The following is a 137,968-nucleotide window of genomic DNA, read 5'->3' as shown; positions in this document are numbered from 1 at the left end:
GGGTGTCCCCAGCACCCCCTGGGCAAGTGCATCCCGGCCCCAGGCAAGCGAGGCCATGCTCGAAACGGAGGGGAAGCCGAGTGCCGCCGGCTGCTCCGGACCCCAGGCTGCCTCGAGCCTCCCGCGTCCTGCCAGTGCCCCTGGGCACGGGGGACGGAGAGGAGGAGGGTGGCAGCGAGGTGGCAGGTGGCTCGGGGGGGACCAGGTGCTGCTGCCAACGCTCTGGGCGACCGCGGACCTGTCGCCTTGCTGTGCCGTGGCCCCGTTCCACCATCCCGAGCTTGTTCTCTCGTTCCTGCCTCATTCCCTCCTTCCTACCTTGCTCCCTCTTTCCTGCCTCGTTCCCTCACTCCTAGCTCCTTCCTTCGTTCCTAGCTTCTTCCCTGGTTCTCTGCTCATCCCCTTGTTCCTGGCTTCTTCCCTGGTTCCTAGCTCGTTCCCTCATTCCTAGCCCTTTCCATCAAGCCCAGCTCATTCCCTCATTTCCAGCTCGTTCCCTTCTTCCCAGCTCTTTCCAGCATTCCCAGCTCTTTCCAGCATTCCCTTGTTCCCAGCTCAATCCCTTGTTCCCAGCTCTTTCCATCATTCCCAGCTCTTTCCAGTGTTCCCTAGTTCCCAGCTCGAACCCTTGTTCCCCACTCATTGCTTCCTTTCCCAGCTTGTTCCCTCATTCTTGGCTCATCCCCTGGTTCCCAGCTCGTTCCGTCATTCCCAGGTCATTCCCTTGTTCCTGGCTTGTTCCCTCATTCCCAGCCCGTTCCTGGATCCCAGCTCGTTCCCTCATTCCCAGGTCGTTCCCTCGTTCCCAGCTCTTTCCTTCGTTCCCGGGTCGTTCCTGGTCCCTAGCCTGCAGCGCGGCAGGACTGCCGGTGGGCGATGGATTTTGCAGAGCTCGCTCAGATTCCCCAGTTGGACTTTTGAAGCATCTGGTATCACTATCTCAGCGTCATTATGAATTAATTAACATTAATTCCCGGTTCTGGTAGCTACTATTGCCAGGAGCCTTAGCCTGGGCTTTTTTCCCTACCCCCAAGTGGGAATGGCCAGATCCAGACTTTGCTCGGCAGAAAGCCAGAGCAAGGCCGCGTGGTTGGGGACCGCAGGGTCCCCATCCCCATCCCGTGCCGTGCCGTGCCGTGCCGGGATGGGGAAGCCGCCAGCCTCCCTCCGCCAGGCCGCCAGCCGGGATGCGGCTTGGCCCTGCGGCTGGGGAGCCGGCAGAGCCTGGGGTGCTGCTGGCGCTGACCCCAGGGATGCTGATCCCAGGGATGCTGGCCCCAGGAATGCTGATCCCAAGGGTACTGACCTCAGGGATGCTGATCCCAGAGGTGTTGATCCCAGGGATGTTGATCCCAGGGATGCTGGCCCCAGGAATGCTGATTTCAGGGGTGCTGAACCCAGAGGGGCTGATCCTGGGGATGCTGATCCCAGAAGTACCGACCTCAGGGATGCTGATGCCAGGGATGCTGATCCCAAGAGTGCTGACCCTAAGGATGCTGATCCCAGAGATGCTGATTCCAGGGATGCTGATCCCGGGGGGGGGGGGCCGATCCTGGGGATGCTGATCCCAGGCGTGCTGACCCCAGGGATGCTGACCCCGCTGGAGCTGTGGGGATGGGGATGTAGCCGGAGCGGGTGGAAAACGAGCCGGGAGAGAGGCCGGGAGCCGCGCGGCGCGGGTCGTGGCGGTGGGGCGCGAAGGGGCCGAGGGGGCCGGGGTGGCCCTGCGAGGGGCTGCACCCCCGCGGCGCGGCGCGGGCGGGGGGCAGCCGGGCGGGGTGGGGGGAGCCCGCCCGGGGCTTACGTAACGCCGTGCTGCAGTCTGCTCCGCTCCTCCGCCGAGCGAGCGGCACAGGCAGGGCTGCGGCGCCGAGCCGGCTCCCCGGCTGCTTCCTTGGTTTTTTTTTTTTTTGGGGGGGGGGGGGAGGCCTGGATGGCGGCCAGGCTCCGGAAAGGGAGATGAGCGGGTGCAGGCAGCTGCCGGCTCCTGCCCCCCCGGTGCCCTCCGACCTGTGACCTCGGGAGCCGAAATCGCCCGGGGGCATCCTGCCCCGCGGCAGGAGGGGCCGGGAAGGGGCGAAGGGATGCTGCAAGTCCCGTGCCGACCCCCCGCGCCGGCGCCGAGGTCGCGGCGGGTCGGGCGAGGACCCCGCCGGCGTCCGTGTTCGCGGCTCCGTGCCGCTGGGAGAGCGCAGCCCCACTGTGCAGATGGGGAAACTGAGGCAGGGTCTGGGCGCAGGCTGCTCCGCAGGGACGGCGGCCGGGCAGCGGGTCCCGGCGAGCCAGGCTGAGCCCTGTCCCCGGAGCCGACGTCCCCGCTCGGGTCTGGGCAGCGGCAGGGTGCTGGATGCCGGCGCGAGAGCTCGGGGACCTGCCCTCGCTCGCCGCCTTCGGGACGCCGGGGTCGCACGGGGACATCTTCGGAGCAAAGCGCGGTTTTGCAGCTGGGGGCGGCCGGTGGGGGCTCAGCCCCGCGCCCACGGGCCGGTGTCCCGCCGGCGCCTTCACGGCGCCCTGCCCCGGCGTCCCGGGCAGCCCACGCTCCGGCCCGGCGGCGAACAAGGGCTCCTTGAGCCGGTGCCTCCCGCGTGGGCCGGGAAAATCGCCGCATTGTCCTGGCCGCCGGGGGCTCGGAGGCCTTTGGTTCTCCTTTGGGATGTGCCTGGAAACCGGCCACCAAAACAAATGCCAGGAAAAAGCGGCCGTGGGGAGCAGCTCCGGCCCTTCCCCACGCAGCTCCCCCGCCTCGCGAGAGCCCCCCGGGCCGGGGGACAAACCCCGAAAGCGCAGCGGCCGGCGCTGGATCAGGCCCTTCCCTTCTGCCGGGAGGCCCTGGCCACCCACGACCCCCCCAAGGCACAGGGACGTGGACAGGGCCCGGCTGCGCGGCGCTCGGCTGCCGCCGGCGCCAGCTCTGACCAGGTGGGCTGCAGGGCTGAGAACGCCCTCCAACTCATTGCACGCAGGGGCCAGCTAATCTCCATCTGACAGCGAGTCATCCTTTCCAGTGCTCCGCAGGCTGCAATGACAACGTACTTAAAGGGGGCTGATGAATTAAGTGCACCTTATAAATGCATCAGATATTAAAATTTCCGTATAATTACAGTGCAATGGATTATGTGTGGCACTGCCAGGGAAGCAATTCAGCGAAGGAATCGCAATTACAGAGGAGAGCAAGCGGAGCGCGATCACGGCAGCGCTCGGTGCGGCGGTGTGGAGCGGGGCCGGGCCGGGAGCCGTGGCGGGAGCCGTGCTGAGCGCGGGGGGTTTCGTGGGGGCTCGGCGGGGCTGGCAAGCCGGAGCCGAGCGGCTTCGGGAGCAGAGAGCGGGGCAGACGGTGCTCTGCTCCATCCCAGGGCAGGAAAACGCCGCGCTCGGGCGCGGGCTGCCGCAGGCCAGCGTCACCTCCGGGGCTTCGGCTGCCCCGTGCCCCCCGCGCTCCCGTGGGCACATGCACGTGCGCTCTTGCGTGATGGAGCGGTCAGGGAGGTAGGGCTTGGGCTAGTTCAAAGATGGGCACAATTTCTTTTTATTTTTCCCTTTTCTTTTCTTTTCTTTTCTTTTCTTTTCTTTTCTTTTCTTTTCTTTTCTTTTTCTTCTCTTCTCTTCTCTTCTTGCTTTGCTTTCTTTGCCTTGCTCTTCTCCCTCTTCTCCTCTCCTCTCCTCTCCTCTCCTCTCCTCTCCTCTCCTCTCCTCTCCTCTCCTCTCCTCTCCTCTCCTCTCCTCTCCTCTCCTCTCCTCTTCTCTTCTCTTCTCTTCTCCTTTCTCCTCTCCTCTCCTCTCCTCCGTTCCTTCCCTCGCTCTCCGGGACCCGGCCGTCCCGGCAGACCACCACCGCTGAAGCTGTGCAGGCCGCAGGCTGCAGGGCAGGTCGCGGTGCCGGGTGCGGAAGGAGGCAGCCTCCGACCCCGCAGGGCTCCGGCAGCCCGGCAGCGAGGCAGTCGGATCCGCCGCAGCCCGCCAGCTCCCGGAGGCCGCCCGCCCGGCGGCTCCCCGGCGCCAGCGCGGCGCTGCAGGCAGAAAGCGTGTGCGTGCGTGTGCGTGCACGCGGGAGAGCCGGCGCTGTCTGCCGACACCGAGCGCACACGGAGCAGCGAGCACGTGAGCAACCAGCTCTCCCTTTTGGTGACGCTCGTGCTAAATGGCGACGCTCCCGGGAGCGAGCTCTTCAGCCGGACAGGCCGGCTGCCTGCGTGGAGAGGGAGCGGGCGCTGCTCCCGCTTAGCCGAGATTTATCCCGTTCGCAAAGGGGCCTCGGCCACCCGGCCGCAACCTCGCCAGGCGGATGAACCGCGTGGCAGAGCAGCACCGGGTCGCCTCTCCCGCTGGCCCCGCTGCTATTCCACCCTCCTCGCCGCGAGCGGAGCCGGAGCAAAGGCTTTTGTGCAACGAGCCGTTGCCGGTTTTGTAGTTAATTATATGGAGCGGTGCCATAATCAGGCGAATCAGCGGTGTCGTCCCAGATGGCGGCTTCTAATAAGGGCAGGGAGAAAACGGGGCGTCTGACTCGGCGCAGCGGCGCGGATCGGGGTGCAGCGCGTGCATGGAGCGGGCGGGTGCCGGGAACGCCGTGCTGGGATGTCTCGGCACACACATGCACGCTGCACATGGAGGCACCGGCATGCAGGGCCGGGGGGGGGGGGCAAATCCGCGCCCTGCACCCGAGCAAAGGAGCTGGCGCGACGCCCCACCGGCCGCGAAGCTGAGCCGCGGCGGGTCGCGGCGGCGGGGCGGCCGAGCCACGTGACGCCCGCCTGCACGCTTTCCGCCCCGCTCCCTCGCTAATTAGCAAAATCTGGCAATCCGCACCGTTTCTCCCCGTCAATTAATTATTATTAATTATTTGTTATGCAAATAAAAGTTGCGGAGCTCAGCGCTGCAGGCAACACAAACGGCAACGGGCCCGGCTCCAGGCGGTTTATGTAAGTGCCGCCGCCGCGCGAGCACCTGCGGCCGCGCAGCCCCCGGGGCTTGGGCACGACGCGGGGCGCGCGCCGGCCTGGCCCAACGCTGCCATGCGCTGCAGGGCCCGGATGAGACGGAGCGTGCCGGAGAGCGGTGCAAGGAAAAGCAGTGCTTTCGGGTCCTGGATGCGGGAGCCGGGGGGGGACCCAAATGCGGTGGCCGCGGGGACGGGGAGGGAGGTGCACGGTGCTGCATAGGACCGAAGCAGCGGTGGGGACCTGGGGAGGGCAGTTGCCAGGGTGGATTTTTGGGGCGCCACATGGGGGTCCCGGGGCTCCGGTCTCCCCCCTTTCCCTGCGCTCCGTCCCCAAGGGCAGCGGCACAGGGACCGTCTGGATGTTTTAAGAAACGATGCCCTTTCAGTAAGTGGCAGTTTCCTGTCTCCGTCCTCCCAGCTGGAGCGTGGACGAAGTCGGGACCTTACGGCTCACGACCTCGACGCGGCTGCCCGACCGGGGGCGAGCGCCGTCCTCCCTCGCGGCCCCGCAGCGCTGCTCCCGTCCCGCTCCACGGCTCTGCACTGCGCCGTCCCGGGGCTTCGCCCCCTACAAGCCCCTCGAGCGCGAGGCGGTGTTCCCGGGCGAGGAGAGCCTGCTCCAACGGCCGCTCTCGCCCCGCGCAGGTGAGGCTCGCGGGTCAGGAGTGTGCAGGGAGATGAGCAGTGTGCAGCAGCCACAAAATGCACCCAAACTCTGCTTAGCATCCTGCACATTTATAAAAATCCTCCCGAACTGCTCGTGGCCCTTCTTCTGCTCAATACGAAGCGCCCACGAGGGTGACCTCCGTCCGTCCGGGCCACTCCAGGCTCTCTCCTTCCTCCTTTCTCGCGGTCTCCAGCTTGGCGCAGGCTGCAGGTGCCCTGTGTGTGAGCAGGAGCCCATTGCTGGCTGGGCAGCGGCGGCAGCGGCTCCGGCCAAGCGCTCTCGTGCCGACCACGCGCAGGACGTGGCCCAGCCAGATGCCTCCATTTCCCCTTGGTCTACAATGGTTTTGGAGATAAAGTCTGGAGCAAACGTTGGGACCTTGCAGAGGTTTTGCTGCAGCCAGGTGCCGGTTTCTAATACAGCGCGGATGCCTGCAGCGAGCTGCCCTCGCCTGAGCTTGCTCCTGGTGACAACGCGGGTCGGAGCCGCGGTGCATCTCGCCAGCCGGACCTTGCGGTGAATGCAGAGCGCGGAAGGCAGCCGAAGGAGGTGGGAAGGTGCTTGTGGCAGCGAGGCTCAACCTGGCCCTTTGCAGAGCGCGGCGAGCGTGTGCCGTGCTCTTCGCAGAGCTCGCTGCCCCATCGGGCCAGGCCTCGGCTCATTTGCGGAGCAGCACGGACGTGTCGGATATCAAAGGCTTTGCTCTCAGCGGCACCCGACATCCCCAAGGCACAGGCGACACTGCGGGATGTGATTTTTTTCGGTTGCATGCACCCAAAGGGGCTGCGTGCACCCAAAGGCCACGTGCACCGCTTGGCAGCTCTCCGCCCCGGCCCTTTCTTGCGTAAACACCTCGCGCTGTACCTTGGCCTGGCCAAAATAAGGATGCTCTGGATCGAAAACCCAAAATCTGCTGCCCAAGACCTGGCCCTCGCCGCTGGCCCCGGGACCTGGCGTGCAAACAGCAGCGCGGGAATAGGAGGGGGCGCGCGGAGAGCCGAGTCCTGCAACAGCCCGAGTTTGGCTCTGCAATCCTCCTCCCCCTGCCCTGCAGCGCGGGGAGTCCGGGCGCCCGCGGGCAGCTGCGCGGGGCGAGTGGCTCCGTGCTCCCGCGCCGGGGTGGGCGCCGCCGTGCACCCGTGCACACGCTGTTCCTTCCTTCTCCTCTTCCCCAGCTCCCGCCAGCCCTGCCGCTGCGGCCCCTGCGGAAGTGCAGCTGCTCTAGCAGCCGGGTCCTCGCCCTGCTCGCAACGCCGGCAGAGCTGCACGTGCACCTTGTCGCCTTCGCACCCTGTAATCGTTTTGTTGGCGGGCGAGCACTTTTGTCAACCCCCACAGGCGCACGGGGAGCGGACGGCTCGGGTTTCTCCCCCCCTTTTTAAATGCCCGGTTTTGCTTTATGGGCGGGATGAGCATTGGGCTTTTCTCCCCTTTCCCTCTCTGTGTGATTCGGTGACCGTCCGGGCAGAGCGAAATTAAAAAGCGAGGCCAGCGCAGAGCGCTAGCTGGCCCGGAGGAAGCGCGTTGCCGCCGGCCGAGTTTGCCAGAGCGGAGTTACGCAACGGGAGGCGAGAGGCACTCGGCTCGGGAAGCGGCTCTGGGAAGTTTCCAGCACAGGCTAATGGCGCTCCAGGCTCAGTCACCCGGAACGGCCCCGGAGAACGGATGTTCCCGGCCCCTTTCGGATGCCGCGGGGCATGAAACGTCGCCTTGCTGTCCCGCGCGGGAGCTGCTCTCCGGCGGCCTGTTTCGCTGGAGGTTGATGTGATCGCTCTGCCCTGCTCCGCAAGCAAACAACCCCGGTGGCAGCCTTTCCCCGGCCCAAACCTGGGAACAGCTCCTTTCTCCAGCGCGGGATTGACGGGCCCCGAATGGGACGTTGTTCCTGTCGGCGCCCACTCTCGGCTTCGGGCGACCCTTTCTCTGTGCCAATGGACATGGGAATGGTGGAGCTGGTGGCACCAGCCCTCGTCCTTGGGAAAGGCACCGAGGGCATCGAGTTACAGTGGGAAGTTTGGTGGCCTCGGAGATGGGCTGGGCTTTATCCGCAGCGTGGCGTTCCCACGGGGCTGGGCCGGCACGGGGCTCCTGCTCCAAGCGTGGGGGCTCTGATCCGGGCCATCTCCAGGCCCATCCCCACCACAAGGAGATGACCGGAGCCTCACCGCTCTGCCAGCAGCCCGGCGGCGCGAGGAGCGCGGAGGAAACGTGGCCGGGACGGAGCCGGCTGTGGCCCCGCACAGGTTTCTGCAGCATCTCTGCATGACCGGCGCAAAGCGTTGGCCCAAATCCATACATTTTGCAGGCTTTTCCTCTGCCTTTGCCACTGTTTTGGGTTTACTCCCTGAAGGCAGCAAGATTTAGAGGCAGGAGCGGTTGCATGAAGCAGGTCCTGAATGCAGAACGACACCCAAAACCCCACCGGCAAATCCTGCCTGTGTAATTAGGAAGCGGGAAGGCTCATCCATCCTTGCGCGTCCCGTTTGTCCCCCCGCGCGCACCTGAAGCTTGAACCATCAGACACTCGCAGGCACCGTCACAGCAAGGCGCTCCCGTCCGGAGACAGGTCGTTAAATCATCCCCCCCCCGCGCCGAGGCAACTGCAGACAGTTTGAGAGCAGAAAAAGCGAAGGCGAAATGCTGGTCCTGGAGTTTTCGCCCTGAATTATTTGCTCAGCTTGAATAAGAAGTCACACGCAAGCAAAAGTCAAGCGTCTCGGCCGACTTCCCCGGGGAAAACCAGTCAAACGGATGCTGCGGAGCGGCGCCGCTGCCCGGCTCCTCCCGAAGCCTTCGGGGACGCGGGCCGGGAGAAGAGGAAGAAATAAATCCTCTTTAATGCGTTTCAGTCGCAGGTGCCTCGGCGCGGCACCTGGCAGCAGAGCGGAAGCGGGAGCTGCCGTCGATGAGATTTCGCTCATTTTTCCAGAGACGGAGGGCAGGGAGCGGGGGGGAACGGTCCGGCTCACCGCTCGCGCCGCCGGCTCCGTCGCTTCGCCCCGCTTCCCACAGGCTCATCCATGGTGGGCAGGCAGCGGGAAAGGCTGGGCTCCCTTTCCTGCGCTGTTCTCGCCCAGTTTGACTCAATCATCTAGCTCGTTCAGGATGAATCGCTCCAGCGGCGCCGGCTGCAACCTGCTGGCCGCTGCGCCAGCGGACGCGCTGCAATTCCCCCTTTTATTGGCGAAAATGGGAAGTCGCCTTTTCTGCCTGTTTCTCCCCATTTGCCGATTGCAATATAATGACAGCCGTAAACACGGGCTGTTTCGCAGCCTCCGGGCGCTTGGGAGAGGATCACGGCGTGGTCGGTGTCGGCGACACCGTTAACCAGCCCCTCCGGGGGGGGTTTCCCGGTGGGAAGGACAGAAGCGACCTAGAAGCATCTCCGCACAACCGATCCTATATTGGCACGGTCCCTGCGGCGCTCCACCAGGCGCGTTAATTTAGCTCTCCCTTTTTTTGTCTTGTTTATCTTTTTAATGAAATGGGATGGACTGAGGCCTTGCCCCAAAGTGCACGTTAGACACTGCACGCCCTGGCCCGGCCTCCGGGGCTCTTCGACGTGCTGCGACGCCCGGGCTGGATTCTGCTAATTTTAGCAGTGATGGATCCCGGCTTCTTTTGCGCTTAATCATATGGAAGCCGATGGGGTCACACGGAGCGCGAGGAGCCGGTGGCTCCGAGCGCCCATAGCTGAACCCAGCTCCCTGGATTTATTGGCTTCTGTTTGCTGCATTTTCTCCTGTTTTCTTTCCAAGGGGTTATTTATAGCCGGGCCAACTCTGCTCCCTGTCCTCCTCTGCCTCCTACTTCCCCAGGTGCTGCCTTTCGGCTCTCGGAGGCGGCAGGTAGCTGATTCGCGGCGAAGGAGCTGTCAGGACTTTGCCCAAGGGCGTTCGAACCTCCCCGGCACAGGTATAAAACTTCGTGAAGGGACAGTTCGCTGCAGAAATAGCGCTGATCTAGCTGAATCCGACTGTTTTGGGAGAGCAACCCGGACCGTGCTGGCGCCGTCTCCCCGGGTTGTTTCCAACTTGACCCTGCAGCTTGGGCAATGCAAAAACGTCTTGCAAGGAAAATCTGAACTGTCTCCCCATTAACCTCTGGACTGGAACAGGACCTGATTTTGGAGTTTCTGGTGGTAGCAAAGTCTCGTTTTCCCACCAGCTTAATCCCTTCCCCATGTGGCTCCCGTTAGAGGAGTTTGCCAGAGCCGGAGGCAGGGACGATGCCAAGCCATGTTCCCTGGAGCAGCACCCGCAGGTCTGGGCGCGTCATGCCCAGGGCCGCAGAGGTTCCCGGGAGCCCGGAGAGCGGCTCCGCCTGTGCTCGACTGCTGGCAGCACCAAGCAGCCTTTCCTCCGGATTGGAAGTGTATTTAAAAAAAAAAAAACAACAAAAAACAACAACAAAAAAAAGCCGAAGCCGAAGCCGGTAGCTGTGATGCCATCTGTGCCTGCAGCACGGCGCGGCGGGGGTGAGCAGCCCGCGCAGCCCGCGCTGCCGGCAGCCCTCCGAGCACCTATGGGCACCGCTGAAGGGGGGGGGCCCGGCTCTTCCTCCCCCCTTCCTCCCCCTCGCAGAGGAATGTCCTGTTTCTCTCGGGAACGGCCTATCTCCTTGGCATCTCCCTCTTGGGAAGCCTTGATTGCTTTCCCAACTGTGGCTCTCCAGTGGGTCATGGATGTTTTTTTCTCGCCGCCGCTCCCCCCCAGTTGATCCCAGCGGGAAGGCTGGCTGGAAAGCTCTCCTGCAGCCCCGGCCGGAGGGGCCGCGGGAGCAGGGGGGGCACATTCCCAATTCACCTGCTTGCCCTGAGCGGGGTTTCAAGAAGCGATGGGCCGATGGGTGGGTTTGGAGTCTCGGGGGGGCAATTTCCCCGGCAGCATCCGAGTGGTGTCACCTCCCTGCTCGGCTCCGTGACGGCAGCGTTGCTTCGAATCCCTCCAACTTGAGCCTGATTTACATGACGGTGAAGTTGGGGGGTGGCGTGTGGGAGTCGAGCACCGAGCGCTATTCTTTGCCGCTTGTCATATGCCTCCAGAAAGACTTCTGCCTTCGGGATTCGCGCGGAGCCGCGGCCCCGACGGGGCTCCGAATCCCGCCGGCGGCCCGCAAAGCCGCGGCCACGGGCTCCGCTGCCGCTTCTGAATGGGCGCGGTTGCAATGCGCTTCCGAGCCCGGCGCTGGCCGTGCCGGGACCCTTCCTCTGCGTTTGGGGGACCGCGAGCAGGGAGGTGTCACGCGGGCGGGGGAGTGGCAGCGGAGCCGCTTCGCCGCCGGCTTCGGCAGGCGACAGGGTGCCGGGGCCGAGCCGGGAGAGCCGACTGATTGAGCCGGCTCTAATTTGCCGGCGAGGCGGGGAGGTCAGGAAGGAGCAGATTCTCGCTGCTTTTGTGAAAAGCGGGTGCCGGGGTAATGACCTCCTGGGGAGAGCGGCGCAGGGCGAGCCGCTCTCGAGCCGCGAAACCCCGGCAGGCGGAGCGGGGGCAGAGAGCTTGCAGGTGCCCCGGGCGGGAGGAAAGCTGGCCCGGGCGGCTGCGATCGCTGCGGACACGCGCCGCGCTGGGGGAGCCGGCTCCCTTCCCTCCGGTGCTGCTGGAACAGCTCGTTTCCTTAATTTTCTCATGCACGAAAATTTATGAAGGGAAAAAAATACCCCCCCCCCCCCCCGCCGTTTTGCTCCGCTGCAGCACAAAAAGCCCCAGCGGAGCCTGCAGAGCGCCGGGGACAGAAACCCTCGCCCGAGCGCGGGTATTTCTGCCGGGGTCGGCAAATCCGTGCCGAGCGCTGGCGGCAGCGGAGCAGCCGGGCGCTCGCCTTGGCGGGGGGTTGCTGCTTCTCTTTCCCAGGCATTTCTGCCTTCCTTTCTTTTTTTTTTCACATTATAAAAGAAAGAAAAGGTTAACCCGGCTGGCACGGGGCGGCTCGCTGCCGCCCGAGCGGGGCTCTGCTCCCAAGGGTGCCCTGCCGGCCGCCAGGCGCCGCGGGGAGCGCGTTGGCCGTCCGAGGGGGCCCTTCCCGCGGCATCCGGCCCGGATCTCCTTGCTCATTTTACAGCGGAGCCGGCAGCATCCCCCTCGCTGAGCCAAAAACCCCGCGGCGGCCACACCGCCCCGAGAGGATGGGAGCCGCACCGGGGCCGCGGCGCGCAGCCCGGCCGCTTCCCGCCTGGGAGTGCGGCCCGGGTTGTGTTTTGGGGTGGAAAGTTGAGCTCGTGGACACGGCGGTGGCTTCGCCAGGCCCCGGCGCCCCCCGGCACGGGCCCGGCGTGGCGGCGCTGGTCCGGCTGGGTGACGCGGAAGTGTTTGCGCTCTGCTTTCAACGCATTTTCATCGCTGTCATTAGCTTAAATTTCAGAGGGAGCCTGGCTTGGCAGCCGACGATGACATCCTTTAATTTAGCAAATGTAAAAACGGGACCTTTTCCAACTGGAGCGACTAGAAACGTTCTGCTCCGTTCTCCACCCGCGCCGCGCGAGCCGGGTGTCAGGTGCTGGCCGGCACCGTCAGCCGCCGAGCTCCCCGCGCTGTCCCCGCTCGAGCCAGCGCGACCGAGGCTGAGACCTCCCGCACTCGTCACACGTGCGTGACGGCCCGTCATCCCGACTCCCGCCCCGTTTCCCACAGCTCCCGGGCTCTTGCAGGGATCTGCCCACAGTCCCGGCCTGGCAAGCAGCCCCCCGGGGGCCGGAGGGGAACGGGCTCCCAGGGCAGGGGGCGAGGGAGGCGCAGCCCCGCATCCGCCGCGGCGCCGGTTCAAATCCCGCCCCCGGCCGTAACACCCGTTTGCCCTGACAAGGGCCTTGGCCGCCGCCGGGCTTGCGTACAACGGCGCGTGGTGCCCTGAGCTGCTTAACGAGGGTTAAGAGGCTAACGGGCTGATTAGCAGCAATTATTTCCACAGCCCGGCGGGTGTCCCTGAAAACGGCAGGGCCCCGCGCCTGGGAGCGTCCGGCTGACACCGCTGCCGCCGGCACCGTGGCGGGCCGGGCTCCCGCCTGGCGGCCACCCTTAGGTGCCACAACACCGTCGGTGCTCAGCTCGCCGCCAGAGCCAGACCTGCCGGTCGTTTTCGGGGCGTTTCTGCACCCCCCCCGTTGCAATGCCCCGGGCCGTGGTTTCGGCACCCCCCGCTCCCCCCCCACCCCCCCGCCTCCGCGCTGCGGCGGGCGAGCGCAGCATCCCTGCGCAGGCACCGGCACGAGGCGGTCGCCTGGAGACGGGCGCCGCGGGTTGCCACGGCGACGCAGCCTTCGCCGCAGCATCCCTCCGGCTCCGCCGCTCCGGCCAAAGTTGGCCGGGGTTGGGGGGGGGGGGGCGACGCTGGGCGGAGGCGCGGGGAAACTGAGGCACAGCCACGGCGGCGTCAGCGGTCACCTTCGACTTAACGCCCCGGGCGCCGCCCGTGCCGCCAGCGGGGCTGAGCCGCCCGCCGGAGCCCCCGGCCCAGCCCGAAACGGGGGGGGGGTGGCACCCGCCGCCGTCCCGCCGCGCCGCCTCGCCGCTAATTATAAACGACAGCTCCGGCGGGCGAGGGGAGGTTATGCAACTTCGGCATTTGGAAGATTCTTGCTCCTCTCTTATCGGCTCTATAAATACCTTGGCCGCGGGCCAGGCGGCGCGGGGAGGCGGGCGAGCGGGGCCCTCCCGGGCGCCGTGCCTCAGTTTCCCCCGCCGCCCGGGCATGCGCCTTGCCGCCGGGTGACGCCCGCACACCCAGCGCCGGCGGGTTCCCCCCCACCCGGGCCGTGGGCCTCTCCGATCGGAGCGGGGGCCGCGTGTCCCGGTGCCGCCGGCTCCTGCACCGCCAGCGGCGCGGTGCCGCCTCGCAGCCGCCTCGATGCCCCCGGGGCGGCGGCGCTGCCGGCTGGTGTCTTTCCTTGCGGGCGTTTTATTTTCGCTGAAAAAAAAGGATTCCCGGCTGTGACTTTATTGTTATTTTATTGTTTTAATGATGCTGCAGCTGTGGGCAGCCAGCAGTGACCTGGGCTTTGGAAACGGGCGGAGGCGGGACAGCAAGCGGCTGCGGTTTGAGCATCGCTGCTGCAGAAATGACCTTTTTCGTGCCCGAGTCTCTCTGCCCGCGACGGCCGCAGCTACAGGGCCCTTAATGAAATGATGCACGAGAGCGGCCGGGGCTGGGGAAGGGAAAATAATGAGAATAGGGTTATTTTAAGTACTTCCACGTCCGCCCAGCAGACACCTTCCTAGTGTCGCTGCCGTGAGCCAGGCTTCCCGGAGGGGCTGCTGAGGGTGGCAGCACCGTGGATCCTCGGTGCCGAGACGGCGCCCGGTGCTGGCACCCCGGGGGCGAGCGTGGGGAAGGGGGAGCGGGTGACCTCTCCCCGCTGCCGGCGTTACGTCGCCCTCGCGCCAAGACTCCAGCTCATCACACAAAAACGCTCCTTTGCGCCCCAAATGCCTTTTTCGCCCTTGCATCGAGCTGCTGTTTTGGGTCATTTCTGCAGCCAGCAGGTGTCCGGCTCCCGAACGAAGCCGGGGCAGGAGCAGAACCACGGGACCCTGCCCGAGCCGACATCCTGCCAGGCATCCCCCAGGAGGGAGGACTCCTCCGAGCGTCCGAGGCTGCTCCCAGAGGATGAAGAGGCCGCAGAAGCTCCTGAGCTGGTTTGGGCCGGGCCCTGGGCTGGAGGCAGCAGCTCGCGAAGGCCTCTTATCCCTTGAAGCTGCCAGGCCACATCACGTGTGTGTCGGGGGGTGTTTTTCCTCCCCAACAGAAAACGAGGGAAAGGCTTGAAGATGGTTTTTTGGGGGCCGTAGGAGTCATTAAAATGTAGGTTCAAAGAACCAAGGTGTCGCCTTCAGCCGCCGATGGAATTGCTCCAGCCTGGTGTCAAATCCCCGAGGTTTAAATTTGCTGCATCCTCCCGGCTGGTGCTTTTCATCCTGAAAAAATCTCTGAAATCCCCTTCAAGCTGCTTCTCTCCCAGTACCCTGAGAACGGCTACGGCATTTCGGCCTTTCCACCCCTGCAAGACGCTCGGTTGTGGCGCCTGTACTTTTGCTGCGGTCGCAGCAAGGGCGGCAGCTCTCGCCCCGGCTCGCGGGAGCTCCCCAGGGTTGCAGCGGAGGACCGGAGGGCTCCGGTGCCAGGTCCTGCACATATAGGGCGCAGGAGAGGCTGTAACCTGAGCTTGGAAATAATTAGCCGGGCCTGCGGAGCGCCGCGCTGGTCAGGTCCCCGTCGGCCGGCCGGGCGAGCGGGCGGGTGCCGAGCGGGCGCTGGGGCCGGCACCGGCGCTGGGGAATCTGCGCCGTCACCGCGGCCGGACTGGTCTCGCACCGATCGCGGGGTGAGTAGGGCCCGGAGGGCTGCAGCGGGCGCGTGGCCCGAGCGAAGCGTCTCCTTCAGCCTCGTCTCCTTCCTCCCAACGTTTTGCACCCTGCCGACACCTTGATCCGCGGCAATGCCGAAGGGTTTTGGAAATGCTGGGGTGCAAAGTGCAACTGCAGCTGCTCCGGCATGGCCACGGAGCCGGGAAACTTGCTCAGGATGCTGGGAGAGAGGCTGTATTTCAAGCCGAGGGTTGAGGAACCGCTAATGCCTGGGCAGAGCAGCGATGTTGGCGGTTTTAAAGCCCAGGGAAAGGCAGAGGATGCCCGCGAGAGAGGTAGCGCCAGTCCCTAGCCCGCGGCGGATGACGGTGTAGCCTCGCTCGCATCCCCCCTTGCTGGACCTGGGAGTCCCCGGCAGGGTCTCGCGCTGGCCCCGCTCCCCTCCAGCACGAAAGCGTGCCGATTTCCAGCCGAAACGCCGCCGCGGAGGAAGCAGCGGCCGGGCGGCGCGGAGCGGGGCGCCGCTCTCCCCACGGCAGCGGCGGCGGCGGCGGCGGCGGCGGCGGCTCGCAGCTCCACCTGCGCCGGCTGGCAGCCCCGGCGCTCCCAACCTGACGCACGGCGCGGCTTCCCGAAACGCTCAGGATAAACATTTCCCGGGCGCGGGCTCTGCCCACACACGAGGTTTCCCTCTCGCTTGAGACACTGCTCCTTGGGAGATTTCTTTCTTTTTTTTTTTTGGTTGTTGGGTGCGATCGGAGAAACGAGCCCGGGAAAAGCCTCCTTGGGGCTCCTGTTGGACTGGGCTTGGAAAAGGAGCCGCGGCGGGGAGACGGCCCGGGGCGGGAGAGCAGGGCGCGCGCCCAGGCAAGCGGAGAAAAGCGGCTCGGAGACATTTGCCCTTTGGGTCCTGCTTTTCCCTTTCTTCCCACGGTGCTTTTTAGCTGCTGGCGATCCCCCGGGCCCGAAGCAGGCTCGCTCCCTTGCGCCCCGGGCTTTCGGCACGTGCCGATCGGGAACAAGCCATCCCCCGGCGAGAGCCGACGTCAACGGGGAGCGGGTTTCCGAAGCCCAGGGCAATGGTATAACCTCGTCGGCGCCCGGCAGGGAGGGAGCGCGCGGGGCTGGCAGGGGGATCCTTCCAAGGGCATCGCCTGAAAATGCCGACTGACCCGCGAGGTCCGGGGATGGGGTTTGTTTTGGGGATGGGGGAGCCGTGAATCCCATCTGGGGGGGGGGGGGGAGGTTGTGGCTGTCCTCCAAACCGACCCCATAGCCAGCTCCGTTTCTACTCCCCGTGCCGACATCTCCATCTCCGCCGTTGCCGTCCTGGGGGCTCCCGGGATGCTCCGGTTGGCCACCGACCTTTGAGGTGGCCATTGCAGAGGGGGGCCCGGCGCCTTCCCGGCACGACCCGGCTTTCCAGCCCCGGCGGGGTGAGGGCTGCTGAGCCGGGATGCCCGGAGCCACGGGGCGGCCGGGAGCGCTGCTCCGATGTGGCCCAGCCTGATCCCCCGGGACAAATCCTGCGGGGAGTGGGGTGAGGAGCCCGGCGCGGGGGCTCGGCGGGTGTTAGCAGGCTGGGAAACCTCCCTTCCCCCTCGCTAAATCCCTTCCGCAGCGCAGGACAGTAGGTTACGGGACTCGCCCGGAGGTTGGATTTAAGGAGATTACAACTTCTCCCCCCGGATCATCTAGAAATGCAATTAAAACTCTCTGTCTCCCTGCCGGGCGGCAGCAGGGCCCTGGGGCACCCTGCGCCCCGCAGCCATGGCCGGCGAGCGCCGCGGAGCCCCCCCCGGGCGGGCGCCAGGTAAGGGCAGAGCCCCTCGCCCCCGGGACCCCCCCTGCCCGCGGGGCGGTTTGCTGGGGCGTCAGCGCCCGGCCTCCGGGTCCGTCTGCAAGGAGGGGGGGGTGGAGGTGGAGAAGGGACGCGGGGAAGGGGCCGGGGGGGGGACACGGTGGGGCCAAAGCACCCAGGATCGGCTGGGGGCCCTCGTTGGCATGGGGGGGTGCTGCAGTGGGGGGCAGCCGGCGGGGTTGGACGGGCGCCGAGGGGACGCCGGGGTGCTTGTGCCGTCTGTCGGGCCCCATCGGGGAGGGGGGACCCGTCACCCTGCTCGGGGCGGAGGGGTCTTTGCCGGGGCCGCTATAAATATCTCCGCAAATCCAGGGCAGCTTTAGCAGGAGCTTTTAGGGTGCTTAAGTCCGAGCCCATCACCCCAAGCGGTGCCCAAATGTGGCACGTGGCCCCTTTCTCCCTCCCGTGCCCGCGGCAGCATCCGCACTCGGCCCTGGCGGTCCAGGCTGGATGGGGACAAGCAAATGTCCCGTAGGGCACCATGGGTCCTCAGCCCCGCCCGTGCCTCAGTTTCCCTCCCGCATGTGCTTATTCCCCTGATGGAAGTTCGCGGATGGTGGCACCTCGGTACCCGCATCCCTGCCGTAATTGAGTGGTTCCTCGTTATTAATGCCCTGTAGGGAGAGACTCTGGTCGTCCTCTCCGGCAGCGCTGGGGAAGGAGGGGGTCATTCATCTTCCCAGCTTTGCCGGGGCCTGGCCCGCCTCGCGGCAGCTGCTGATTTATTGGAAGTGCACAAACACGGAGCATCACAGGGAGGGAGTTATTTAGGCAGGAGCGCTCCGGTTGGCACAGTAGAGGCAGGCCCTGGGGCGCCCGCCACGCTCCCGTGCGTCGTCCCGGACAGAGGGGCCGCCGGGGCTCCCCGGTTTTGCGGCTTCTCCGGCGGGATGTGGCAAGGGGGAGCTTGGCGTGAGATGTGGCCGGATTCAGCCGAACACCCCCATTTCCCGTGTGGCTCCGCGACCCCAGGAGAAAATCCCAGCGAGGAGGATGCAGAGCGGGACGGGGCCTGCAGCCCGTGTCCCTGCTGCCCCTCGGCCCCCCGAAATGCCTAGGGGGGCCTTTCCCTAGGTGCCGGGAACGGTGGGACGATAAATCACGTCGGCGCGCTCAGCCCGGGGCAGCTAGCGACCGCCGCTGCGCCCAGCGCGGTGTTGCAGCATTTAAGGCCCTTTTCAAAAACAAATGAAATCAGCGGGGCCGGCGGCGGCCGCCGTTCGCCGCTCGGGGTGTCCGCGGGGAGCCGCGCCGCCGCGGCAGGGTCGTTAGCGGGCTCGGCCCCGGCGCCGCGGGGCAGCGGGGGCAGCGGGGGGCAGAGGACGCGCCGCCTCCGCGCTCCCGCTGCACTGCCCTCGCCCAGGCCGCCGCCGCCGCCGCCCCTCGCCGTGGCCTCGCTCCCGCGGCTCCCCGGGCGCCGGAACGGGGCTCGCGCCGCCGCTGCCGCGGCACCTGCCCCCGGCGGCCGAGCCCCGCCGTCGGGCAGCGCCGGCAGAGCAACGCCTGGATAACGGGGGACGAGATGAGGCAGGCAGAACAGGGGAAGAAAGAGAGGGGGAAGGAAGGAAGGAAGAGAGAGGGAGAAAGAAAGAAAAAGAAGGAAAGAAGGAAAGAAAAAGAAAGAAAAGAGAAAAAGAAAATGAAAGGAAGGTAGGAAGGAAGGAGAGAGAAAGAAAAAGAAAGAAAAGAAAAAGAAAAAAGAAAATGGAAAGAAGGAAGGAGAGAGAAAGAATGCAAAAGAAAGCAAAAGACAGAAAATGGAAGGAAGGAGAGAAAAAGAAAGTAGGGAAGGAGAGAGACAAAGAAAGAGAAAGAAAAAAGAGAAAAAGAAAGAAAAGGAAGGAAGAGAGAGAAAGCAAGAAAGAAAAAGAAAGGAAAAAAGAAAATGAAAGGAAGGAAGGAAAAGAAAGAGAAAGGAAGGAAGGAAAGAAGGAAGAGAGAAAGGAAGGAAGAGCGAGAGAGGAAGGAAGGAGGGAAGGAAGGTGAGAAGGAGGGTGGGAAGGAAGGGAAGGAGGGAAGGAAGGGAGTGATGCCGCTGACGGGGGCGCTGGGGCTCCCCTGCGGAGCCTCACCCCGGGTGAGCGCAGCTCGCGGCCTCCGCAGTCATCCCGGGCTCGTCTGCCCTCCCAGCACGGTTAATCCCAACCCCAGCTAATCCTCCCGCAGGTCACCCGGAGCTCACTGCAGTTTATTCACTCCTCAAATGCACGTAGAATTAATTAAAAAAAAACACAAGAGCAAATTCATCCAGTGGCACAACCATTTGGTGTATTCCTCCGCGTGTGCCTACGGGGCTGCGGGAGAGCAGGATGGGGGCGGTGGAAAAGCAGACGGGCTCCGTCTTACTCTAAATGCTCCACTTTCATTAAAGAAGGAGAAGGAGAAAGCCTCAATAAACCTAGGCGCCAGGGCGAGGAGGAAAACTTGGGAGAGGCGACTCGGGTGGAGTTTGTCAGTCGGAGCCTGCAGGCAGCCTGAGACGCTGGCTCTGCAGTGCGACCCACCAAGTCCTTTCTGACTTCCAGCAACAAAAGCGGGGTTTAAATATTCCCTGTTAATGCCTGTTTTACTCTTCACCATGGTCTGCAAGGAAGGAGAGGAAGTCGCTGGCCAAGACGTGTGCAATCTGTGCCAAGCGACCCTAGCTGGGCATGAACGACTGCTTGGTCGGTCTCCTGATGCACCGAAAAATAATTGTGGAGCTTGAAAAAATAGCGTTTGGGATAAAAATGGTTGCATCTGGATTCCTGCACGTGGAAATACATTGTTTGATGTATAAGATGGAGGGCACGCGTGGGTCCGTCTCCAGGGCCGGGGTAGTTCGGACACCAGGGGAGCTCGTTAGTGCTGCTGATTGCGGTGCTGGACTTCCACGGTGAGGCCGAAGTGCCAGGTGGGATCAGGAAGGACCTATGTAAGGGGAAATCCATGGTCTCATGGCTAGCTGGGCTGATGGAGCTCGGGGCAGGCCGTTCCCGGCAATGCTGGCCGCCCGCCCCCGGGCCTCTGGAAATGGAAGGGTAATGGAAATGGTAATGGAAAGGGCACGCTTGTCCCCGCGTGTCCCCAGGCTCTCGAGCTGATTGCAGGAATCGACTGCATCGACCGGGCCAGCGGGTACGAGACAGCACGTACAGCCCGGCTGCGGGTCACCGCGGCGCCTCGAGGCCCCAGCCGGGCGCCTCTGCGGACGGGGGCGTCCCAGGGGTCTGCACCGTCGGCCCCGCACCCCGTGCACGGCCACGCCGTGGCCCTGCGCGGGTCCCACCGCCGGCAGCACGCGGCGCAGGGCGGATCGATGGTTTGATCCCGTGTGACAAATCCCATGTTGGTAAATAATCGGAGGAGAAATGGCACGGGGCGGTTTTGGGAGCGCAGAAGCTCTCTGGGCTGCTTGGGTGGTGGCCATGTGGTTTCTCCGCTGTCCATCCTGCAGCCTGATGCAGCCCCCGCTTGCAATCCCTTCCGGAGGTGCTGAGGGGCCCAGCACCCTGGCAGGATGCAGCTGGGAGCCCCTGTGCACTGGAGACCCCGGCAGAGCGCTGGGCTCTCCTGCTCCGGGGAAGCTCCCCCAGCTTGGACCACCTTGTCTGTGCCCACGCTGCCCCCACCGCTCCCCCAGGCATGGCTGATGCTAGATCCATGACCTTGCAGCGGGGCCATTGAGAAGGCATCAGAGCAGCTCCTCGTTCCCCAGCTGCAGCGCTCCCATCATAAGACTTGGCCAGCAAAATCACATCTGTGACCATAGGCGGCCGGCCGCATTTCCCAGTGGATGCGTTGGGAAAGTTGATCCTTGAGACATCTGCCCCAGGCGAGTGCCTTCCAGAGGCCTTCTCCAACTGACCGCATGTTGGCCGTGTCCTCTCCCATCCCCGGGCCTGGGGACGGAGGTTAAATCCACATCGCTCTGTGGTTTCCCTGGGCCCCAGAAGAGCTGGTGCTCAGGAGGTCGGGCGAGCGCTGCTGTGATGTGCTGGGCAGTGGTCCATCTGGCACAGGCAATGTGAACTGATGGAGCTGGTTTCAGGCATACCTTTATTAATATCCCTGCGCGGAGGAAGGAGTGTGGCCTGGCCTTTCTGCTTTCCTCCGTGACAGCCCAGCCCCAGAGACTCCGCTCCGAAAGCAGAGCTCATGAGAAAAGCGGAGGGAAGCGATCTTCAAAGGCTCCAGCTCAACCCAACGCTTTGAACCCGCTGGGGTCGTTTGGGTTCCCAGAAATGCTGGTTTGCTCACTCGCTTTGTAGTATGAAAGAACAAACTTCAGGACCTCTTCCCATCTTGTTCACAGCTTTTTAGGAACAGCCTTGCCATAGGAGTGGGAGCAAGGGGAGCAGGGGGTTCCTCGCCCCACGTGCAGCCGCCCACCCTCCCTAGGCCCACAGCCAAGCATCCCCTCCTGCCCCTTCGCCGTGCCCAGGGTTCGCGTGGGAAAGGTAACGGCCGTGTCTGTGTTTTCTCATTGCAGAGCCTCTCACGGGATCCGCCTGGTGACGCTGCGGCCAAGACGTGGAAGCTTGGGACTTCTCTTCCACCGCAACAGAATTTGGGGGGTGGGCAGGGGTGGGCCAGGGGGACGCCGGGAGTCAGAAGACCCTTTTCCTTCACTGTGGGCTTGGCTCAGGGATGACCGCAGGCCGAGTCAACCCTTACAGCATAGTGTCCTCCGAGGAAGACGGGCTGAGGTTGACCACCATGCCAGGTATCAACGGCTTTGGCAACGGGAAAATCCACACTAGGAGGAAATGCAGGAACAGGTTTGTAAAGAAAAACGGCCAGTGCAATGTGGAGTTCACCAACATGGATGACAAGCCTCAAAGGTACATTGCAGACATGTTCACCACGTGCGTTGACATTCGCTGGAGATATATGCTATTGCTCTTCTCCCTGGCATTTTTGGTGTCCTGGTTATTGTTTGGCCTGATTTTCTGGCTAATTGCACTCATTCATGGAGATCTAGAAAAGCCAGCTGGAGACGATACCTTCAAGCCTTGCGTTCTGCAGGTCAATGGCTTTGTGGCTGCTTTTCTGTTCTCCATTGAGACCCAAACGACTATTGGTTATGGATTCCGCTGCGTGACGGAGGAGTGCCCGCTCGCCGTCTTCATGGTGGTCGTTCAGTCCATCGTGGGGTGTATAATAGACTCTTTCATGATTGGTGCAATAATGGCAAAGATGGCCAGGCCCAAAAAACGGGCCCAGACATTACTTTTCAGCCATAATGCAGTAGTGGCAATGAGAGATGGAAAACTCTGCCTAATGTGGAGAGTTGGGAACCTCCGGAAAAGCCACATAGTAGAAGCCCACGTACGAGCTCAGTTAATTAAGCCCAGGATCACAGAAGAAGGGGAATACATACCGCTCGACCAAATAGACATTGATGTGGGGTTTGATAAAGGCTTGGATCGTATCTTCTTGGTGTCCCCCATTACCATTCTCCACGAGATCAACGAAGACAGCCCGTTGTTCGGGATCAGCCGCCAGGACTTGGAGACGGACGACTTTGAGATCGTGGTCATCCTCGAAGGCATGGTAGAAGCCACTGCCATGACGACGCAAGCTCGGAGCTCCTACCTGGCCAGCGAGATCCTGTGGGGCCACCGCTTTGAGCCTGTTTTGTTCGAGGAGAAAAACCAGTACAAAGTAGACTATTCCCACTTCCACAAAACCTACGAGGTCCCGTCCACTCCCCGCTGCAGCGCCAAGGACTTGGTGGAGAACAAATTCCTGCTGCCTAGCACCAACTCCTTCTGCTACGAGAACGAGCTGGCCTTCATGAGCCGCGACGAAGAAGAGGAAGACGACGACAGCAGGGGTTTAGACGACCTGAGCCCGGACAACAGGCACGAATTCGATAGGCTTCAAGCTACAATAGCGTTGGATCAGAGGTCGTACAGGAGGGAGTCAGAAATATGACTCTTGGTCCTTTCACTAACTTTTCCGAGGGTATTTTTTTTCCTCCTCTAATCTCTTCCCCTACAACCCGCTCAAATTATGCAGAACAATGCAAGTGCCATAGGAATGCTTGAGAAATTAGTATCGTTCTTAGTTTTAAGTTTCATTGCAATAACCACTGGCCGGTCTGCAGGAGGGAGCGGTGGCAGGCCGCAGGGCGTTTCGAACTTGCAGCGTCTGCGCGGTGACTAGCAGACGTGCCGGGGCGGTTCGATCCGGCGGGTGCGGCGAGAGGAGAGTCCGCGGGCCACGTACGCGGGCGGGCGCGCGTCCCGCGAGGGGGCTGCAGGGCTTTGCTTTTCCCCCGGGGAAAATGCGAGCGGTTCCTTGGAGCTGAGCACTGCGAGAGCCAAAAAGAGGAAATATCAGGAAACGAGTCTTTCTCTCTCTCTTTCTTTTTTCCTTTTTTTTTTCCTTTTCCTTTTTTTTTCTTTTTTAACTGAGCAACGACAACAACAAAAACTTGCTCCTTCCGGCAGGCAGTATGATTCAGTTGCACAAGAACAACACTTGAAATAACATGCAACATTAACGTACTTTTTAATTTGGGAAAAGGGGGGAGGGAGGCAAGAGGGTTTTTAATTTTTTCAACATAACATTTGGGAGACTGTTTACCAAAATAATAATAATAATAATAATAATAATAACAATAATAATAATATTAAATCTGAAAGAAGTGATTCAGTATTTTTTAAAAATGAACAAGGGAATGAATAAGCCACCGGGGTGCTTTGAGGGGGTGACTTGCTGGGCAGATGTAAGAGCTAGAAGTCAAGACTTCATCCAGTTTGGGTTGTTTTTTTTCCACTGGCACGGCTTCACAGGCAGAGAGCAGACGTAAGTGGCTGGAGATCTGTGGCAGCGAAAGCAAGTAGCGTAATTACTGGCAAAGTAGTTAATAAGGAAAAGCCAGACTGTGATAGAAAGAATCATTGGAAACACAATAATTAGCAGATTTCTGGGAATATTTGTCCTCAGGGTGGGAACTGAGTTTGGATCGTCAGCCGCTGAAGTGCTGGACCTTCTCCAACACCTCCAATGGGCAATTCATAAGTTTCACCGTGGCGAAACCGAAATAACAAAAAGCACAAAGGAGTCGTGAAAGTTCTGCAATCTGGGGATTTTCCCGGTTTCCAAACCAATTTGGTATTTTCCCCTTGAACAATTCAGTCATTCAAACGTGGAAATCCATGGGGAATTTGTCTTACTTTCTTGCCCCCTCGGCTCCGCGCATTGGTGCCGGCGCTGTTTCCGCGCCGGGCTGGCATTTATGAATTACCCGTTCCGGCAGGAATCAGTTCATCGCAGAGTCCCACTTCAGAGGCAGGCGCTTTCCCGAGAAACCGCCGAGGCCAGTCGAGGAAACCCCCCAGCCTCGCGCGGCAGCCCGTCCCCGTGGCCCGACCTCCGGGTGGATCGTGCCTTAGAGATGCAGAACGGCCCCGTTCCCACGCCGCCGGCCCCGTTCCCGCGCCGGCGCCCGCATCCCGCATCCCGCGTCCCGCGTCCCGCATCCCGCCGCGGGGGACGGCCGAGGAGCGGGGCCGCGCTGCGGGTGCTGTAGGCGGCCGCTGGTCGCACGCGGTTTTGCATTTTGCTTTTCCGCGAGGCAGCCCCGGGGCGCCCGGGGGTTTCGGGGGGGGGGCAATAATGCGCCGCCGGGCGCCGGGGCTTCGTGCAGGCACCGAGGTTACGTCTCCGCAGCGTTTTCTTCCCGCGCTTCCCCGCTCCGTTAGCTGCCATGTCAATCGCCGAAACCCCGCGCTGCCCATCGCGGCGGCTCTTTCGTTTTTTTGGCTGAAAGAGAAAACTGCTTCTCCCCAGCCGGCGCCGGGGGGGAGCAGGCCGTTTCGGGGCTCCACGGGGTAAATCCCAGCCTTCCAGTGCCAGGGGCTCCACAGCCGTCCCGCGGGCCGGGGCGCCGGGCTCCGTCCTCCCTGCGGACCGGTGCCCGGACGCCGCCGAGATGCCCCCGGGGAGAGCCGGTTTTGCCGCCTGCTTTTCGCCCGACGGCATCCGGGCAGGGAGGGGAGGGCGGCAGATTGGGGAGGGGGAGGCAGAGAGATTTTGTGTGCGCACTACTTATTTATTTTTTTAAAAAAAGATGCTTTTAAGTGGTTTTAGGTTCTTTTGAATAAATAATAATTAAAAAAAAAAAGGTGCACATCTTGCTGCTGTAGGGTTCTCAGAGGGTTAATTTCTTTATAAATATATATATATATATCTCACAGTAAATATTTGTATAAAAATGAAAGATAACTAGAGATGTCTTTAAGTAAATTATTGCTTTAAAAAAAGAAATTATATGATTGTACAGTGTTACCTGGGAGAATAGAATAATATATACAGATGTATTTTTAAACTACTGTGTAGGAGGATGAGAACGGGGTTGGGGGAGAGCCGGCGGCCGGCACAGGGAGTTGAATTTGGGACCCTCCCCGACCCCTGTTCCCGCACCCCCTCCCCGAACCCCTGCTAGCGAAGACCTAGCTCTGGCGAGTCGTCTTATATATACTGTATAGTCCGAGCCATGGAACATGCTGTTACATAATGTATAAATATTATTTTTGCCTACCTGTGAGTGCTCAAAGCTACTGATCTTTTTTACTGCCATCAGGGACCGTTAGAAGGCTGCCCAGGCGGTTTCCTTTCGGCAACTAATTGGTAGTTTTATCGCATTAATTTTCCGAGGGGGGTGGGGGTGGGGAATAGAAAGCAAACAAGAAGCCAAAAAGTCGCGTTCGTTCGGTGGCCGGTTCCCGGGGAGGAGGACGACGGCGGCAGGGTTGCCGTAAGGGCGAGAAACCCCTTTCGGAGGAGTTTTGGCCCTTGGAAAGGGCAGCCGGGCGCGGGCGGCTCCGTGGGGGGGGGGGGCGGCGGGCGCCAAGGGCATCCAGAGCGGAGCGAAGGGAGATGTTTCCCGGCAAAGCCATTTCCTGGGAGCCAGGGCCGCGCTCTACCTGGGGTTAACGCTGGCCTTGCTCCTGGTCCTTGGAGGATCTCAGGTGTCCGAGGAAGGAAAGACCCGCTAATCCCCTTGGCCGGCGTCCCGCCGGGGTGCCCGCAGCCAGGGCTCCGGCCAGCGCGGGTGCCTCCGCAGGGAACTGCGGGCTGGAACCCCCCCCAGCGCGGCCTCAAATCGCCGCTTCGGAAGAGCATCCTTCGCCTCCGCCCAAGGGCCGCGGGAAACGCGCGCCGCCTTCTCCCGCGCCGCCGGCCCGGCTCCCGCGCGCCCCGCGCCGGGTCAGACGATGGGCCAGCCGGCGAGCTGGGCTGCTGCCCGGCCCCGGGGACGGGGGACCGTCAAGACGAGCCTTAGCGTCTCCTAACGAACCTAGTGCACTTAGTCTTTAGGGCTGGGACAATCACTTAGCGCTTAACCTTTTGAGAGTCGGTGCCTGCTTGACCTTCAAACCTTTTGTAGGAAATGAATTCAGAGCCACCTTTTCTATCTTTAATAAGGCAGAGCAAATACGGTTATTTTTAAACCCTCCTGCTCTTTCCTTTTCCCTTGTGCTGACAACCAAAAGAGCCCCCCCCCCCCCCAAACTCCTTCTCGCACGTGGAAACACGGAGCTGCCAGGGTGTGCGGCTGCTGTCCCAGCGCTCCGGCCGGAGCCTGCTATCCCGCCCCTCTGAATTCAGGGATGCTGCCGCGGCGGGGGGGGGGGGGGGGCACCCAGGGCCGGATCCAGATGCGCGTCCGGAGGTGCCGCGGGGCAGCGCACGGCCCAGCTTCGCCCGCCGCCTCGCCGAGCTCGGGAAAGCCCTGCGGCCCCCGCCAGCTGCGCACATCTGTGCCGGGGCCGCGCGGGCCGCGCGACGTCGCCCGTCCCACTTCCCGCGCCGAAACACGCCTCGGTGCTCCGTCGGGCTGGGAGCGGTGCTGCTCCTCGGGGACGCAGCGCCGGGGACGCGGGACCGGCGGCCAGTTCACGTGGGCCGGTTGGCGACTGGGGGCACTGGTCTCCCAGAGGTGAAATGCGGCGGTGACAGGGTGCGTCTGCCGGGACGGCGGCGACCTGCAGCGGGTAGAGACGCTGGTGGGTGCAATGGAAGTATCTGTACTTTTTCCACCTCCGGTGTTTCTCTGTCTCATTGCACATATATTTGAGATATATGTGACAATGTATATATATATTTGTAAAATGTATTTCAAATGACGAAACTGGCCAATTTTATGTTATTTTAAATATATTATATATATTATATATAAGAGTCTCCAAAAGATATAAATAGCCTAGAGAAAATAATATAAATATGTAATAAATGTATTTTGATCTATTTAACATATCTCGAGTCGTGCTGTATATTTTCAAGACCATAGGAAGCTGCCTGGCCATGGCGCATTTCGAACGCATTTCGCAGGCTGTCGGTCGGCACACGCACGATCGCGACACGCAGCAGGCTTTGAGCGGGACTCCCAGCCGGCGCTCACCCCATCGGCTGCCGCCGGGGACCGCGCCGCCGCGGCCCAGCGATGCAGGGCGCTGGGGACGGGGAAACGTGTCTCGAGGCCAGGTGGAAGCCCGACACATCTTCCCAAACAACCTTCGTCACCCCTGGGCTCCAAGAGGATCAATTTCCTAAGGGCATCGCCTCCTGCGGGGACGCCACGCGGCAGCCAAGGGACAGCTTAAAGGTCTTTAGCGGTACGTCCTGGCCAAAGGAAACCAGAGCACGTGCGTCAGCCGCTGTTTGCAGAGAGATTGGCGGCCCGGTGGATACGAAGACCGTGGATTAGCCGTTCGGGATTTTCCTACTCGCTTTTGCACCCGGGCGTTGCAGAGACCGGAGGCTCGTGCAGCAAGATCATCTAGAGGAATTATTAATGATAATTATGATATGATAATTTCTCCGGCCGGTCCCAGGTCTGAATGCAGACCAGGCGGCTGGTGACCGACGGTTCCCACCGACCGCGGGTTTCCTGGCGCCCGTCGGCTCTGTCCCTCCCTCCATGGGGAGGCCTTCGCTCATAAAAAATCACTGCTGGCCACTGACTCCAATCACCACAGATAGGGCCAGGATAAGCATGATTTAAGAGCGCAGCCTGCTTAAATTATCCAGGAGGAAGACTGAGAGGTGACTTGATTACAGCATTTGTCATGGGGAGAAAACGCTGGTCCTACGAGGTAACTTAATCTAGCAGGGAAAGGCACAATAACAACCTCTTCCTGGAAGCTGCAGCCAGACGAATCTATCTTAGAAATAAGGAGCGATCTTTTACTAATGATTAGCTATTAGAACAAGCTACCAATCTCTGTCTCTTAATGCCTCTAAATCTGGACCAGATGCTTTTCTGGAAGCTTTTCTCTCGCTAAAGAGAAGAGCAGGGCCGGCTGGGAAAGGTAATGGCCTGTTACAGCCGCGCAGGAGGCAAGACGGGAAGATATCCCCGCTCGCTCCTAAAACGCAGGCTGGAAACGGCGGCGCCCCGGGGGCCGCGCGGCGGGGACCTCCCGAACCCGGGGCCTGCCGCGAAACCGGCTGCAAAAGCCGCTCTCGGCGTTTGCTTTCCCGCTCGGCAGCTGTTTGCGCTCCAAAAGCCACCGCTCCGTTTGGGGAAGCGTTTAACGATGCGGAAGCCCGGAGCTGCCGGGGGAAGGTTTAATGCGCTGCCTCCCGCGGCGCCTGGTCGTAGCAGGAGTCCCGGGGGAGCCGAGCTGCCCCGGCGCCCCGGGAAACGCGCTACTGGGACGCTCGGTCCTCGCTGCGCTTCCACGCCGACTGTCCGCATCTCCGGGGATTAGGGCTAAATTAAAGGGCTGCGTGACCCGGCCTTTCCCCGGGGATGGGGAGGCCGCGGGCTACCTCCGACCTGCCTCCCCTGTGGCCTCGCGGCCCTGGCGCGGCTCCGGGGCCCCGCGGGGATTTCTGGCCTCCCCGGAGACGGAGCATCTTTCCATCGGCTCGGACGGCTTTGGCTCAAATCCTCCCAGCGCATCAGCATCGGGGTTTTTGCCGAAAGCGAATCTGGTGGGTCGGCAGCCGTCGCCGGGGTCTGACAGGGAGCCGCGGGCCGGCTCGAGGACGGGCAGAGGATCCTGCGCGCTAACGTGCGGCCCTAATCCCGGCCGGCGCCCTCCGAGCTGCCGCCCAAATTGCCTCCGCGCGGCAGCGCCCCCGGGGCCGGCCCAGCCTGCTGCCTGCAGCTCCGGGCGCCCGCCGGGCCGGTACCCGAGGATGCTCCGGGTTCGGCGCCTCCAGGTAACCATGGCAACACGGCGCCGGATTTCTGCTCTCCTCCGGCGATTTGCTTTTTCATCCTGCGTCGAGGTAGACCCTCTCCGTCTCCATCCTCTCCCCTCCTCCGCCTGCCCTCCTTTCCCCCCGGGATCCCGCTCTCCGCCGCCTCCGGCCCCCGCGCCGGGATCAAGGGGGTGCGAGGGGCGAAGGGGCCGCCAGCATCCTGCGGGGACGGCGGCGGCCGGTGCTTCGCCCTGAGCACACACCTAAGCGCGAGGGGGGCAGAGCTCAGCATTTCCTGACGCTTGGCGTTAGAAAGTCAGCGCCAAGGTTAAAGTCCCAAATTTTATTATTTTTTTAAATGCAACAGGCTTCTGGTGGCACTACCAGCCCCGTGTAGTAGCACGGGTGGAATTTTTCTGCTTTGAATGCGATTACGAGGCACTCGCTGCTCGTTCACCTTTCGCGCTTCTCCCAGCACGGGAAGGCGCGCGCGTGAGTCAGCGTGCCGCTCGCCGGCGCGTTTAGGCGCTTGCTGCGACAAGGCGCCGTGAATCAGCACAGCGCCGCAAAGGGCAGGTCGCGCCGCGCGCCGCCGCTCCTGCGGGAGGAGAGGCGCTCCTCCGCGCCGGAGAAGGAGACGCTCCGCCCGGCCCCCGGCTTCGGGGGAGAAAAAACCCAGACGAACAGATCTGGAGTCAAACCGGGCCTGGCGCTGCTCTGCAGGGACGCGGCTCGTCTCCGCTCTGGAGCCGATGGGAAGGGAAGAGGCGGCACGTCTGAGCTGGTGGACAGGCGCCCCTTTCCCGGCATTCGGCGCATCCCCCTCCTCTCCCCTCGCACATCCGCAGTGGCGACGCCGAGCCAGCAGCAATTTGGTCCCAAGCCGGGCGCTCGCCGGGCTCCGTGCCGCCCCGCGCTGGGCCATTCCCGTGGTGCCGGGCCATTCCCGCGGCGCCGAGGGGCGACGGCAGCCCGTGGCCCCGGGGAAGAGCCGCTCCTGGCCGTGCGTCCGGGCCCGCGGGCTGACTCAGCCCCAGATGGTTCCCGTGCGCCGTTATGTAACGGCATGTTTTCCTGGGGGCCGGGGACGCGGCGAGGAGGTGGCAGCGGGGGCGAGGGAGGGAACAGAGCTAGAAATAACGCCTGGCAGCTCCGGCAGCGCTCCGCCGGCCCGCCGGGAAAAGGCGCCGGGGACTCGGCCCCCTCCAAAGGCAGCCTTGGCCCGGGGGCTCTGCCGCCGGGGGGCGGCGGGGATGGATTTGGCCCGGCGGCGGGGCCCCCATCCGCCCCGGCCCTCCTCCCTCCCGCGCCTCCGTTCCGCAGGGACTGGCACCGACCGGCACCGAAGCTCCCGAACGTATCGGAAATCTGATGTTTACTTCTCTGAAAGGGATGTTTCGGGTGACCTCTGACCTCTGCAGAAGTCTTCCTCTTTTGCCCAGTTTACAAGTTCAGTGTAAACACAGAGACGACTTTTTGCTTTTTTGGGGGAATTTTATTTTAAAGCTCCAGAGATTTACTGAATAAAAACGATTCCACTGCAAGCGAGGGGCTGGGTGTGACGGCTTTTCCCCCCGGCGGCCGGGGCTTCGGCATCACGTGGTTGTTAACGCCGGCCGAAGCTTTGCAACCCTCAGCCTGCAAAAGCGCCCCGGTCCGAGCCCTCGGTGCGTCCTAAATCCCTGGGGGCGGCTGGAGGCCTCCGGCGGGGAGGTCTGGGCCGGGCTGAGGCTGAACCTGGGGCTGGTCCTGCATTTCGTGCCCCGACGCCTCCTCTGCCTTGCAGCACTTGGTTGCATTAGGCCACGAGCACGCGTCTGGAGGCAGCGCGGGGGCAACCCTGCACCTTCGCACCCACCGCGTCTGCCCCACGGACCGGAGCCATCGGAGAGGGAAACTGAGGCACGGGGAGGGCAGCGACGGCCTGGCAGGGGCAGAGCCACAGCAGCTGGGCTGCATTTCAGCGATGGGGTGAGACACTGAGGCTAATGATGATGTCTGCAGGTGTTTTAATGGGCTCGCGAAACTCCGAAACATTTGGGCATATTGAGGTACTTCCACACACTTTCCCTGGCCTCCGGTGAGTGAGGCACACGGATGTCGCCGTCTCCCTGGGCCCGGGCTCCCCAGTCCCTGCTCTGCAGCTCCCGGCGCAGACAGGACTGGATTTACAGACCACGGGAATCTGCGGATTATGCTGCCAGCATCTGACCAGCCAAAAATTGGTAAAAATCAGAATATCCATAGCTCAAATCCAGCTTAGGAGTCAAACCAATCATCCAAACCATCTGCCTCGCCATTGAAGATAATACTACTTTTATTGTTTCCGTTAGCTGCTAAGCAGCTTTTCAGCGAGAAAAAAGCCCTCTCTGCTGGGACATTCGCTGCGGTGGGACGGGACCCCAGCGAGGTCCCGCTCCGAGGGGCCGGCGCAGCAGGGCACGGCGCGGCGGCTCGCTGCCGCGGGGGTGACGGAGGGCTCTGCGTGGGGCACCCATGCCCACCACCATGTGTCCGGGTAGAAACGAGGCCGTGTCCTGCTGGTATGGCCTCAGGGGTTTGTCCCTTATGTACCGTACAAGGGGACGAACTGGGTGCCCGTCTGCTCCGCCAGTGCAGCAACAGCTCCTGCGTCGGACCCCAGCCCGAAGGGGAGAGCAGGGAAGGCAGAGCGGGAGCGGCGGCGGGGCTTTGCCGCGGGCTTCCCCGGCCGCGGTGGGGATAACCGCTCCCGGCCCGGCTGTGTCGCCTCCCTGGAAGGCAGCTGACGCAGGAGGGATTACGGTGCCAGCTCCCCTCCAAGAGATCCCCAGACTCCTCTGGAGGCTCTGGCAGCTGAGGGCGACGTGCAGCAGCCGGTAATCGGAGCTGCCCTTGCCGCTGCCCACCTGACCTTCTCCCAGAGGTATTATTAGCCCTCCACGAGCAGCCCGGCCAAGCCACGAGCTTTCCGTATGAAAGCCCTCCGCGGCCGCGGGCCAGGGGCCCAGGTGGGACGTGCCGTGTCCAGGACCACAGAGGAGGATGGCTCAGCGCCGGGCTCAGCCTCGCAGCGCCCGGAGCTGCACGGGGCAGCTCTCGGTGTGCAAGGTGCTGCCAAGTCCTGCCAGCCTCGCAAATTCCTCCTCGGGCACATGAAATGGCATCCTAATTAGCAGCTCTGGATTGACACGCAGTCAGAAAGGGCTCCCTCTGCTAGACCCTCCCCGCGCTGTCCCGGTAAAGCAGCTGCCGCGCACTTTACCACTCCCAAACCATCATCCCTCTCTCCCCAAGCCTCCTCTCTGGCAGCCTCTAAGGCAATACAAGCTGATGTCTCTATTCCCACCTCTGGCAGCTCCAGGGTGTAAAAGCATCGTATGCCGTGCCCTTAATTGACATCCTTCCTGACATATAATTAACACCCCCTTGGCCCATGGGTTTCACAACAGGCCATGCGGTATGAAAAGAGGTAAGTCATGTTATTTGCCGCCAGCCTGAGCAGGTAGGACGTGTGCTTGAACTGAAGACGTGTCCGGGGTGATATGTCACTGTGGTCTGTGTGTGTGAGTCTACATGGGTGCAACTCGTGCAGTAAGAGCATGAGAACTTAATGAAATCACCCCAGAGTCACTTACATTGCACGTTCTGGCCAGTGTCCGGCTGCTCCTCCTGGCTTCGCTAAGGAAGCATCTGCTTGGAGACGTTGTTACCCCATGGGAAGGCATACCTGAGCCAAAATCAAGTTGTCCTCACCTAGAAATAAGAAAGGAAATAGACTTCTTAGATCAGCAACCAACAAGCCAAAGGGAAGTGCTCCTCTAAAGACTACCCAGCTTTTCTTTGTCTTATTTTAGGTATTTGGCAGTGAGATTGCCCTTCTCTATCCCTGAGAGAGGCACAGTGTTGCCAGCTCACATGAGTCTATCACGAGATTTGCTATTTCCTCTGCAAAGCCCAGCTCCCAGAGTCTGGTGGTTTGCGGAGAGTCTCCATTTCCACTCAAAAAGTGACTTTGCAGCCAGCACAGAGCATTTCGCCCCAGCCCAGTGGATGGGCTCGGGAGCCGGTGGCACAGCCAGCTGCCCTGCGTCTCCAGCAAGGTCAGCTCTTGTTTGTCTTTCCTCCCTCCGAGGACTCTCCTGCCACTTGCCTCCTTTGCAAGCCTGACCACAGCTCAGCAGGGAGCGTGTCGGACAGTGGCTGCGGCGAGGAGAGAGCCCCAGGGCTGATCCCGTCCTTCCCCTCCACCCAGCCTCTGCCCAGGGCTGCCCCGCTGGGACCTGGCTTGGGACACACCACTAACTCTTAATTAGGGAGAGCTGCAATTAGTGGCAAAGCAGCGGAGTGGAGAGGAGCACCTCTGGCCTTTCAGTCCTGGCTGCCTTAAAGCGTGAGACCTCAAGGTCATCCATGCTCTCCTTGATAAGCCCAGATGGATGTACTGCCTCAACTGTGGCAGTTGAGGGACCAGGGAGCTCGTCAGACTCACAGTACAAACCCGACCTGGATACACTTTGCACATGATGCAATCGGCTCCTGTGTGTTCATTCAAGATGCAATGTCTGCAGAACATCACAGGACACATGGCAATCTTCTGCACAGGAGAAGTGACCAGTGGTGGCCACGTTTCTGCCTGTGCATGTGTGTGTCCATCCTTTCTCTATACTGAACTGTAATTCACTTGGGTGTGTCCAGAACTGTGTAAGGATGCATGAAGGCCCTTTGATTCCAACGTTGGAGATATCCAAACACAGCGATCCAGGGAAACGTAGCCAGAAGGCACTGGCTGGGTCAGTCCCCTGTAGCTGTGTTTGACTCTGGGCAACAGTTGCCAGAGGAGTCCAGAGATTTCCATATGCCACAAACCATAAAGCAGCCCCTGGAGCCCCAGAGTCGATATAAGATCTGTTGTACACACGACAAAAAGCCACAGAAACCACACAGAGAAGCAGGAGAGGCCGGGATTTTCATTATGTCCCTGCTGCATGTGAGAAAGCTCAGCCAAGCCTGAGATGACCTGCTGGGGTGGGTTAGCTCCTCGCCTAGTGACCTCTAGCACCGCCAGCATCCCCAGCTCGCACAGCCCCCTGGCCCCTCTCTTGACCCTGCACTCCAAAAATCCCAGTCTTGTCCCTCTGAGCTCCCCCGGGTGCTGCTGGCCGCATGAACTCCTGGCCCTCCGTGCACCCGTCGCCCCAGGCCCCCGGTGCAGCTCTGCCCCTTGCTCCAGCGCGGAGGCGGCCGCCCAGTCAGCTTCCCGGACTTTGATTAACTCCAGGCTCCTCTCTCTTTGCAGCTCCCTGGGGAATAAAAACCTCCGTGAAGTAGATTGCTTCCAGCTGATGGAGGAAGCGGCGAGCGATCCTGCTGGCGGTGGCCAAGCTCACCTCTGCAAAGGGCTCTGCGAGACCAGGGAACAAGGCCAGGAGGGTTTCTTGTGCCCAAAGTCTCTCTGCATGAGGATGCCAGCAGTAAGCGGAGTGTCCCTGAACCCCGTGGGAGCTTCATGCTACTTCTAGAGAGCTGTGCCCAGGCCTCCTTCATCCAGCCGTGTGGCCGGGGGACGTTTTCCCTTAGATCCACGGATGCCACAGCCTGCGGTTGACTTCTGGCTGTAGACAGCTCTGCGGGGTCCTTTTAGAATAGGATATTTGGGGGTCAGGGGAAGGAGGCTCCAGAAGTCCTTGCTCAGGACTGTGGCCAGTCTGGGATTGGTTTGCCCTCACAGGTGGCTCTGATCCAGGCTTTGAACATGTCCAGGGCTCTCATGACCTAGATTTTGGGTTGATTTATAGCTGAGGTTAGGAAGTTCAGCTCCGAATGCCGGTTGCCAGTTTTATCTGCAGGGCACAGCTGACCACTGCGTGCTGCGAATCCACCACTTCCCCGTGGCACTGAGAGAGGCCAAAATCCCCCATCCAACATCCTTCAAGCCAGGCAGGACCATGAATCCAGCTTCTGCCCCCAGCCCCTGTGTCCCGGTGCTTTCTGGAGCCAGCAAGAAGCTGAAGATTCCCTGATGTGCTCCAGAGACCCTCAATATCCATCTTGGTGTCTGAGGCTGCTGAGATTTTGCTGCCTTTCCAAAATAGCCAGCTGGAGGGTTATCTCGGTCACCTCTGCTGGGCTGTCCACTCTTCTGGGACAGCATAAGGGCACTGAGAGCCAGCTAAAAGCTGGGAAAATCTCACCTGCCCCATGTCACCTGACCCCACAGTCATAATCCTGTAGGATCTCCTGCATCACTGCAATACAGATCTAAGGCACAGAGACAAGGTCTTTAGGGAGAAAACGTTCCCAGCAGAAATGCGGGGAGCCTCCATTTCTATAGCCCAGACTGACATTTCCAGCTTCAAGGAGAGTTTGCATCTTGAAACTAGCTCCAGTCGGTGGTTTGAGTCAAGGCTGGGAGGCTGGTTAGGGGGAACAACTATTACTCAGTTGCCGTTTTGAAAGAGAAAAATGTTTGAAAAAACATCAGGACGTGTCTTTCTGACTGACCCGGTGGCGGTTCCCAGCTGACATTGCCAACATGAGTCGTCCCAAATGTTTCCCGGCTGAAGGAATTTTCTGCTTTTCATCCCAACCCCAGGGGAAAGGAGGTGCTGAGGCCTCGGCAGCGCTGCGCTCTGAGCAGCCTGGTGTGACCCCCTCCAGTGGCCCCGTTCTCTCTCCTCTCCATCATGGAGGGACTCTTGGCTTCACGGGGGGCAAGGGACGAGGCAGAGCTTGCTGCAGCACCCAGCCTTCGGGGAAATGGTTCATCCCTCTTCTCCGGCTCTCTGAAGACCTCATGCCCCCCAGGAAAAACATTCCCAGTCCTAATCCCATCCTAATCTGACCTAAACCTAGGATTGAAGAAGCACCCTTGGTATTAACTACAGCCACCCGGAGACAAAACCCCTTCAGCACCACCAGGGATCCTGGACAGCCTTGCATGTGAGCCCCAGACCCAAGGGTGTCTGGTTTCCTGGGGACTTTGAGCTGACGGTTGCCCTTGGGACTTCTCCGAGGTCTGGGCAAGTCCTCAGGCCACCCCATGCACAGACCAGGCTGAGTGATCCCGTCTCGGGGCTTCCCCCCAGCTCCACACCGTTAACCCACTGCGGCTAACCCAGCCCTGACGAAGCTCGCGCTATGGGCTGCTCTTGGCATGTCCCTTTTGCTCGGGCTGTATTTGTGGAAACAGATTTGGAGGAAACATCTTCCTTGTGTTCCCTGGTTTTCCACTCTGGTGCTGTTCAAATCCTCCCCTCTCCTTCACATTCACTCTTCCTTGCAATTCCTGGCCCTTGATCCAACCACAGTTTCAACCCCTCTCCCTCCAGATCATGGGCTCCCTGAAAATGTTATAACTAAGGTGAACGCAAGCAACAGGCTCCGGATTGAAACCCAGCTGTGATGGAAATCGCCAGGTTTGCCGTGCTGGGGCCATTGCTGATGTGTCACCCAGGCTTCAAGGGATACCGTGGCTTCAAGACAGGCAATAATTGTGGCAACGAGGCCTGAAAAACTGCAGACATCTTTCACCATCAGCTGTTCCGAGCTCAGTGAGTTCGACCCATGACTCGGTGTCATCTGAAACTGTTTCCCAGGTCCTAATTCCAGTGCCAAAGCAAAGTCACTGCTTGTGACCACCTGGACTGTCACAAAGCAGAGCCACGAAGCCAGGGAGAGCGGGCTCAGCCTGAGAGCGTTGGTGTCCCCCTCGCTGTTCGAGAGGATCCCTTCTCCCGAGAGCTGGTCACCGGAGCGGGCTCAGCCGAGAGAAAAGGATCCCGTAACCAGAGTGCTGCTGCCCTGCGTGCGGCCGGCCAGCGGCCAGCCGGGCACAGTTATTGCCGCCTGCTCATTACTCCCATGTATGCGTGCACACACGGCGGCAGGCCACGCGGTGCCAAGCGCTCCTCGGGCACCGTCACCTGATCTCCGCACCCCGCTCCAAGTCCGGACAAAAATAAATCTGGGAGCGCGGCAGCGGAGCCGTCCTGGCAAGCGCGGCCGGGCTGAGCCCATTGTTCCAGCGATAATGCTAGTTCCGAATGACTGATCGGTGAGAAATGCAGATATTCCCCTCTCGCGCCTCTCCGGCCTCCTGCTGCAAAGAAACTGTGGCTCCGTTTCCAGGAGCGGATGGAGGCATTTGCTGCCCTGCGGCCCTCGGCTAAGCAGCAAAGGACATGTTTTTTCCCCCCATCGGAATTTTTGTGTTGATAGAAGGTTCCTTCCTTGTGGGTGAGGCTAAAGTTTCCACAGGGATTATTTTTCCTTGGAAGTTTATATTTATTTAAGTAGGAGGGCAACCCCTTCCCCTTCACCTTGAACCCTGGAAATTAAAAGGCTGAACCTCCAGCCAGCCCCATTCTGGCAGGGCACATTGCCCTTTCCCTGCAGCATCCCTTTGCTCTGCAAGATTGGCATCTCCACACAGCTACCATGCAGTTTCCAAGCATGTAAAGAAATATCCGTGGGAGGTCAGGCGGAGGCCTGCCAAGCTCATTTCACTTGTGGCCTAAGTCGGTACTTGGTTCCAGAAGCAAAAAAAACAACAACACAGCAGTGGCTTCAGGCAGGCGCACAGAGCTGCCTGGAGATCGAGGAGACACCACAGACTCCTATTGCAATGAGGGCCGGGGGAACCGGGAATTTGCTGGCTTCTTCAGCCCTCAGCTGAGACACACCTGACCCAAGCCAGCCCTGCAGGAGGGAGTCACCATTGCCCTGGTACGCGCTGGGCTTTCGCATTCCCTCAGGAGCTTGTAAAGCTGCCCTCACATCCCCGATTTCTCCTGCAATGCCGATGGACTGCAGAGGCTCTGTCCCAGGGGTCTCCACCTGCAGCCGCCCCCCTCCTGCCCCAGCCCGGAGCCTGCCAGAGCTCGGCCTCGCACCCCGGCTCTGCAATAAAAGCCCAGTGAAGGCTTTGCCACAGGAGCAGCCGCCAGCAGCAAAAGGGGGTCCCAGCTGCACATCCTGGTGCTCCACGGGGCAAAGTGGCTTCCAAGGTCCCCTACGCTGAGCTGCAGACATCCAGGTGCCCCGCAAGCACACTGCCACAGAGCAGCCCAGAGCGCCCACGGCCTGGCAGGGGGATAAAACAGGAGAAAGTGCCAGATCTGGGGAGAAACCTAAGACAGCTGCAGCAACGTGGCCCTAGAGAAGGCAGGAGCACAACTCCATGGTGTCCCTTCCCTGCTGCTACCCTGGCCTTTGAGCGTGCCTCAAGCTCTGAACATCTCGCCTGTGCAAAGGGCTGATCTCCTGGTGTTTGCTGGGACGCAGCCCTATCCTGACCACGTGAACGACAGCTTGAACTTTGGTGCATCCACCAAAGAGCCTCCTGCCTCCCACGGCAACATGCTGGGGAAATAGCAAGGCACTGGGTTAAGCAGCTCTCCTTGTCCCAGTGTGGCGGGGGCACAGAGATCCTGCCTGCCCGCATCGTGCCGGCTTTTTGTCCCTCTCCCCCAGGCCTGAATTCACTCACCCCCTCCCCAGGCCATACCTGGTTCTGTCTTCTGAAGGCGTCATGACTTCACTGCCTATTTTTATCCAGCCCACTGCTAAGTAAAAGCAGAGTTGACACTGGCTTTTGTAAAAAAAAAAAAGGCATTTTTCTTATTGTGTGGGAAAAGATCCATGGGTTGGGTTTTCTTTTTCTTCCCCCTTAACTTGGAGATCTCCCAAAGCAAACAAGTGCGGTTAACTGGAAAATAGGATGATTCACCAGTCCCTTGGGCAGATGGTACCCGGGTCCTCTATTCTCCAGCTCCTGGCAAGGGAAAATGCCCCTTGTAAAACTTAAAACAAACGGTCAACCCTGTATTTGTGAAGGGATGTGTTTTGCAAGGTCGGCACGCCTTGAATGACCTTCTACACATGCCCAGGCCACCTGGTTCATTCTGTCCTGGTGTTCAGTACCAGAGGGGCAGTTTGGGGAGCCAGATCTTTGTGCTCCTCTTTGCACACCAAAGTGTGGGATGTGCAGGGACGGATCCAGGGCAGGGGAGACTTTCAAGGGTTGCAGCCCTGGGGATGCTCAAACCCCTCTCTGTGCCACCTAGCAATGCACTGGGCTACATCCACCAGTGAAGGGATGGAGCAGCCTTGAGCTCCCTCTCAGCAGCTGCCCCAGGAGCTGAGGTAGAGCTGTCGCTGTGGGCTGAGGCGTCTCCTCCTCTGTGGAGCATCTGCCAGGCAATGCCCTTGCTCCGGGGGTCACAAGATGTTGACACTGGGAAAGGCTGGCCAGGAGGTCCCCATGGGTGAGCAAACAGTGGGGCTGGAGTAATGAACCGATGTTTATCCTCCCCGCAGCCTCTGACACGTGCTGTGGGGAGGCCACTTGCTTTGTGGTGTGACTCAAATCCCATCTGGACATTGCAGGAATCAGCTATCCTTCCCAGCAATAGGCAATGCCTGTTTTTAACTGCTCCCAACTTCTTCCTCCTGTGGACAACAGGTTCAATCAATCAAGCTTATGAGTCCTTATTACATTCTCTTTAAAGACACCCAAATTCTGGCCTCACTGTCAGCAGGGCTGTCATTTCAAGGTGGCCTCATCTCAGGGCATCCTGAGCCAGTGATGCAGCAAAGTGAAGAGCTCTTGAGGGAAACAGGGGAGGATGTTGGGGCACTGTAGCCCCTGAAGCACATCCCACAGGAGAGATGTCAATCTCTGGTGCTCTGTCCGCGTTCTTTCAAGGCGGGAGCTGTGACACTCATGGGGACGATGGTGCTGGGAAATGGTGTAGGAGACTGGGGCAAAGGTGACTGCTGAACAGGTCTTGGGGTGACTGGGGAGGTGGACCATTCCCTTTTGAGATGCTGGTTCCTGGTTATCCGGAGCAGGGCTGTATTCGGGGTCTGCCTTTCCCCGCACAGGCATTAACGACAGCGCAGGAGCACAAAGCACAGGCTGAGAGGCCAAATTCCCAGCACTTTAAAATTCCCCCTTGGAAGCTTTTTGGCTGTTTGAGGCCTGGGTTATTTCTGGCTGCGATTGGCGCTTGACAGAAGTGTTTTTCGCTTGCTTTGTAGCAGGGCAGGGACAAACAAAGAGCTCAGCTCTCTGTCTCCTGGGGGACAGCCTCGCTGCACTGGCAGTGTCTTTGTGAGCGGAGGCCAGGCTGGCAGTACCGACACGAGCCGTGTGCCCTCTCTGGAGGGTATGAGCTCCTTGGGGTGGGGATCAGTTCAAGGTTGCATGCCAGCAACGCATGCAAGTTGCTTCCTTCCTTTCACCTTTAAATCAGGCCTTTGCAATCCAAAGAGGACAGCAGCCCCCGCTGCCCAAATGAGTCTTGTGCTGCTTCCTGGACTTTCTCCCATGTTGCTAAAGGAGGCAGATAGAGATGTCTGGGTCGTGATGGGGAACAGCCCGAGGGGAGGCGAAACAGCATCTCCAGCCAGCTCGCTGTGAGTGCCTGAACTGCTTCACGCCTGAGAAGGCTCCTGCAGCAGAGAGAACAGCGTTTCTTAAGTAAGCCAGAGATGACAGACCTCAAAACAAGTGTCAGCCGATAGCTGTGTCACCTTATCCCGATTGTCACGGCTGCTCCGGGCATTTTTATTGGCTTTGCTCTCCTCCCATTGCCTGAGCGTTTTGTTCAGATTCACCTCCCTCATCCCTTGGGGTGGGCAGCAACCTGCTACCCTGGTATCCCCCTCCTCCACCTCTGCCCAAGGTTTAGAAAGAAAATACAGCCACCGCCCAGGAGTCCTGGTTGGCAGAGGTGCGGGCACTCGCGGGGCAGGGTGTGTTTGGGCCCGTGGGGTGGGCAGTGAGGAGCGGTTTTAGGGCTACGCCTCCTCTTATGAATCCTCCCCTGCTCCCAGAGAAGGGCTGGGAAGCGCTGACTCCACAGTGGGCTCTGATCATGCACAGAGGCATTTAACAGGGCCAGGCTTGGCCTGGAAGGGTTAAACCCCCCCAGTCCACCCCCCCCTTCCCCGGAGCAGTCCCATTCCCCCGCCTTCTCCCCAAAGGCCGGCCTGGTGCCATGTTTAGCTGCAGCAGCAGGAAGCAGGTTACAGCCCCTGCTCTGCACCACCCACCCGGTTGCCCTGCCTGCTCCTCCCAGCCAGCTGAACAAGCACCCGGCGCCGGCACCGGGGATCACGTGCTAGTGGTCCTGGGGGCAGAGCTGCGAGGGAGGTGGGAAAGGGATGCAGTACTGACCTCAGCCCTGGCATCCGGAGCAGGGTGGGCGGCCAGGACAAGTTGGGTGGTCTCTGGTCCACATTGCATCCCTGGAAAGGGCAGAGATGTCCTCTTCAAGTCTCCCCGTACCGGGAGCTGGCAGAGGTGTGAAGGACCCAGGACTGGGATTTACCCCAGCTATGAGCTTTGCCTGGCCTGGCCACAGTTGAGAGAGTGGTGATCTGGCATCCAGGAGCCCAAACTGCCCTATAGACTCACATCTCACCCCAAACTCAGCTCCCAGGGTCTCCTAGCTTGGGTCATGCTGGGACACAGTCACCACCTGAGCCACAGCAACCCAGGGGCCACCAGACAACATCCTTCCAGAGGGCTCGAGGCAGCTGGAGGGCCCCTTTGGTCAGACCCCAGTCCATGTGTGGCGGCAGTTCCTGTGGAGAGTGGGGACAGAGAGCCTCTGGCACGGTGGCTGCTGGGGTGGGAAGGTTGTGTCCAGCATGGAGGGGTCAGCATGGTATCAGGCAGCCCTGGGCACCAGAGTGACACCTTCTTTGGCCCTTCCTCTCCCAGATCTTGCTCTGAGGGAAGAGGAATGGGGGGGAAGGAAGAAATGAGCTGCTTCTGATGTAGACACTCTTTGTCAGAGAGAAGGGCCATGGAGAGACTAACTTTTGCCCTTTCTCCCTGTTATAGCCCTGCAAGTCTGGACTGGGGACCAGCACCAAGCCCCATCAGAAGCCAACATTGGCTCCCTGCCTTGGGATGGGTGTACAGGTCTCACTACCTCCCCTCCAGCTCTGTTCTCCATGGCTGCCCCCCTTTCCAGCCAGCTCTGCCCTTCCTGCCCCAGTATCCCAGTGAACTTGCCCAGTCATCCCAGTACTCTTCCATTTCAAACATACTTCATGCTATTGCTAACAGCCACCTGATGGCAACCAGACCCACCCCACCACTCCAGGGAAGGGAACAAGGTACCAGGAGACATGGGCAAGCAAAACCACTCCATGAGACAGTGTCACAACAGTCTCCTTGTGTCCCCACTCCATCACACCTCCTGCCTCTCCCATCAGTTGCTGTTTTCCCCTGACAACTGATAGCAAACCGTGCCCAGTGCTAGGTCTAACTGGAGCTCCCCTGCAGCGCTTTAGCCTCCCAGCATCAATCCATCTTCCGGACTTAGTGTCAGAAGTGCATCATGGAAAAAAGTATTGATCCTGCAAGGTGGTGAGTTAATTTGAGGGCTCTAATGAGGCAGTGATTTAACCTTATTACCCAAAGGTAAGTAGAGCTGCTGGGTGTCCTGTCCTGGGAGGAACCCATTTCTGCTGCTGCCCAGCACCTCTTGTGGGAAGGTGCCTCCAAGGACACTTTGGGGAAGGCCTGGGGTGGTTGCGTCCTATCATACCCCATGGCTAGGGTGTCCAGGCCTTTGATCAGGCTTGAGGGTGCAAGGGAATTCAGATCCCACATGACCCTCAGTAAGAACTGCATCTCTCAGCACTGCTCTCTCCAGTGTTTCTCCCCAGCTCCTGATTTCTTCCTCCCCACCTGCCTCTAGGAAACCACTTAGTCTCAAGTTAATGCACTGTGTGAAATCAGCTCATCCTGGCTTCACAGGAGGGTAGGAGATTCTGGGGAAAGCACCCATTAGGAGACTTGCAGTCTGACACTGATCCACTTTAGGCCCATGATCAATTATTTAACTCAGTTTCCCCATCAATGTATCACACTCACATGACTGCCCCCCAGCTCAGATGCATTTGTCCACCCTTCCCTCATGCCATGCAGCTTAACTGTCTGGACACCTCCTTTGAGTCTCCAGGGCTCTTGGGACACTGCCAGGACAGAACTGGGAATCTCCAGGACTAAAGCACTGCTGCAAGATGGAGCTAAGAGCCTGGCTGTGCCCAAAGGCAGCGGAAGGCAGATGGGGGAAAGCTGTGCACCAGCTCAGATGCTCCTCACTCATGAGCAGCAACGGCAGCCAGTGCAAGGAGGGGAGTTACAGTTTTTAGAGACCCATGGGCAGGGAAGCACATCCTCTGGGGCCTAACCTAGAGCAGCCTTGTTGCTCACACTTACCAACACTTACACTGGCAGCTCAGTTCTACAAATCATCTTGACGATGAATTTACTTCTGAGTCCTCTGCTGCTGATGGCAAGGATCTTCCAACCACCCTGACCACAGCTCTCCACACAGGAGTTAGCAGTCTGTGCTGTGCTCAGCCCAACAGAGCTCCGACCTTTCTTGGACTCCTAAGACACCACCATGTTCCTCTGCCCCCTCCAGGAGCATTTTCTTTCCTTCAACTGGAAGCAGATACAGGCTTCTGATAATTCTTCTTTTTGTCCACAAAGGAAACGAGGCAGGAGAATGACCCTGTATAAGTGCAGAGTAGCAGCCCTGTTCCCACTGATCTGAACTGAGACTCGGAGATGATTCTTCCCTGCTCTCTGCCAGGTCTGGGAGAGCAAGATGCTGTGAATAGAAAGCAAATGCTTAAATCTCCCTAGCCAATGATCCCTTCGATGTCTCAGCACAGCCTAACAACCAGGATTTCCTCCTCCTCACAGCTGGTGGAGGCAGGCACAAGCACATGTTGGTACAACTGTCCCAGCCTCCAGGACTGTCAGTGCCAGCTAAAAAGGGGAGAGTAGGTTATTGCTCTTCCCAGCCATGGCAGGTGCTGGTATATCTGGGATAGCTCCACAGAGCTATGTTGTCCTGTGAGTTCTTGGTGTAATCAACTTTGGCATCATGTGAAAGCACTACCTGGATGGACACAATAACAGGTGGCTGGAAGCAACATCCTGGGGTTTTTATTCTCTTCCCAGCCACGTACAAGCATCTTCCTGGCTCTCCTGTTCCAGGAGATGTGGGTGGTAAATGTGGATCCCCACAGAAAACTGTAGCACAAAAAAACCCAACCCCCCCCCCCCCACACACACACACTCCTGGAGACTGCAAAAGAATCACATAGTCAAGGGAAGGAGAGAAAAAGCTCTCTGCCTTCTAGCCCCTGAGGCAGGCATCGCCTATCATAGACCCAGATATACAAAACCTGGGCACCCCTTTATCCCTTCTCGCATATGAATACAAGAAAAGTGGACCACCAAGGAGGTCAGGAAGGGATTGCCTCCTCCATTTTCTTTCTTCCTGCCTGGCACTAGCTGAGGCTGGCAAGGACCAAGAGCAAGGTTAGGGGCCTTCCTCTAAAAGCAGGGACAGGATACACCATGCCCTTGCCAGGGCAGACAATAACCTGCAAACCCAATCCGCGCGTCTCTGCACATTCAAACATAGTCACTGCTTCAGAGACATGTTCTCCCAAACATCCTCCCCTCACTGCCTCCCGCGTGCAGAGACTCATACGTCACTGCGTGTGGAGGAGAACCGGTGGGCTGGGGACCGAACTTTGGTCTGCGTGGGAAGCTCCCCGCACGCAGCAGTAGGGGCGAAGTTTAACAAGGATGTTCAACAGGATCCAATAGCTTAAGAAACCCCAAGATCTCTCCCATGATGGCTGGAAGCTCTAACACTGTGATAACTCATTAAATGCACAGAAGCACCAAAAGAAAAGCCTGAGGGAAGTGGGGAGGAGGGGAGAGAGTGGAAGAGGAGAAAGAAAGAGGCTGGAGAGCTGTTGTCCCCTGTCCTTTCTCACTCTTTGACATGCAAATTACATTTCCCTTTCAAGGAGCAATGAAAAACCTCTACATCTTGGCAGCAACCAGAGCTAAGTCAGATCCATGGAGTAACTGCCCCCTGCAGCCAGCCTGAGATTGTACCCTACAGCGTATCACACATATTCATGCCTGTCCCCAACCACCCCCATTTTAAACACAGTCAGCACAGGGATTTCTTTGCAACCACAGGAGTTGCAATAGGTTGCTGGGAGAGAGGGATGCCAAAGGAGAAAGGTTAAACAGACATTGCACTCTGAGGGAAAAGAAGGATCCAATTCAGCATTGCAGTTCCTAAAACAGTCTCATTAGATCCTGACTGAAGTGTGTGCAAGCAGTTTTGGCAAGGAGAAACAAAAGACCTGAGAGGAGTGAAAGAAAGGATAAATGAACAAAAGACAGGAAGGCTGCACAGGTTTTCAATCCCTTAAACTCACTATTTTAATTTTGTCTCTATTTTAATGTCCAAGTACTTTTCATCATGAGGCACCTCTGGGAAAGGTAGGAAATGGGGGTGGGAGATTTACTACTACCGGTTTTCTCAATAGATCCCATTAAATAAAAAGAATGGAAGCAAGAAGAAATTCCCAAGGCGAGAAAAAATCCATCAGTAATTGACGGGCCCCCGGGGGGCTGCAGCGGAGATGTTGAGCTGAATTCAATTACAGTCCTGGTCAGAATCAGGCAGGAAGATGTGGCTTCTTTCACTGTGTCAATTAAAGAAGTGACTGGTAACGATAGACTTCTCTGCAGAGCCTCTGACCCATGAGTCAAAATGTGCTTTCATCCGGTACTGCCTGATGGCTCTGTGGCTCCCACTGGGAACATATGGGCTCGTGGATGGCGCAGGGATGCCAGAAGGCATTTTACAGACTGGGTACTCTGTAAAACCAAGCCTTGTGCCCTCTATAGAAATTGCTGTGCTCCACAGGAAGGTGGCATCATTAACAGTAATTAATTTGCAGCCACAGTCCTTTTCCTTTGTGTTACCTGAGCACAGCCGAGTGCACTGCCTAGCTGCATTACTGATCACAGCACAGCACAGTGCCTGCAGATTACTCGTGGGATTTGGGTACATACTTTCTCAGGTCCCTGTTGAGCATTTCCCATAGAGAACTAGGAAATAGCTGGCCACATTCCCCTACAGCTATGTGGAAAGAGAAAGGGTGGAGAAGAAATTTTCATGTGATATCCGGGGACTAAAAACGTAGCATCAAATCACACACACATACCCCTTTCTGGCTGATGGAAGCAGGTATGGCTCCATTCACATCAGCTGGGCGCTGCCCTGCTTGTATCAGGAACTGAAACCTGGAAGGTCCAAGAGCAAAAAGCAGGTGACAGGAAATATCACCTCCTCTCTGTCCTCCACTTTAGGCTAGGTTTGAGTATCCCCAGTTTTCAGCCTTCCGTTATTTCCCTTGCAAGACCATTATGCAGCTTAAGAGCTCCTAGACATGCAAAGCTGTCCTGGCTAATCCACTTACCTTCTCTCTTCCTTCCCCTATAGTTCACCTACAGCATTAGGAAAAGAGGCATTGATAGAATACAATACAACAGCAGCAGTGCACAGCTCAAACAACGCAAAACCAAAGCACATGGATGTGCCCACAAATGGGCAGAGAGGATCTGGTAGGTGATGGTTTAAATGCAAAAGAGTGCATGCGTGTCAGGGGAGAGAAACAGGAGAAACCAGGGAATGGGGAGAAAAGCAGCAAGGAAATTCCAAGCTCAGCATGGCAAGGCTTTGAGAGCAGGGCCAGGAGAAGAGGCAAGGGTCAGAGATGGCTGTGCTGAGTACTGACAAAGCAGAGTAGAGGTGTGAACATGGCCATGTCCCCTGCTTCTGACTCCTGCTGTGTTCAGTGAGTCCCTTCTTTGTAGGGAACCAGAACACATCAAAGGAACCTCCACTCCGTCGCCACTTTCTCCTCCTACCTGGTATGACCTGCAAGTCCTCCCATTTTCAGCAAATTGCCCTGATCAAAAGCAGTAACAATACTGTGCTCCTACTGGCACCATTTTACAGTTTAAAGGTATCTCTTTCTTCAGATTCCCCTTCAAGGACTGAAATAACCCTTTCTTCTACTAGCTCCTACTACGTTACTCCTCCTTTGAAAACATTTCTGTTACTGAACAGGCTCCATCGCTGCACATACAGCTTATCTCTTCCCATCCTGGATCCATCATACCTGACCAGGTCACAGGATGCTAGGGGCTCTTTCAAAACCTTCCAGTCATCCTTACACAGTCCTTCCAACAAAAATATGGGAACTGATGCTAGAAGGGTCTGATTCCTTCCACCAGCGTGGCCCAGAGCGCAGGACTTCCAGCAATAAGAATGATATAGGCTGATCCTGAGCTCTCTGTGGACTAACTGAAACCAGGAGCACCATAAAGTTAGCAACAACACAGTCCCTAAACATACATATGCATACATATGGCTCTTGAGTGCTCCTTTCTGGTTGGTGCTAAGGTGGCATTGCCAGCATCTGGGAGAGGGGAGCTAATAGATACTCAAGAGCTGGGATAAGCGATGAAATTATTGATCGCTAGTTGATGGATAATTGCTAATTGGTGGAAGAGGCTGAGCAGGGTGGTGCTTTGTTGGAAGAACTTCTCTGAGGCCTTGGAAGGAAGAAAGAAGCCAAGAACAAAGGATCTGTGCAGTGTCAGGCAGGGCCTGGAACGGGAGGAATTTCTATTTCTCATGTTCTTGGCTTATTTACAGAGATTGCCCAAACTCCTGTAATGAACGGATGAGCAGCATGAGCAATGCTTCATTCCTGGCCCCAGAGCACGGACCCAGCAACCAAGGCAGAGGTTTGGTACAGTCAACAAAACCCAGCAGGGTGTGGGAAAAGGAACTTTTCTGCTACAGCTCCAAACATTACCTCCAGTCCTACCTTTACAGTGACCCAAGCCAGACCCTCAGCTTGGGGAAAACAGGCTGCGGGGAACACGACTCAAGCTCTGTGAATTCCTCTGACTCGCATTGCCACTAAAATGGAAAGGGCAGGCTGTAGTCGTAACACAGAGCTCTGGGAAAGAGGGGAGGGAAAGTGCCATGCCCCTTTCTGCCTGGAAGCTTTTAGGCTCATGTCTGAATTGCTTCTTCTTCCAGTAGAGCATCTCCATGCTTCAAGACATTTCCAGCATCTTTCCCCCTCTTTTCCTGCCTTATTCAGCTTCCTTGGAGCTCTGGGGATATCAAGGCAGCCTGGAAGCAAAAGGGAAGAAGAGCCCCATTTGAGACACTACGAAACGCTCTCCTGCACCGGTTAATAGGCTTGTTCCTGAGGAGATGCTCCTGAGCTGAGCATACACCACATGTTTGGGGGAACTGCCAACAGGAATGAAAGGAGAGGAGAGAAAGAAAGAGGCATATGCTCTACCTCCTGGTCCTGACTAAACCCTGGGGCTCTGTTTGCTTGGCCTCTCCATTAAAGTGAAATGAGCTTTTCAGCTCAGAGTCTGTGGGGGCACAGAGAGGGCTGGGATAAGTGAGGCCATTACCTCCTGCCTGAGCCATTTCAGTCCTTTGGTCTTACAGGAATACCTTGTTCTTGGGCTCCTTCTTCTGCAAATTTCTCCCTCTAGGAGCAATTCAAAAACGGTTGCCAAAACCTAGACGTCCCAAGAGATTACGGAGAGTAGCGAACTTTTGATGAGCCCAGGCTGAAGCTGAGCAGGGCCCTGGGACCAGCAGAGAGAGGAAGACAACCTCACCAGCTCCTTCACTTGACCCTTCCCTCTGCCTCCCCACCGAGGCGTGCGGCAGGACCGAACAGCTGCCCATGACAAGGAGCATTTCAGAGCAACGAGGCAGAGAGCACAAACTCTCCCAAAGCCGTTCCGTCAGCCTGGGAACTAGAATGGCAGCAGCAGAAGCAGCAATTTCCCCTGTCAGGAGGCAGCGAAGGAGTGGGGAGCGCTTAGCAGAGAGGTGTAAACGGAAATTGTATTTTACGAGGGCCCAGTCAGTCCCGCTTGTACCAAGTGACAGACCTGACAGGAGCATTTAACGACAAAACACAAACAGTGTCTGGCAGGTACAAAACAACAGCAGGGACTCAGTGATCCCTGCCCCACCAGGTATTTGGATGCTGAAAGACAGCTCCCAGGTAACACGTGGGGCTTTTTATTTGAAAACTGCTCCTTTTATTATTATCTTTCCTCCCACTGCAAAAGGCAAAGAGAAAAGAGACAGGGAGAGGGAGAGTCGTTTGACAAGCTGAAAACTTTTATGGGGAAAAAAATGAATAAGTGAGAAAAAAAATGAATAAGTGGGGAAAAAAAAAGAATTAGCAGTACAAGTCACTGTTGAAGGAAGGAAAAACAAAGTCAAAGGCTCAGGGCTGAGTCAGTGTGTTGCAGGGCTCGTGAGGGAGACTGTGTCTTTTGGAAATCAGTAATCCAAAGGGCTCTCTGTGTGCGCATAAAGTTATTGACTGACTGCATTTTATCCACTTATCCCCCATTAAGCAGCAGGCTTCAGTTTGATCCCAAACAGCAAGGAATTAGAGTAACTCTACCCTGCATTGGTAGAAAGGTTTCCATCTCCGAGGAATCCAAAGTGCTTCAGCAGCCCTCTGGGGAATGCAGGACTGACATGCACACGCTCCTGGGGGGAGGCTGGCAGTGGGACAGTGCTGGGTACAGTGGTGATGGGGGCGGGGACGGGGGACTGGAGGGAAACCTGTGTATTTATCTAAAAAGCTATACGACCTCTATTATGCAAGCAGAGCAGAAAAGGTTTGGCTTGCAAGGACAGAGAATATAATTTGCCTATCTCAGAACAAGTAGCAATTCCCCTCCTGCTAAGCTTCCTCCAGTTCAAACGAATCATCTCTCCTCTTTCTTCTGCTTTATTCTGCTGACTCTTTTCCCACATACAAGAACCAGACAACCTTTCTGGTCCGGAAGGGACAAGGGGCTATAGGTCCTGGTACAGTTACAGACATTTTTCAGTAGTAGAACTGACTTAGAAAGTTTTTGTTCCTTTCTGCCCCCACTTCAGTTTTCCACCCCCTCAGCTGTACTGATGCAACTGCTTGTGGATCTGTAGGGAAATCAGACCACAGAAATGATCTGTTTTTTAAAAAAAAAATCCTTCTTTGTTTTTTTAAGACACATTCACTTGCATCACTTCAGCAGTACAGGTTCATTGCAGCCCCCAGTCTCGGAGCAACACAAAGTTTGCTGAAGAGGTGGGAAGAAGCACCCAGGGGTGAGAAAGAAAGGAAAGGGGGTCTCAGGATCCCCCCTCTGGCTCCCTGCTATCCTGAGGTGCTCTTGATGCATTACCCTGGTGACCTCTGCAGTCTCTGCCAAGCCAGCTCCATCCAGATGTCCCTGCAGCTGGCACAGGGGGACACTTATGCTCTCTTGTTTTAAAGATGCTTTGCTTTGTGTCCTCAGCTTCCCTGCCTTGCTCCAGCTGACTTCCAGTACTGCAAAGCCACTTTGTAACAGCTGCCACTGAAACTGCTGTTTCTCATGGAGCTAAGACAACTGGGCAGCTCTGCAGGAAGAGCAGGCTGCAGCTTCCTCCAGGGGAAACTGAGTCAACTGAAGGTGCAGGGTTTTCAAGTTACCCCAAACCTCTAGGGCAGAACTGGGAAAAGAATTTGAAGGACCAGATAAAATCAATTCATTTAACTCCTGCTGCGACAGGAGCCCTGGAGGTCCCACAATATGCACACTCTGTGCCTTAACTGCCTCTTCCCACACCATCCCAGGGATGCTTTGCTTCTGCTGCAACATACAACAGTGATCCTTGACTACATCGCATCTGTCCTGCACCCCTCCCCAATTCCTCCAGATGGGAGCTGGGGATGATTATGTTTGTTGCCTTGAAAAGAGCTGGTGTCCCAACACCAACTAGTGAAACAGGGAACCGTCAAATTTCCCTGGACACCCTCATGCACCCTCCATGCAGCAGATCTAAGAAGCACCTTGTTTATGGGCTTGACACAGAATTTGACAAAATAAGCTGTGACAGGAGTGATCTTATTTATAGGAGGAACTCCTAATGCCTCTCATTCTCATGTCATGTTGGGGACAAAGTAAAAAATGAAACAGAAATGACCCTTTAGTTTTTACCTTCAATAATGGAAATTTCAGCTGATGACCTGGCCAAGATGGGCAACATTTGGCCAGTTTCCTCAAGGTCACCCTGAAGTTCACATCACAGTCCAACTTCCCTTCTTTGAATCTCCTTCCCTTCCCAGCTTGGCACTCCTGAAGCATTTCAAGTCTGGAGCCCCCATTTTGAAGCACCTCAGAACTTCAGCCCAGACTCTGCTCAGTCCATTATGAAAGATTTGTGAGGTGATGAAGGACGGATGCTACTGTCCCAGTGTTACCACTCAGAAGTCACAGAAATGCTCTGCTAAAGGCCCCTGAACATAGGTCAAGGAACAGCCAACTATCTACCTTTATTCCTCTGGCTGCCAGTTCCCCCCTTCACACCAAAGACAGAGACCTGCAAATGAGTCTTTTCTTTTTCCTGTGGGTTTTTCTAGCATCTCGAGGGATGGCTGGCCACTCACTCTAGAAGTTCTCATTTGGACACCACTGCTAGCTGTTTCAAAGACCTACCATCAACACCTGCCTTGCAGGGCAGTAGCCAGAGACCATCGCATGTGCATTGTTGTGTGCTAAGCTGTGCCAGGAGACAGAACGTGTGCGAGGCATCTTCAGCTCCAGGCGGCTAGGATGAGTCAGAGACAGTCGCCTTTTTCCCTGCGGTGCAATTGTACCAGGCCCTGACAGCATCAGCTGGCTTTTATCACTGCTCCACATCAGAGCTGTCAGTCCTGAAGACAATGGAAGGTGTGTGGAGGGGGAGGAATTGAGCATCTCTGAGCTCTGCTGGCTTTCCAGAATGATGCCAAAGTGGCGAGCAAAGAGTTTTTGATTAGCAGCCTGCTGCCGCAAGAGGATTAGCGAGGACGTCAGTGACTGTGGCAGCACTGAAATTAAAAAGCGATACTTCTTGAGCTTCCTCTGCTACTGCTTTGCAGGGAAGAGCTTGATTGATGGTGATGAGAGCACTGGAGGGCACATGGCCACAGGAAGTTTCACCCATGCTCATGGCCCCCATGCATGGAAAGCATCTCTCTTTAGATCTACCGGTGCCAGTGGGGTCTGCGAAGGGCTGGCACCACTCAGGATTCACATCACCTCCTCAGTGCAAACTCATCATCCCCCATGCTTAACTTGGGGTGAGAGAGGCTCTTCTCAAACTCAGATTTTGCTCTGACAGTGAGAAAGAGAAGGAAAACAGACTTGATAAGTAAGGCCCAGAGGCATTTAGAGAACAAACAGAAACTCTCGATTGAATGAAAAGATCAACTTTTGCCAGCTGAGCTATCTGCTGAGGAGAGGGGAGGTGTTTGGGCTCCCTTCAAGCATATCACGGAGTCTCCTGTCCGCCAGGCTTGCTGAGAAGATCACCCATGTGGATTCTCCAACCGCCACTTCTGTGCGTTGTCCCGCACTTCTCCCTCATGCTTGGGGGTAGCTTCCTGCGAACGCCCACAGAGCGATTCGTTCGCTTCCTTCACATCCCTCCCCGACTAGATGCTTATGGAAATGTTGACAGCAGCCAGGCAGCTGGTGGGCAATGCCCAGGGTCTGTTTGCCAATAAGCTTTGCCTTGTCTCATTGCTTCTCAGCAGACTTGCACCTGCCTGTTGCCTCTATATTGCACTTAAGCAGTCACATCCCTCCAGGGCAGAGATCACCTTCTCATTCTGTTTGTAAAGCACATAATACAGGCACTCTGATGCATCCCAGATGCTATGTTTATCACCCTATCACAAGAGGTGGGGAATGTTGTTATGTTGATTATTTTCCAGAGAGAGAAGTTAGGTTCAAGGCAGAGTAAGTGATTTGACAAAGGTCTCAGGAAATCTGTGGATACTGTCAGAACAGGATCCATTTCTCCTGAATCTCAAGCCAACACCTGAAGCACGAGTCCATCCTTTCCCTCCAGAAAGGAATTAAAACAAGTCTGTTTCCATAAAGTACGTGGTGCTGAAGCATTATGTGAAATAAATTGGCTTGGTCTGTGCAGGGCTAGGCACAATGGATTTCTAAATTAAACCCTTCTAAATGGAAATGCTAAGACAGATGTGAGAGAAGATACCTACAGGCTGGAAAGCTTAATCAGAAATGGAAGTTGCTGAATGGGCCACACAGAGTGATTTTTAGCAAGAATTGCATGGTGTTGCTCCAAAACAGCAACAAAATGGTTGTTTCCTTAATGATTCCTTGCAAGCTGCACTGGCCATGTTCCAGAGGGATCCATGCACTGTGTCACTGTCAGTATGTTCCTGTGGGCTGCTGCAGCAACAGAAGTGGTCTGCTGTCCTAGGGCCCTGCATCGTCTCAGCCCATGACTTTCCAAACAGCCCCCACAGGTAAATGGTCTGTAATGGCTGAGCGGCATTTCACCTCAACAGCACTTCTCTGGAAGTGACACATGGAAGAAAGAATATATTCAGCATCCGGACAAAAGCTACAAAATAAGCAGAAAGGGAGGAAGTTTAAAAATTAATCAGAGCTCAAAGTGCTGTCAAGTTTCTCCTCTTCCCTCCCTGTCTGGACACACAGCTATCACCAAAGCTTAAAACTGATTGGCTGATCAGGTCAGGGCAGAGAAGATGTGGCAATAAAGTAGTTTTCCAGAAATGAGCACAGGCTAAGAAAAATCCTAATGCCCAGCATCCAGGGAAATGAACAGGTACAATATATTCATCATCTGCTGTACTGGGATGAGGCTAGCTGAATGCAAACTCTCAGTACAGGACAGTCAGGATACAGACTTTGATAAGGCTGTGTAAAGCCAAATCTGACTAGCTTTCAGGGCATGATGTTAGACTCCCTAGAAGGCCCCCTTGGCCCTTTCTAACTCATTCCTGTTCCCTCGCTATGAAAAGTTTGGTTGTCTTCTCCTCTTCCTGGCTGAATTTTTCCACAGCAGTTAGCTGCCATGGTGATAGAAGTTACAGAAATTAGTAAGAAGAGTCGTAATTAACAATTGACTGACAGTCCCATCTGACCTGAGACAGTAGCTGAAAGCTGCCTCCCACTTCAATCTGCTTGCCACAAAACAGCCAGGAACATGCAGATTTGCTAGCCAAGGTGGCTTGGCTATTTGGCTAAATTCTTCTAGTGGCTGTCCTCAGTTGATGTCGTGCTCAGAGCATCAGTGAGGATGTGTCACCATTGCCCTCTTCTGGATCCACAACCAAGTCTGCTCCAAAGTTTGGGAGATGTCACCGTCTAGTGATGGCAACACACAGTGACTCCAAGGGGTCTGTTTCATAGGTCACCACTGGTACCTCATATAGGTGCTTTGCAGTTTTAATTCAAAGGGCTTCAAGTTCTTTCCTTTTCTCCTCCCAGCATGGTGACCACACTGCAGTGCAAATTTACAGCAGATGGTGGATTCAAATGGATGGTAAATGCAGAAAAGCTTTACCACTAAATATGAGGCTAATTCAAATAAATATGAGGCTGGTGGTTTAAAACCTCCTGCAAAAAGGGTGGGTTCAGGTTCAACTGAAAGGAGCCGTGTGGTTAAGCTGGGGAACTCCTTGCCACAGGATGTTGCAGAGGCTAAAAACATATATGAAGTTAAGAGGAGACTGCAAAAGTTTGTGGAAAAGAAATCCACTGAGGGTTACTAAATACATAGAACTTTTAAGCATTTATGTAAGTCATATTTTCAAATGAAATACGTATTTATGAAAGAAGGTTCTTATAGTCCTTCCTAGGCACCCTCTTTTGGGCTATGTATAAGACAGGATACTAAATCAGACGGCCCTTTGCTGAACCAGTACAAGCACACTCCTGTTTTTATGAATATGGAAAGCACACAGATCTAATCAGGGGTCAGGATCTCAGCTTCTGCCTCAAGGTTTTATTCAGCTTGAGTCAGGCAGAGACTTAAAAATTGCTCAGCGACACACTTGGGGCTTGGCCCACCATGAAGCTCTCGAGATCCAGTGCTTCTGTAATGCACAAAATTATGCAAAACCCACACTGTTTTAATGGAGGAGAAAATTAGCTAGACTCCGTGAAGTATATTACTTATGGACTGAACAAGGCAAGTTTTCACACTCAGCTGGAAAGTAGTTCTCCTCTTTGTCTGTCTATTGAAGTACAAGCAATGGGGTAACATGCAACACCAAACCTAATTGATACCAGAAATTCAGGGGCTGTTGTGAGCATCAAAGGGCTGAAAGTGAGGAGGCAGAATCAGGGTACAGAGCCCCAGGAAACTGGTGAGGAGTGTCAGCAGCTTGACCCAGCTCCATAACTGACTACGGAGTCAAGAGCAGGTTGACGACAGCTGTTAATCCATTCTAGTACAACCTAGCCTTCCTGTCAGCTTTGCCTGTTGTTCCTGACTGTTTGAATAATATATCTCCCAAACAGGAGGAAAAAGGGAGTGTGCATCCCCCTCCTGGCATGGAGGAAAGGAAAGATGGGTGGAATGGTGAGCCCCTGACAGTGGGGGAGAAGTAGAGAGAATGAAGGGTGAGAGAGGCAGGGGATGCATGGAGTCCCTAGCACATGGAAGGAGAATAGGAGATGCTGCATGATTGGGGACCTGTGGGGATATGGTGAGAGGACCCATATATCCCCATGCCAATGATATAGAAGAAGAGGGTAGCACACAGACCTCTTGGTTCAAGGGATGGATCAGAAGATTGTAGGGTGTCCCTGACGTAGATGTGGGAGGCAGAGACTATCCACTATCCACTCGGCCCCAATATGAAGCCCTAAGTCTGCCCAGTGGGTCAGAAGGGGCCAAACTCACGGCTAGGGTATGTCAACATCATCTCCAGTGGGTCTCTACCAAATGAAGACCCCACTGTTGTACTGTAGAGTTCTAGAGAGGAATCTGTGAGATGAAGCTGCTCTGTGTCTTGTTCTAGAGTGATGGGATACAGTACAAGTCAAACATAACATACATAAAATACCTTCTTTAGGGTCTGCATGACAGAGTGCCTGACAGATAGATTGCGGACAGCGAGTCAGGATTCCTGGACCCTGTTTAGGCCTTGGCACACGCAAATTTACACTGCATGAAAGATATGCTCTGTTCCAGTTCCCTGCTCTCCAGCAAGTGTAACAGTCATTGCCTGCCCTAGCAAAACAGCATTCTCCATTCATATTTGGGGAGCTCCTGGATAGCAGAAACCGTGCAAGTGCAGAGCATTAGCATCTCTTCAGCATGCTGCAACATCCCAGCAACATTTAACCTTCCTTCAAATCCGGTGGCAGGTCACAGCGATTGGCGGGTCTTGCATGTGTGTGACTGTGAGTCACTGAGTATTACTGATCTTCATATTAATCTATTGTTGTAAATGACTTGGAGCTGCCTACAGACAATCCTTCAGAATATGGAACAATGGAGAACCTGCACATCTGAAGAAAGCCTCCTCTGCATGGCAACTTATTGCCATCGTAACCAGCATAAACAAGAGCAATTAAGACAATTTCAGAGCATCACCTCCTCCCTCTGGGGTCTTAATGAGAGCACGCTCAGAAGGGGGCTGGAGCAGAAGCAGGCAAGGGCTGGGAGTTAACTTGTGTGGGAAAAGAAGGGTAGGAGAGTTTAAGATTCAGAGGATTGCTTCCCCTCCACCCCGTAGCATAATGCAAAGGGCAAGTGGGGGGAGAGATTCAAGCAATTCTGTGGTAGATAGAAAAGGCTTAGAGAAGCAGAGCATTTCTGTTGCCTCACGTTCACGCCAGGTGTCAGGACCCTACAGAGCAAGGCAGAGGATTTTGCTGACATACTTCGGTAGCTAGAAGTAGCTAGAATGCATCACTGCCATAGGCACCACTTCAGGAATATAACAGCGTTTCGAGCCATAGCTTCTGGTGAAAAACATGATTGGACTGGATTGATGGCCTTTTAGTAGCAAGGTGTTATGGAAGAAGCTCTTCTAAAGTTGATGATTACTTATTCCAGAAAATAAGGACAAGCCTCAGCATGGTGCTGTTTGAGTAGTGTATGGGCTCTTTGCCCATGCTCCCTAAAGCTTTGCTATATGCTAGTGATCTACAAGCATTCAGATGACTGGAGTTCCTCCAGTCAGCTACTGAAAAGCTGCTTGTGGGTGGCTGTGCGGGGAGGAAAGAGGGGAGGTTGGGAAGCTTTCTTAAGAGGAAACTGCCAGGAGATGAGAGTGTACGTATTAGAGGGATTGACCTGTATAAATGCTCCAGGGAAGGAGAAGAGATGGCTCATATCATTTTGGCGATGACAGCTCTTCTTTTGGCAACCTGGCCCCTTGCAGTGGAGAGGAAACGGATGGAGCTATAGAGCAGAGCTTTTCTCAAGGTTTTCGTACGATCTAATACTGCAAGAACAGTACGATTTTCAATTGACTCTTCTCAGAATTAAGGCAGAAGTCAGAGATTAGGCTCCTGCATTGTCAAAGTGTATAAATAGCCTTGATGGAAGCATAACAGGAGCTCAGTTAGGTTTAACCCAGTACAGCAAATGATATATCATGGACTTATATTTTTTGAGGCCAGACAGGATCATTGGATCATCCATCTGGTCTGACAGCCTGCAAATAAAAAAGCCAGAGGATTTCATCCAGCTACTCTTGCAACAAGCTCAACAACTTGTGTTCGACAAACATATGTGGAATGACAGCCACCCATGTCTTTGGTGGATCGCAAAACTCACCCCAGGGCCAAAATGGTTTCTTCCATTTTCTGCAGAGACAATCTTTTCCTTTTAACTTGAAATTTGCTATCTCAGACTTGATTGTCTGCTTAAAAAAAAAGAAAAAAGTGGCACATTAACTTGCAGAGAGAAGAGAGGAGCTAAATCTGAGACCTCTTATCTGAATCTTCTTGAGTGCTGAGTAAATCGAATTGCTGTCTGAACCATAAATGCTGTTTTGCTCATATGTTGCTAACCTCTTGTAGTCTACTCCTTTCTGCTCTTCTAGCAGAGCAGAACTCTGGTTCTAGGATCTCAGGAGATACCTGAAATCTTATGATCTTCAATTCAGAGAGATCCTGCAGAAACTTATCAGTCACCAGGAGATTAGTGCTTTGCAAAATGGGAAACACCCTTTCCGGGGTTAGGAGCTGTTCAGAAGCAAAACTTCTGGCAGCCAAACCACGTGGACCAACTTTCCCTTAGCTAAGACTTTTGGCAACCATAGTTCAAACCCTCTCAGCCAAAGGACTTCCTATCATTACATGGGTCTTTAGGAGGGATGTCTGAAATAGTCACATGGTTAATAGCAAGTCAGGAGGTTGGGGCTATCTGCTATGATCCTCCGTGTCTTGCACTGATTTTGTGTGTATCAGAGTAGATCGGTGCACAGAGCTGGGGTTCACCCACAAAAGCATATTGAGTGCACAAAGGGGAATAACCACCAGTGGTTGCTGATGTTCAAGACAGGACAGCTTTCCCCAAGGATATCTTTTTTAAGTATTGCCTGGAGGGGAACTAGTGAGTACTCAGCAATTTTGAACATTGGGTTACATATTTAGGAACCTCATTTTAAATGCCTTCTAAAAAACAGCAAACAGGCCAGAGAATAGAGAAAATGAGATGTGAACAGCTGAATCTGTTCTCTATCTCACCAAGGAAGATGGAGCAAGTCACCGTGACTCAAGTACTCTTCTGTAAAATGAGGCCAAAAGAAGAGCAGGTACAGAACTTTCTGCAGTGTCTTGGTCTGTACCCATTGATGTGTGTGTCTGGGTGGGCTGGGTTGCACAGGAATTTTCAGTACAGATGAAAGGCCTGTAGAGAGACATCAGTGTTAGTTAATCAGTGCCTTATAATGTTCTGATATCGGGAAGGGCAGAGAAGTATTGCTATTGTTAGGATGATGATCACTGTCTCCGTCATCAAGAGGCAAGAAAAAATAAGAAGTGGTTATAATTATCATTTTGGACACCATTCCAATGGCATTATTCTCAATATGGGGTCGGGATTATAATGCAATAGCAAAGTGAATGTCATCCTACAATTCCTTTATTCATTGCAGCACAAGTGTGAGCCATAAGATCCCTGCTATCTCCTTCCCTGACATCCAGCTGTGCATTTCCCAATACGGCAAACTCCCTCTTTCTGAGGTCCATTGTGACATTAACAAAGGCAGCCAAGCTGTACTGTTAACATCCAAATGATGAAAGGGGATGTAGAATCCCCACCCCACCCCCCCCAGCATCTCTGGAGGTGAAAACAGTCAGTTTGCACCATTCCAGAGAGGAAGAGAAAAAATTACCAGACACAGATTTGTTACTGCCACTGTCTCCTGCTCTGAGCTGAAGTACTATTGCCCGTTCTTTTGCTTGCTGCTCCATGCAAGGAAGAGAACCTGCCTCTGGAATCTGCTAACCTTTTCCTGCATTGAAAATCAAATGAACACACTTGGTTTGGGAAAGGCTTGTGCAGTGTTTCATAAAAAGCCATTGTTGACGTGACAGACCTTGTTACTGACTTGGAGCCAAATCTTGAGGTCTTTGCGTGAAGGATCAGAAGGATTTGACCTCAGGACTGTTATTAGCCTTGACATCATCAGCTCCTGACATGGGATAGTTTTCCAGTGAACTTGCTTGAGAATGTTTAGAAATGTCAAGTGGCTGAGCCACGAGGACACAAGAACGAGAAGGTGTCAAATTCACCCAATTGAACGGGAGAATTTCAGTCCTCCCCTTTGCTCTCGTTGGCGATAGCAGTGCTGCTGACAACGTATGTCAGGGTTACACTGCATTATCAGACCTGCTCTCAGCCCAGGCATCCTTTGTCAGCACAGTCCAAGTGTGAGATCCCTGCTAAGTGAGAGCAATGGGCTCCCTACTTAGCCTCAGAGACCTGTGAGAGCACTTTTTCAGCACTATTTACAGTGTGGTGGATGAAGCTTGTACCAAACCTATTTAAGCAAGGGATGGACCCTGCATCAGTTGGACAGGAGCCTATAAGTTCTGGTTGTGGTGTGACAGCACTTTGCCAAAAGATACCTGGTGTCATGTCACACTAACTGACAGCTTCCCTTTTGAGGGTGTGGAAAGAGAAGGCAGAGGAGACTAAAGAAGGCAGATAGCTATATCCATCAATATACTGCTCTGATGTGCAGCAATCCCCTCACATTTATTCTAACTTGACTGAGGTAAGACTTCTGTGTTTGAACTCCAGCTGACAGAAGACTGTATGTTCACATTAAAACCTTCTGACCAAACTCACCACATTTTGACCAGCTACTGCATTGTCTCTAGGGCCCAGTACTTGGGAAACACCTCAGCTCACCAGAGTTCAAGCCAATCTCCTCAACAACCTTTTCTGATCTCCATTGTCTTCACTGTTTTCAAGCTGCCACCTGTCCTTGCATACATCCACAACTTGAGTTAAGCAGTAAATCTTCTTACTCTTATGCTCATGGACTCAAACTGCCATTCTAGTCGTTGACATCAGTCATGGTCTAACAAGACCTACTGCTCACACCTCCAAAAAACTTACACCATGAAGATGCCATTATCTAATGACACTCATGTTGTTTCATACAGCTAAAATCAGTTTCACTAGCAACAATGATAAGGGGTCAGAATAGTTCTGCACTGATCATATACCCACCTATCTATCTCACCATCTCACCACAAAATCCACAATCCTTGAGAGCAGAGCTTGCTAATGTGCTGCAAGAACTCATTCAAAATGCTTTAAGACCCCTAAATTAATCATAGAGGATTCACCTTCCTTTTCATCAGGGAAAACAAAAGCTCAAAATTCAAGGGGAGGGCTGAAATCTACTGAGCTGATTGGCCAGAGGGTGCCTTCTCCCCCGCACGTCCCAGTTGGTAACATTTCCAAATATTTTTGAGCAAGCTGAAAACAACCGTGTTGGAGGGGAAGAGAGGGCCTGCTAATACCCTATCGGTTTCACATTCTTAGGAGAGTTCCCAGCCCACCGATCTGCCGTCCTATATCAGGCAATAAGCCTTCAGCTGGAAACTCTACCCCGGCTCTACCTATTGTCCAATGTTTTCCTTCCTGCCAGATGATTGGAATCGCACCAGTTGTTAATTTTACACCTGCTGTTTGTGAATATCCCTGAGCGACCTTTCCAACAACAGCTAGCAGAGGGTATTTCTCGGTGGAGAGATGCACATACATGCACGCAGGAGCAGACAGAAAGGGAACAGGAAGGGGCCTCCCGATGAATGATGAGGGATTAAAATAGCTCTTGCTGGGGCCATTGTGGGATATTGGGCAGCAGGAATGATGAAGCGGATGTTTAAAACAGATTGAAGTGTTGATCTCAGCACAGAGGGCAAAACAGTGTTATCAGATCCTTTCCTCTTTCCAGCTCCCTCCTTGTGCCCATCTCGTTAAGCGATGCCACCCCTGGAGCTTTGAGGTTTAAAGGAACAGACATACAAAAGAATGCGTCTCCCTGAGATGCTGAACCAAGGTCTGGAAAGTCAGAAAACTTTTTCACTTGGGAATTAGAAAGAAATATCTGCCCCAAAGCCCCGCTTATCTCTTCCTTATCCTGCTGTAACTGGTCTTAATGTCACCTCTGGAAGGCATTAGTCACCCAGAAGAGGGATATATCAGCACAGCATGAACAGGAAAAGCCATTGGCTTCACAGTCCTGAATTCTAGTTGGTCTGAGGAAGTCTCAGGTGCTCAGATATCACTGTGACTAGCTTTAATACTCAGATTAAATTAAACAGATCTAGCCCACATTAGAATTGCTGCATTAAATGCACTCTGGTTATTAAAAATGATTTATGGGGCCAGAGATGGAGCAGAGGAGAAACTGGCCATGGACTGAAGCCATGTCATCTCAAGATTTCCTACAGCAAACAGACTCAGGCTTGGACAATATTTGGCTGTAGGAAGTGGAGTTAGCATATGCAGGAGCAAGAGATGGCACATTTCCCTTTGAGGGAATACTGAATATTGAATAAATGTCTCAACATAGTGGTAGATTTCTGCTGAGTGGTAACAGATGTTTGGGGACAGGCAAGCCCGACCCTCATGGAGGAGAAATCAGTGATGTGAGTATCAACATGATTCTGTGTGTACGCTGCTCAGTCATGGGCCTCCATTCCTTCTGGTACAGCAGTGATCAGAGTGCCAAACAATCCCTCTCCCAGGAATCTCAGCTCACCTTTTTTTCCAGAGAACGACTCTGGCTCAAGAACAGACACGGTTCAGAGACTGTGCAAATCTTGCTGTTCACACAGTTCCTCTGCCCTCTAACCTGGCTGAGCACAACTCAAATCGAAAAAGCCTTCTCAGGTTTGAACCCCAGGTGCAAAGCAAGCTGCGAGAGCCTGGGGCAGCAGTCCTCAACTCATGTCACTTGTCACAGTAACAGATCTGGGGGTCTTGCATTGTTTTACATGCAACCTTGCAAACGAAGCTTCAACTGCATCTTGGTTAATTATCAGCCCCATTATATCTTCAGCAAAAGGGGAACTCTGGAATTCGGCCACCTGTCAACCTGAAGAACAACATCTTGACAACTTCAGTTCCCACTGTAGTTTTAACTGCAGAAATCACTGTTCATGTCTTCTCCTAACCAAGCGTGGAAGACAGAACTGTTTGCTCAGAAAGCCTGTCTGCAAGCACCAGGTGAGTGATCTCAACAGAGGTTTGTAACATGCAGCTCCTCAGAAGAAAGGATGTCTCTAATCATTGTGCCACGGAGTTCTTGCAGTTTCTTCTCTTGCCACTTTCATGTCAGCAAGCCATCACTTGCTCTCAGCCAGAAACTCACTCAAGTGCACAGGCAGCTGCAAACAGTACAATGCAGCACAGGTAGCGTTGGAAGGAGTCTCTGTGTCGAGCTCCTCCAAACCTGAGTTGCAAACCAGGGGAACAATAGTTATCTGAGAAAAACAATATCTCAGCTAAGTGAAACCCATCTTTGAAGATCAGGGATGACAGATGAGCTTCTCTATGCAGCCTCACAGACATGCAAACAGCCATCTGCATCTCTGCATTTGGTTCTGTCCTTGGCCAACTCAGTTTAGAAAAGGTTTTGTTTTTCTTGGGCTGTTTTTGTTTACAGCCGCTTGACCGAGGCAGAGAGTTCACCAGCAGCTGAACACAACCCAGGCTCTCCCAAGTGTAAGTTCTCCAGTGAAACATCTGGTTACAAGGCAAGGTCAAACAGGCCTGAAATGGATAAGGGCCACAGACTTTTTCCACAGAACTGCAGCCAGCTGGGAAAAGAACAGGCTTTTCTGGGTACATTTCAGCATTAGGCTGGGAAAAGAAAAAAGAAAAAAAGAGAAAGAAATAGATATTGCAAAAAAGCCTGAGATCAGCAGGCTGGTTCTTTTATTGGTTAAAAGTCAAGACCACCCTAGTTGTCATATGAACTGCTGAGTCTTATTTAGCAGGAATTCTAGTTGTCCCAGATAAACAGAAGGTCTCTTTAAGTCCCTCATTTATTCATATTTACTAGTGCGTATGAATTTCTCTATATCCCACCATCCTGGAATTGCCTCAGACACATATCTCAAGCAGGAGACCTTCTTCCCGCTCTGTCCCTCTCTAATATTTTCTTCTCCTGATTGCATTAGACCCAGAAGGATAAAGGAAGACCTGAACTCCCCCCACACCACAAACCTTGATCTCCTTTTTCTTTTGATCAGAAATTCCTTAGGACTGGACCATTGTTTGTATAGCACCTAGTACCACTGGTGCCCAAGTCAATGTCTGGTTGCAGTACTGACACAAATAATAACAACATGAATTGGTTCATGAATTGGTGTAGAGCTGCTGAAAACCAAAGAAATCATTCAGGAAGCCCAAAGAATGGATCCTTCCACACAGCCCAGGGAATGTTAATAGGCAATCTAAAATTTAGTATGTCCTTGTTTTTAAAAAAGCCTCATTCCTCTGAGCAAGGATCAGGAAAACCCCATGTGAACCTAATGACCAACCAAGCACATGCAACACCCACCAAGAGACAGAGATCTTATCAAGGAGACACAGTGGGAACTGTTTGGTGAATGAGGACTGATTAATGGACCAAAAAAAATTCACAGAAAAGTGTAAATTCACATTATAATGTTTCTACTGCATAAGCTGACCAGCCCTAATAATACTGATCCCTAGTACACGACTTTCAGAGAGAAACAGGTGAAGAACAACTGCCTGAGCACGGGACTGAGCACTGTCTCTGAGCTTCGACTCTTCCTTCTTCAGTGACCTTGACTAAATCTCTCAGCCTTTTTGTGCTTGAGCATCCTTCTCGAAAAGGATAAGGACAATAGCAGACACTCACCTACTTCATGGGGTAATGAATGATTCAGATAGCTCTCATCGACTTCTTCAAGTCCTATACACAATATTCAATGCATCATGCAGCAGCTCGCATTAGCCAGAAAGCTACTGTCTCTTAATGGGATGGAGTTCCAAGGGTGATGGAGAGGGCAAAGGCTGTGGAAGGACCTGGCCTCTGAAACCTTTTCCTCTGGCAGATCTGTCCAAGCTGGGACTCATTTGCAGCAGGATCCACTTACTTGTGACGGGAGGCAAGGAGGGAGCGGGGATGGCTTGCGCTGAGTGTGAGACTGCCATTGTGCCGGGTCACGCTGGAATCCAGATGTCAGGGGCAGAAGCATCTTTTGAGGCACAGCACATCGGCTGCTGCCTTCAGGCACCAGCAATAAAGGACTCCAAATCTGAACTTGGAAGCCAACCAAAATACCAAAAGATTGTCGTGCTTCTCATGTGCATAATCTAACGCCTAATTTGCATGCACTGCTTGTGTATCTTAATCCCAGCTTTCCAGGGGATGCTGTCCCATTCCTGATCCCATCAGCAGATGGACTACATCTGCACAAATGAAAGCCACAGTTTTCCCCCTACTCAGATTTTTCCCACCAAACTGTTGGATGCAGCTGTTACCCAGGCCTCTGCCTTATGCAGTCTTTGGTCTGGATGCACAGATTTTCTTTCACAAGTTTGTTCCCACTTCAGTTGCCCTTCAGGCTGCCTGGACATGAGCAAGCTCCGATCTGGAGTCACTGTGCTCCAACAAATACAATAAGCACTGTTGAGCACATAGTACTGGCTCACTTTTGTCTGTCTTGGAGCACAGGTACTGTACAAAACCCCACACATCTGGACTGGGACTTTACTCAGATATTATGTTTGGGAGTGCAAATGCAGGCTGTTGCTCACTTAAACACAGACTTCACAGAATCACAGAATCACAGAATGGTTGAGGTTGGAAGGGACCTCTGGAGATCATCTAGTCCAACCCCCCTGCTCAAGCAGGGTCACCGAGAACACGTTGCACAGGATTGCATCCAGGCGTGTTTTGAATATCTCCAGAGAAGGAGACTCCACAACCTCTCTGGGCAACCTTCACTTTCAAGTACATCTTTGCAATCCTATTAAAAGCCAGCCATGTGAATTTGCAACTTTGTGCACCCCTCATCCTACAGATAAGATTCAATGAAAAGATTTGCTCTGAGCTTCTGGTATCTTCAAATAGAATTGGAGGGGTAAAATGGAACCTGATCCCATGCTTTTTCCAGAAAGTCCTGGGAACAACCCCAGACACATATTCCATCCCCTGAATAACAAGTAACTACAAGAACACAGAGACTCACACCCTCATTCCTGAATTAGCTTCCCCCCAAACTGAGCCGGTGGTATTAGGAAAAGGTGTATTTGCAAGCCCTCAGGCTTAGATATGGTAGGGCAAACTGATTAGTTTAAAGACAGGTAAACCCAATTTAGAGCACTAAGTGTGCAAATTTTGGAACCCCTTGTAGAAACTGGGCTTGAAAAGCAACATAGCAAAAATTTCATTCATCCTCACCTCTTTCCTTTTCTTTTGTCTTTTCTCTCTCAACAGGGAGAGTCCCTCTAGCAAATCTCATCCTGTATCTTTCAGTTGTGATAAAATAACCTTCCAGCTGCCCAAACCTACAGATCCATGCATTAAGAGTGGGGTTTTGTCATAACATAAAGGGTCAAATAATTTCCCTTTCCCTCTATTTACTTAGGTTCTGATATAAGCAGTCATGTCATTCTCAACCTTTCCTGGGCAAGAGGACTTCTTTGTTTGTTAAAGTTGTACCAAAGCAACCAGTAAAGTTTGGTGAGGCTCTCCTCCATGCTGCCAGGAGGGAGAGAACTGCACTGACTGAGAAACTGTCTGGGACTTGGGCATTTTTTTTCCTCTTCCTTTAAAGCATAAATGTTTTGGCTACATCAGTAAAACTGATCATTTTCTCTCGCACTCCTTATTTCTGTTACTTCTGGCCTGCTTGAAACATCCTTTCCTACGCAACATTTACTGCACCATAGGGGCACCAGCCTCTGAAGCCAAGCCTGCTGCTCCCCACACTCCAGCAACACAGACGTTCTTGGGCAGCCAGATCCAGTATCATCTGGGGAGCAGCAGTGAGCCCATCCATGCCCCATTCTCTGCTCCCTCTGGTCCCGGGACGTGGCATCTGCCAGCACTGCACCTCCGCTGGGACAAGTCCCTGCCCCGCTCCCTGTAGGTCTCATTTAGGAGGCACCACCAACTACTGCTGAGAACAGGGAGGTGCCTGTGGGTGCACCTCCATCACCTGCCCATACCAATGGTTTAAGGGTGCTGACTGAAAGCATCCGTTGTGGCTGGGCAGCTGTCCAAGCAAGTTAGTTGAACGCAAGCTCAGCTGCATTTCCATGGGTAGGATCACGCTCCTGGATCGCAGTGTAGCCAACCCTCATATTGCACTGGGCAAAATCCACAGCCAGGGAAACAGGCCTCCCAAGCTTCTACCCTCTCTGGTTATTCACAGCAGGGATAAGCAAGGCTTCATCTATAATCACCTAAAAACATCACATGATTCATGCTCTCACAGTACAACAGCTGAGCACGCTGCAGGATACACAGCAACATACATTGGTGATGCACCATTACACACTATCCCATTGCAAGCCCTGTTGAAACGCTGCCATCAAATTATTTCAGCTGATCAAAGTAGGAAAAAAAGATAGAATATTAAAGCCCCAGATATCAAATTAATAAGAATAAAAGCATGTAGGTGAGAATTAAGAAGGCATTAACATTCTGATGGCATCTGCTGCCTAAATTAAACTACAGGAAAAAAAAAAAAAAAAACGAGTTCAGCTGACGCTCAGGATCAGGACAAATAGTTCTCAAATGGAAATTACAGTTTTGAAAATTATGCACCAAAAAAGGATCCAAATTAGGACATTTCTGATTTGTGAAGTTCTTTCTCCAGGTGGGGATCTCAGGCTTGGATGGAGGGCTGGCAACATGATTTGGCAAGATGCTACAGTTGCTCAGTTCCTACATCCCCCAGCAGGACCAAATTGGCCCATTGCCCAGCTGGGGCAGTGCCTTGTCATATCTCCAGTCCTTGTGGGCCTCCATCCCCTTTTGGCGTGGGACCATGGGGATTTGGTGTACGAAGCGTGTTTCATTCATGAAGACACCAACATGGAAGAGGAGGAGGAATTAGGCCTGGATTTTCAAAGAAGTTCAATGTTAAATTATGTGGGTAACTGCATTCGTAATTTACATGAGCAGTTACTGTGACAACTAATAGTGAACGTCATAAATAGCTGGTTGAGCATGTAATGACCTGAGTTATATGCACCATCATGTTTCTTTGGCACACCAAATTAGGTGTGCATACACATTTTGCATGCCCCAATGGACTCCTACCTCAGCAAAGAGCCTTAATTTCACAGTACAAGCCTGATCTCAGCAGCCCAGCACAGTACAGACAGTTTATGTGATGCAAAAAGCTGGCACAAGCTCTGCGGCCCAGGTCGGAATGGATCCTCAGACAGCTAATTAATTTTTACTGCTCCTTTGTGAACTGTAAATTACCCTTCGTTTCCTAGATTTCTGTCCCATTTTTTCCCTGCCTTTCTCTAGTGAAGCAGTAAAAAGGGAAAAGTGCCAATAATGGGCTCTCATTGTGATAAAAGCAGCCACGACTCACTCGCGCTTTGAACAATGCTCTGCTTAGGACCAGAATACAAAGGCAAATGGGTTTCAAGAAACTGTCCAGAGATAATGACTTTTCCTGAAGACGGGAGGATCTGATGAATACTTAAGAAAAAAAAGGAGGGGGGGAAGGTGTCTGTTCCTGCAGGACAAACACAACCAACTTCCGCTCTTGCATGGGCTTAAAAACAAGATAAATAATCTTCTCTTAGAGACCAAGTTCATCAGTATTGTCTGCACAAGAGCAAGGGAAACTGCCTACAACGCTGAACCACTAACGGCCTCCCCTTCTCCCTCAAACAGGAAAGAAGAGCTTCTCTCCCAGAAAGAGTGACCTTCAGACCACACACACCCCACATCTTTAGAGACCAGCCCCTGAGCAAATGGTGCTGGAACAAGGATGGGCAGCTTTTTTCACTACTGCTGTGACCCTGTTCAAAGACTAAAGCTGCTGACTTTCCTGTTGAATCCAGATAGCAACACCCTGCCAAGGGAAGATCTAATAGTACATACAAATCCACCAAGACACGGTTCCAGTGTGTTTTCTTTGCTGATGCCACTGTCATCCAAACCTGTTATCTTTAGTCACACATCTATCAGAGGCAGAAGTAGCTGTAGAGTAAAAAATCATGACACACCTGAGATGAACTTTGCACAGGCTCTGCTAAAATTCAGCACAACTTCAGTGTGGTGAGAATCACTTCACCCTAGTGTCAGGACACCAGTATTTGCACTAAATCTGCTGATAACAAAAAAGTTTGGCTGGAATTTTCATGTGGTTGCATCTACCAAATGCCCTTTGAAAGGCCATGGCTACAATAACATGAGGAAGATCTCTGGGTCCATGATGTTGGGATGCTGCAGGAATGAGAACACGGCATTGCTGGGGTGCCTTTATGGGGCCTTCAGCATATTAGATACTTCTATTGCAAAACACCACATTCCTCAGCTCTGACGGAGCCTCTTTTATCTCAGCTGCAGATTCCTAAGTCAAAATCGCTGCCAGATCACTGTGCACAGTGAGTTAATGGCCACAAAACCGGAGTGTCTCTTGCCTCAAGTCATTTACCCATAGCATCAATGACGTTATCATGTTCAGCCCGTATTTACTACAGCTACAAACTGATTCAGAGAAACCTGGAGTACAGGATTAATTATTACTCTTGGGATGTTGAAAATGGATACCAGAACGGACTTCCAAATTAGGTATCTAAAAGTCCTGCATCTCCCAGGAGAGCCCCATTACATCTCCGTACTCGTTCTAATGGAATCTATAGCATGTGAGCACGGCTTTGCCTCCCACAAGCCCTCCCTGCATAATTAGCCCCAGCTCAGATTGCTACTTTCTGTAATGGCTGGAGAACCACTTTCTTCAGGCTACTGAGATGCAAAGAGGAAATGTTTATTGCAAAATGCAAGTCAACCACAGCCAGTGGGTCTGGACCATGGTGGAGGGATACAGAAATGGCTTCTTCTTCTTTTTTTTTGCCTCAGAAATAGAACTCACTAAAAATAGCAGTTCCTCAGGAACAAGACTGCCTGAAAATAGCTGTTTCTCAGGAGCAGGGCTGGCTGCTTCTGAAAGAAGTAGCTATTAATGTATAATTGTCCCTGAGGCTGGTTTCTGAGAAAATGCTGTACATACAGAGGGCTGTAATGAGATATGTTCACAGGCAGGAAAACATAGGCACCCCTCTCTTGTCAGAGGTCCTGTAAACTCCAGTAGTTCACATAAGTGCAGTTGGTTCACTGATCTTAGGCATAATTAGATCCGTAACAGCATTGGGAGGCATTTTCCCCTGTGCTGGTTTAAGCAGTGCTGGGATTCTCTTATTATCCAGACCAGTAAATAACAAAGCTGGGGAATGCTGCTGCCATCAGCTCTAGCTAAACCTACATTGGTTCTTCTCCCAGGACTGGGAAAGCCTTACAAAGCTGAAGCAGGCTTTGAAACTTCAGCACTCTCCTTCCGCAGCAGGTCCAGGAACTTTGTTGAATTGCAGGTTGTGCAATCTACCTCCAATTTCCTGCTCTACGCAGCACTCAAAGTTTTCTCATGTAGATGGTACGATGCAATAAAGCTTCCGAAGAAGGGCCCTACACCTCTAACACTGTGGTGTTGCCTTACAATGAGGAAACAGCAATTGCTTGTGAGATTGGTTGACTGGCTGGTCATTCCCTAGAATTTCTCTCTCAACCCTTTTTTTTTGTCACAGGTGCAACAGTCTTTTCCTGTGTCTTCTTTTTTCCTTCCCAGCACAGCCACCCAATATCTGTACAGAGGCCATTCTCCTCCACTTCTTCTCTAGAGGAAAACTCCAGCAGACCAAAAGTAACTGAGATTAGGAAAAGTCCAGAAGAAGAGAATCTTGCAAAGCAGCAGCTTTAAGGAAACAGTAGTGCAGATGAAGTGCAGTGGGCTATGACTCTGATTGCAGCCATCATTTCAATCCCACAACACCAGGGCCATAGCATCCTCTGTTGAGAGCACCACTGGATCCCACAGGCTGGGTAGGACTGGGCTGTGTCATTACTGGATGGAAATCTACAGACTGCCTGTACATTTCTGTGATATTAGTGTTTCCTCGTGTAGTATCTTCCCTCTCTATTCACTGGTGATCTGATGCTTTAGCACGCTGGCAACAGTAGAAGCAGCCTTCTGGAGGAAGAACAGGGCAAGTTCTGGCCACCGAGTAGCCCAAGGTAGTTTCTAGCTCGAGAAATTACTCTCTTTGTCCTGACCAAATTCCAAAACAAGAAATGGCACTCTGCTTGTAATTATTGCAGGCTGCAGTTTTCATTATGGAAAGTGCCTTTACTTCTGTGGGTAGGTTTACATCGCAGTGTGCAGCAAAAACAGACATTCCCAGACTTGATTTTAGCCTAGTTTCCTTAGGAGGGAATACCAGTGAAGATGCAGCCACGCTGATTTCACACACCCAGTGCTGTGGGAAACGTGTAAAACACAAATCCTATGCTGCCGAAACTCTGGTGCCTGACATGGCCAGGCAAAACTAGAGCAGGTGTAGGCACACCTCCACACATCCTTGACATCTGACCTCACAGTTAACTGGTCTTTCCCTTCCTTATTGCTAATATGCTAATATTGCTAATAATGGTGATAATATATAATAAAAATAATACATAATGCTAAACTACATACATTAAGGGGAAGACACGCAATATGCTTCTGTATACATATAGTCCTTGCCTGTTTATTTTGTTAGAGTTTTTAAATATGTCTTGGGACCCTCAAATCAAATAGCCCACAAAAGACAGAGTGCTTGACATCATTTCTGTTTGATACCAGCAGGGTGTGGACCTTTTACAGCTCAGATCGGTTTGATTAAAAAAACATTTTGCTGCAGCCATCATACAGTGCTCATTAAAAAGTACTCTACATCTGAATAGCATTTATCATGCAGGAATCTCACCATGTTTTACAAAATGTAATTAATTAAACTTTACAGCTCCCCTTGGAGAGGGATATGGAAAATGGAGTTGCCTTAATCCATCACTGAAATGCAGCAAACAGTGGGTTAGAGGAAAGCAGCTGTTCAACAGCATGCAGCAGCTCTAGGCAAGAAGAGAAGCTCTCCAGGCAAAATCACCTAGGGAATGTACTACACACTTTGCGCTTGCCTGAATCGTATAGTTACTTTCACTATGGGTTAAATCCCAACTCTTGCAGAAAACTGTGTGATTTCTCTTTCCCCCCAGGCTTATATCTGAGACACCTGGCAGCACAGCATGACTTGTCTCCACTAGAAGCATGCCATCTACTGAATTCCCGGCACTGCTAAAGACCAGGGGGCAGCCACAGTCCTGACCAGAACCGAGAGAGGCAGAAGATATAAAGCCATACGGCCACAAACTGCATCGCACAGTACTGGAATGCTGTGCAAGCTAGTGCTTAAAGGGGAGGGAGGGTAAAGTCCCCTTAATCCCTCGCCTACTTCCCTCTCCCCTCCCCACTGGTAAATCCACACCTGTTAAAGGTCACCCTGAAATGAAACACATTTGAGTATTTCCTGCTCCAGCTCAGCTCCTCTGCTCCAGGGGCCTGCAGTCCTGACCAGTTCATGCTGCAGAGCAGGAGAGGGAAGGGGGGCGCCCATGTGACCTGCCTGAATGTCAAAGTCGCATGGCTGAAATCCCACCCAACTCTTAGCTGATCTTTAGAGAGGAATCTCTTTCTCACCCTGGCTTTAAGCTCCTTTCTTGCTGAGCATATAGGATAACACGGTCACTGGGCAAACCTGATTAAACAGATCTGTTATGCCGCTTTCATTACCTTGCAAAAAGCTAGAATTTGATCTAGTGCAAGTTGGGGTGGGGGGGGAAGGCAAAGCATCCCTGACTCATGAGTGAAGTACCACAATGAAAACCCAGAGATATGTGTGGGGAGGGAATGAGGCAAAGAAATGTGTGCATCCACGCTGCACCAAAGAGAAGCACTAAGAAAAGGGAGAACAGATGGAGGAGGAGGTATCTTACCAACTCACTCACCAACTAATTGAACACAACCGTGAGTCCTGTAGTGGTGATTGCAGCTATTGATTGGAGAAAGATGCATGGTCTAACTCTCTGGATGCGCAAATGCTAAACTGGAAGGCCTGGGCTATACTTGTAATGACAGACAATTTGCTCCTGGGAGCTGAGCTGTGGCTCTCCCATTGCAACCCTATAGATCTCTTGATTTCTTAGTGTCTTCTAAGAAGACATTTTACATCATCCACCAGTGAAAGAATAAGAATGAGCTCTAAATGAAACACTAATGCTTCTTGTCTCCTAAACACTTATTTCAATCTGATGTCTTCCCACTATTGCAGGTTAAGTGGCTGCAGCCATCAGGAAGAAAGAGTAACTAACTCTGGTATAAAAGCACTTCCAGAAGCGCAATGGAGACATGCACTGGGTTAAACTGGAAATCATCTGTGTTCTGAGATCTGCAGAAAGCAACAGCAATGGGCATCTCCACAGTGTGGTAGAAGCGGTAACATCTCAGACTCACCGGTGCAACAGATCTTCTACCTAGATGCACGCCAGCAGAGTGAGAATAGCCAGCGACTACTTCACCTGGGAGGGCCAGTTAGACAACAACCACGCAAGGCCATGCAAATGCTGAGTATTTTCATCAGATGTAAAGGTGGGAAGGAAAAAAAGAAAAGGTACAAGGATTGTGCTGGAGGAACTGACAGTGGATTCAAAGATAGTAACAAACAAGGTGATTTTTTAAGTCTCTGCCGTGCTATTTGATTGGTCTCTAAATCCTCCCCACAGAACATGAGGCCCAGCTGAAGCTGAAGCACTCACACTTAGCTGAACAGGCACGTTGATAAGATGGGAGTCATTGCACAAACCTTCCCCGTGCTCATGAATACAGATCTGCTTGCACACACGGAAGGTATGTTCTGCCCTGCCCCTCTGGATTGATACCACCATGGTTTTCCCAGTGGTTACATGTCTTTCCTCTTTTTAGCAGGAAGAAACTGGTTTTTACTGGCGCCTGGTTTTATTTTCACGTTTGTCGATGGGGAACAGGCAGTCCCAGATACAGCTGTCGCTGCAGCATATTTATCTTAGTGAAAATTCCTGCTTGGGTTTTGCAAATGTTTTAATTAACGTAAATTATTTTACTACATTTTACTACTGATAGCATATAATTATCTCCCCACAGGTATATATTTAGCTAACCAGAAGGCTGATCAAAGACCTACAAAATAAGGTACTTTTGCAACTGGCACTAGATACAAGCAGAGACCAGCATGATGGGACCAAAGGCGGGGGGGGAGGGGGAGAATTCCCCCTTCCGCAGTCCTAAACATCAGTGCTCAAATTTCCCCATTTGAAATTATCACAACATTAATTTACCCATCTTACCAGAGGAGCACAAAGATGCATGAATACTTAAGCGTTGTGAAGGAAAAAAGAACCATGTAGATGCTAAACTATTAATGACCGGTAAGCAATCTCTTTTGTAAAGTTTTTTGAGGTTGACTAAATAAAATGGCTCTGTAATAATACAGAGCAAGCAATCCGATTATGGTCATAGGTTAATTCTCTCAACTGATTTTGCTGGGTCAATCCCTACATATTATTATCTATGTGAGGGAATTCACCATTTTCCTGAGGAAGTCTGACCATGGAAGAGATTCCAAATTTCACACCCCTTTCTCATCATAGTCAACTCAGGACCTCTGGTTTCCACTGCAAACACATTTTTAGATGAGTAAGTTTGAGACCTATGCTGAGCAGCTGCACTGCTCTCACCACCTCAAACTGTTCACACAATTAAAAACAATAGATAGGATCAAGCTACCTGGGACCGTCCTACCTTTTCTCCAAATTACTGGATGATAAAACATGCATCTCTACATTGAGCTTCTGGAAGTGCTTGTATCCCAGGGTCACTCTTTCTCCTTGATGGCTGCAGCCTCTTAACCTGTGATAGAGGGAAGACATCAGATTGAAATAAGTGTTTAGGAGCCCAGAAGCACCCTACGCCAAACCGCATGTTTCAGAATCTTATCTGTCCACTTGTGTAGGTTTGATCCTTTATTAAAAGCACTGGGTGCTTCATCATCAGTTTCAGTGGGCGCAGGATCAGATAGGTAAATCCTCATCTCTTGACCTTCTTGAAGGCCATTCTGTGCCACTTTACACACCTATGAATACTGTGTCTGCTTTTTATTATAGTGTCACTGAGCACCAGTCCCAGGTGAGACCCTGAGTGTCCAAGGTGTGGCACATAGAACAAAAAAACAGTCCCAGCCTCTAAGATCTTACAGTCGGAGGGAGGTTGTATTTGACTCTTCACTTTTCCTTTTAAACAACTTTAATGAAAAGTGTTACTTAACTCTTCAGCTGTGTCTGAGTCTTTAGACTAAAAGCTACAATATTATGTGCTATGGTTGTTACTGGAATAAGGAAATGTCTTTCATGCTTATTGACGTCTTTTGCAAAATAGTCTGGGTATATGAGTGACGTACTCCCTATTATTTCCATGCCATTACTTATAAAGTTCATAGCATTTTCTAGAGGGGTCCTCAGCAAGATGAAGACCTCAGGGCAACACTCCATTAGGCTTTTATTTTTATAGGTTGGGTTAAACCTTCTTCAAACTGGTAGATATAACTGTTTTCCTTTATTTAGGGTAGCTGAAGGAGACATTAAGTCTGTATTTCCACCCAAAATGCAAGATTGCTCAAGTATCTGAAAGCTCTGAGGGGATGGTCTCGGTAGGGTATTAAGCAGAAAGAAGATTGTGTGTAGATGGACAATACAGTTCAGGTGGAAGAGGAGAGAGAAAGGGAGCATATTTAAACAGGCAGGGAACGGAAGTTTCAAACAGCCTGAACAATCATTGATATAAAACCTGGACTGAATACAAGAAATAGAGGGATTTGGGGTCACACTGCTGCCTGGAACAGGTCGGGAGCTGTGAGCAAGGAAACTGGCTCTCAACTGCATGATTTCTTCTGTGTTCAGGAAAAGAGGGCTGTGCGCATTCTTGTAAGCAAACAGAAATACATCAGAAATACCTTTCTTCATCACTCCTCCTCCAATCTGGATCAACCAACAAGACCTTGAATTTTGGCCAACAGCGGGGGTCAAAGGGAGGAAATGTGTGCTAGAGAACCTCGCACACATCTGTACCAGTTAACTCTTCCTGCTTGGTTCAGGATTAAGATGGCATAAGGACAACAGCCCTACTCCTCTCTTACTCTGGACCAGCACAGGCAGTCCACGCCAAGGTTTAAGTCACTGCTGTCCGTAACTGCATGGGAGATGTATCCTTTTTACAGACTTCCACTCCTACCCTAACAACTCAGACTTCCCCAAACCCTGCTATAAGCAGTTTAAGCAACTCTAGGTGCTCTTCCACTCTGCAGGAAACTCCTTAAAATGAGGGACCTGCCACTGCCTTTTTTCCTGTAGGTAAATTAACTTGCCTTTCATGAACAATCCTGTTTAAAACAATAGGCTGCCTTGCAATCTATGAAGCATGCTTTTATGCAAGTTTGAAGCACGCTTTTATGCAAGTACAGTAAAAAGGCCGCAGAATAGTTCATCAGGGTACACTTCTGCAATAAAAAGACAGTTACCGGTAAAGTGCAATAATACAATAAAGAATAATTTAATAAAGGGAGTTTTAACTCATTTTAGAGAGAATAGATTCAGAACCATTTCTTTAAGTGAGCAGGCACACTGTATTTTCCTAATCCTAGTTTCTGCTAATAAGTAACAGGTAGTAATTTATTCCTTCTGCTTTTATCTTTATGTTAAGGGAGAGCACCGTTCAATATAAATACATTGATTTCAGGAAAATAGAGGCTGAAGATACAAGCCAGACATCTAGATCAGCCTCTGAGTGAGATGCATTACAGAGCAGCATAGTCTCTTGAGATGACAGAGGTCCCAGGCCTCAAGTCACTTAATACCAGGTAATACAAACCCTTTGTGGCAAGAATCCTGCAATGGCAGGAGGAAAGCATGTGGAACAGGATTCTGTGATCTAAGAGAAGTAGAAACTAGAGAGATGTAGTTCAGTGTTTATGTAGGAGCCCTGTGGGCCCCCTTCAGTGTTCTTAATTTAGTCTTCATCATCTCTGATCCGTTCTAACAGTCCTCTGTGGGATGGATATTTAATAACGAGGAAATCTGGGGTCCTGGCTGACCTGTCACAAGCAGTGGTGGATGGCTGCTCCCTGTTTACTGCTGTATCATTTTGCTTTTCAGATTCAGCACAATAAACAACAACAAAACCTGACACTGTTTTATGAACCTGAATTATACGATTTAAAACCTCTAGAGGTCAGGCTAATTTAGAGTATCTTTCCAGCAGGAGCATTTTGCTAAGTGCGAGTGACATCTGCTGGAATCCTCTTCCCCTTAAACCATCCTCCCGCCCATCACGGCCAGTTCTGCAGGTGTTTATCTGCCCAGGGTGGCTCTCCTGGGTGACTGTCTACATTAAAACCCCCAGAAAGAGACGTAGGCAATATGAAATAAATCTGGGTGCCCCTTCACTATTGCAGGAGGCAGGAGTAGTCCTCATCCACACATCCTCATACATTACCTCTTTTCCACTGCTCTGGTTAGACAACTGTACTTCCAGGAGACACGGAGGCCTGGCCTCTCCTTCTGTTGTTGACATCCTTTGAGAGGAGCTATGGTAAAACGTGGCATGTTCCCATGTGGAAAAATCCTGCCTGGGCACTGAAACAGGACCACACAATATATTACTCCCCTATCGCTTAATCCCCATGAAGGAAATGGTCAATGTTCCTCCTCTAGCCTTCAAGCCATCTAAGACTGTAGGAGAGGGCAGTTTGTCCTGGTCCCCCCCAAGGAGAGATCTGAAAGTCCCTAACTTCTTACATTACAATATATCTTAACATATTTAAATATCTGTTATAGTATATAACATTACTAACAAACATTTATATACGAGTCGCAATTTTTTCATGCTAAGCCCACAGGAAAAGGTTCATTTTGGGGACATCAACAACCCCCAAAACAATCCTGAGGGGAAGACGTAGATGTGTGAATTTTTCTCTCTCTGGTATTTTGTCACGACCAGCCGCAGTTTTCACCTGTCTGTGCAGAAGCGCTGGTACAGGGGCTTCCTGCGAAGCCTCACAGGCTGCGTCACCGCTTGGTGACTTATTTTGCCCCGAGGCTTTCCCCTCGCGGCCGGGCTAACGCCGCGGCGTGCCCGGAGGCCGGCTGGACGCGGGGAGGGGCGGGAGAGGGGCTATGGCAGCTCGGGGCCCTGCGGGTTTCCGCTCCTCGCTGGCCGCTCTCGGGCCAGGGTGACGCGCGCCCTGCCGCCTCGCCCGCCCTGCCGCCTCACCCGCCCTGCCGCCTCGCCCGCCTGCCCTGGGGCGTTAGTGGACCCCGGGCCCGTTGCTTCGGGTGGCGTCGGGCCTGCACGCCCGGGGAGGGGACATGGCCCCGAAGGGACCTGCTCTGACAAGACAGGGAGAGGAAACCCTGATGGCGCCCGGAGCCCCCCACGCAGGCTGCCACAGCGGGGCTGGCAGGGCCACACGCTGCCAGGCCGCAACCCAGAGCCTGTGGCAGCCGAGGCAGAGCGTGCAGCCCCTGAAGGGGACGGATCCCCGCCACGGGGAGGCAGGAAGGGGACACGGGGGACGACAGGGCCCCACCCCTCCCCAGCGGGCTCAGCCTCCAGGGGGAGGCCGACCCGCCCAACATGGCGCCCCGCCCGCATCCGGGTGCCCGCCTGACCTTCCTCCCGTGAGCCTCGGCGGCGCGCTGCTTCCCGGCTTCCCCCGCGGCGGCGGCGGCTGTCGGCAGCAGCGGCAAGATGGCGCAGCCGCCGGGTGAGTGCGGCGGGCCGCCAAGGTGACCGCCGGGCCGGGCCGGGCCGGGCCGGGCCCCGCCGCTCCCGCTGACCGCGCTCTGTCTCTCTCTGTGCCGCAGTTCCCCTCAAGGACACCAAGCTGATGGACGTGAAGCTGGGCCAGCTGACCTCCTGGCTGGCGATGAGGGACTTCACCCCCGGCGGCATCGCGGGGGCCCTGCGCAGAGGTGAGGGGCCCCGAGGGGCCGGCGCCGCTCGGCAGGGCGGGATGGGCTCGCCCCTGCCGAGGGGCGGCGGTCCTTGCTCGGGCCCTGGGTCCCTCTCCCGGGGGCAGGCCGCCCCGCGCGCCCTCGGCCTCTCTTGTGCTGTCAGGGGCCTTCGGGGCGTCTCTTCTGCCGCTGAACTGCCCTTCGGCTGTAAGCATCGCTTGCTTATTGCTGCTTGTTCGCTCTGGCAGGCAGGATCCTGCGGTACAAGGAGGGCTTCGGGGCAGTTTTTTCTTCCCCAAAACAGCACCTCACGTAGCATCTTGGTCTCCCTTCTGTAAATTTGTCACATGGGCTTTGTCCACCAGAGGTTTGTTTTCACTGTCCCTTCTTGTACAAAGAGGAAATAAGTATCTTAGAAGTATTGTTAGGATGATCTGCTTATTCCTGACCAACTTCTGCTGAACTTATCTGCTGAAAATCTTGAACTTTCCCAAGATCACAAGTAAATATAAAATGTAATCGATCCCTGAAGATGATGAAAAAGGAATAGGACTTCTAGAGATCGTTTAGCAAAAGTTTTGACCAGTGTCCTTTGCTGTAGGTACAGATATAGCAGTCAGGTAGACTTAAACACAAAACATCAAATGAAAATGCATGTATAATGCATATATTCTAGTACTAAAGAATTAGATAATGCCAAAGCAGCTTGAACTCATGAAAGTTATAGCAATACTGAGATTTGAGAGATAAACAGCTTTTGTTTGTTTGTTCTTAAGCTTACAGCTGATATTAACTTCAGAGTTCACCTTGCTTAACTAACTCATGAGTTGGCTTCTGTCCAACTTGTTTCTTAAACTAATGAAATAATTTGAAGGCCTCGGAGGCAACTTCCTGATGTTCTGTGAAACGGGGATGCATTAAGTAGCAGTGTGCTTCTTTCTGACACAGACAAATGTGCAAGTCACCTGGCTGCTATGAAATAACTTTTCTCCTACACAGGTTATGACAGGTATTACAATAAATACATCAATGTGAGGAAAGGGGGCCTTGGTGGCATCACTATGGTGCTTGCTGGTTATATTGTCATCAGCTACATCTGGAGCTACGACCACTTGAGTAAGTAAAAGCAGTATGGCTGACTGCCTATGGCTTGAATGTATATGAGTGCTTGAAAGATTGCTTGGGGCTATAAAAACAATGAATCTGCTACTGCTTTTAGGAACAAGATGAAGGACTATGCTAATCATTGCCACTTGGATCTGAGACTCTGCCTATGGGCAGGTTAACTTTTTTTTAGCTGTAGAGAACTTAAATGTTTTTAGTAAGTTAACAGATGGCCAATATTTTCTTGATGATGAAAAAAGCATAAACCTTATTGCCTTTCTAACCTGGCAAGACTTGGGAACTATGTGGTCAGATTTCTTGCAAAGTGCTTTCTTTCCTGTAACTTAAGCATTTCTTTTTTTTCCTGTGACTTCAGCAAAATTAACTTGTTTTACTTTGAATGATACAGAGCATGACCGTCACAGGAAGTATCACTGAAGCATGAATTTCAGAAAGTGAAGGTGCTGTTCTTGAACAGATCTGGCTGCTGGAACAGGTGTCCTGATGAAGACATCAGAACTATTCCTATTAAAACCTGTACTGCTGTTATGACCAATAATAAAGTGTATGCACTTTACACTTTCTGAGCTGAGACTCTTGGTAACTTTACTTGGTACTGTGTGGGTGAGTTTGTCTTCCCTGAATTTCCTCCCTCAAGGATAAGTTCAGAGATGGTTGGAAAAGCTTTCACTACTTAGCTTGTGTTATAAACTGGGGAAATTACTAAAATCCTTTCATCTTTAACTATTTGATAAGCAGCAGTTCAATGCTATCTTTACTTTTAATGCCCTAAATGTTGCAGGTTGGACAACTGGCTGAGAGGATACAATATTTTGATTTGAATGAAGAATACCTGAGCTTTAAGAGACTCAGTGGTGTGGCCATGTGCTTCTGGTTCTCAGTCAGGCTGCCACCTGGGGACTGCACGTGTTTGGGCAATTTTCCATCACAAAGCACTGCTTGAAGCGAGATCCCTGTTTGGCTTCCAGGAGGTATGCTACTGTCTCCTTCTGCCATTGGAACTAAAATGTTTCTTACCATGAGTAGCCCATTTCTGTCAAAACTACAGCTGCTTTCATTACTGAGAGAGGTTGGAAAACTGCGAGTAGGGATGTAAGTGTAAGCTTAAAAGGTCTTTAATACAGCAGGGGTGCATGAAATGAAAGGAAAGTTTTGCTTACTGACTTAAATGTGGTGGTGGTAAGTTTAATAGCTGTTACATGCACAGATGCCATTTAAAGGAGCATCTGTGGATTTAGCCCCTTTGCCTTCCTAATGCACTCCACTAAGCAACTGCATCCTAGTGTTACAGCACTACCTGCTGATGCTTGCAACTGTGCCTGGATGTTGCGGGTACAAGCTGCGGTGTGCTTTTCTTAGTATTGGAGAGAATGAAAAGCAGTTAAGAGGTGCAAAGAATCTCTCAAGAGCTTCAGCTGTAACAGGAAAGCTTTCGGTTTCAGAAAACATCCATTTAGGTAATGAAGATCTTAAGTTTCCCTGAACTACATGGGGAAGGTGGCCAGGCACTGAAGTGTGTTCTAGTTCCCTTTCTAGGTGCCTAATTATATCCAGGCAATATATTGAATAGTTTGGCCACTGTTTAACCTCTAGGGGCACAACATGTGTGTCATGAAAAGTGTCTGATGGTCTCTCTTACCACAGTCAGACTTGAAACTTCTATTTTAACTGACTCTGAACATCCACAGTGAAATAAGTACAGTCATTCAAACCAACATAGGCTCTTCTCTTAATCTAGCCATCTGAACCTTGTTCTTAAAAAAACAAAACCAAAAAAAACAAATTTCACAGCCAACTTTTTGCAATAGTACATTTCAATAAAAACAAAGTATAAAGGCAGTCAGCAAATGAGAGATGGGTTAGAATCAATAAGGCTCACATTGTAGGTGCAATTTTTTTTTAATTCACATTTTATCATTGGCCCTTTTGAAATAGTCTCACAAAATTAATGGGTTTTGGCTTGCGGGAGTACGCTCTCAGAAGGATGCTCTACCACTTTTAAAAGCAGCATTCCATAAGAATATACAGCTCCACTTCTTGGTCTTCTCTAGGCTATGGAAATACCTGGTCAGTGTGAGCTGAATGACTGAGGGGAGACTGAGACAAGTATCTTTTATTCCTACACTTCAAGCCATGTTCATTTCCTTACTTGCTTTTTCTGAATGGAAGAGGAGCACAAATACGGCTTTCCTACAGTCAGTGCTCCTCGTACTTCGGCTAACCATACAGATGCCAATTTATTCTCCCCACTCCATCCTGATCAGTTCTCAGGCAGAAGATTAAATTCTAACCTTCAGTATAGAAAGAAGCACAGAAACTAAGCAAGTGGACGAGAGGCTTATATCCTGGTCAACGTAGGGCATTAAGTTAGCTACCAGGACAAGCTCACTGACTACAACAGACTGGACCTAGGAACATGAGCTTGCTTTTTAAGAGCTACAGGACAGCCATATTGCTGCTTCCTCACTGAAGGGAAGGCATTTCAAGTATTAGTTTTCCCCGTCAGTCTTCCTGCTTCCACAGGGAGGGCTGAAAGGCTGCAGGTTCCCCAAAGAGCAGTGGTAGAAGGAAAACACTTTAAAGAAACACTGGAGTAAGATGTGTTTACGTAGAATGCTGCAACGGTGAGGGGTTTGCGTATCTATCCACTTTTCAATCTACCTTTCAGCAGGGCTCAATGAAAGTAGGCGGAGGCCAAAATCTATTTTAAAAAGGTTAAAACATAAAAAAGTTGTGGACAATTACAAAAATGTTGCTTAGCAGCAGCCAGCCTCTGACCAGTTCTTTCAGTAATGGCATTAAAAAAAACAACCTGATCAATAGTTCAAGAAATAGTGCTAGGCAGAAACCTTTTCTCAGTGTTAATAGCTCCCTTGCACTCTCCTCTCTGCTCTTTCACTGTCCACTGAGAAAGGCCAGATGTCCTTTGGTGCATCTGTTGGCATAATGACCTTTTTCACCACACTAGGAGAGAGAGAGAAAGAGAGGTTATTACACAGTTGATAGCTTCTTTCTGTAGCTGCCTTTAATAATGTAACCAGCAACTGTCCTAATTAGGAAGCTTTTCCATTTATGGAAGATGCAGTGTTCAGCAGGTGAAGTGAAACCTTGTCACAAGGGACATGACTTGGGCTATTTCCACTAGTTGGAACAAAAGCAGCTTCTGTGCTGGCATCAGCGTGATGCCACGTTACTATAACATACTACTAAGGACAGAGCTCTCAGTACATTACTACAAATAGCAAAGGGCTGCAACACACAACTCGAGACCCCAAGGAGAATTTCTGTGTTTGAGGATTCCAAGACTACCTCATCTGAAATACACTGCAACAGAGATGTATACAGGGCACTTTCCTGATCAGCTATCCTGGATTAGACATAGAAAAGTGCATCTGAACAAGAGATTCATGACTTTGCACCTTAGGGCTATTCAAACACAGCAAGAAATGTTGACATCTGATGTTACTGCTTTCTCCAGATATGTAATTTACTTGCTTCCTTAAATCCTAGCTGTATAGTGCTCATTCACTGGACAGGAAGCAGAATAATGTAGCCTTGGGCAAAGATTTGACTTCTGAAAGCTTCAGTTGCAAAAAAAAGAAAAAAAAAGAAAGAAAAAAAAAAAAGAGAGATCCAAATTCTCTGTGCTGCCTTATTTGCTGTAACATTTGGCTAGCTCCAATTATAGGAGTTTCTGCCCCTGAGGAGGCCACTATCACCAAATGACTTCATTGGAGTGGGTTTACGTTGTTGACATTTAGTAAAACTTCATTTTGGAACTGAATAAGCAGCTACTAAAGGTTTTCTGTGAAATTGATTCGGCTACTTAATATCCCAATCGAATCATGATAACTTTTAAACCACAGATTAAACAGTGAAACCCAAACAAGCACCTCAGGCACAAAGTTGGCATGTACTATGATGTAACTGTCAAAGCTGATGGGAAAGGAAGATTATTTCTTTTCTGTAGCAGATAGGGGTTTTTTTGGGAAAAATAAACAAGAGATGGAAAACTCAACTGTGTCTGCCTATGCTCCTCACTGAGCAACCAAAAAACCAAAATGAACAGCTTGGTCCTTGATTTGACAAGGGGTGTTGTAGCTGAAATATAGACAGCCTTTTTATATTCCATTTCCATTACTTGCGTGGACCTTCCACACTAACAGGGGAGAAAATCTTTCCACAATCACTAAGTGTAATCAAATGAACTCATGAGCACAAAACTGATTTTAACTCTTACTTTCAAATACAGTTTGAACATCTCCTTTAAGTGACACCGTAGAAGGGCTTCCTGCTATTAGCAGATGAGCACAGTCTGTGATACAGCAGCCGTAAGCGGGCCACAGCAAGCCCATGAGCTGGCAAACCAGCAACCTAGAGGCATGAGACCTCAATACTAATTCTGACAGCTGTATCCACTTGCCAAAATGCAGTGTCTAATGAGCAGAGCACACATTTCATGAGCATGTTATCACTGCGAAAAAAAACCTTTGCAGGACCGACACCACACATCACAACAGCCCGTTCCTTTACTTGTGACAAGCAACCAGCAGCAGAACCGCAGCACGGTGTAGTCCAGGTGATATACACTGTCCTTCCCAAATGAAACCCTCTCTGCTTCCCCTCCCCATCCCATCCCCCCTGTGAATTACCTTGTAACAGGTGACCTGCTCCAGCGGCCGGGGGCCTCTGTTCCCAGTGTTGTTGTTTTGGGACTGCATGACTCCAATGACTTGGGGTGTCCTCTGTTGGTTAGGAGAAAAGTTTTGACTTGTTAAGTGCATCATGGATGAAGACCTTTGTGGTGGTTACTTTGTTAAGAAAGGAAAAGAACACCCCACATATTGAATGATCAATTTTCCTCCAAATTTACGTGTGGGTGATCTGCCAGCTGGAACACTAGAGAGAAGAAATCAAACATTGAGGCATACAAAGCCCAGCAGTCCTGCTTTTCGCTGAAAAGCAGATTTAGAGAGTTGGTTTAGGCTGCTGAAATATCATTGCCATCACAGAGATGTCATGCAGATTACAAAAACTGGCAGATAGCTGCACAACCACATACAATGTGCTTCTGTGTACGTGGGAGTGTTCTGTGACTAGATCTTTATATAAGTTGGAGTAATCGTAGGACTTTTGCTCCTCACTACACTGTCACTCAGGGGTGCTTGCTGCTTAATTCTCGCATAGTGCCCCCCTTCCAGGCAGCCCAAGGAAAGAACTGCCACTGCTGGCCTCTGAGCTGGAGGAAGGTAGCAATGACTGAGGAAGAAGTTAACCAAGGTGCTGTAAGGGGAGAAACAGAGCAAAGCAAAACACCATGGTCCCAAGATGAAGGCAGCAGCAACCTGTTGGGATCAGATGGTGGACATTACAGGGCTGGCAGAAGGGGAGAGAAGGGACAATGCTTTGAGGTTTATTAGTATTTTTCTCAAAGTTCTTTATAAGGAAAGAATATCACACCCTGATATAAAATAAGTAAGGTTTTCTCTCATTTAATGGGTGTTTCTTCAAGGCTTTCCAGCAAGTCAGATCTAAGAGCCCAGGTGTCCTGTTTTGAGCATTAGATAATACACCTTTGAAAGCACCGTGGGCAGTGCTTTGAGGGTGGGTCTGTAGGAGAGGGAAGGGAATCGTGTACCTTTTGCTGTGTTTGTGTCGGTTGAGGCAGTGGTGGTTGCTCTGTGGTTCCCATAGGCAGTTCAAACCGAGGGCTGGTTTAGACAGACAGACAAGAAAATTGATTCTTGAACCATATGCCAACATTTTACCATCAGCTCAGTCAAGTAACTCCGGATAACAAAGCAAACATTCAGCTAATTAAATTTCACTCACAAGAAACAGACCTCCCTTCCCACTTCTTTGCATTCTGCTGCTCAGCATTACATAAAATGATAGTCCAGTAGGTTGCATCTCCCTCTAGCTGTGAAGTCTTCTGGATTATAAACCCACGTAACCCTACTGCACAGATGGTATCTGATCACCACCCCAGCGTCTGTTTGGTAACTCTCTGAGGAGTCCCTGCCCCACGTCCTCAAACTGGAAATATAATGTGCAACAAAGTAAAGATCTGCCAACTTTCCAAAAGCGCTGGGCAGCACCAAACCACCCTGATTTGCTATATAGTAGATTATAGAGGAAACACAAGATTACAGGACAAGCCTGGAAACATACTCACTGCATGAATTTACAGGTAGGCCCCTCTGGACAGAATCCTACTAGGTAATTCACACAAATGACTCTTCGAGTGTGTCGGTGCCTGCAGAGGGGACCTGCAACACAAAGCTCAATAGTTCACATTTCATATATATGTACCCCAGCACTCCCTAGCAGCAGGTACACAGGCAGGTCATGCAAAGGAAGAATAGCATCACCCTACCCTTGCTTTATAGCCACAGAAGCAGCAACCGTGCGACATACATACCATGTTTGCAGAAGCCTCTGTCATACCAGGGACAATCTTTGATCTTAGACTCCGGGTCAATGTGTAAGAATGGACATTCTTTGTTACTGCATTCCCCTGTACCAAAGGCAAACACACTTCTTAGCAAATGGTGCAGGCACAAGATCAAATCACTCCCAAAACATTACCTGGATCATGTAGCTCCCACAAAGCTGTTACCAACATTTATAAGTTCAGGCACAGAAATCTTATTGCCTGCCTTGACCTAGATGATAAACACCAAGCACTCACCCCAGGTGAGTAAAATTCTACCAGACTGGATTATTTATGTGTGCTTTTAAAACAATGCGGAAACTGAATTTGAAAGAGCAGTCATGATAACAAAAACCAAACATTTAGTGCACCAAAAGTGTGGAGAAACTACAAATTGCACACTAACCTCAGTCCAAGGAAACCTACAAGACTGTAAGTTTCTGACAGCAAGTTGCCTCATTATGTCCAGATCTCCAGAGCTGGAAAGCAAGTGCATAAAAGTTTTGCACCCCCATACCCTCTGCTGCTCATCAACTCCCCAAAATAAAAGTCATGCAAAGACCACCTGCTCAGCCTACTCATCTCATACCCAAAACAGAACATTAGGTACAAAACCCGGTACAGACTTGAACTTCCCCCCTCTTCCCCCAAGGGACAAGCTCTTGAGAGAGGAGACATCTACAACACACGAAGAATTTAGGGGGATAAAATAAGGTGAAGGGCTAAGTAGATCTGACAAATTACAATCTAATAGTACCAGCAGACACAGAAGAACTGTAATGTTCTGAAGATGGATGAGACAGGGTGAGAAGGGTGTACCAGGATCCTCTGCACCATCAGATTCCCACGCTAGCAAGGAACGTCAAGCAGGAGCTACAATGCCCCTTACCAAATTTGGAGTAGAAGTAACACTCAGGCATCTTGGTCATGTCATACTCGTGCAGAAACTCGCACTGGTCTCCCTTTTTGCACAGTCCGCGTAGCCAGTGTTTGCAAACAACTGTCTTTTCCCCACTGATGTGTCGGAAGGGGCACATGCCTCCTGCAGAACGATGGGGTAAGGAGAAGGCAAAAAGAACATTTAAAATCTGCAGCACAAGAAGCCATTTATGCCCAGGGCAGCAGCAACACTTGATTCCCCTCTACAAGAGCAGTTTTCAGAAGACTTCGCTTTTTCTTAAGAATGTGTCCTTTAGTGGCAATGGTAGAACAGGGAGTTCTGGATAACGGAGTCTTCTTTTACACTCTAATGAGCAGAGCAATGCAGTTTCCAGCTCTTAATCCTGGCAGCCATAACCCACAGCTACTAACACAGGCATGTCCATGTCCAGAGCAAGGTCTGCTTGCAATCAGTTCAAACCTGTCTTTGCAGGTAGCCTTGCTTATTCACCCCACACTTCCAAAAAACATTATTTCACAATTGTTGCAGTTAACTCAACCTCAGTTATCCTCCCATCTTTACAATAGAGCATGAGCATTCTACACAGTGATCTGCTAGCAAATCTAGTTTCCCTTTTCCCCCCACCTGTAAGAGTATAACTGTACTGGAAATAGTACTTGCCTTTTCCACAGGCCGCTTTTAAAAAAAATTCACAGACAGCAGCACCTGATTCTGTGGAGAGAACAGTCAAAGAAACATAATTAATTTTTACGAGAATTTGCGGCAATTTTTAAAATATTTCCTTCCCCACAGAGACAACCTGGTTCTCATCATCACAAGATCAGTATTTTGGTCTGGGGAATTTACTTTCCAGTGCAAGTTCCTTGTTCAAGTCTGGCCCTCACAAATATCCGTAGTCTTTTTGGTAAAACGCACACCAAGGGGATTTGCAGAAGCTTGGTGGTGCCTGTTTGGCCTTTCAGAGGTTTAAGTTTTGTTGACCAGGCTTTCCCCTGTTGATATTAAGCCAATCGTGCTGGTGAAACCTGTATTTACAGCCAGGGGAACTAAGGCCTTGTATTCTTTTGACCAGAAAAGAGCAAGACAACCATTAGCATGTTATCCCTTGCTAATCCTGACCTACAGGGATCACAATATTTAAGGGCATTAAAACTCTAGTTAGTAGCCTAGCCAGAAAATTCTAGTAAGCTATGAGTCTCTCTAGATGACTTGTGTCAGATTACTACACCGCAGGAGACAGTTTAGAGCCCAGGCCACAGATATATTTCAAGAGATCTCCCTGGTTCTTAAAACGCCTCATCCATGAAAGAGGAACAAAGAAACAGAAGTGCTGCGGAGGAAAGTCAAGTTTATTCAGGGTAATGCCTCCACCTTCGTCTTCTAGCCTCGTTTGGCACTAGCTATGGCTTCTACCGAGGAAGGAAAGAAAAACACCTGGGTTGAGACAAAAGCCTCGGAGGGGAGAGCAGAAGTTGGCTTGATTTAATAAGAGCCGGGAAAGGGGCTCGGGCCCCCGGGAGCCCCCCGCCCGGGGGCTTCAGGCAAAGCCGGGCCGCCCCGGCCGGCCCCACCCCCGGGGCAGCCCCCGCAGGGCAAGACCCGCCGGCAGGGCAGGGCAGGGCGGCAAGGGGAGGGGAGGCGAGGCGAGGCGAGGCGAGGGAAGGGGAGGGGGCAGCCCGCAGGCCCCGGTGCCCGCACGCACTGTCCATGCCGGGGAAGGGCAGCGGCTGCGCGCCCAGCTGCTGCTCCACGGCCAGCTCCAGGTCGAACTTGATGTGGTCCACGCTGGCGATGAGCTCCTGCATGATGGCGGCGGGGGAGGGGGGCCGGCGGCGGGAACGGGTGCGGGGGGGACGCGCGAGGGTCCCGGCGCGGCCGGCGGCGGCGTGTGGAGATCGGCGGCCGCGGGATGCCGGGAGTCACCTCTGACCCCGCCTCCCGGCAGGCCGCGCGCGCGCGCCCGCGCCTCCGCCAATGGCGTCGCGCCGCCACGCCCCTTCCGCCCGCGCAGGCGCCGTCCCGCGCGGCGGCGGCGGCGGCGAGTGGGGCGGCGGTCGCCTAGCGACGGCGACGGGCCGCCATGAGGCTGCTGCGGCTGGTGGCCCGCGGGCTGCCCTGGGCCCCCCGCGCCCCGCCGCGGGCAGCGCCCGGCCTGCTGCGGCCCCCGGGTCCGGGCCCGGGGCGGCTGCTGCCGCGGGGCCTGAGGCCGCTCGGCTCCTCCGCGGCGGCCTGGGCGCTGCGCGGGGGGGACCCGGCGCAGCTCGGCCCCGGCGGCTCCGCTGACGCCGCCCACGATGCGGACGATGAGGCGGACGTGGATTTTGGGACGCTCTCTAGTAAATTTTCTTCCAGAAAGTATTATCACAAAGCCACGTCGCGCTTTCAGAATTTAAGGCTTCAGGAAGAGGGGAAGGAGGAGGAGGAAGAAGTGGGAAGAAAACCTCTGCGTGGGCCCAGGAACACACCGTACTGGTACTTCTTAAAATGCAAAGCCCTCATTAAGGAGGACAAGGTTTGTTCCCAGTTCTTTGGTTGTTTATCAATAGCACTCAACGATAGAGAGGCAGCACGGTTTTGTAGACTCTCCAGGTCAGGAGCTAAAAGATGCACTCTGACTCTGCCAAACCTGGCGCTGGGCTTTCCTATGCCTGTTTCCCCTCTGAAAATAATAATTGAGTTAACTGATCAGTTCTGAGGGTGTGCAACTAGTTTCTCTACAATTTCATCCACTCCTCATCTCATTCTCCATTCAGCCATCCCCTGGGGCAGTCCTGGGTTTGATATTTCCGTGCTGTGACTTCTCGCTCCAAACCCCTGCAGCACTGTCCCATGTGGATTGTCCTGTGTGCTCACTTGGTTTCTTTACAAAAGAGGAGTAAAATAAGGAATGTGAGGAACCCTGTGCCCTGTAGGACTTCTGTCACAGTCTGTCTACAGTCGAGTATATTAACACCCATTATAACTGATTCTGTTGCTGCTTCATCATGGATTTCTCTCTTTCCTGCAGCTGGCAGAGGCTCTGGAGCTGTTTGAGGTGCAGATGCTGAAGGAAGAGCGCGTCCAGCCAGAAGAAAGCAACTACACAGTTCTAATGGGTGGCTGTGGCAGGGTTGGCTATGTGAAAAAGGCATTCAGGCTCTACAATGATGTAGGTTTACATTCTCTCATTAAAACCTTCATTAGGCTTTTAGCTAAAAGTGGTTTTAAGCATTTGGTCATGAGTCTGTGTCTCCAAAATGCCTTTGAGTCAATTTTTACATTTTGTTAACCTGAAAATCTTAAAACCAAACTATGAAATTCTAGAACTCTTTTCCTAAAAAGCCAGTTCCATTTCTTTTTTCTCTCCCTTTAGATGAAAAAACGAGGCTTAATCCCCACTGATGCCACTTACACGGCCCTGTTCAATGCTTGCGCTGAATCACCATGGAAGGACTCAGGCCTGCAGAGCGCTCTCAAGTTACGGCAGCAACTAAAGAGCAAAAATCAAGAGCTGAACCTGAAAACTTATCACGCTCTGCTGAAAGTCTGTGCCCTGTGTTCAGATCTCAGGATGTGCTTTGATGTACTGAAGGTAAATATGTGACTTTTCCTGTATTAAGTGTAGTCTACCTTATTTAAAACTCCTGGAAGTTGCCATATTGCATAGATTTCTTTGTTTCATTTTAAGCACAGACCATTTTAGACCCAGTAGTCATATTTTTATTCTGTTGTATAAAACAAAAAAACACCATAGTGTTGGTACATATCAAACAAAGTTTAAGTAGATAAAAAGAGGCAGCTGCAGGCTTAAACAGAGCTTGGCTTTAAAAGTCTGTTCTGATCTGTCAACGATTTATTGAACAGAGTTTTTGTGGGGTTCACATCTACTGTGTCTGTCTCCTTCCCTTCTTTTGAGAATGCATATATTGATGGCTAGCTACTTTTATGGCTCTTAAAGCAGGTCTTCTCAGAAAGGCCAGTCTGGGAACAGCCAGAAGAATTGCTATTCCTGCCCCCAAATTTCCTGTAGTTCCCATAAGGGAGAAGCTAGGATCTACGTAGGTACTGTCAGGACTTCTTTTTCTCCTGCAGCTATCATTCTGCTCACAGTACCTGGAGTCCGCCCTGGGCTTTGTTGCTGCTCTGTCCCCAGAAGTTTGCGCTTCACAGCCAGCTGTGGCAGACTGTAGGGGTAAGTGGGAAATTTAATGCTCTCTCTCCTCTTTTAGGAAATTGTGCACAAGGGCCACGTTGTCACAGCCGAGACCTTCAGCTTCCTTCTCATGGGCTGCATAAAGGACAGCGAAAACGGCTTCCGCTATGCCTTGCAGGTCTGTCTTCGTGTACGCAGGGGGAAGGAAAAACATGACATTGCTTCTGTATTGCAACGTGTCACTTGAACCTGTGGAAGGCAGCAGGATGCTCAGAGCTGATGAAAACAGGAGGAGCTCAGCTCCTCCCAAGACAAGTTCTATAAACTAGACTTCCATCAGGATATCTCACAGTGCAAACACTTGTAAGCTGTCCTGGGTGATCTCATAGGACTGTACTAGCTCTAGATGGCTATTCAAAGTCTAATGACATCTCATCTTGTCACGCTGTAAACTTATTCCCTTTCTGCAGGTGGATATGATTAACAGTGGGCACTGTAGATATACTAAGATATGCTTAAACCCAGCTAGAAATGCTCCTGTTATTAAATATCACATCTCTCATGTTCATCTCCCTCTCTTCAGGTTTGGAAACAAATGACTAGACTTGGAATAAAGGCTGATAGCCACACTTACAACTTGATGCTCCGTGCTGCAAGAGACTGTGGAATAGGCGATCGAGTTTTGGCTTCTCAAATACTGCTAGGACCCACTGAAGAGAATTCATCTCAGCTAAGGCTTGCACCCGGCAGGCAGAAACAAAAGGCGAGAAGTCAGAGGAAGAAGGGATCAGAGAGCACAGCTGCTGTCCAGCTGGACGTGGAAGCCATGGAAAAGGAACTGTTTCAGGAGAACTCTGTGCAGCCTGAACAACTGATCAAGCAACAAAACAAAGATGTGAATTGGGCTGAAACAGAACCAGTACTGGCTGGCCTTGCCAGTGCTAACATAGCTCACAGTGGGACTGGAGCGTTGATGAGGACAGACCAGGCTGAGATAGAGCAGGAACAAGCAAGCCTAAGCCAGAACCTGCATTTCTGCAACCTGCCCAACTTACTGGATTCCAAGATGCCTGATGCAGCTGTGGTTTCCTTGGGGACAGTAGCCACACCATCCGATAGACTGGCTTTGATGGGGGGTGTGGAGGGCTTCTTGAGGAAAATGAAAGAGGACAATGCAAAACCCAACATAAAAACCTTTACATTACTGGCTGAGCTGGTGGAACCCCAAAGCCCATCAGAATCCTCTCTGTTGGCAATCATCGATGAGCATAAAGTGAAAGTAGATGTGACCTTCTTTAACACTTTAATAAGAAAGAAAAGCAAACAGGGAGACCTTGAAGGAGCGAAGGTGAGGAAAAAACCCAAATTGGCCCTATTGCCACCTCCTTGTCTCGGGCCTCGTGTTACCTGCATTTTACTATAAGACCTGTTTCTCTAGCCACAGTAAAAATTGGGACTCTTACCATTTTCCACAAACCAGTCCTCAGGTTACTTTCTGAATTATTTATGGATTCTGTTTTAGCACTTCCAGCTCTGGAAAGCTACAGTGAGATTTTTTGGAAACTGATGTCAGCGCTTGCCTCTTGCAGGGCCTGCTGCCAGCTCTAGCGAAGAAGGGAATATCGCCTAACCTCCAGACGTTTTGTAACTTGGCAATTGCTTGCCACCAAAAGAAAGATGGACTGCAGTTACTCTCAGATTTGAAGGTAAAAAACTTAAAAAACTTAGGTTCAAACTGCAGGAAGGCAAAGCAAGTGAAGTATTAAGCTTGTAAAAAGACCTGCTGAGTTTTCTGTGGTCAGCAATTTATGTTCTCAATGCCAAGAATATGCAACTGTAGAGTAACTGACTGAGAGCTCAGCTAGTCTGTCCTGTGCCTGCACTGGATCAGCGGAGGGGCTGTGGGAAGGGGAGTACTGACACTGTAGAAGCTGTTACATGGATCCCAAGAGTGTGTAAGAGGTGTCTGTATGCCTTCTTCGCTCTAGGAGTCCTGCACTGGCCAGCAGACAAACTTAACTGGAGTGTTTTTGTGGTTTTCAGAGGTCTGGAGTGACTCCCAACAAATATATCTACAGCACCCTTATCGCTGCTGCTGTGAGGCGGCTGGACTACAGTTACCTCACAGAGATCCTGCGGGACATGAGGAACAACCAAGTACCCCCCAATGAAGTTATCATAAGCCAGCTGGAATTCGCAGCACAGTACCCTCCTGATTTTGACAAGGTAGGTAGCCACCACTGGTCACAATATGAAGGCATCAGTGTTTATCAAAATTGAATGGTGTAGTTGATAGACACAAAGCAAGTACTGCTGACTAGCAAGGGGAGGCATACCAAAGGATACCAACAACGCAGGGGAACTTAAAAAGCTCCTTTGTAGTCTTTTCCCTTGGGGTTTGTGTGATCTGGCTGACCGTTACTTGATAGCTGTTTCTTTAGTAGAAGTCTATAGCTGTTGCACATTTAAATAAGCTCTCTTCTAATAAAAACTTGTGTTGTTGTGTTTCTATTTGCAGTATAAGTCAAAGAACACATACCTGGAAAAAATTGATGGCTTCCGTGGCTACTACTATCGGTGGTTAAAAGTAATGGCAGGAGAGGAGACTCCCCACCCCTGGGAAAAATACAGAACAGCTAAACGTTCAGAAAATGAAAATAAGGAAGAGGATGTGCAGGTGCAGGACCAGCAAGGACAGAAGTTGCAGTGAGCAGGATGCTCCATACGATAGCTGAAGTCTTGCATATTCCATGTGCTGGAAGAACTTGGCCTTTCTCCTTCCGCAGCCTTGTAGTAAAGCAGCTTTGTATTTCCATGAATCCGAGTTCTTGTCATTACCACAAAGGAGAAGTACTTTATTTACTAGTTAGGAGAAGCAAGTACATTTTCAGTGAACTTCCTTAAACTGTAGAGGATTAGGTAGGCTGTAGTTTCAACAAACCCTGTGCTAAACAAGCAGACTCAGGCTTAACTGGGCTCTCAACAGTGGCTTAGCTCACTGCTAGTTTTGTCTCTTTCTCCTGTGTTTTACATGTATCTGGGCACTTAAGAAGTGACCTGTAAGTCTACAGAGACTGCTGGCGTTCTTGCACCAATCCATGCTAATTCCAGGTTGAAAAGCTTTGCAGAGAGTTCCAGTGAAGTTTAGCTTTAGTTTAGTTTGGTAGGGAGGTTGGGTCAGACTGGGGTTTTGAGAACTCTGCCCTCTCCTTTCCATACATGCCTTTAACTACAATATTTGGGGGCAGGGGAAGGAATGAGAGTTGGTTTAAAAAAACCCACCAAAACATATTTTTAACACTTTGCAAGAAACAGAGCCACCAAACAAAAAAGAAATGCAACAGGAAAACAGGGGCATAGAAATGTTTTGCCAGCACCATGCTCTCAGGAAGGCAGTTTATTTTAAAATCAAAGGGCTACACAGAAAGTTACTCCGAAACAACAGCCATTGTGTATATATATGTATATGATCCAGGTGAATGTGTTGCTGTTCTAATGGCAATTCAGAAAGATCCAATCACATAAAAGGTAGTTCTAACTGCACAAATAGTCCATAGTGTAGGACGATACCTCTCAGAGCTGAAAAAGGAGTCCTGTATCTAAATACTTCACCCGGAACAGCCTCTGCATCCGCAATGAGTGCATTCAATGATTCTCCCCTGGAAGAGAAACACGACAAAGATGTTTAAGCCAAGCTGTGGTGCGTGCACAGTGCAGCAGGCTTGAGCCTTGAAGCAGAGAGGCTGCTGCCTTCTGAATCTGTAGGTGCAGGGAGGGTTTCTTACAGTCTCGTTTTCTCTTGTTTTCCATACACAGTTTAAATGACTGCATACCAAACCTGATAATAGCTGTAAAAGCCACTAGATACTAACTGTACTAGCAAAAGGTAGAATGTATTAGAACTAGAAGTTTCCAGAAAGCATTGCTTCCTCTGCTGTCTCTGACCAGGGTAAGTTAGAATTGCTACTGCAAAGGTCCAGACAGAAGTACAGGAAAAAAAACAAAAACTCACCACTTCCAACTTGCTTTTTGGGACCCTGCAGATGCAGTTGGTTCCAAAGTTGGTATCTCGCGTCTGGATACACCGCAGACAGCAAAGGTTCTCGTAACCCTGTTTCTTCCACTTTGCAATCAGGTTTTTGTCAGCGTATCCCTCCTTGATGCAGTATTCGTAGAGCTCTGCAGAAGAGCAGGCGGCATCACAAAGAGCTCCCAGGAATCGATATGAGGAGGTACTGGATGTACCAACTAGCAGTTAAAGCTAGTCAGGTGCCAGCCTTCTCTCCATCTTCCCTCCCCAGAAACTTAATCCTTCCTATCAGCACCACGGTGCAGGTGTGTCCGCAGGCAGACATCTTACTCTGCTGTAGTTTACCCCACCCAGGATAAAATACTTCTGTTTCTCACCTCTGCTGATAGCTTTTCTTTTATAGAAGAGGTCAAAAATGTAACGTGTTTTCTGGTGATGAATTCTGAAGATAGGCCAAAGGGATTCCACTTTCCTCTTCCCTTCATGAGGCTCAGTCTCCGCTGGGAGGGAACACAAACATCAGAGTTCAGCTAATTCTCCCAGACTCTCTGGCTGCAGACGGATTTCTTTAGTCACTTTACAACAAATTGTTCCAAGAAAATCCATAACTTTAAAACATTATAGAGATGGGAAAAGATACAAATGGAAGGAACCTGGCCTGATACAGATCCTTTAGGAATGGAGACAGAAATAGAAAGACAGAGGTGATGACATGCCCCACGCTGGGATGGAACGTGACTTCATGGCTGTCCGCGCTCATTAGACCAGAGCAACAGCTCAGACTAGAACTACCAGTTCTTTCCACGCACACCGGCAAGCCTCAGCCAGGGGCTCAGAGCAGAGTGCCCTAAAACAGCTGTACATCAAATCTCAGCTTGGAACACTGCTTCGTCTGTAACTTACACAACCAGAAAAGAGTGACTGGTTCTGACCCAAATCCCATCTTCCCATATGCCCTCTACATCAGAAGCAAGAATCTATGGTCACTACAGAACTCAGAACACTCTACATCTGCAGCATCACTGCCAGGCAGAGGTATGAAAAGGCCCATTTACATTTGCCGGCTGCAGCTGTGCTTCCTGAAGCAGTTAGGGATTAGCTGATTTCAGGGACCCATCTCTGAACATCCAGCTTTGCCATTTACCTTCTCTCATCTTCTGGTCCAGCTCATCCAGCGTTGGCTCAATCAGTTCCCAGCCATCCGGGGGAGGCTTCCTGCTTCTTTTCACTTTGGGCATTGCCTCAAAAACGAGGAGGTTGAAAGACGAGGGAATGGGAGATGGGGTTTACCAGCACTCAAACGTGCAGGTGCCTCAAAGTCCTGAGTGCCACTAGAAGAAAAGAAGGAAAAAGAGTTGCCAGAGTTACTTCTCCTAGCACTTACGCGCCCCCTTTCCCTTTTCCGCTTCGGTGATAAAAATGATCTTTAACGAGCCCATGAAAGAGACAAAATCCACCCCCCTGCGGCCCCCGGGACACCAGCGCATCCTGGGGCGAGTACTGCATCAGCCCTGCCACGTTAAATCATTTTTTCCCCTCACCAAGTGAACAAACAGCGGCTCCCCCCTTCCCCGCCCCCATTTCGGGCCGCATCTCCCCGAAACAGCGGTTTCTTCCAGCCAAAACCCAGGAAGGACGCGCGGCCCAACGCCCCTCCCCCCCGCCGCGGTCCTCGGGACTCGGCCGAGCGGCCCGAGCGCGATGGCGGTGGAGGGGATGAGCCCTGTCGCGCCCGAAGCCCTCGGCAAGGGACGGGGACGGGGCCCCTCACCGGTGGCAGACACAACCTCCGCTTCCGCCTCGCTGTCGCGCCTTGTGACGTCACCCCGCGGGGCCTTTCCCGCCCCGGCCGCCCTCCCGCCAGGCGCCGCGCACCACCCCCGCTGAGGTGGCCGCCTCGATGCCTGAATAAAACCCTCCCCGTTACCCCCCCCTCCACCTCGGTTGGGGCAGGGCAGGGAGCGCCGCCCGCCAGGAGTGGAAGCAGCCTCGTTCCCTCCGGTCGCGGCTGGCCCTGGCGCGGCGGCGCGACCCGTGGGGGAGGCGGCGCCGAGGTCAGCCCCGCCGCGGGGGCCTCCGGGGTCGTGGTGACTGAGCGGCGCGGAGGGCCGCGCGCCGCGTGCGGGGGGGTGGGGCGGCTTCCGCTTCCGGGTCGCCACTCGGGGCCACGGGGGGGGGGCCTTGCTGCAGCTGCCGGAGCCGCCATCGCCGCCGCGATGCCGAAAGGAGGTGAGGGCCGGGCCGGGAGGCGGCGTCGGGGAGAGGGCCAAGGGGCGTACAGGCCCTGCGCGGCCCCCGGCAGGCGGGACGGGCCCCGGGGGAGGCCTCTCCCCGGCTGCGAAAGGGGGAGGGGTCTTCCCCCCCCCCCCCCGAGCTATAGAGGGACTTGGGGGGCGGCTCGGCCTTCTCCCTCCCGGTCATGGAGGGGGTCGGGGCGGGGGGGGGGGTCTTGTACCCCCTTCCTCTCCCAGGCGGCCGGGGGGGGCTCGGAAGGAGGCCGCGTTCCCCCCCCCCACACACACCCTTGGCTGTGGAGGGGCTCGGGGTGGGGGCTCATCCCCCCCCCCCCACACCTCCCGTGGGGGGTCTCGGAGGGGGGGGTCTTTGCCTCACCCGCACCCCCGCGGCAGTGAAGGGCTGCCAGGTTCTGCTCGCTTCTCCTGGAGCTGGGGGTCCCTTTTGGAGCCCCCCATCAAGGGCCCAGGGAGAGCAGCAGCCCCTGGGGGTGCCTAGGCCACCTGCGGGAGCCGCGAGGGCCCCGGCGGCTCTCTCGGGGCTGGAAACTGCTGCCGGTTCCCCCGGGGCAGGGCTTGGGCCCGCACGGAGTGTTCACGGCTGCGCTGGGGAGAGGCCGAGGGTCCCAAGGCCGCGCCGGCAGCGTATCCTGGCAGCAGGCTTTCCTGCCCTGGCACGCTAATGGTGGAGGCCTTCGGGGTGGGATACGAGGAACGGGAGCTGCGTGGAGATGGTCTGGCCGTAAAGGGCAACGTGGGGGCTGCCAAGGTGCGCTGTGGTTCGGGGGGTCTGAATGCAGCTGGGTTTTTCATGGCTCCAGCAGCTCCGCATCTGATTGCTACGGAGCGGGTACCAACTTGCTTGCGTGATTAAGGAGAAGTAATGAGAGAATGACAGACTGTCAGGCCTGAGCTGGATCCACCCAGAATCTTCTCCAGATGCACCATCTGCATAATTGGCTCTTGTGTGAGCATTTATTAAATCCTAGTCATATACATTAATATAAACCGGTCCTCATTATTCATCTTCTCTGTAGTTTTCTGCAGTTTATTTCATTAGCATTTCCCAAGCTTTAATAACATAAAATCTGTTTTCCTGCTTAAATTGTGTTTATGCAGTTTATTCTATGCCCATTCATTAATGTTGGTAAAAATATCTGAAGTTTTCCCTTTTTTTGTGTGTGTGAAGGCAAATAACTATGATGGGTTATAGCTCTGCTTAACAGATTTAAATGCCTTATAACTCAGGTTTTCCTGCTCTGTATTTCACTGTAAGATTTAAAACATTTCTTTCAAACCTTTTACTTCTGAGGAAAAGAGGGGTCTTTACCTGCCCCCCCCCCAAGTGAATAGGAGTTTTTATACTGTTAGCAGAAGAGAAGATTTTTGCTCTCATTGCCTAATATAAAATGGGTTTTTTAACTAGCCAATAATAAATTTTTTTACGTTATTATTTCTGATTATGTTCTTTTTTTCTGAATAGACTAAAAAAGAACAAGTGATTCCTTCAATATTTTTCTGTTCTTTTTCATTTAAACTCCTTAGCTATGTTGCTTGAAACTGAAGACACATGTATTTGCAAGCACGTCTACCTTAGGCACCAGATGTCTTTACCACAGTTGAAATCTACAGACGTTTATATTTTAAGAGCTCTGCAAAGGAGGATAAGAATCATTATCCATATTTTACAGATGGGGAAGCTGAGGCACAGAGCTGAAGGGACTTGCCTGGCATAAGGCAGTAGGTCAGTGGTAGACGAGGCCTGATGCCTTGTCTGACCTGCGGTGTCGGCTCCCCGTCCAGAGCAAAGGCCCCTTTCCTGCGCCGTGCTGAGCTCCCTGCAGGACAGCATGCTGTAGCTGGGTCCACTCCGACTGCCGAGCTGGTGGCACTGCTGGTTCAGTCGTGGAGGTCTTGCTTCTTCTCATCTGCGGGCAGGCCTGAATATAACGAGGATAGCTCCAGGATTGATTCACTCTTCATTTCGTTGCTTTTCAAGCACTTTTCCCTTGAGTTATTTTTCCCCAATGCATAGATATTTGCTGTAATAAGCTAGGCTCAGCAAAAGCCTTAAAATGTATCTACTAGGCAAGACAGTTGCCTGGCATTGGCTGATCTTGTAGCACAGCACAGCACTGCTTTACTTTATTTAGGTTTTATTTGGTGCTACGTGCTGTGTCGAAGATGTTACTGTTGTTCCTTGTGGAGTGATGTCATTTGCCAGGCAGTGAGGTGATGTCTCTTGCCCTAGAGCGCTTCCCTGGCAGATCTGCTCTCTGGGTGGGTTGGTATTGCCGTGTGAGATGGCTGGGAGCAGACAACCAGAAAGAGCAACCCAAATGTTGGGGTGCAACAAAGGTCCGGGGTGTGCTTATGCTTTGAGTGGCAATGAGCTTCCAAGCTGAATTTAGAGAGAAGGATCTGGTCTCTGCACTTGCGCGTTTTGTAAGAGGAAAGTATGTCGGGGGTCTCCGTAAGGCCCGCGGGCAGGAGGGACCCAGCAGGCCCTGGAAAGGTGCCTCTGCGCAGCGACCTGCCACGGTAGTTTGCTGCTCTTTTCCGTGCTGACCTGCTAGTGTTTGTGCGTTGGGAGCTGGCTCCTTTAACGGCAGCTCCGGGATCTCTGTCCGCAGGCTCGGCTGGCGTTCTTTCTTTTCAAGCTTGTCATTCTCTCTGCTCACACCCCAAAGTGTTTTAAGGACTGTGCTTTAAACCTGCCTTCCACAAGGATTTGGGAAGAGAGAGAGAATATGAAAAGCCTGGTGGAGGGCAGAGGAAAGAGATTCTTTAGAGCTGCTGTCTTTTGGAGAGCCCCCAGCATTCTGCCAAACCTCTCTGTCCCCCCCCCCCCCCCCCCAGGGTTTTTGGGAGAATTTGTTCCGTGGTCTCTAAAAGGCTCAGCTTTAACCAAGCTAAAATAAATTAGATTTGTCTCTGCTGAGCCAGGAGAACTGATTAGAAAATATTGAATTTCTAACGCTCTCAGCCCACAAAGGATGTCTGCACTGATACTCCCCATCCCTCCGAGTCCAACAAAGGCAGCCAGGCATGACTGTGACTTGGCGGTACGGTCGTGGTACATCTCTCCTATGCGTCCTGCTAAGTCCTGAGGAAGGAGGGAGAATCTCCTCAGTCCTGGTCTCCCACACTGCCCCCTCTACTGTAAGGTTTCTGTTGTCCTCGGCAGGTGAAGTGGGGAGGGTGAGAGAGCCCAAGGATTTCCTGCTGCTCCCGGCAGCCTCCCAAAGCCTCCCGCAGCAGCACGGAGCTCCCTGCCTGAGCTGTTTGTTTTTGCCAGTCTCGTGCCCGAGTTGTGCTTGAGCTGTCTAGCTCAAGGCTGGCGACTGGCTCTTTGTGTAGCTTGCTTTGCCAGCAGCTCTTTGAGCTATAAGAAGGTAAATGGAGCAATCAGTTGAAGGAAGTGATAATGGCTCCGGCAATTTCATATTAGTAACAGAATTTTGCTCTTGGATCAGATCTTAGCCAGGCAATCCAGCCAGCCAATGTGACCTCTTCCCGGCTTCTAGAGCTTGTTTTTATTTTTCCTTATAAAGTAGTAAAATGTGGAGGCTCCCTTTAATAGTTCTCCAGCTCATTATAATTCCCAATGCTTTTGTCCAACTAGCTTCCTATTTTCCTTTGGCACAGCCTTAGTTTCGGGGAGGGATTAAGGAAGCCAGCTTCTCGGAGATAGTTGGTTGTAACCACTGCTGCCACAGGAACATGTTGTGATTCCTACTGTGTAGGAAATGCAGGGAGCAGCTGTGGGATTGAGAATTGCCTGCCAGCCTGGGAAGTGAATCAGAGAGGCCACAAGCGTAGGCCTGGATGGACAAGGGAGCGTAGTGTCACCGAGAGCTGAGCGTGCGCTTGGAAGCTTGTTGCCTGATAAACGGTGTGAGAGCTCGGCCGCGGTTCAGGGATAGAGGTCCCCCCTCTGGGGAGTGCCTTCGTGGCTCGCTCCCGGGAGGACAAACCTCCATTTGCTCATGTGGTTTGGAAAACTCCGTACAGCTGATAAGTTGTGCTCTTTTCTGGCATCTCCAAAACAGCCCAAGTGGAATGAAGGAATTGATTCTCTGAATAGATTTCTATGGATTAGTAATGCTAGTTCTCTGTGTAACTTATCCAAAGTTCTTGGAACATTTTGCTGAGGCTGGTAAGTTGATGTTTCTTTTTTCTTTGGTTTTATCAGAAGAGATATTTTGGCTTGTCCTGCGTGCACCCAAAGTCCAGAGAGAGTGCTAGGGAAGGAGCCAGATTTTTTTGAACTTTTATCACTAAACCACATATTATTTTTTTTTTTTTGTACAGGTAGAAAAGGAGGCCACAAAGGCCGAGCAAGACAGTACACAAGCCCTGAAGAGATCGATGCGCAGCTCCAAGCAGAAAAACAAAAGGCAAGGGTATGTGTTTGCCTCGGTTATCTGTTTACTGTTATAAGCCCTGACTTGTACAGCTTGCTTAATTTGCAGTTCAAGAGAAATGACAGCTTAATCAAGTGTTGCAGATCATTCTGTCAGTGATCGCAATATGAATTCTGAATACCGGTGTCCAGGGAGACTGCAAGGTGTGATCGAGTCCAGCCTCTCACACAGAAGTGGAGCCAAGTAGATCATCCTGTCAGCAATTGGAAGTTTAAGGGATAATGAAGAGGATGCCACAGCAGCTCTAGACAGCTTTTTTCCCCCCCACAGTTCTTCATTCTAATCGCCAGTATAAGCTAATTTTCTATCCCTGCTCCACAGTTTGGCTCTGGAGAAAAAAGGGTCACATCTTAACCTCTGTTTGTGTACTGAAGTCCTTATTATATTTGTCCTCTTTCTGTTCTAGACTTAACAGACAAAACTCTTTTGACTTCTTCCTGTACGCCTGATTTTCTTGTTTGTGTATGACTTGTAGGGAGAGATAACAGTTTTCTGGCAAAGTCCTTTCTGGGTGTGTTTCTGTGCCCCGACAGGCTTGTGCCCCCGCCATGCACAGCTACCTTACTGGTGTTATCAAAGGCATGGCTGCTTTTTGCAGTTCCTGCTCTCTCGTATTCCCAGATTATCACAGCTCTGATTACATGTTCACTGCTATTTATCTGTGACTTTCTGAAAGTGCTGCCTAAGCCTGAATATGCTGTTCCAGCTGAAACCTCACAGCATTGACTACAGTAGGATAATTATACCCCATATGGGAAATACTGATGAATACCTCCCAGAATAAGATTACTCTTTCATGCAATTACGAGCCATGTTGTTGACTCCTTTTTTTAACCAGCTATAACCCAAGGTGATTGTGCGGTTTGCTGCTTAGCCAGATATTCCAACTTTATATCTGATTTCTCCTTCCAAAGTGCAACTTCTTGGTTGGTGTTCTGATTCCACCTTGTTGGTTTCATGCCATCTTTCCAATTTCTGAATCCACTTATGGTTCTGATCCTGTTTTCCAAAATGATTCCAGCTCCTGCCAGTGTGATGTCATGCACAAATTTTATGAGTGTTCTCCGCTTCCAAGCTATTAATGAAAATACCAACTGGAAATGGACCAGAACAAGTCTCTGCAGGACCCCACTTGAAATGCCTGGCTTGCTTCACCGCAACCCAGAGAACTGCTCTTTGAGAAGGATTTTTTTTTTTTTTTTCTTATCGCCCGTACTAGATAGCGATGGCTGCATCTAACCTTATTTCATTAAGGAAAACGTAAAAAAAAAAATTAATCGTATTATTCCTCCTACTGCCCCCAGCTCATCCACTTTGCCAGTCGCTCTGATGAAGGATATTTGGTAATGGAAAAACAAGCTGTTCACACCCATGTCGGTTCTTCTAATCTTATCTTCTAATGACTTACAAATTAATTTCTAGGCTCTGTCTGGTAAAAGCTGTGCTAAAAAGGCTGTAATTTCTTGGATAAAGTATTCTGGGTGATGGCTGGCAATTTGTTTTTCTCTAAGTTTTTTTTATCTAGATCTAGGACTGGATCTTTATAACATCTGTATAGTTTCCACCAACATCTCTGAGATACTGTGCACTGGAAACCTGGGCCAAAATGTCTCCTGGAGATCTTTCATTTGGGGAAAGTAAAGTGCCAGTTTTGTCTTTTACAATAATTTTTCTGGCCTGTTACATAGAACAGCAGAGTTGTTTAGAGGAGATCTGCAGGGGCAGGCGATGCACACTTAGTGGGCTGAGAATGAGATCTTGTTCTTTAATGGCCAGGCACCCTTGGTGTTGTGAGGGACATCAGGAACACTGACGCTCTGAACCGTTTCTCTTCCCTCCAGATTAAAAGTCACAGAAAGAGTTGGGATTTTTACTGACACACATTTTCTCTAATTTCCTGTGATTTTGTAGGAAGAAGAGGAGCAAGAGGAAGGGGGTGAAGGAGCAACAGGGGACCCCAAAAAAGAGAAGAAATCTTTAGATTCAGATGAGAGTGATGAAGATGATGAGGATTATCAGGTACTGCAACTTTCAGGCAACTTTGTCCATTTGCATCAACTTGGAACAGGAGAGAGATGCAAACTCTTGACACAAAGTTCTCTCTGAGAGCTTCCAATAGTAAAGTTTTTATGGAAGAGCTATTTTTAGAAGTCAGGAAAAGCTTGCTTGATTGCATGTTATCCTCAGAGTATCTCTCTGGTAATTTATGCATTTCTGTAAGTGAAATGCAAAGACAAGAACATTTCTGAAAAGACTGAAAAAGCCTGGTAATATAAATCTTGATTCATAAATGGTTTTGCTGTCTGGTAATGAAGGCATCTTGAATTCCACTTCTGGGATGCAAGGCAATGTGTTTGAGCTATCTCTGATACAACAGTTTGGGGTGTTACAGAGCTTATTAACCTTCCTCTTGTTCTTGAACCGTAGCAAAAACGCAAAGGAGTGGAAGGGTTGATAGACATAGAGAATCCCAATCGTGTAATTCAGACAACCAAAAAAGTAACTCAGCTGGACCTGGATGGACCTAAGGAACTCTCACGGCGAGAGCGGTGAGTCCTGCTGCCACGGGGGGAGCTGGCATGTTCCTGCAATTTCATCATCACTGGTTGCAGCAGCTTAGCATGGGGACATGTTTCCCTGCTGTGTACACGCTGGTGTTTTGGGGAAGCCCTTTATGTGCAGTCACCTCTAAAGCTGATACTAAGCAGCAGAATAATTGTCAGGACTCACTTTGGTTCAAAATATCCTTCCCTACAAATCTAATAAAAGCTGGCTGTCCTCTGGGATTAGCTATGGTCATCCTGGAGTTAGGCAGCTTGGCTGGAGTTGAAAGAGTAAGGTTTGTTGCTGAGAAGCAATTGTAGACCATTCCTTTTCTGAAGTTTTATGCCAAAAACCGCAATATTACTAAAAAATGTTACCCGAAGTTCACATTAGGGTCCACTTTAATCTTGCGGCAGAAGGTGCCCTAGTGATAGGTAGCAATTTTGCAGATTTCTGGGGTTCTGGTGAAGCTTTGTCTGAGCAGACGAATAAGAGGAGAAGCAGAGTGTAATCTTCTAGTTTCATTTATCAATGGAGAGTTTAAGAGTGAAAGATTTAAGCTTGCTTATTTGGTATAGATTGCCTCAGCAGAAGTACAGCTGTGAGGGTAAGGCTGGGAAAAGCATGTCTAAGTGCTGTGTAATCGGGCTAAATTGTTTGACCTCGTTGTGTGTCAGCGTTCTTATTTACCAGAACAGAGACAGAAATAATCCCTGTCATCATGCCCATCCGAACCCTGCAATAGATATAACCTGTGCTCAGAAACTGGTGACAGGGATCCCAGTCTCTGTAGGCAATCCATCTCTGTGCTCAACTTCCTTCCCGCTCAGAAAGTCTCCCTTAGTTTGTCTGTACTTGCTTGCTCACTTGGATACCGTGATGACTGGGGTGTTTCACCCAACAGAGAAGAAATAGAGAAACAGAAGGCAAAAGAGAGATACATGAAAATGCACCTAGCTGGTAAAACGGAACAAGCGAAGGCAGATCTCGCCCGACTAGCCATCATTCGGAAGCAAAGGGAAGAAGCTGCCAGAAAGAAAGAGGAGGAAAGAAAAGGTAGGACAATAATTAATCACATCCTCTTACCTCTCTTTTGCAATGGCTGTACTGCCATGAGGCACGATTTCTGATACTGCATGTAGTAATCTCTCGCCTCCTGAGACTGTGTGGTGGTGCTGCATGTCATTACAACTCCTCTCTTCAAAACTAGGTTCGGCTGTTTCATTCTTACAAAGATATTGCCTTATAAAGCTCTAGGACATCTGCACAGGGAGAAGCCAAAGAAAGAAGGGAATTGCTCTTGATATTCACACTGTTCTCAGCCTCGCAGGCAGTGCTAGTTCTGGCTTGGGGGTTTAGTCAGTTCCTTGTGCTCAGCTGGGTGTGATTTTAATCTTGGGTGTGATTAATCGCTTTGCATGCTGGGGATCCAAACTGCACAGGGAATTTTCCTGTGCTTCTCCACTTCTGGACTTCATCTTAGTTCGGCTCTGGTAGGTGTGAACCAGAATGAGTGCATGTTCTTGCTGGCTTCCACAGACACATTTGTGCAGCAGCATTAGGATAATTTGTGGCAGCCAAGGACAGAAGGGATTGTGGTTGGGTGACTGCTCCTTTCAGCCCTGGGCGAGATCTACCAGGGATTGGCAGGGGAGGGTCAGATTTTTTCCCCTTACCTCACTGTATGTAGCTAACAGGATTTCAGTCTCTGGCTGTCAAGCCACCACCAGTCCCTGATGTGCACTGTGAAATGATGACACCTCTTTCTTTTCCTCCTCCAGCAAAAGATGAAGCGGCTATGGCAGGTAAAAGACTGCAGTCACTATCCCTTAACAAGTAAGCACCGGACACGCAAGAGGAGGAAACGCCAGGGAACTGTGCCTGGTGCCTGCCAGGAACTCTGTTGTGTTGCATACCATAGATGCCACATAGGATGTACTGCGGCATCGAAGTCACCTTCACCTCCAAGAGACACTGACGATGTGTTTGTCTTCATCCTGGCACAGATTTCCATTTTGGGGTTGGGGCAGCTGCTATCTTCGGTGCAGAACTGTGCTGAACAGCAATTCTCTGTAACAGTTTGGAAACCTGAATGTTTTTGCTGTTTTTAGGATTAAGAACTCATAGACAGGGGGCAGGGCGGGAGGGAGCCGTGCGGGAGGGGAGATGCTTCAAATATTAGATTGCAAGAAACTAGATTGTGGGGTCATTGTGGGGTGGGGCTTGGGGTGGGGACCTTTGACTTGCTAGTGAACGCCCAAAGGGTAATATATCTGAGGAAACCTTTTGGGCAAATGGCCCATAAAGTTGAGCTGCGGAGTGTTGCAGTATAAGCTGGGAGCCTGACTTCATGGACATCTGGAGTGCTGTTCCTTCCCGCTTTCATCCCTCCTTTCTTGCAGCCAATCTTCCCTTTTCCCTCCTCTTCATTTTTTTTCTTCTCCTGATTAGGGATAGTGCCAGTTTTTAACCACATCATCCTTTGTTTAAAGGAAAAAAACAAACAAACATTAATTGTACCAGACCCAGATGGAAGGAAAAAAAAAAAACTCGATAAAGTTAAAAAAACAAAACTTGTATATTTGGCTGATTAAAATGTAAATTATCGTAACTGCTTTGTCCTTGTCTCCTGTGTGCGTTAAATGAATGTGAGCGTAAAGGCTGCTGCTGAGACTGAAGGTGCAGCCGCAGCCTCGTCTTGTGGCGACTTCTGTCTGCTGCTTTGCTGGTTCTCTGTGCTGCTTGTGGTGTTGGATTTGGCTCGAGGTTTGGAGCTCCAGCAGCAGATGCAGCCTGAAGGCAAGGAGCTTTTCCTGCTCATCTCTGATGGATGTCTTTCACAATCTGGTTACCACAGCGGCAGAGACGTTTATCTTCAGGCTGCTTTCTAACCTATTCACTGTGTCAGAAGACCTAACATTGAACTGTCACCTGGCAGCCACTGTTTCACAGCGTAGGGCTGCTGGAGCCGGAGACGTTCTACCCGGTAAGCGGAGCAGGGAGCCCTGCTGCTGGCCAGTGCTGGGGGCACCAGCACCTTCTGGGCTCGCTCTCCATCAGTTATTTAAGGCTGTAGAACTGAGCGGGATGAAGGGAGCTGAGAAGGGAGCTCTGCAGGAGTCGCTAGCAGAGGTTTCAATCACAAAGGTGCTTTGTAGAGATGCAGGGTGACAAATGCTGTGATTTGTTCTGTGTGAACAGGCCATTCGTGCCTGGCTTCGAGGACTCGGTCGTGAGGGTGTGGTGGGGGGACGTCACTGTGGGATGCCAGCTCAAACCCCAGTGGGACCCTGCTGTCTTGGTGCAGATGTGCTGGGTCACCTCTGCATGTGGTGAAGACACAACCCCCTGGGCTGTTCCCCCAGCTCGGGCTGTAGTTGCACTAAAGCAGTGATTTGGGGCAGGATATATTTTCAGGGAGCTCTGAGAGATGACTGATACCAGCAGAGGTGCCCTTGCTGTCAGGCATAAAAGGGAAGAATGGATATGGTGGGGTCAGAGGATGGTTATAAACCTTTGGAGAGAGCCTTGTGGCAAAGAGGAGGCAGATGGAGCGAGGTGGTGGGAGGTAATGGGTTAGTACTGGGACTGAGCAGGGCAGGAGCCACAAACAGAGGGTGGGAGAGTGGGATGGGTCACATGTAGAAATGGGTGCAAAAAATTTATTCCCATCAAACTAGTCTGCTCATGTCTGGACCAGAACCTAAATGTCACTGTCCCTCTGCTGCCAGTGATAACTCCTCTCTCAAGGCCAGTGGTGGAAGTGACTCATCTAGGTAAGGTCTGGTCTGCTTTGAGGGACACCAGCAGGAACAGCCTTTACCCTGAGCTACCATGGGGAGGTCTGATCCCACGAGGAGTAACCAGGTTGCGCAGAACAGATTCTTTTTTCTTTTTGGTGGTAAATGTAGGATTTCCCTTGCAGAAACACTTGGTTTAACACAGGGCAGCATTCTCGCTGGCCTGGACGCTCCCAGCCAGGTCCTGGTTCTTCTGTCTAAGGCTCTCCTACCAACCACTTCATTGCTGTTTTATACCTTGTATGTAATGTGTGACCCTGCCTGTTTACCACATGCAATTAAAACCTGCTGTGAAACAGAAGTATTTATCCAGTTTCTTAGCTTCTTCAAAGGCTGGGACGTGCTCATGCACTTGTTCACGTCAAGTTATTCAAAAAAGAAAAAAATACTGGATTTACATGGGGAAAATCCCTATTTTATTGTTGATTTCTTTAAGCAATGTATGACCAGCATCAGGTGGGATGGTAACAAAAATAGTTAAAAAACATTCTTTTTTTTTCTTTGTACTGGAGTTGCCTCCGGTGCCAGGGCCGCCCGCCGGACGCCCTGCGCTGACTGCCAGCAGGGGAGGCGCGCTGGCGGGTATCGGAGCCGGCTTCGCATAGCACGGGGTCTCGCGGGGAGAAAGCAAGCAGGATCCGCCTGGGAGAGGGAGGCTGGCAGCGCCGGGACGCCCTTCCCCGAGCCGCCTCCTTCACTTGATCTTGAGATCCTTCAGTGCCGACTCCAGGCTCTGCAGGGAAAGCGGAGGTCGGTCTTAACCAGCTTTTTGCTCTCCGAGGCAAGTGGAGCAAACGGGGTGGTCGGTGCTGGCACCCGGAGCCCCCCGGTCCCTCGGAGAGGAGATCCCAACCTCCGCTCGCTTTGGCTCATTTCCCAAGCCGCACGGACAAGGCTGAAGCCTGGAGAAGGCGCTCGATCCCGGCGCAAGCGTTTGCCCTGGGCCTGGCTGGCTTCGGCCCCCGCGCTGCCAGCCCCCGGGGGCGTCCCCAGCACCCGCCGCTGGCTCGTCCGAGATCCCAGCCAGGACAGACCGGCTCCGAGGCTGGGCTGTGGCCGAAGGACGGCTCCGGCGGGGAGCGCGCGCTCCCCCCCGAGCCAGCTGCGCGCAGCGGCCGGGCGATTGCAATGGGAGCCCCGAGGCTCCAGCCCTGCCGCAGGCACGGCTCTCCGCATCCGCGGCGGCCGGGAGCCGGCGGCGCCGCCTTACCTTGACGTCCCAGAGGCTCATGCCGCCGTCCATCCCCGTGGTGCAGAACTGCGAGCACTTGGCCTTCCCGCCCGCCAGCACGGAGATCTGGCTGCGGGGCGCAAAGAGGCGGCGGTGAGTCAGCACGGGCCGCCCGGCCGGTCCCCCGCTCCGGGGGCTGCCGGTCCTCGCCGCGGCCGTGGGTGGGATTGGGGCCGGATCCCTCCGAATCCCCCGCCGGCACCACCCGCTCCCGGGGGTGCCCGAGGATCCAAGGCCCAGGGAACGCAGCGCGAGGATGACGCAAGCCCCCGGGGTGACCCGGCCGAGCGGGTCCGTCCCCGCGCGCGAGCCGGTCGCGGGCAGGGATCCTCCGGGCGCCGGCACCCACCTGATGCTGTTCTTGTGCAGCGTGTCCAGCGCGGCGTTGGCGGTGTCCGAGCTGGCTTTCTTGTCCATGTTCTGGAAGCGCTCGCGGGCGGTGAGGCCGCGCTGGGAGCTCTGCTTGGGGACGTCCAGCTTGCCCCCGAAGGCCAGCGCGCCCTGGCTCTCCTCGTAGGTGAAGAGCATCGGGTAGCAGTCGTGGCCCTGCGGCAGCCAGCAGCCCGGCTCAGCGCCCGCCGCCGCCGCCGCGGCGCAGCCCCCTGCCCGCCCACCGCGGCCCCCACTCACCGCGGCCACCAGGCTGTTCTCGGTGATGAAGGTGACGGCCAGGAGGGGAAGGGTCTCCGTGCACAGGGAGGCCACGCTGCGGGGGACGCCGAGGGGCGAGCCGTTAGCCGCCGACGCCGACGCCGAGGCCGCTCATCCGCCCCCCCCCCACCGCCCCGGCCCCCCCGGCCCGCGCTTACGCCATCCTCCTGTTGGCGTCGGCGAGGCAGACGGTGCTGTCGTGGCTCACCCAGGCGACGCGGGCGCCGCCGGCCGAGAAGCAGACGCTGTGCACCCAGCCGCAGCTGCTGCTCGACTCGAACATCAGCTCCCCGAAGGGCATCTTGGAGCCCCACGGCGTGGGGCTGGGCCGCTCCTCCACCTCCTTGATGTAAGCCGAGAAGATCCTGGCGGGGAGGGAGAGCCCAGCCGTGTGCTGCCGCCGCCGCCGGGCTGCCTCGGTTTCCCCACTCCCCGCGCCCCGGCCGCCCCCCCCCCCCGGCCCCTCACCGGCACTTGAAGTCGCAGGAGCCGGCGGCCAGCAGGACGTTGTTGGGGTGCCAGTCGAGGCTGAGCACCGTCGAGCGGATGGGCTTCTTGATGTGCTTGCAGACCCACCTGCGGCGTGGCACGGCGTGGCGGCGTCAGCGCGGAGCCGCCCCGGGGTGGTGGTGGGGGAACAGGGACCATGCGCCGTGTCCCCAGCAGCCCAGGGATGGGGCACAGCCCTCCGGCTCCCCAGCTCTCTCCTCATGTCTCCCCTCCATCCCCTCACCCTCCATCTCCTCCTTCCATCCCCTCACCTTCCATCTGCCCCCTTCCATCCCTCTCCACCTCCCCCTTCATCTCCCATCTCCCATCTCCCGTCCATCTCCAGCTCCTCCTGTCTCAACTCTCTCTCCCACATCTCCTCCTCTGTCTGCCCTGTCTCCTCCTCCATCTCCCCCTCTCTCCCTCCATCTCCCCTCCTCCTCCTCTGCCTCCCCTTCCATCTCCCCCATCTTCTCATCCACCTCCCCCTCCATCTCCCCCATCTCCTCATTCATCTCCTCTCCCTCCCCTCCCTCTCCCCAACTCTTTCCTCATGTCTCACCTCCATCTCCCCCATCTCCTCCTTCATCTCCCCATCCATCCCCTCTCTCCCCTCCATCTCTCCCCCCATCTCTCCCCTCGGCCTCCCCCTACCCGGCCGGCGGGGCCGCGCAGCCCCTCACCAGTCGTTCTCCTGCTCAAAGTAGCAGATGGAGATGAGGCGGGAGCCGCTGCCCACAGCGAACTTGTTCTCCTTGGGGGACCACTTGACGCAGCGGGCGGCCCGGTTGATGCGCAGGATGACCAGGGTGGGCTTCCAGACGTTGCCCTTCAGGGTCCAGACGTAGGCGTTGCGGTCGGTCCCGCACGTCACCAGCCGGTTGCTCTCGGGGGCCCAGTCGATGCCTGCGGGGACGAGCGGGGCGCTGGGGCCGGGCGCTGGGGCCGGAGGGCGGGTGCTCGCCCATCGCGCCCCGCGGCTCCTCGCCGGGCGGCTTGAATCGGGGACCGGCACCACCAAGGTGGGAACCGCCTGCTCCGACACCTCCGGCCGCTGCAAAACCCCGTCTCCGGCCGCCGCCGGGGCCACCGAGCGGGACTGGCACCGGCCCCGGGGCACGGCACGGCCACGTCCCCACCGCCCGCCGTCCCGTCCCGTCCCGCCCCGTCCCGTCGCTCGCCGGGGCTCACCGGTCACCTGCCCGTTGTGCTCCTTCAGCTCGTGGGCTTTGCTCCACTTGGCGCCGTCCTTGCGGTAGATGTGCACCTCGTGGTTGTTGGGGCAGAGGGCGATCTCTGCGGGGGGGGGAGCACCGCGGGCTCGGAGAAAAGCCCTTTTTGTTCTCTCCCGGCTCCTCCGCGCCGCCGCCGCCGCCGGGAAATGCCAGCGGCGGTGAATCACCCGGCACGGCTCCCGCTCCCGCCGCCTCGCCGCGGTGGGGGGGACACGCCACCTCTCCCGGCCCCCAAATCCCCCCGCGGCGGCACCGGCTCGCCCCGGGCGAGCGGCTCGAGGTCGGCGCCGCGGCTCCCTGACGGGGCGGCCGGCGCGTCGGGGCGCCCCGGGGTTTGGGACGGGCCGTACTCACGGGTCCGGTCCTTGTTCCAGGCGTGGCAGCTGATGGGCTCCAGCAGGAAGCTGTGGTAGGCCATGGCTCCTTCGCTGCGCACGGCACGGCACGGGATGGCACGGGAGGGGACGAGAGCGGCGCGGCCGTCAGGACCCCCCTGCCAGCCCCACGGAGCCGCCCCGCTCGTCCCAGTCGCCCTCTGCTGCATCCTGACAGCCCATCCCGTCCTCACCAGCGCTCCCAGCGCTCCCAGTTAGCCGGCCCGAGGCCGCGGCGGGGCTGCTGCCGCCCCTCACTCAGCCCCCCGGGAGCAAAACCCGGCAGCGCCGTGGCCGAGCCCCGGCCGGGATCAGCCCCGCGTCGCAGCCCGCTGCATCCCCCTTTCCGCCCGGGAACGGCTTTCCCGGAGGGTTTCCAGGCTCCAAGGCGGCCCAAGAGCAGTTCGAGGGTGCCGCACTGTGGGGCAGCTTGGGGCGAAGCCGCAGGAGCCCTTTCCCACGGGAAACGCCGCTGGAGTCCCACCCGGCCGCCTTTGCCGGCCAATCCCAGGGGAAGGGGCTTGGCAGGAGCCGGCGGCACTTGGAGATGCGGAGGAAGCCGGGAGCACCCTGATAAGGCACCCAGCTTGCGGCCACGTGCCCGGCCGGGTCCCCATGGCGGGATGCTCCGAGCGGCACCCCGGGGCGAGCCGCTCCGGGCAGCGGGGCCGGGGCTGGAGGGCGGAGGGGAAACCCTTCCCATCTCCGCGCTCCTGCTCCTCCAGGGAGAGCGGCCCCCCGGGCCGGAGGCTTTGCAGAGCCGCCCCCGGAGCTCGTGCCGCGGCGCTCCGCTCCCAAAGCATCCCGGAGCCGGCCGGGCGCCCCGAGCACGACTCCCAGCGCCTGGGGAGGGGGGGGACCGGAGCCGCCTCCGGCACCTTCCCCCCGCGGCGGCCGCCAGCCTGGCGGGGACGGCGCCTGTGCCGCGAGCGAGGGGCCGCGGCGCTCGTGACTAATACCTTCCGCTAGCTGAGCTCAGCGCCGCCGCTGCCAGCGCCGCCGCCGAGGAGCCGCCGCGGCACGCCGGCCCCGGCCGCCCGCTCCGATCCCCTCCGCTCTGCTCCGCGCGGGCCCCTTTCCGTCCCCCCCGGCCGCCCGCGCGAGCTGCCACCGGGCGCTTTCGGGGACGGGGCCCGAGCGCAGCCCCTCGGCCGAAGCGGCGCCCGGATTTGGGAAGCGCCCGCTCACCTCGCCGGGGCGGGACGGCCGGGGATTAGTCACGGAGTTTGGCACTCGGGTATTTTGGGAACTAACAGGATGCTGCCCGTTTTCCTTGGCAGCTCCAAACGTTGCAGGGAAAGGGGAAAAGTCTCCGCTAGCAGCTTTCTGGCTCCCGGGCTGCCGAAAAGAGAAGCCACGGAGCTCCAGCACCTGCATCGCGCACGCGGAAACCACCCGGCAGGCAGCACCAATCCTGCTGAGCGCCGACGCCGCACGTGCCCGCAGCCGGCCCCACGCCTCAACGCCCATCCCGGCTTTCCAGGGCACGGACACGGCCCAGAGGGAGCCGCGCCGGCCCGTCGGAGCCATCCGTAAACAACGCCGTTATTCATGAGCATCATTTTTAGCGCCTCCGAGTAAGAGCCGGGTTTGTTCCCTCGCCGTTGCAAACTCCAGCAGCGCCTCGCTGCCAAACCTCGTCCCACGTTAACGGCAGCAACGCGGCTCCCCCAGCCCGTCCGTCCCGCCGCCGGCCCCGCTTGGGGAACCGGCTATGCGGCGATCGGCAACCCGGCTCCGAGGACGGGTTTCTGCCGTGCCCCGAACCGCTGCCCGTCCTGCGCCGGGCTGCGCGGACGGGAGCTGCGCCGCCCATAACAGGGGCTGCAAGGACGAAGCTGCTGTTAGCGCTGCAGAGGAGCGGGAGCAGAACGACGTGTTAAAGCAGCAGCCGGCCGAAACCGCTCCAGGAAGGAGGGGAGGGAGGTGAGGGGGCGCGGTGCATCCATTGCATCGTGAACCGCTCTGGAAGGAAACAGCAATTTCTTTCTTTTTTTTTGGGGGGGGGCCAGTTTTGATGCTTCAAGGCCTGGGAAGCCGCCTGGTTTCTCTCCTCATTGCAGGGTCTTGTTTTTCACCCCGGAGAGAGCACGCTCGGTGCAGACCCTTGCAGCGAAGGGCTCAGGCGCCGAGCAGCCGAAGCGGGGAGCGGACGCCATCCTCCCTCCCGCCGCCGCGGCAAACAAACATCGCTCGGCGGGACGCACGGGGCTTTCGGGTTGAGCAACGATCCCTCCCCGCGACGGTTTACGTTGCATCTCCGCGGCTTCTGGTTTCCTAATGTCATTAACTCCCTGCTAAAGCCCAGAGGAAGGATCTACGGCCGGGCTGCGGGGAAGGAGCAGGAAAGCGGTGCAGCCCCTTTCTGCGAGGAAACGCGCTGGTGGGGCCGAGGCCATCGGCTCCCACCATCCCTGTGCGGCTGCAGAGCTGCTCGCGGGGGGGAAAGGGGCATTTGGGAGCGCAGGCTGGCTGGGGAGGGCCAAGCACAGCTCTCTGCCGCCGGGGCCGCCTCGAGGCCCCGAGCAATTCGGAAACAACCTTGGAGGCGATAATGCAACCTTGGCACGAGCCGAGCGCTTTGCGACTCCTCCTGATCTCGAGGAGGAAGTTGCTCGGCGGGGGGGGCCGCGTTTTCGTTCGGGCTGGAGCTCGGCGGCGGGCCGAGGCAGGGACCCCCCGGCCCTCCCCAGCCCTTTTCGCCGCCCGGGGGGGGGGGCGAGGGGCGCGCGGAGGCGCTGACCCTCCTCTTCCTCGCGCGGGCGGCCGATGCCGGGGACGGGGGAGGCCAGCCCCCCCCCGCCGAGGGACCCTTTGCAAAGCGGCGGCGCTCCCGGGCCTCCCGCCGGAGGAGGAAAACGCAAACTCGCCGCCGGCGCCGGGAAGAAACGTCCGAAACGCGGCGGCAGCGGCGCAAAGCCCCGCGGCACCGCCTGGAGCGGCGCCTCCCGCGCAGGAAACCAGCCCCGAAGCAGCCCCGGCCCGCGGCCTCCGGCGGGGGGGTTTCGCCTGCCCCGGCCAAACGGAGTGTGTTTCTTTTGTTTTGTTTCGTTTTGTTTTTTTTAAATATTGAGTTTTCCGCCGGGGCGGCGACCCGTCCCGGGGCCCTGGCGGGACGGCAGCAGCACCAATCGCGCGCGCGGGGCACGGGAACCGCGGCCCCCGGGCACTTACCTGGCAGCGCGGGGCTGGTTCATGGACTCTGGGCAGTCGACACGAACGGCAGCCCGGCCGGCGGCGAACCAACGGCAGCAGCGGCTGGCTGGCTGGCTCTCGGAGGCAGCCCGACTTCCCTTTTCCTCTCCGAGAAATGCAACCACTTCCTTACGTGGGCGTTGGGGGAGCGCGGAGCCGCGCCGGCGGCCGCCCTGCCCCTGCGTGCGCGCGAGCCCCGCCGGCCGCCCCGGCCAACGAGCCTCCCTCCGCTTCCATGGCCCCCCTCGCCGCTGGCGGCCAAGGCCTGGGCATCCTGCCAGCCCCGGTGTTCCGGGGGCAAGGATGCCCCGGGAAGCCCGGGCGGCAGCTCCACACAACTCTGCTGTTTTTTTTTCCCTCCTGCTTCGGAGCAACCTGCTTTTTATCCCTTTCCTCACCAGTAACTCCCAGGAGCTCAGCGCCTTATTAGCTTTAAGTGCTGGGAAGGAGAGAGGAGGACGGGGGATGCCCAGGCAGGTCCATCGCCCTGCTGGACGTCCCGCACGGCGCGATGCCCTCGCCCCTGACCGTGGAGGGTAGCTCCGGAGGGGACCGTGCCGTCACCGAACCGCGACAGCGGCGCCCAAGCTCAGCATCGGGCTCTGGCACGAGGAGGACGGGCCCTGATGGGGTTTCCCAGCCGCGGGGTTGGGATGCAACGACCCCGTATTTCTTAAGCTCCAGAATTAAGTCCCAGGTTAGGAGCTCAGCTGAAGGGACAGGCTCTGAGGTGCAGCACTGAGTGGGTAACTCCTCTCGCTTTTGCTCCCGAAGTCCATGAGCCAGCTTTCCCTTCACAGGCGTTGCCGTGATCCTACGCGGCACCCATGGGACCGGCTCGCCCAGGTCAGGGCTGTCCTGGCACCCCAGGGCTGGAGATGTCCCCAGACAGCTGTAGGTCTTTGCAGCTCTGGCCAGGAGTGAATCTCCACAGCGGGTAAAGTCCATCTCAAGAGTGGCAAAAAGCCTCAGTCTCCGACACCAGCTTGCCCAGAAGAGCATCTGGCCTCTCTCCGAGCATCACCGCTACCCAAACGCAGCAAAAGCGATGCAGATCCCACAACAGCTCAAACACAGCTGGGACTGAAGCTTTCCCTTCTGCCTGCACACTTTCTCTCCTCCTCTCGTGGCTGCTGGCTGCTCTGCCTCTACTCAGGCTTTCCCTGTATCCCACCGCTGTCTGCTGCGACATCCCTGCAAAGCTCTGCACCGAGACCAGCACTTCATGCCCGTGCGGGGCGAGAGGACACAGCCCTGAAGACCGTTCATCTGCCTGTCGTCTCACATTAGATCTTGGCACTGCTTCCGGGTAGGGATGCAAACGAACGATAGGTCAGTTTAACTTCTGCGGTGGGAATCCCTGTATCTTATTAAGGGGAGGGAGTGAATATCACCCCCCAGCACTGCCTGCAAAGCGGTTTCTTATCTGCTATTGCATTTCCTCATTGCTTCTGGTCTTGAGGCTGCTCCTGCTGCGGCTCTTCTCTGAACGCGTGCTAACGAGCACAGCGAGCAGCCACCGCAGGAGATGCACCGTTTGAGAGCACCTAGGGTTTCTCCAAGGCAGGATAATGCCCGACAGCCCACGGGAGAACAGGCCAGTGCTGCTGAGGATGGGGAGGAAGCATCCACCTTGCTTGATCTCTTGCTAGATCTGACTTAAGTTTTGGCTGAACCATTTCACCTCTTTTGCCTCAGTTTCCTCAAGTGCAGAGAGCCTCCTGCATCCATTGCAGAACGTCTTGTAAAGCTCAAGGCCTTTCGGAAAGGCAGCAGAGGAACTACCCCACCGCACAGATACTGGAGACGTGAGAACGGTTTTTTGCTGGGGTATTTTTTGAAGCTGGGGAGAGGAGACAAAAAAAAGTACTGGCAGTTCTGCAGCTTCTTTTCATGGGGAGCTTTTTTAGGCAAGCTCCTGCGAACAGTCTCAGGCGTCCCTGCTTGTGCAGAGCCCCATTTCTTGCCCCTAATAGGCTGTTAACTGGCACGTAACGCAGAACATATGCAGCCAGCAGCTATCCTGTAATTAAGACGGCAACCATGAGCTTTATTGTGAATATTACTTTCAAGGGCACCATTAACCCAATCACACACAACGAGCACATTAGCAAGCTTAGTGGTGCAGCTAGCTCAGATCTGCTGGTGAATTCTCACCCACGTTGGGCAGAAAGAACACCCTCTGACAGTGTTAAAGATGGGGGAGGAGATTAAGGAAATGGTACAGGCAAAACAAAGCACCTACCTTCAAAATAGCTTACAGAAACTGGAGGAAGGATGGCAGCAGAAAGACCTTCTAGATCAAATAAACCACCTGCAAATCCAGCAACCTGCCAGCTCTGTCAGGTGGTGCCCAAGGAGCCGAGCTCTTCCCCATCCTCTTCACGTTGGGCAGTTTGAAGTTGAATCATGCGTCGAGTGATGATTGTTTATATTCCCCTTGCTCAGTTCTTTTCCAGTGTAACTGTCCCCAATCTGTTTCTAATCTCAAATTTATAGCATAAACATTTCTCTCTGAGATAGTAAGCTGGGGCAGTGTTATCAAAAGTTGGTTTGTCGGCTTTTTGGAGCAAAAAGGCTCATTTTACCTTCTCTAGATCTTTAATGCAGAAAAAGGCAAAAACTTAAAGACTAATTTTCTCCACTCTCTCATTAGATGAATTTTTCCATGCTTCTGTATTATTTGGGCCATAAATTTTAGAACACAGCTGTTTTAATAGATCTTTTGGAAATAAAGCACCACACTTTCAAAGTGACTTCAGAAACAAAACCATTACTTTCTGTGAGACATAAGCATCTAATAGGCACAGACAGACAAAGACAAATCCAAGCTCCTCTGTCCATCCTCCAAGCTGGGTGACAGAGCCACTTTGATCCAGAAGACATTTAACTACATTAGCATGGCATTGTATCCTAGCTAATAAACCCATCCTCATCACAAAAGATCATACACTAGACTAGAAGATGAGCAAGAGGTTAAACGGTCATCATTTTATGTTTAGAAGGGAGGGGAAATTGCAAAACCACACTTGACTGCCAGGGGAAGAGAGGTGGGAGACAAAATAAAACCAGAAGGAACTGAAAAACAGCCAATTCTCTGCATGCAACAAGCATTTCACCTGAAAATGATCCTTCTCTGGAATGGACACAGTTCACTTACAGAAATATGACAGAAGCTGTCCGCTCCGTGGGCTTGTCTTCGACCCTCCCTTTTCAATCATCCAGAGCTGAGACACAAGCACTGTATGAAGAAACGTTCTGGTTCCAGAGGAAGTGGTAAATTTAGTCACCGTTTTGGTTTTTTTTTAAAACACTTCTGCATTTTCAGAAATGAAATGAAAGTATCGAGCTTTGTGAAGCAATAGCCTGAGCCAGATAATCCTCTCTAGAGCACAGCCTGGATCAAGCCTTAAAGAAGCAACACCACAGTCATCTTAATAGGACCATATGAATAAAGTAAGTTACGTGCAAGTGCCTAGGTGAGTTACCAAGGCTCAGAACTAAACTTCAAAAGATAGAGTCACCTGGAGACAAAGGATCTGTACAGAAGCCACTGTGTGCTGTTCATACCAGTAGATGTACTTAATTTCTTCCTGGTCATTATAAACAGAGAGTTTTATATGCAGAGCACTCAGCTCTAATACGACATGTAGGCCTGTGTGACCGCATGGGCTTAAGAAGTGATTTGTTTCTAATTTATCCTCTGAAGATTTGGCTCAGCAGACTTTTGCCTCACTTTCTGCATGCACTCTTCCATTCTGTATCCTAGGCACTGCACGGTGAGAAGGCTTTGTACAAATCATAAAAGCTAACTACAAATAATTCTGGTCATTTGCCGTCAGAGAACTATGACCGACCAAACAATGAAAAAAAACATTTGGGTTAATTTGCTACTATTACTAGATTACTGGATTCAATGCCAGGCAGACAGAATTAGGAGTCAGTAGGACAAAAATCATGCATCATCCAAAATAACCACATTCTCCGAGGGAGTAATTCCCCTCAAAGAACTCTAGCTGGTTCACCTTCATTTGTGAACTTTTAAGAAACTTTCAGTTAAGATGAACTCCTCCCCTTCTGAGGCCAGAAAAATCAGTTCAGGGTTTTTCACCCTCTTTACCTAATTTTCTTCCCATAATATTCCTTTTTCAATCAATTAATGAGAATCAAAACACAAAAGAATCTGTTTTTCTTTTTTTATTATTATTATTATTATTATTTCTAGCAGACAATTTACATAAAATTCCCCTTTTAAGTTAGTGATTCATAACTTCCTGCAATAAACTACTTAAGGAGCAGCTTTGGTAAAGAATGGAATGAAACAACCAACCAAAAAAAATAAAAAAGAACAATCACAGCTGATTTTGAAACCAACACAATTCACCAAATTTAGATTCAAAAGAAAATCTGCCAAGCTGTATTTTCTCAGTGTTTCCAAATATTCTGCCTTCCTCCTCCCTTTTCGAGTCTGTGCAGATGTGGGAGCTGCATTCTGTCAAGCAGTTTGTCCTGCTAGATCACGGAAATCCATCTTTACATGATTCGTAGACCTTGAATAGAGGACTCTAAGGTCTTGAAACAGAGAGAATCTTAATCACAAACTGCTACAGTGTCCTATGTTAAACAATTCTGTGTAAAGGCTGACGTTAAAAGAGGAGCAAAACAAAGAGGGTGGTTGAGATTAGATGTGTATCCAAGGACCAGAGACCACTATGATTATTCATTCCAAACTCCTGCATATATAGGCCAATGACTCCCCCCCCTTTCCCCCAGAAACTGCACTAAAGCAATTTATAATCTCAGTTTCTTATTTAGCCTCTATCCCTACTTAGCTTTCAGGCATTACTAGAATACAGACAAATTCTTTTCTTAAAAACCTGTGTACAGCTGTAAGCAAAAGCTTGGGCAGGTGAGCAGAGACCTCTGTTGGCCAATCCCAACAAAGCAAGCACTTGGGTGCTTGCTTGAATCCCATTTAGGATTTTCAGTATAGTGCTTACTGTATTTCCTAGTTGTTTTACGTAAATTCTTACTATTTCAATAAATTAATAGAGTGCATGACCCTGTTCTTCAGAAAGACAGTGAGTCCAAAGGGAGAGGAGCAAGAAGAGCAGCGGGTCTTGCTGAACCAATGATCATTCTAGCCTGACTGCGGCTAAGGTAGAGGTCGGAAAAGGAAAGAATTAGCAGGATTCCTACAGGAACATGTGTGATCCAATTAAAAAAATTAAGTCTGGATTATGACCATCTGCTAAGCAACGTATATCTGCATTTGTGCTAAATCTTAGATCTGTCTTCCTTATGGAGTTTGTTAATGGTCTTGAATATCCCAGTCCGGATTTCCTAGTGCTAATACAACTTCCATTAGGGCTGAGCCCCAGCAGCTGATGCAAGAGATTAACAAAAACACCACCACATACAGTTCACGTAAGCATGGCAGTAAAAGCATACCTTGAAATCCCAGATGGTCATTGCTCCATCAATGCCAGTGGTGCAGAATTTACGACAATCTCGTTTGTCTATCTCATAAATAGACACTTGGCTGAAAACAGAGAGTGATAGCTGTAAGACAGACACCCATTCCAGAGAGCCAGAAAGCAGGGAAATTTGGGTAGAATTCAACTCCCACTCTCCCAAAGAGAGACATGAGTATAGCGTATCTTATGCTAGATTTTTGGTACGATGCTTCAGAAAAGTAAGCAAAGAAAGGGATGCTGAAAGCTCTTTTAGCGCGTGGTGGCTGTAGTCTAAACATTTCCTTGGATAAAAGCAAATTGCTCCAGAAATGTTAACATCTTCTGGGCTCATGCACTTCTTTTAAATGCAATATTTTATTTGATTAACCTGAATCACTCCTTTTGAGACATATATATATATATATATATATGCACACATACGGAAATAACATTTGAAATAGGAAGCTGGTACATGTTCTTGTTTCAGGTGAAGTCTGCTGACTGGATTTTGTCATGTTATCAACCTCTTTTGAACTATCTACATATTTGATAAGATAAGCCATGTATAAGTTACTGAACACATTAAACACAAGCAGAGACTGCATGCATGCAGTGTTAATGATTAACTTTATCAACTTCCATGCAAGGCCCAGAAATTGATAGTTGTTATGGCAAATTCAAGCTCCCAAAGGAGCTTGAAAGAAAGCTCCTTCCCCTCATTTTGACTGCTGAGACACTCACGTTATACTGTTTTGGTGCAGTGTCTCCAAGGTAGTGTTACGATCTTCTGTAGTGGCTCTTTTATCCATGTTTCGGAAGCGTTCCATGGCAGAAATATTGCGCTGGATGCTCTGTTTTGGAATGTCTAGTTTGGAAATGAAGGTCAGCAAGCCACGGTCATCACAGTTAAAGAGCATTGGGCAGCAATCATGACCCTGCAACCAGACATCATGAAAGCATGTCAAGAAACATAACCACCTAATCATGAGGAGAGTTTCTTTCCAATACCTTTAATTGCAGAAATGCAAAGGCTGACACTATTGAAGAGGTTTCTACTACTAACTTTGCAATGTATGCTGTTTCTCCCTCTCCAAAATACTGTAACACTCTACAAGAAAATAATAGACACTTACAGCTGCCACCATGCTGTTCTCAGAGACAAATGACACACTCAGGAGTGGGAGGAACTCTGTTTTCAGCTGCGAAACCCTGAACACAAGAACATTTGTTAAAGGACTTCATTGAAACCTCTCATCTTTGGCTCCAATAGAACATAAAAGAGACTGTTCCCAGACATGGATTATTGGAAAAGAAGTCAGTGTAGCTCAGCTGTTGTCCTGAAGTGACACCAGAAGGTTGCAATTTGTAATAAAGCAAGTTTTAACCTAATGACAGTGTCCTGAAAGTTCTATATCAAAAATGAAGTTTTCCAGGTGAAATGCTGAAATCATCTAGCATTCTGTGTGTAAACAATAGCAATAGTTTAAAAAGAATATTGAAACAGAAAGGGCTCAAATTGATGAAGCTATTAATTTCTTTTCTAATATACAAACATTTGAAGTTTTAGCACTTAAAGTCATCTCTTTAGGAGGAAAAAACCTGCATATTAAATAAGTTAACTTTTGTGATTTTATAATAAATAAGAATTAACTAAAAGGCTAAAATTTTCCTAGGATTTCTAGATCACTTTATACTTAATGATATCCCTAGCCATCTATTTATACAACTTTTGCCATGAGAGCCATAATTCAAAATTAAGCACAGCAATGCCTGGATGAACAAGACATCTCTGCTATTAAAACGTATGTGGAATCTCTTCCTTCTTGGTTAGAAAGCCACGGAGACTGAAAAGTTATTAGGATCAAGGTGAAGAGCAGAAGAATGAATGGTTAATAAAATACTTTGTTGAATTTGAGGGAGTAAGTTAAAACCTTGCAACAACAGTGTCTTAAGGCCAAAGGACAGAATTGAGATTTCATGAAATGAACAACTTGTTTGCCAGATCCCTGGTAGGGACAGAGTCTTGGTAGTTATGGAGCAGACACGTTTCTCCAAGTCTCTCGGATCCATTTACAAGGAAATACTGGTTCCCCAGTCACCAGAGCACAACACATTTTTTACTTTCAAAGCAAATGATGGTACCTTCATAGAACACGTCCTTGTAAGAAATTTATATTATATAATCTAAAATTCTCAAACATCTAATAACTAACAAAAAGAGCATACTTACATCATATTTTTTGAGGCATCAGCAACTGACACTGTACTATCATGACTGACCCAGGCTAGGCGGTTACCGCTGGCAGAAAAACTGACACTATGCACCCATCCACCGCTTCCAGCGCCCCCAAATTCTGACATCAGCTGCCCAAAAGGCATCTTGGAGCCCCATGGTGTACTGGCTGGTTTTTCATCGACTTCCTTAATGTAAGCAGAAAAAACCCTGCAAATAAAAGATTTCAGCATGAACATAGACAGAAAAAACTCCTGGGAGTTGCATATTTCACATTGAAAGCAACTACATACATCCTAATTCTACCAAAATAAACCACTACAGTATTTTTAAACAGCAAGCCACTACTGGCTGGGAAGCTTTGGTATACAGAGAGAAAGCAATAGTACAAAGGGTGAATGAATACGGATTTCTCATAAATGTCATATTCTGTTTCTCTCTCCTTTTTTCCAGAAGGTGGCATAAAAACATGTATTGTACTTGCATTTTCCACTGCGCTAAGATCTCCCTTTCATCCTTCTGCAGTGCTAATGACCCTCAGAGTCAATTCTTCAGTTAGAGAAAAACCAAGAGTTACAATATATAATTAGCAGCTAATACAAACACCTACAAAATTACCCATGTTTAAAGAACATTCACCTTTTAGTAGGATTTCAAAGAAAGAAAGCTGATGTCCAAATGCCAAAGAGGCTCTGTGCTACCTTATTCTGGCTCATTACCTAAAGAATGCCTCAAAAACCTGAAATACCACAATGTTTTTACAGTTTTTTTTCCCAGCACTACAATTTTCGAGGTATGTTTAAATAGAAAGCCTCCCCCTTTCATCAAATTCTTTCTGCATGATTCAGACATGCCACAATATGGTGTTCTTGACTGTTACCATGGAAGTTACTGGGACGTCACAAACATAGGATAAGAGTCCATTGAACAGGAGGAGCAAGTGAGCTACACCATACTACTACCAGAGAAACATTTCAATATAAAAGAAAAGCAGTGATCAGACATTCATGATTACAGTAAAACACAAAGAATTATTTTATAGTGAGTTTAAGGAAATGTTACTCTCCCCCCTCCTTTTTTTAAATCCTTTACGTGTGCAGCATGCTCTTCAAAAAGATACCTACATTCAGTTTATTCAAATAAAGCTGACCGTTTGGAACACGAAAGGTTCTACTGCAGCTATATTAGGTACAGATTTTCAGAAAATTAAGTATGAATTTATAGTTAGCCATATTGGTTTAATTATAATCTAATGATAATCCTTCAACGAACTGAATTTTAAAGAACCATCTGAAAGGATGGTTCTCTTAATGTATGGAAATAGAATGAGATGTTTAAAGCAACAGCCTTTGACACAAGGCAGAAGAAATCAGTTCCTAAGTAGTGAGAGACCTAGAAGATAACTGTTGGTGTATATACATATATAAAAAAAAGTATTTTCACTTACTAAAGTCTCTCTCTATTTTAAAAATCATCTCGGCTTGAAGGTCCCAGTTATTCCCACAGCAACATTGTCCCAGCAAGAATATAAAATTCGCACCTATGTGGTGCTGTTAGATATATACATACATACATATATATATATGTTTTTCTAAAGATAAATGTAAGAGGATCTCATCTAGGCCAGCCACCAAAACACCCTGCTGATACCTATCGACTTGGAGTCTCTTTTGCCCTCCATTCTTTTTCCAAAATGCCTCCCACTCAGCTGCTTATTTGTTGGCAGCGGCTTTGGCCGATCCATTTCATAATTTTCTTCAGAACCATCTATCAGAACAGATGCATACTTCAGGCCCAGATATCTTTATTATCTTTAATATGCAACTGAACATTCCCTAGAACTGGAATTCTAGAGCTCTTTGTTCATCTTTAGCAAAGAGAAGATTCTTTTATGGGTTTGGGGAAGCAATATAATCATAAAAACAGTACCCATCTCCATTAATTTTCCTTTCTTCCTTTAATGTTCCTGTATGGGGATTTCTATGACAAAAGAGGCAAGATTATTAAATGATTCATCCTAAAGTACACTTTTAAACAAGAGCAGGGAGTTTCCCCAATGTTTTACCAAAATCCACTTTTTAATATACATCATTTTCAGAGAAATGAGATGCAGGTCAGAATGAGTTTTCCAATGGGAAACAGAAGACAAAGCAAGTCTTCCAGAAAACACTTGGGAGGAAATTGATTCAACCACATCTTGACTTTCTTAAAACAAACAAACAAAAACCTCAAAAAACACAAAAAGAAAATGATTCAAATCCAACTTCTCAATCAAAAGAGGAAAGAAGAGATAATCAGGGATCCAATGCACACAACAAGCACTGGAAAAAACTCTAAGACAAAAGAGCTGAAAATCTGAAGTACCAGATACATATATCAGCTGACCTAAGGCCAGAGTCCTGAGATGCTTTATGAAAAAAATTCCACATGTGAAAAGCAGTTGCTTCTGGAAGATGAATAAGTACTTTTTACACCACATTTTTGGGACAGGAAGTGAATATGTATAGTTTATCTAATTAGAAATGGAAATAAGGCACAGAATAGAGATGACTCTCCTCTTCTTGTCCAGTTTTAGTTTTACATCGCTCCTTAGATATAAAGGTATCAAAGGATCAAGACTTTAGATGTATGTGTTTCATTCTGAAATAAGGAATATAATAGTTGGTCCCACCTTCCCCTCCCACTTCTTCTTAGTCATTTTTAGTACACACTTTGAAGCTTAAAATTGCCCTATTACATAAAGGAAAATTCTGCTTAAAAAAAAAGCATCTTTCATTGTTATTCAAGGTACAAGTGATTAAGTAAAATATGAATAAAAGTCAACCACTCTGCAGACAGCTCCTCATGCAGACCTCATTATAGGGACCCCAACTGCTCAATACAGAGCAACTCACAGGACCTATCCTTTATGCTGTAATTTCATAATCACCTTGGCAGAATACCTGTCCGTCTCGCATGCCAATCTGCTTATGCCAGCCTTTTTCTTAGTGTTCTTAAAAAAAACAAAAAAAAACAAAAAACCCACAGCACAATATTTTGTTGTGCTGAGTTTCAGGTGGATCAATTCCCTGACTTTGCTTATCAAATAGCTGCAGGAATGTTAAGGTTAGCACAGGCGAAGGGGAAAAAACAAGTGGCTCTCGGAAGCAAGAAGGTGAGATAATTTCTGGAAGTGTCGAGTTACTCTGACTTTGGAACTATGACATTATGATATTGCTTTTTAAATTCAAACTAACTAGCAGTGGTGCTTTTCCACAAGATAGCACTTATTAGTTTAATTTCAGCCTAAGTAGATCTGAGCACTTAGCACATGTATAATAGTAGTACTCCAGCGCATTGCGGGTAAAGAAACCTATGATTTTATTAAATTCACATGGATTCCTCAGCAGAGAAATGTTAGTAGTCCAAAGTCTGCATGTAGTGGCATCAAAGGCAAAGTGTCTTAAGCTGGGTATTTTATTTTAGTAACAGCATTAGTATGTGATGAGCTGTCTTCTATTCTGATAGCACATGCATGATTAACACACTTGTGCTACTGACTAATTTGAACCAGTAACCCAAATTCATTTACAGATGCTTTATTTTCTCTCACCTGCACTTGAAGTCACAGGATCCAGCAGCCAGCAAAACATTGTTGGGGTGCCAGTCCAGGCTAAGGACAGTGGAACGAATGGGCTTTTTAATGTGCTTGCTCACCCACCTAAATAAAAAAGAAATAAAATGTATATAAAAATATTTCACCAGAGTCCCTCAAACCATGAAATATGTCCTAGGAAAAAAAAAATCACCCCTAGTCAATGACCGAACACGTCAGTTTTGCAAGAAAACTCACATTGTGCCCAACTCTTCCATATACTTAAGACTGCCTGAAGTAATTTGGAAAGATTGCAGATTCCCATCTGTATCTAAAATTTTAAAACTATAAACAAACTCATGTTAAATCTATATCTGCATCTCTTCATTTGAATCCTATCCCCCTTCTAGCCAATTTTTATAATATATCAGACTGAACTCCTTCACGTGAATTTGGCATAGTAATTGCCTGGTTCCTTACATCCTACGAACAGGAGCTCATCTTTGACCACGGTACGGAGCTAAGAAGCACTGCTTTCTTAGACCACTGAGCACATTTCCTCTCCAACTCCCTCCACTGAATTTTACAGTGATCTCTGTTACTTACTGACTATTCTAGTCTTTACATTGATTATACAATAATTATAAAACCCCCAAAGAAACGTGTAAACCACTAACAAGATGGCCAGTTTACGTATCTTGATTATTTAAAGCATAGTGAAGAGCGCTCCTGATGTTGAATACATCAGTATAAGCTAACTGAGCCTAAATATGTCTCAGCAGATTTAGTTTGTTAGAACAGTTTACAAAACAGTAATGAAATCTGTTATTCACTATTTGGCCTTTGAGCTGATGGTGCTTTTTCTTTGGATTTACTTCCACCATGAACAAACAGTTTAAGGGACATGTAAAAGGATCACACTAAAATTGTCTGTCTTCAACATATGGGAGTTTGAATCTTCTGCAGACAAGTGAGGCAGAGAAAACATTAACAACCAAATATATTAGAACGCAAAAAGCTCAAGACAATCTTTAGAATGAATTTTACAGATGGTCTCATTGTTTACCATCTCCACATGGAAGACTACGTACAGAATGGTGGGCAGAGAAACCTGTGTTTTTATGCATGTTTATGCAACCCAAAATAATTGATACTTAACATACTGATTTAATTAACAGATGACATGGCAAAAGCATCTCCAATGACAATTCCATTAATATCAAAAGTACTAAGTTTAGATTCTAAAGAGAAAAAATGCTAATGGTAGAAACATTTCTAATAGTCCTGTCTGAAATCTATAAACTGTGATGAGACTGTATGACAGAATACGGAACAGGTAGATAACAAGCTTCAACATCTGCTAAATGGACCACCCTGGAGATAAGCGACAGACTTGAATTCTTTAATGACAAGAAATGGTCCAAAATAATTGATATGGAAGAAAGACTGAAGTCACAGTTTCTTCATTCAACTGGGGGGAAGGAAATATTTGTCTTTTTTCAACTATACACTTGCGGCACAGAAATTTCTGCTCTGCAGAATTTCTTGGCACTTTGAGAAGAGCAAAACATGTTTAGGGCAGCCAACTAGAACATATCCATGCTGACATGTATAATCTGAAAACAGACCAAGTCCAAGGCCCTTTAGGTGCTACACCAGAGTACAGAATTAAAACAATGAACCTTTTCCCAAGGATGTAGGAGGTCCATGACAGAACTGATGAGACCTAGCCCTCTCAATTTCCTGAGGACTTCAGGAATTAGTAAAATAGTAAACTAGGTACCACCACTAAACTCCAGGCTTTAGTTTTCCCAAGCAAACTTTAAAGATATAAATGGAAATCAGATTTAAACAGCTCACCAATCATTTTCAGATTCAAAGTAGCACACTGATATAAGTCGAGCTCCACTTCCTACAGCAAATTTATTCTCCAAGGGAGACCATTTCACAAAGGTGGCCGCACGATTAATTCTCAGGATCACGAGGGTTGGCTTCCACACGCCGTCTTTCTGACTCCAGACATAGGCATTACGGTCTGCACCACAAGTTACAATGCGATCGCTTTTGGGAGCCCAGTCAATACCTGCAATTTAAACCTCATATTAATAATCTTTTCCCTTCATACTGTTTGCCCTACAATAAGCCAAAATTAGAGACAATCTTCACAGCCTTCTACCACAGAGACAGTTAATGTTACATTAGTATTCCCTTTGGTCACTTATTCTCCAGGCACTATTTTAAGTTGTTATGGATATTAGTTTCCCTCTCAAGCTTTCATCAAAATTGCAGATCCCAAATTTCCAGATTCCACACAGGATTTGTCTGCTAAGGAAGACAGCTCTGAAGGTTGACCAACAGGTGGAGCTCTGCAGACTGGCTAAGATCTCTCTACCATCACTCTCCTTCCAATTACTGACTTCTGCAAGAGGCCCCCGTTTCAATAGCTAAAACCCAGCAATTCTACAAGTATGCACAAATCTCTAACATATTTGTTTATTTGCAGCCAGATCACAGTCATGGTCTAAAAGTTTAGATAACAGTGTTTTTTCTGGTTAGAATTTATCACTCTTTATGTACTGATAGAACCCTTGCATGTATTCCATGACTGTTAAGGCTGTGCCACAAAAAAAGAAAAAAGTTTACCAAGCAAAAACAGCAAATGTAAAGGATCACTGTAAGACAGTCTTTGATAAACCTGCCATCACTTCTTTCCTTTTCTATGCAATGAAAATATTTTCAACTGGAGAGGTTCATGGGAGTGTTATTTTTTCATCTTTTCTTTAGCATCCTCCTTTGCAGTGTGCAGTCCTTAAGTCTCCCGCCACAAAATTATATTTCAACTGTTTGCTATAACTGTATTCCCTTAAGCATATAAGCAGAAAAAAGAACAAAATATACAGAAAGAATTTGTACCAATTTGTACCATACAGTTCATATACAGTCTACTTCAAAATAGGTTTATGCTTAAAAAGTCCAATTTTCAGGAACTTGGTAGTCTGAAAACATAGTTACACGAGTCAGTCTAGCACTGCTTTTGAAAGAGGGCATCTTGCCTCTTTTGACCTCTCTTTCCCATCACCTCCCTTGCACCAGCAGCAGTGCTGTTCTGACCTCATGGTGAGCCAATTCAGTTTTTCAACTTTGCAGAAAACCAACCCAGCAAAAAGAAGGAATAGTGTTCTGCAGTTAGTGAATTGAAGCAACTTGCCACAAGTCTCAGAATCAAGACACGGGAAGGCAAGACAAAGGACCTTGTCCCTTGTGATCGGAAGCTAGAGGGGCAGCAGCAGAATCACTCCTGTCGGAGGCAGTGAGTGGTCTGATCAGTCTGTCTCCGATGTCTAACCACAGCCTAAGTCTTCTTTTGAAGATGAACATAGCATTTAGTATTCCAAAGGTATATGCTACACAGGAAGGCAGAGATAGGTCTTTTCCCAAGTCATGAATATTTGGCTTCTCTCTAACACCAACAAGTATAAGAAAAGAGCAGAGATAAGCCTTTGGGGAACGGCATGTCATTCGTAAATTCAATCCAAGTGACTCTTTGCAAAAGAGCACAAACAGTTGTGCTCTCTGATTGTAAGAACCAAATAAATCGCATAAAGATCCTGCAAACTCCCACTGGGCAGATGCTTCTGTCCATTAGTGAGTTGAGAACAGGAAAAAAGGATATTGCTGGTTTGGGAAAGTGCTTATATTAATTACTTTCATTTCTTTAGAGAATAAGCCCTTATAAAAATATCACCAAGAAAAAAATAGCAATTTAAAAGCCTACCACAGGACAATTTCATTTTAAATATAACACCTGGTGACTCATCCTGGTAGCTCTTACATTTTCTTTCTGGATCTATAGATATTCTGGGTCTGCAGTAAAATATACTCACTGATTGTCGTAAGTCCAAGATTGACCATTTCAAGACTCGTGTGAGTGGAATTTTATGCTAGAACTACATTTTCCTTGAAAGACAAATTTCCAGGTTGAAAAAAGCGTTAAAATATGAAGTATAACCAACACAGTATCCTCCTGAGCCTGAAGAAGACTGGAAGAGTAGATGTATCAGAACTGAACAGCAATATTTGTTTAGACAGGGTATTAATGTCAAAGCTTGATGATTACAATTTAAACGTGGAAGAGGTTTATACACTCACAATTCTAAAAATTCTACCAAAAGTCCCATCATTGCACTATCAAGCTGCTAAACATCACTGCCTCTAAAATCTCCTCACTGACTTCTGTGATGTATAACTTCAGTAGCAGCACAGGTTTCTGAAAATATGAACTGAAAGAACAGCATAAAACTGCAGGTCAAATTAGCAAAAAAGGATACTATACTCAGTGTGAATTAAAAAGTTCAATTTAAAGAGGAGGTTAACTTTCTGTAGGATTTCTATTTTGCCACAAAATTAAAACACAGGTATAGAAGTTGTTCACCTCTTCAACAGAATTTTAGTACAGATTTTTTGCTTACTTCCTTTTCACTTAGCAAAGTCAAGGCAGTTCTTAAGGCTTTCCTCATGCATCTGTTTGAAAGGTAACCCCTATTCTTTCTGCTTGCTGAGGACGCTACACAAGTATTCTTCTGCACCAGCACAGAGGAAGGGAAGGACTGCTTCTCTCAGCAGCTGTGGCAACTTTAAACACTTATTGACCTACAGCCAGGGTACTACAGCAAAGAGAAAAGAGATGCACTGATACAAAGTTGGTGAAATGAAGCACTTGTACAGTCCTTAAAAAAAGTTATTTATTGCTATCAGAAACCAGCACAACAGTTGTATACTTGATGAGGTATTAACACTAGCATTTGAATTAGAGCGGCATGTATCACCAGGAGAGCTTGTGACACCACTGGATTATTTGAGAAGACTGAAAATTGATTCTCATTATGTTCTTATGGATGAAAAATAAATAATAGATAATCAAAGAAAGGATCAAAGTTTTTTTTTCTTCCTAACATTTGTTGCACACAGTCCAGGAAAATGCTGCAAAGCTCTCCATAAAGTGAGAATGCCAACCTATGAAAAGATCTATTTACTCGACACTAGCAGATTTCCTGTTCGGATACTTGGGCTGGGGGAAGGAGGGGGCTGACAAAGTTAAAGAATGTCCTTAGCCATGTCTGGCACAATACATTCTTCTCTTACCTGTAATGTGTCCGTTGTGTTCCTTTAGCTCATGAGCTTTTACCCACTGGTTCCCACTCTTCTTATAGATGTGGACTTCATGATTATTAGGGCTAATGGCAATCTCTGGAGGGAGACAACAAACAACCCAATAGTAACGAAAGCTTTTTAATACCAAATGCTTTATTTGGAAAGACTTTCCAAAATATAATCTCTATTCTCAAATTTCCAAGCATTACATGTGTTTTGTAAACCAGAGGACAACATCCCAGGATAATCTCAAATAATTACTGTCATAATATGGCTATGAGTACAATCAACAGAAGGACAAATTTTGAACATGAAAATCCAAGCTTTGGCATAGAACTAGGCTATTTAAAAAAAGGGTTGGGTTTGGGGCAGGGGAAAAAAAAAAAAGAAAAAAGGTAAAAAGGGTAAGAGCCAGGTCATACTCCCATGTAGATTCAGGCCAACAGGAAAAACCTCCTGGAACACTGGTAAGACTACATTCACTCATGGGCCGTGTTCCAGTAATGGATTTAGAAAACTGCAGATTTAGAAGATTTTGGATTATAAATGGAGCATTTAGCATGCAGCGCCATATACTTGACCACACCTTCTTTAAACACGATCCAGAACATCCCAAGACCAGGGACTGACAGCAAATAGAAAATAACAAATGCAAAAACAAAACTTACGAGTACGATCTCGGTTCCACGCATGGCAGGTGATTGGCTCTAGTAAAAACTGATGTAGAGACATTCCGAATTAAGAGTTATTCCTATGTTTTAAAAATTGAAAAAGCTGAAAGATGTAAAAGTGAAAACAAAACACTTTAAAATCAGATTAAGTATTAAAAAAAAAAAAACAGTCTTCAACATTTGCCAAGGTTGGCTGAGTCCAGTATTACATCTTATATACAGAAGATGACAACTCGCTCAGTAACTACATAAGAGTGCTAAAAAGCTGCCTTTGCCATATGTCCTGCTAACTTTAGTAGGCAGATGAATTTTAACTGTTCTGCTTACTATAGCTAATTGCAATTACCCTAAAAACCTCATACTATTGCTTCTTAGTATATCCTCAGAGGTGAGAGTCAGGTTCTCGTCAAGTCTAACAAACCTAATAATTTTACTGTGAAATTAGAATACTTCAAAAAAATCCATCTAGGTATATATCTCAGTGAATTGACTCAAATCCCTGACATGTATTAAGGCTTACAGGCAGCACTACAATAAAAATCTTTCTTTTTTTTTTAATATGTCAGGAGATTAAATTGACATGTCCAGAACATTAATACACAACTATAATCTGCTGACATATTATTCGATAAAACCATTTACATGTATCCTAGGGAAAATTACTAAAATTAGTAATTAATTAATTACTAATTTCTTCAAATTAATACAGGCACTTAACTGCTCTATAGTTATGTCTTCTTCCTCAAGAGATTCAAACACTAAGAGAACAAGCTAAATTAGTCTAGTTTGTAAATATTTTAATTTGTTTAAAAAAAAACAACACTAGATACCCATTTTTTTCTTTAACTTATAACTACATCAGAAGAGACAGCCCTGAACATCTGCAACTGGAGATGCACTGGCCAGCAATTACAAAGCAGTTTAAAATCTTATATCATATTCTATGTCCCATATGAATCAACGGCAGCATAAACGGATGGAAGATAACATCATAACAGCTCAAGGTCACCTGTAATAATTAAAATGTGCATAGTTCAATACATACAACTTAGATTTGCCAATTCCTTCCCCCTTCCATATATTCCACTAAATTTCATAGCAATTTATTCTTGGCTGATGGATCAAAGTCTTTCTACCTCTACATATACATCCAAAAAGAAAATCTATGTGATGTCATTCCAAGACATCCACACCCATTACAGCCCGAAATTACAACATACCCAAGTATGGCCATGTTAGCCGAGGGTGGAGACTTCAGGGCAAGGTAGGAATTTGGAGGCAAACAGGAAATGAATGGCAATCCAATAGAAACTCGGGAGTGAATGAAAGATGAGTAAGTTCTTACTGTGTTTAGCAATTACTATCACACCACTAGTATAACAAATATACTGAAAGTGCTGAATCCTGAAGCAGAGATGATACAGCAGCTCACCAACGCAAATAGGTGGAAAAACTTTTTTCTTTTTTCTAAAGAAATCAAGCACTGCTGTTTTAAACTTAAAGAAATATGACTTACAAGTGGATTGGAAGGGTACTTCAATTATAACTTTCAGCTATATGATCTTTAAGTCCACTTCATAATTTTAACTGACACAAATTTCATGATTCTTCTAATAATCATATTCTGCAGACCAAACTAAGCTATTAAATATATGCAGTCCTAAGCAAAACAATTAATTATTTTTAATTAATGTGAGAATGTTGACATAATCTGAGTTACCTTTGACCTTGGACAGCCATGATTTGAGATTCCATGTGTTAATGTAAGCAAAACAAGTCTGCAAATTGCTTCTTCCACGATCTTGCTTTCATACTTGCCAACATGCAGTAGCAGCACATTTCCATATACAGGAAAAGTTGAAGAGCTATTCTACCAACAAGGAATGCTCAGCCTTTTCTACTCTTTCCGAAATAAAAATGTAAAAACATCCAATCCCCCCTCCCCAAGGAATGTAGCTATTTCAAAACACTTTCTAATGCAGCCCTGGTATTTTCTCCACAGATTGGCACTATGTATTAATGATACAGTCCCATCCTAATAATATCTAGTTCAGGGTTTTTTACTTACCAACCTACTGGCTGTTCCAAAAACTTGCATCTAGACAAGAGATATGATCCATCCTTGCCCACTGATAAGAGTTTCTCAAGCATAATAACCTATAGCACGCAACAGCTTCCTGTTTTGGTTTGGTAACAAACTCATAAAAAACAATAATGATGATAACCTCAAAAAGCACTACTATTTCTCTTGTCTGATCTTGCAATATTTATTTTCTTTAGGAAGATAAATCTTGATGAAATCTTCCAGCTATATTTATTTCTTATCAATGCGCAAACAAAATCAAACTCGCACTTCACTACAGAAAATACAACCAGCTCCAAGTCTTGATATAATTGATATGTAGTAAAATCCTCAATACCCTCCTGCAGCCAATCTCAGAATCTAAGCTACTCTTAAGCTAACTTTGTTAGAAAGGTACTTAGTGTAGCTATTTCTAATTTTTTTTTTCAAAATGCAGAGTAACTGTCCTTGAGTCTCAGTGCAAAAACATGGAAATCTTGTATGCTTGTACAGCACAAGCTTCTTGGACATGTAGGCTGAAAGGACTGCGGTTGGGAAGGACAGGACTCAGCTGCTGTCATTCCTCAACGGGGCAAAAAATACGTGGTATAAGGCTATCACTGGCCGAGCAACTAGCAAGGAATCGGAATTTGAGACAGCACGTGTGTGTGCCTGAGAGATAACTTTTTAATCCTAGTCCATTTTCAGCTACCTTTACATCATTTTCAAACATCTGGAAGAGAAGCGCCTGTAACTGAGGGCTGCCTCCCACTGCTGTCACCCCCTTCCAAATCACGCCGCGCCGCTCCCCCGCGGGGGGACCCTCCTCGCCGGCAGCCCCCTGCCGCCGCGCACCGTTAGCGCCGCAAAGCCGGCCGGCCCGGGACAACGCAGGTGCGCGGCGGGGCTGGACCGGCAGGGGACGGGCGGAGGGAGCCGGGCGCTCCCCGCCGCCCCTGCGGCCGCCTCCGCGGCCCCATCCACGGCCCGGGCCGCGCCGCCCCTTCAGGGCACCGCACGGGGCCGCCGCCGCCCCGGCGCCACAACCCCCCCTCCCCCACGGTGGGGGGGAGCGCGCCCCTCCCCCCCCGCGGCAGGCCCGCGCTGAGGTGAATCCCCCTCCCCCGCCGCCGCCGCCATCCCCGCGACACCGGCAGGCCCCCGTCCCCCTCCGCGGGTGGCAGGCCGCCGCGGACAGCCGCCCCCGGCGCGGGGCTCACCTGAGGCGGCGGGAGCGGAGCGGGACTCGCGGACTCTGGTCAGTCAACGCGACTCCGCTCCGGGCGGCGGGAGAGGGAGCGGCCGGCGGCGGAGGCCGAGGGGGGGGGGGAGGGGGGGGCCGGCACTGACAAGGGAGCCAGGAAACGCGCTCTGCGCCTGCGCGCCGCCCGCCGGCCGCCCCGCGGGCTGCGCCTGCGCCGCCGCCGCGCTGCAGGGGCGGGGGGGGGGAGCCGGGGCGCGCCGGGCGGCCTCTCTGCGCCTGCGCCGCTCGGGGGCCGCGCCCCGCGCGCGCCGGGCCCGCGCCGCACACAAAGGCGGCCGTGGGGCGGGGGGGGAAGGGCGCATGCGCCGCGGGGGGGGCGCAGGCGCGGGGAGGGGGCGGCCCTGTCCCCTCAGGGAGGCGGTGGGGCCGGGGGAGAGGGGGGGGGAGTTTTAGGGCCTGGGAAAAAGCGCCGAGTTCCCCCCGGAAAGGGTGGTTTTGTCTCTCCTGGTGCATTTTCGCCTGGTGAGGTGAAGGGGGCCACGTCTAGCTCTGCCGGAGGGGGCAGGAGCCCCGGCGCCTCCTGGCCTAGGGGTTGTGTGGAGACGCCGGGGCCGCTGCGGGTTGCGTGGGCAGCGCGGCCTGCTGCGGCCGGGGCTGCCTGGAGCCCCGTGGGCGGCGCGGCCTGCTGGGTGGGCTGCGTGGGCAGAGCCCCGGAGCTGAGGGGAGGGGGCAGCGGGGAAAAGGCGAGATCGCTTTGGCTTCTTCCGAGTAGGCTGAGATATGGAAAAATAGAGAGCTGCTCCTTCCCTGCATTTCCCCCTCTTGGAGACCAAAGGATTGGGAGGGGAAAAAAACCCAACCCTTCAGTGCAGGGGTTAACAGCCCCTTCCTGGCTCATTCAGGAGCTCTGGGATCTTCCCTCCTATCTGGCTGGAATATAGAAAGAAATGCAGTGGCAGTTCTTTGCCCTACTCTTAATTCTCTGGAGGAGTTGCCTGCCATTTGGGGTCTGATGGCTTGGTTTCTGTAAAACGACTTATAAACGTCATTGCCTGTGAGGCATGGAATATGGAGAGAGGAGTGACTCTGAGATACACTGAGGGGTAATAGAGTAGTAAGCTTAATTTCTAGTCTGAGGAAAAATAAGCAGTTTATAAGCATCTAGAAGGAAATGAGAAGGTGAATGCTAGCCAGTATGGCTTTGCCAAGAATGAATTGAGCCAATCTAATTTCCTTTTTCTGGCAGTGTAACAGGGCTTGCAGATAAGGGAGAAGCAGTACATGTCATATATCTTTTTTTTTTTTCCCTCTCTCTTTTTTTTCAGTAGGGCTTGTGACGCTGGCTTGCAGGGTAGTCTAATAATAAACTGGGAAACCGGTCTAGATGATATCATTCTAAGGGAGTTGCAAAACTGGTTGAGAAAAATATACTTGATATCAGTGCTTCTACAGGGAACTACTCTGGGCCCATTACTCACCAGTGATGAAATGGAGAGTATAATTACTGCATTTGAACGTGAGATCAAGTCTAAGGGCAGCATAAACACATGGTCATAGAACTAGAATTCAGAATAGCAGCTCTATGAAAAAATAGGATGCAATTCAATAACAGGTGCACAGTTGTACACCAGTGTGATCAACTTCAGAATTACAAGACAGGAGCAACTGGGCAGCTGGCTGTCCTGCAAGAAAGGATGAAGGGACTGTACTGGTTCATAACCCGAATAGGTATCAATAATGTCTTGCTGTTGCAGAAAAGGCAAACACCATACCAAGGCCATGCAGATTAAGAAAACCGTGAGTAAGGTGCACACAGAAATTCTTCAGCTCTACTGAGCTATATAAAATCTTTGCTAGAAGAGTATGTCTGGTCCTGGTCTCCACACAAAATAACGGATCATTTGGAGAAAAAGGTGGAAAATGTGATCAGAGTCTTTAAGCCTGTGACTTTTACTGAGGCTGTTGAGACGAGACTGGGGAAAAATGCAGTAAGTCTCCGAATACATAAAAGGCTGCTGCCATGAGGAAAGGAACAATTTGTTCTTTTTTGTCCACTGGGGGCAGAGCAAGAAGTCATAAGCTAAAATAACAGCAAGGGAGAGCTAGGTTACAGTGAAAGAATTTTTCAACAATTTGAGCTAGCTAAGCACTATGGGGAACTGACTTGGGGAGGTGTGGGCTCTTATCAGAGGCTTTTGAGAATAGATTTGAAAAACAGTTGTCAGGAATGGCATAAATGCAATATAAGATCTTGCTTTTGGGTAGGAGGCTAGATTAGATGGTCTCATGAACTGGTGTCACTATCGTTCTGTAACTCTGAGATATGTAATCGTTGCGGCCCTTACTGGCTTAACAACAAAACTAGATCAGCTGCACAGATTAAAGATACGCAACTAGGCCAAGTAAAATTACATAACAGGAATGAAATTACGTTTAAGTATGGTTTTATGTTTACAAAATGATTTTTGTACCAGTGTGCTTATGCACGGAGATACACCAGATGAGGTGAAAGTATCTAAA

The 137,968-nt window shown here is 51.6% G+C and overlaps 7 protein-coding genes across 10 annotated transcripts; 3 read left to right on the top strand and 4 right to left on the bottom strand.

Annotated features, from left to right (window-relative positions):
* The first annotated feature begins 21,357 nt into the window (after positions 1-21,357).
* On the top strand, positions 21,358-23,325 carry LOC106500075 (ATP-sensitive inward rectifier potassium channel 12). Its single transcript, XM_013961748.2, has one exon. The coding sequence runs from the start codon at positions 21,399-21,401 to the stop codon at positions 22,686-22,688; it is 1,290 nt and encodes a 429-aa protein (XP_013817202.1). The 5' UTR covers positions 21,358-21,398; the 3' UTR covers positions 22,689-23,325.
* Positions 23,326-78,021: 54,696 nt separating this feature from the next.
* On the top strand, positions 78,022-93,706 carry PTCD1 (pentatricopeptide repeat domain 1). The gene is made up of 11 exons (XM_067306556.1): positions 78,022-78,106; positions 78,207-78,314; positions 79,296-79,412; positions 88,900-89,267; positions 89,763-89,903; positions 90,108-90,326; positions 90,964-91,065; positions 91,471-92,235; positions 92,477-92,593; positions 92,931-93,113; positions 93,406-93,706. Exons 1-11 carry the CDS (start codon positions 78,091-78,093, stop codon positions 93,595-93,597), a joined length of 2,328 nt encoding a protein of 775 aa, XP_067162657.1. The 5' UTR covers positions 78,022-78,090; the 3' UTR covers positions 93,598-93,706.
* On the bottom strand, positions 81,218-88,590 carry CPSF4 (cleavage and polyadenylation specific factor 4). Its single transcript, XM_067306683.1, has 8 exons — positions 88,458-88,590; positions 87,416-87,466; positions 86,744-86,896; positions 85,843-85,938; positions 85,597-85,690; positions 85,060-85,132; positions 84,074-84,166; positions 81,218-82,385 (listed from the first exon to the last, which is right to left on the bottom strand). The coding sequence occupies exons 1-8, from the start codon at positions 88,558-88,560 to the stop codon at positions 82,317-82,319; spliced, it is 732 nt and encodes a 243-aa protein (XP_067162784.1). The 5' UTR covers positions 88,561-88,590; the 3' UTR covers positions 81,218-82,316.
* Positions 93,707-94,244: 538 nt separating the features above from the next.
* On the bottom strand, positions 94,245-97,006 carry BUD31 (BUD31 homolog). 3 transcript variants are annotated; one of them, XM_067306685.1, is made up of 5 exons: positions 96,857-97,006; positions 96,062-96,248; positions 95,295-95,417; positions 94,900-95,066; positions 94,245-94,546 (listed from the first exon to the last, which is right to left on the bottom strand). In XM_067306685.1, the coding sequence occupies exons 2-5, from the start codon at positions 96,153-96,155 to the stop codon at positions 94,496-94,498; spliced, it is 435 nt and encodes a 144-aa protein (XP_067162786.1). In that variant the 5' UTR covers positions 96,156-96,248; positions 96,857-97,006; the 3' UTR covers positions 94,245-94,495. The 3 variants fall into 3 exon arrangements, with proteins under 3 accessions (XP_067162786.1, XP_067162785.1, XP_013817212.1); XM_067306684.1 differs by lacking the exon at positions 96,857-97,006 and adding an exon at positions 96,689-96,764; XM_013961758.2 differs by lacking the exon at positions 96,857-97,006 and adding an exon at positions 96,459-96,482.
* Positions 97,007-97,067: 61 nt separating this feature from the next.
* PDAP1 (PDGFA associated protein 1) lies at positions 97,068-106,733 on the top strand. The gene is made up of 6 exons (XM_067306165.1): positions 97,068-97,146; positions 101,466-101,557; positions 103,490-103,597; positions 104,006-104,127; positions 105,027-105,178; positions 105,904-106,733. Exons 1-6 carry the CDS (start codon positions 97,134-97,136, stop codon positions 105,960-105,962), a joined length of 546 nt encoding a protein of 181 aa, XP_067162266.1. The 5' UTR covers positions 97,068-97,133; the 3' UTR covers positions 105,963-106,733.
* A 1,578-nt stretch (positions 106,734-108,311) lies between these two features.
* Positions 108,312-115,267, bottom strand: ARPC1B (actin related protein 2/3 complex subunit 1B). The gene is made up of 10 exons (XM_067306424.1): positions 115,077-115,267; positions 111,883-111,956; positions 111,485-111,589; positions 110,977-111,199; positions 110,273-110,380; positions 109,963-110,169; positions 109,784-109,859; positions 109,503-109,699; positions 109,133-109,223; positions 108,312-108,655 (listed from the first exon to the last, which is right to left on the bottom strand). Exons 1-10 carry the CDS (start codon positions 115,097-115,099, stop codon positions 108,617-108,619), a joined length of 1,143 nt encoding a protein of 380 aa, XP_067162525.1. The 5' UTR covers positions 115,100-115,267; the 3' UTR covers positions 108,312-108,616.
* A 4,012-nt stretch (positions 115,268-119,279) lies between these two features.
* Positions 119,280-135,566, bottom strand: ARPC1A (actin related protein 2/3 complex subunit 1A). Of its 2 annotated transcripts, none has more exons than XM_067306720.1 (10): positions 135,465-135,566; positions 132,180-132,285; positions 131,503-131,607; positions 128,221-128,443; positions 126,379-126,486; positions 122,784-122,996; positions 121,687-121,762; positions 121,295-121,488; positions 120,549-120,639; positions 119,280-119,669 (listed from the first exon to the last, which is right to left on the bottom strand). In XM_067306720.1, exons 2-10 carry the CDS (start codon positions 132,241-132,243, stop codon positions 119,631-119,633), a joined length of 1,113 nt encoding a protein of 370 aa, XP_067162821.1. In that variant the 5' UTR covers positions 132,244-132,285; positions 135,465-135,566; the 3' UTR covers positions 119,280-119,630. The 2 variants fall into 2 exon arrangements, with proteins under 2 accessions (XP_067162821.1, XP_067162822.1); XM_067306721.1 differs by having other exon boundaries at positions 132,180-132,262.
* Positions 135,567-137,968: the final 2,402 nt, after the last annotated feature.

This window comes from Apteryx mantelli, chromosome 16 (genome assembly GCF_036417845.1).
Source record: "Apteryx mantelli isolate bAptMan1 chromosome 16, bAptMan1.hap1, whole genome shotgun sequence".
In the NCBI taxonomy this organism is placed as follows: domain Eukaryota; kingdom Metazoa; phylum Chordata; class Aves; order Apterygiformes; family Apterygidae; genus Apteryx; species Apteryx mantelli.
This window is presented reverse-complemented; position numbering and strand designations above follow the sequence as displayed.

What these genes read in the sequence shown, in the direction of transcription:
- LOC106500075 (XM_013961748.2), top strand. Translation starts at nt 21,399, where the DNA reads ATGACCGCAGGCCGAGTCAACCCTTACAGCATAGTGTCCTCCGAGGAA.
- PTCD1 (XM_067306556.1), top strand. An exon ending in CGCGGGGGCCCTGCGCAGAG is followed by an intron (nt 78,315 to 79,295) that starts GTGAGGGGCCCC and finishes TCTCCTACACAG; the next exon opens with GTTATGACAGGTATTACAAT. An exon ending in GCTTCCGCTATGCCTTGCAG is followed by an intron (nt 91,066 to 91,470) that starts GTCTGTCTTCGT and finishes CCCTCTCTTCAG; the next exon opens with GTTTGGAAACAAATGACTAG.
- CPSF4 (XM_067306683.1), bottom strand. Translation starts at nt 88,560, where the DNA reads ATGCAGGAGCTCATCGCCAGCGTGGACCACATCAAGTTCGACCTGGAG. An exon ending in AAAAGCGGCCTGTGGAAAAG is followed by an intron (nt 86,897 to 87,415) that starts GCAAGTACTATT and finishes ATCGTTCTGCAG; the next exon opens with GAGGCATGTGCCCCTTCCGA. An exon ending in TTACTTCTACTCCAAATTTG is followed by an intron (nt 85,939 to 86,743) that starts GTAAGGGGCATT and finishes CCTTTGGTACAG; the next exon opens with GGGAATGCAGTAACAAAGAA.
- BUD31 (XM_067306685.1), bottom strand. Translation starts at nt 96,155, where the DNA reads ATGCCCAAAGTGAAAAGAAGCAGGAAGCCTCCCCCGGATGGCTGGGAA. An exon ending in GGACCAGAAGATGAGAGAAG is followed by an intron (nt 95,418 to 96,061) that starts GTAAATGGCAAA and finishes GTTCCCTCCCAG; the next exon opens with CGGAGACTGAGCCTCATGAA. An exon ending in CAAAAAGCAAGTTGGAAGTG is followed by an intron (nt 94,547 to 94,899) that starts GTGAGTTTTTGT and finishes TTTCTCTTCCAG; the next exon opens with GGGAGAATCATTGAATGCAC.
- PDAP1 (XM_067306165.1), top strand. An exon ending in CAGAAAAACAAAAGGCAAGG is followed by an intron (nt 101,558 to 103,489) that starts GTATGTGTTTGC and finishes GTGATTTTGTAG; the next exon opens with GAAGAAGAGGAGCAAGAGGA. An exon ending in AAGATGATGAGGATTATCAG is followed by an intron (nt 103,598 to 104,005) that starts GTACTGCAACTT and finishes CTTGAACCGTAG; the next exon opens with CAAAAACGCAAAGGAGTGGA.
- ARPC1B (XM_067306424.1), bottom strand. Translation starts at nt 115,099, where the DNA reads ATGAACCAGCCCCGCGCTGCCAG. An exon ending in AGAACAGCCTGGTGGCCGCG is followed by an intron (nt 109,700 to 109,783) that starts GTGAGTGGGGGC and finishes TGGCTGCCGCAG; the next exon opens with GGCCACGACTGCTACCCGAT. An exon ending in CTGCACAAGAACAGCATCAG is followed by an intron (nt 109,224 to 109,502) that starts GTGGGTGCCGGC and finishes TGCGCCCCGCAG; the next exon opens with CCAGATCTCCGTGCTGGCGG.
- ARPC1A (XM_067306720.1), bottom strand. Translation starts at nt 132,243, where the DNA reads ATGTCTCTACATCAGTTTTTACTAGAGCCAATCACCTGCCATGCGTGG. An exon ending in GTGGAACCGAGATCGTACTC is followed by an intron (nt 131,608 to 132,179) that starts GTAAGTTTTGTT and finishes GTCTCCCTCCAG; the next exon opens with AGATTGCCATTAGCCCTAAT. An exon ending in AGAACAGCATGGTGGCAGCT is followed by an intron (nt 121,489 to 121,686) that starts GTAAGTGTCTAT and finishes GTCTGGTTGCAG; the next exon opens with GGTCATGATTGCTGCCCAAT.